Source organism: Loxodonta africana, chromosome 12, assembly GCF_030014295.1.
Source record: "Loxodonta africana isolate mLoxAfr1 chromosome 12, mLoxAfr1.hap2, whole genome shotgun sequence".
NCBI lineage: Eukaryota > Metazoa > Chordata > Mammalia > Proboscidea > Elephantidae > Loxodonta > Loxodonta africana.
In genome coordinates, this window is record NC_087353.1 from 49,377,779 (window position 1) to 49,521,957 (window position 144,179).

At 39.7% G+C, this 144,179-nt stretch overlaps 1 protein-coding gene and 1 long non-coding RNA gene across 9 annotated transcripts; one reads left to right on the forward strand and one right to left on the reverse strand.

Annotated features, from left to right (window-relative positions):
- Positions 1-5,710: 5,710 nt before the first annotated feature.
- Positions 5,711-76,518, reverse strand: LEO1 (LEO1 homolog, Paf1/RNA polymerase II complex component). 4 transcript variants are annotated; one of them, XM_010600078.3, is made up of 12 exons: positions 76,411-76,518; positions 62,721-63,479; positions 60,647-60,751; positions 56,488-56,582; positions 55,725-55,870; positions 54,872-54,956; positions 19,431-19,525; positions 18,774-18,908; positions 17,311-17,446; positions 14,904-15,090; positions 12,394-12,491; positions 5,711-5,977 (listed from the first exon to the last, which is right to left on the reverse strand). In XM_010600078.3, the coding sequence occupies exons 1-12, from the start codon at positions 76,466-76,468 to the stop codon at positions 5,873-5,875; spliced, it is 2,004 nt and encodes a 667-aa protein (XP_010598380.1). In that variant the 5' UTR covers positions 76,469-76,518; the 3' UTR covers positions 5,711-5,872. The 4 variants fall into 4 exon arrangements, with proteins under 4 accessions (XP_010598380.1, XP_064151295.1, XP_064151294.1 ...); XM_064295225.1 differs by lacking the exon at positions 14,904-15,090; XM_064295224.1 differs by lacking the exon at positions 12,394-12,491 and having other exon boundaries at positions 5,860-5,977.
- LOC111747818 (uncharacterized) lies at positions 76,484-114,669 on the forward strand. 5 transcript variants are annotated; one of them, XR_010323575.1, is made up of 4 exons: positions 76,484-76,665; positions 78,458-78,574; positions 94,443-97,571; positions 99,874-114,669. It is a non-coding gene; the product is annotated as an uncharacterized LOC111747818 (long non-coding RNA). The 5 variants fall into 5 exon arrangements; XR_010323577.1 differs by having other exon boundaries at positions 94,443-95,290; positions 97,299-114,668; XR_010323576.1 differs by having other exon boundaries at positions 94,443-94,547; positions 95,200-114,668.
- Positions 114,670-144,179: the final 29,510 nt, after the last annotated feature.

Consider the following 144,179-nt stretch of genomic DNA (forward strand, 5'->3'; position numbering starts at 1 on the left):
CAGAAATCCAAAAGATTAACAATAAAATTACAGAATTAGACAACACAATAGGAAGTCAGAGGAGCAGACTCGAGCAATTAGAATGCAGACTGGGAAATCTGGAGGACCAGGGAATTAACACCAACATAGCTGAAAAAAAATCAGATAAAAGAATTAAAAAAAATGAAGAAACCCTAAGAATCATGTGGGACTCTATCAAGAAGGGTAACTTGCATGTGATTGGAGTCCCAGAACAGGGAGGGAGGACAGAAAACACAGAGAAAATAGTTGAAGAGCTGCTGACAGAAAACTTCCCTGACATCATGAAAGATGAAAGGATATCTATCCAAGATGCTCATCGAGCCCCATTTAAGATTGATCCAAAAAGAAAAACATCAAGACATAGTATCATCAAACTTGCCAAAACCAAAGATAAACAGAAAATTTTAAAAGCAGCCAGGGAGAAAAGAAAGGTCTCCTTCAAGGGAGAATCAATAAGAATAAGTTCAGACTACTCAGCAGAAACCATGCAGTCAAGAAGGCAATGGGATGACATATACAGAGCACTGAAGGAGAAAAACTGCCAGCCAAGGATCATATATCCAGCAAAACTCTCTCTGAAATATGAAGGCGAAATTAAGATATTTACAGATAAACACAAGCTTAGAGAATTTGCAAAAACCAAACCAAAGCTACAAGAAATACTAAAGAAAATTGGTCAGAAAACCAATAATATCAGATACCAGCACAACACAAGGTCACAGAACAGAACATCCGGATATCAACTCAAACAGGGAAATCATAAAAACAAATTAAGATTAATTAAAAAAAATGCTCAAAACAGGGAATCATTGAAGTCAATATGTAAAAGATCACAATAATCAAAAAGAGGGACTAAATACATGTGGCATAGAACTGCCATATGGAGAGGGATACAAGGCCATATAGGACAATACAAGTTAGGTTTTTACTTAGAAAAATAGGGGTAAATATTAAGGTAACCACAAAGAGGTATAACAACTCCATAACTCAAAATAAAAGCCAAGAAAAACGTAATGACTCAACAAACATAAAGTCAAATACTATGAAAATAAGGATCTCACAATTTACAAAGAAAAACGTCTCAGCACAAAAAAGTATGTGGAAAAATGAAACTGTCAACAACACACAAAAAAAGGCATCAAAATGACAACACTAAACACTTATATATAATTACGCTGAATGTAAATGGACTAAATGCACCAATAAAGAGACAGAGAATCTCGGGCTGGATAAAGAAACACGATCCGTCTATATGCTGCCTACAAGAGACACACCTTAGACTCAGAGACACAAACAAACTAAAACTCGAAGGATGGAAAAATATATCAAGCAAACAATAAGCAAAAAAGGAGTAGCAATATTAATTTCTGACAAAATAGACTTTAAACTTAAATCCACCACAAAGGATAAAGAAGGACGCTACATAATGATAAAAGGGACAACTGATCAGGAAGATATAACCATATTAAATATTTATGCACCCAATGACAGGGCTGCAAGATACATAAAACAAATTTTAACAGAACTGAAAAGTGAGATAGACACCTCCACAATTATAGTAGGAGACTTCAACACACCACTTTCGGAGAAGGACAGGACATCCAGTAAGAAGCTCAATAGAGACATGGAAGACCTACTTACAACAATCAACCAACTTGACCTCATTGACTTATACAGAACTCTCCACCCAACTGCTGCAAAGTATACTTTTTTTTCTAGTGCACATGGAACATTCTCTAGAATAGACCACATATTAAGTCATAAAACAAACCTTTGCAGAATCCAAAACATTGCAATATTACAAAGCATCTTCTCAGACCACAAGGCAATAAAAGTAGAAATCAATAACAGAAAAATTAGGGAAAAGAAATCAAATACTTGGAAACTGAACAATACCCTCCTGAAAAAAGACTGGGTTAGAGAAGACATTAAGGAGGGAATAAGGAAATTCATAGAATGCAACGAGAATGAAAATACTTCCTATCAAAACCTCTGGGACACAGCAAAAGCAGTGCTCAGAGGCCAATTTGTATGAATAAATGCACAATACAAAAAGAAGAGCCAAAATCAGAGAACTGTCTCTACAACTTGAACAAATAGAAGGTGAGGAACAAAAGAATCCATCAAGCACCAGAAGAAAACAAATAATAAAAATTAGAGCTGAACGAAATGAATTAGAGAACAGAAAAACAATTGAAAGAATTAACAAAGCCAAAAGCTGGTTCTTTGAAAAAATTAACAAAATTGATAAACCATTGGCTAGACTGACTACAGAAATACAGGAAAGGAAACAAATACCCTGAATAAGAAATGAGAAGGGCCACATCACAACAGATCCAACTGAAATTAAAAGAATCAGATCAGATTATTATGAAAAATTGTACTCTAACAAATTTGAAAACCTAGAAGAAATGGAAGAATTCCTGGAAAAACACTACCTACCTAAACTAACACATTCAGAAGTAGAACAACTAAATAGACACATAACAAAAAAAGAGTTTGAAACAGTAATCAAAACACTGTGAACAAAAAAAAGCCCTGGCCTGGATGGCTATACTGCAGAGTTCTACCAAACTTTCAGAGAAGAGATAACACCACTACTACTAAAGGTATTTGAAAGCATAGAAAATGACGGAATACTACCCAACTCATTCTATGAAGCCACCATCTCCCTGATACCAAAACCAGGTAAAGACATCACAAAAAAAAGAAAATTACAGACCTATATCCCTCATGAACATAGATGCAAAAATCCTCAACAAAATTCTAGCCAATAGAATTCAACAACATATCAAAAAAATAATTCACCACGACCAAGTGGGATTTATACCAGGTATGCAAGGCTGGTTTAATATTAGAAAAACCATTAATGTAATCTACCATATAAATAAAACAAAAGACAAAAACCACAAAAGGCATTTGACAAAGTCCAACACCCATTTATGATAAAAACTCTCACCAAAATAGCAATTGAAGGAAAATTCCTCAACATAATAAAGGGCATCTACGCAAAGCCAACAGCCAACATCACTCTAAATGGAGAGAGCCTGAAAGCATTTCCCTTGAGAACGGGAACCAGACAAGGATGCCCTTTATCACCACTCTTATTCAACATTGTGCTAGAAGTCCTAGCCAGAGCAATTAGGCTAGACAAAGAAATAAAGGGCATCCGGATTGGCAAAGAGGAAGTAAAATTATCTCTATTTGCAGATGACATGATCTTATACACAGAAAACCCTAAGGAATCCTCCAGAAAACTACTGAAACTAAGAGTTTGGCAGAGTCTCAGGTTATAAGATAAACATACAAAAATCACTTGGATTCCTCTACATCAACAAAAAGAACATTGAAGAGGAAATCACCAAATCAATACCATTCACAGTAGCCCCAAAGGAGATAAAATACTTAGGAATAAATCTTACCAAGGATGTAAAAGACCTATACAAAGAAAACTACAAAGCTCTACTACAAGAAATTAAAAAGGACATACTTAAGGGGAAAAACATACCTTGCTCATGGATAGGAAGACTTAACATAGTAAAAATGTCTATTCTACCAAAAGCCATCTATACATACAATGCACTTCCGATCCAAATTCCAATGTCATTTTTTAAGGTGATAGAGAAACAAATCACCAACTTCATATGGAAAGGGAAAGAAGCCTCGGATAAGCAAAGCATTACTGAAAAAGAAGAAGAAAGTGGAAGGCCTCACTCTACCTGATTTCAGAACCTATTATACAGCCACAGTAGTCAAAACAGCCTGGTACTGGTACAACAAAAGACACATAGACCAGTGGAACAGAATTGAGAACCCAGATATAAATCCATCCACATATTAGCAGCTGATATTTGACAAAGGCCCAGTGTCAGTTAATTGGGGAAAAGATAGTCTTTTTAACAAATGGTGCTGGCATAACTGGATATCCATTTGCAAAAAAATGAAACAGGACCCATACCTCACACCATGCACAAAAACTAACTCCAAGTGGATCAAAGACCTAAACATAAGGACTAAAACGATAAAGATCATGGAAGAAAAAATAGGGACAACGTTAGAAGCCCTAATACAAGGCATAAACAGAATACAAAACATTACCAAAAATGACGAAGAGAAATCAGATAACTGGGAGCTCCTAAAAATCAAACACCTATGCTCATCTAAAGACTTCACCAAAAGAGTAAAAAGACCACCTACAGACTGGGAAAGAATTTTCAGCTATGACATCTCCGACCCGCGCCTGATCTCTAAAATCTATATGATTCTGTCAAAACTCAACCACAAAAAGACAAACAACCCAATCAAGAAGTGGGCGAAGGATATGAACACACACTTCACTAAAGAAGATATTCAGGCAGCTAACAGATACATGAGAAAATGCTCTCGATCATTAGCCATTAGGGAAATGCCAATTAAAACTACGATGAGATTCCATCTCACTCCAAGCAGGCTGGCATTAATCCAAAAAACACAAAATAATAAATGTTGGAGAGGCTGCGGAGAGATTGGAACTCTTATACACTGCTGGTGGGAATGTAAAATATTACAACCACTTTGGAAATCTATCTGGCGTTATCTTAAACAGTTAGAGATAGAACTACCATACAACCCAGAAATCCCACTCCTCGGAATATACCCTAGAGATACAAGAGCCTTCATACGAACAGATACATGCACACCCATGTTTACTGCAGCTCTGTTTACAATAGCAAAAAGCTGGAAGCAACCAAGGTGTCCATCAACGGATGAATGGGTAAATAAATTGTGGTATATTCACGCAATGGAATACTATGCATCGATAAGGAACAGTGACGAATCTGTGAAACATTTCATAACATGGAGGAACCTGGAAGGCATTATGCTGAGTGAAATTAGTCAGAGGCAAAAGGACGGTTATTGTATAAGACCACTATTATAAGATCTTGAGAAATAGTATAAACTGAGAAGAACACATACTTTTGTGGTTACGAGGCGGGGAGGGAGGGAGGGCGGGAGAGGGTTTTTTACTGATTAACTAGTAGATAAGAACTGCTTTAGGTGAAGGGAAGGACAACACTCAATACACGGAAGGTTGTTCTACTTCTGATTGTGTTCCATAGGTTTTTAATAGCTGATTTTTCAGTAGATCACCAAGCTGTCTTAGTCATCTAGTGCTGCTATAACAGAAATACCACAAGTGGATGGCTTCAACAAACAAAAGTTTATTCTCTCACAGTCTAGTAGGCTAGTAGTCTGAATTCACGGCACCAGCTTCAAGGGAAAGTTTTCTCTCTGTTGGCTCTGGAGGAAGGTCCTTGTCATCAATCTTTCCCTAGTCTCAGAGCTTCTCTGTGCAGGAATCCTGGGTCCAAAGGATGTGTTCTGCTTCTGGAGCTGCTTTCTTGGTGGTATGAGGTCGTCATGTCTCTCTGCTCATTTCTCTTATATCTCAAAAGAGATTGGCTCAAGACACAATCCAATCCTGTAGATTGCCTCATTAACATAACTGCCGCTAATTCCAACCGATACACATATTTTTGGAGGACAAAATTCAATCTATGACACCAAGACTTTCTTCTGAAGCACCTCTTGGTGGGCTTGAACCTGCAACCTTTCCGTTAGCAGTGTTAACCATTTGCACCAACCAGAGACTCCACTAAAACCTAAGACGCAGTATAAACAATTACTAAAATAAACTTGCTCTGGAAAAAGGAGGCTTCTTGAACACAGTGACTTGCTTTTTTAAAATTTTTATTACAGTTAAAATTACACAGAAACAAATCAATTCATTTCAATCAAAACAACTCATGTTTACATCATATTTATAAACAAACTACAATAAAATATATAAAGTGTTTTCACATTTTGTACTTCAATCATCTTCTTCTTCCTCTTCATCACTGATTACGTACTTCTTATGCTTTTTATTTGCTTTATCATCATCCTCTGCTTTTCTCTTTCCAGAATGCTCACCTTCCTAAAAAGATTAAAAAAAATCTAAAGTCAATAGAGAACATCACTAGGAAGGTTTGTCAAAAATAGCTGAGCTGAAAGATCCTCTGAATACACAAAATAAGACAACTGTTTTACTAAGTGCATTCACTTTGAAACCCGTGGTTAAGATCGTGGCCAGTTTTCAAGTCTGAGTGTATTAGAGTCGTTCAAAAATGACAATTTTGCAGAGTTCATTATAAACTATAAAACACAACTTCAGGCCCCAGGGGATAGTGAGGGAGAGTGATACAACTGCAGCCCATCTTTTCACAGGGAAGCCTCATCCACAGGGAGGAACATGCCAGAAACTGGAAATGGGGTTTGCCTTGGGGCAGTTAGGGTGGGAGGGAGACTTGTTTTTCCTGTACAACCACTTATCCTGTTGGAATATTTTTAACATGATCAGGTAATTACTTCAACTTTTTTACTCGCTTCCTTAGCACTCCACTTCTTTTCATGATCTAAAATTCAGTACTTTAAAGCCTGTCAATCTAAAAAAAAAAGGATTTCTTGTTTTGGATATACTAAAAACTCACTTTTTAAAAAAAGTTTTTAAAGAAATGTTTAAGGAAATCAAAAGGCTTTTATGTACAAGTTTCTCCTGTTTAACATCATGATACATAATGTTCTAATAGGAGAAAAATTCAGGAAATTATCTAAGAATTTTTACAGATAGAATTGGAACACACCAACATGTAAATAATATCAAATATGGATGAAAGTGAACTGACACTAGATACGATAACCCAGAATTGCCATTAATGAGCCTCCTCACCCAAAACTAAATAGGCTACAACAAATGGTTGCAGGCTGAAGTCAGGGAAGGCCAGGCATCTTGCCGGTGTAAGGATGCTTCTGGATGTAGAATGCACCCCAACATGCCCAGTCTCTTTCTGATGGCCTCAGGGCTGGCCCTCTGAGAGGCAAGATGCCATCTCGCACTTCTGTCTTGCCTTAAAATGCATTCCCACAGACCTGAGGGGCCACTAAAGCGAAAAGTTAGGAACACAAAGTAAGGGTTCTAGAGAAATCCTCCTCCACTTACTTGCCAGCTGGTAGCAGTAAAGTCACCCAAACAGCAATCCTGGAAGACAGATCCTGCCTGTGGATGGGACAATTGCCCCTTTCCAATTTCCAGCCTAGAGGAAAGCCGGATACTTCTCTCCTAACCCCACGTCAGCAATGCCAAAGAACACATTCAATTGGTTCCACTTGTCTTTTAATTTATTTTCAAGTGAAGAGTCTCATCTTAAACACTTTATATACAAGCATAATTTTTTGGCAACCTTCCCAAAGTAAACCTTAGTATGTATAGTCTCTTCAGCTCTAAAACTCCTAATGAGCTTAAATTTGAGTGAATAAAGTAGGTAGAGACTGTCATACAGGCCGCTGGACAGGGCTCAGTAGCAGTCAGGAAACAGCCAGGGCTCTCCCAAAGAAGTCTGATAGGCACTAATACTAATCCATTGCCTAGGGTGAGAAGCTGGGAAATTCTGCTTTGGAAATCCTGCCAGGACTAACCTCACCTGCAGCCACAGGCAAGCACAGCAAAGTCTCCCAGATTCAGAAAGGTGAGTGGGTACCTTCAAAATGACCTCATCTTGTGAAATAGGGTATGTGGGATACCACCTTACTGAATTTAGCTGGAACAGATCTCTGTGTCATGTATAAATGCAACACATGACAAAAATACTTTTATTAAGACTAAAATAAAGCTTGCTATGATAGTCATGAATACAGGCCCTTGGAGATACATGAACAGGCAGTCCACACATTATGAAGGAGCTATCTTCCAACAATTTACTTTTTAGACCAATTGTAAAACTCAGACTTTTCTGCCCATACTAACAAATCAGCCCCCAGAGTTTATTTAACCCAAAATATACATATATAAGGTTGTCTTAAAGTATAAGAGACCAACAACCAAGGATTTCAAGGCTCCTAGGGAAAATATATTCAGAATCCAACCGTGGGAAGTACTTACTACAGTAATGAAAAATCCCACCCTGGTTCTAAGTGGCTGGTGGCTCCATGAACAGGAAGGGAAGGGAATCTATTAGGTTAGGCAGGGCTGCGAGGGGAACAGAGGTTCTAAGAGGGAGAGCTAGTAGAGCAAAGACAGAAGCAGAGAGGAGCCAGGCCACTGGACGCCCCATTCTGAGTAATCCTTCTCAGCAGGTAACCTCTTTCTCCTAAGAACTCTGATGAAGGGCCTCAATACCTTTCCTTTCCACCATCTCTACCTGTTTCTTTCTACTAGGGTTCTTCTTTTTCCCAGTCCCCTAGAGAACAGAATACCACCACACAGTTTCTCTCCCTCCCCATTTTTCTCTGGGAGGTAATTTAGGTTTTCTCAAGTTTTTACTGCCTGCAAAAATGAGGGATTATAAAAAAGCCCTCCTTTGTATTTTTCTTTTTTATAACTTAAACCCTGTTGGGGAAGGAAAACTAGCATTTCCTGCTCAACCACTGTATGTCACTGTGCCACCCACTTTCGTATCTGTTATTCACTGGCACGCACAACTCTACAAGGCAGCAGACATAACCCCATGGAATAGATAAAGAAATAGACAGAAATGTTAGATGATTTGTCTAAGGCCACACAAGTGGTAAAGATCCAAGCCCTTTCTCCCACACCAAGGAATGCACAGGTGATAATGGTGGTTTTCTGGTGTGGGAACTTAGGGGTCTGAAAACTTCCCTGTATCTCAGAGGCATACCCAGGCTCATGGTGTTTGGGTCGGTTGTAGTGTGGAAAATAAGGAGAGGGGCCTAGAGCAGGAATGGACCCATTCCTCCTCTTTTCCACTGCAACCCATGGCCAGGACTAAAACTAGGCAGATGACGGGGCAATGGCAGGGGTTGGGAGATGAAGGCAGAAGTAGGATCTTTGGTGACAGGACGAGTGTGGAAAGCCTAGGAGAGAGTACGTGGGTGGCAAAGGTAGAAGGTATAACAGACAGCTAGGAGACCATTCACAAGAGGCAATTTTAAGTCAGGCAGTTTTAGGTTTATAACTGCCATGCTCAGCCCAGAAGGCAAGCTGATAGATCACATTAAAATATATATATATATATATATATTTTTTATGTAATATTACCAGAAGTCCCACAGTACTTCTCAATTTTCATTGTCTGCTTGCCAAGAAATAAAAATAGCACTGTTTGCCAACAGTTTTCACTGTAAATGGATCATTAAGATGTTTCCTCAACCAATTTAAAACAAATACGCTGCATAACAATATAACAATTTCTGTCCAGTTATCTTCCATAGCATGACACTTCCAAGAATTATTGGGAAATATTAAATGTGATTAGCAAAAACCTAAGAACAGGATTCTGGAGTCCCAGAATTCTGGGTGGTACAAATAGAGGCTTGAGCCCACCCACAGGTGCCTTAGAAGAAAGGTCTGGTGATCTACTTCTAGAAAATCAGCTATTTAAAACCCTGTGGAGCACAGTTCTACTCTGACACACATGGGGCCACCATGAGTCAGAACTGACTCAACAACAACTCTTAAAAAAAGAATTCTGCTTCACATGAGAAAAGAGTGCATGGAAGCTCACAGTTCATGAAAGGCCAAAGTGATCAAAATACTTGGCCACTGTGGATAACAGGGATACCACACCCATTTCCTGCAACATGACAGAACTATCTGTCAAACAACCATCCTGCTGAAAATAACTAACATTGCTGGGTAAGTATAAATGAAATAATGCAATGACAAGAAAATGAGATATAACTGGAAGACGAAAACTAAGTGAAAGCTAGAACCCAGGGAGATAAGTAGGGCACTGACACAGTCTTTCTCCTTCAGGACATTTACCATGAATGTAAGCTTTGGTTTTTATGCCTTGCAGGGTGCAGGGGACAGAAGACAAATCATGGCCAGCTCAAGGAGAGCAGACTAATAGCAGACCTACCACAAATAAAGCGGAGACCCCAAAGGACTGTATCTTTAAGCCCAACTCCATTTCTCTGAGGCAAGGGTCAGCAAACTTTTCACGTAAAGGGCCAGATAATAAAGCCTTGCGAGTGCTGCAACTACTTAACTCCGCTGCTGTAGCAGGAAAATACCATAGATGATAAGCAACTGAATGGGCATGGGTGGTTTCCAATAAAATCTTATTTAAAAAAAAAAAAACCAGGCCACCGGCTAGATTAGGTCAGTGGGAAGTAATTTGCCGACCCCTATTTTAAACTACAGAATACTTCCCAATCTGAAATCTTAGAAATAATTCTCGGGGGACTGAAAGCAGAAAAATTTTTTTCCATGAGAATTCATAACCATAAACTGGCACTCACACTTCCCAGGTACTGACAACAAACCTATTCCAAGCATACAGCTTAATGTGGCTGTAGGATGCTGATGCTCAAAGCATCTGCAGAAAGCAGTAAATATAAGCCTTTGGAGAAATCCACCAATCTAGGCCTCAAAAGACTTTCAATGATTTGAGCTCAATAAATCAATTAGTCACAAAATACACTGAGAAATAAGGAACCATGGATAAAGACAATACAAATAATAGGCAGTAAAATTAGACATGTATAGCTTTCAGACACTGGAATTACAAAACACAACATATATAGGTTTAAAATATTTAAATACATAAAGGGAGGAATTGAAAGCATGAGTAAAGAATATGAGTTTTAAAAACTGGAAATGCCAATTAGAAAATGAAACAAACGAGACTGCTAGAAATAAAAAAAATACTAAAAACTCACAATGGAAACATTAGACACGACTGAAGAAAGAAGCAGTGAACTAGAAGATGATATGAAGACGTATCTCTGCAGTGAGACAAAGACATGGAAATTATGAAAATGTTGAGAATCACGAAGGATAGAGCGAGAAGGAATCGCGGATCTAACCACACTTTCAGAAGCAAAGGAGAGAGGGAATGGTAAAGAAGTAGTAACTGAAGAGTTAATGGCTGAGGAATTTTTAGAACTGATGAAATATAACAATCCCGAGACTGAGGAAGCCCAATGAATTCCATTCAGAACGACAAAAAAATCCAAAATAGACACACCAGAGTAGAATTTCAGAATACTAAAGATAAAGATCTAAAAAGCAGCTATTAAGAGAAATGATGATTCTGACTTCCAGGATGGCAGTATCAAAGCTTCGCGGACCCACTCCACAGAGAAAAAAGCAAACATGACAGAAACTAGCAAAGAAAAAAAAAACCAAACCACTTAAAGTGTCTGGGAATTGTCCTAAGGGCATGCAGCAAATACAGAAACATTTATTCAAGAAAATCTAAGAAAATTTGGTAAAAATACTAGGACTGTGGCATCTGAGCCATGACCCACTCCTGCTCTTTCCATTCAGTTCAGCTTGACAGCAGTTCTACTTCCAGTGCTCATGGCCAAGAAAACAGGGCTCTCTCCTCTCAGATCCTAGTCAAGGGATATAATATCTCACTGGGGGAGGTAGGCTGCCAGCATTTCCTATCCCCTCCAATTCCAAGTTGAAGAGGCTAAATCCCTGGTGAGTACAGCCAAGAGGTTTGTTGCCCCCTTCCTAAACTCAGCCTCAAATCATAGAACAAAGGTTCTACCTCAGGCGTGGCAGGTCAAGAATATTGCGTCCCTGATCACCCTCATTCCAGCTCACTCACCTAGGGCAGAGGTTCCATGCCGGGATAGGTAAGCAGAGATGACCAGAGGTTATGCCCAGGAGGAGAAGCAGTCCATAAGAAAAGAGCTCCAAAGCTCTGCCCAAAGGAACTGACTTTATTTGGAACAGAGTGTGGAGAAGTTCAAGCCTAAGGGTGCATTCAAATACAATAGCTCCCCTTAGTTAAAAGCAAGCTAAACCATAAACTAGTTGGTTCACCAAAGAGAACCACGAAAAGGCAGGGCTAAGAAGAGCCTTCCTGGGGTCAAAATAAGCCTACAAAACTAGCCTAAAAAATCACCCCTCCCTGAATTTAGTCAGAATTGACTTGACAACAACGGTTTTTTGTTTGTTTACCTAAATTTAATTGGATCAGACTGCAGAGCGATTTATGCCAAAGATCATTGTTGAACACTAAATAATTTGCAGTTCTCTCGATGAACCCTGGTGTCTCAGGGCCCCGAGAGCCTCTTCCTATATGCATTTCCACCTAGCTGGAATGTCCCACCATGACCTGTGCACCCTGAAAGCTTCAACTCATTCTTCAAGACCCAGCGAGATATCTCCTCCTCCATGTAGCCTTCCAAGACTTACCCAAGCACAGGTATCATACCCTCCTCTGAGCCACTCTTAGTCCTGTTTCTGCATTTACCTCACTGAATTTCAATAATCTGCATAGACAGCTGAATGCCTGACTAGTCTGTGAGATCCCTTCACTAAAGAGCTGGTGACTCCTGGGTAGATGGTAAACTAGAATTGGAAAGATTTGGTTTTACCTCATCACTGTTGAGTTTCTTTGCTTTGAGTAATCTTTGAGCCTTATCTTCTTCTGATCCCTCATCACTGTCTGAAGAATAGATTCTGGCTCGCTCCTCTGAAAGCGAAAGAAATAGATTGTGATTGACTTTCAAAGATGGTGGCCCATTCATTGCTGAAATTTTTCTCTAATGAGTATCTTTAGTTCCCTCTGAAAATTTTTCCCAGAAGAACCAAATAATTTTTGAATTTTTTATTTAAAGATAAACTTGTTTTAGATATGCTTAAATGAAGTAGACTTATCTTCTTAAAATATAAAAATAGTTCATCTGACCACTTTTAAGTATCAAAAAAAGATAGATACCACTACTCTTTCAAAGTAAACTGTCAAAGCCTGAGTCATTCTCTCATAAGCAATAACAGTTAATTCCAAAATAAACTTGGAAGATAAAAGCAAAAAGGTGGTTTCCTGGTCTTATAAAGACCATTTGTAGCCAGGTGGACATTTGAAAGGCAGATGTAGCTAAGTACAATCTACTCTGATGCCCACCCAAGCTCAGGTGAACCTCTGGGTGGAATAAGCCACACCATCACCTCGGAACTGAAAGTCTTCCGTTCTCCACAGTCTGTTTATCTGACCACTGTATAGAACTGAATGCTAATGAACTCACCTGTTAGGCTTTTACTCTCTGATGAACTAACATACGCTCTCTCCCAAAAAGCATACTTAATTTTTTGGGTTTCATTTTTGTGTGGTTTATTTTCACAATTAATCTTTTTCTATAAGGAAGGAGCATTGACAAAAAGTAAAAGATCTTTCTACTATGCGGTTGTTGTTAGTTGCCATCAAGTTGATTTCAACTCATGGAGACCTCATGTGCGCAGAGCAGAACTGGTCCACAGGATTTTCAAGGCTGTGACCTTTTGGAAGCAGATCGCTAGGCCTGTCTTCTGAGGCATCTCTGGGTGGTTTGAACACTTAACCATTTGTGCCACACAGTAGTCCCGAATAAGTAACAGGTAGATCTAGTGTAACAGCTCACCAGAATAAACACAGTCAGTGCAAGAAAAAGAGAAAAGAGTTATGTAGCATGGTCAAGGAAAGGGAACTTTGAGTGGTATTCTTATAAGTATCAACCCAACATGGCAAAACCAGAATGCTTGGTCTCCAGGGGTGTACCTTACTCTGCACAGTGATCCTCAAAGCTCTGTCAAAGCAAACCAGGGTGAGTCTGAGAGCCTCATTTAACAGATGAGGCAAGTGGCATTCAGAGATGTGCGGTCACTTGCCCACGGCTGATGAGTGGTAAGGACGGTAACAATGGTTTTACATAATATTAATTTAGAACTAGTTATGTGCCAGGCTTTGGGCTGAGTACTTGATGTATATTACAGCACTCAATCCTCAAACACCCTAATATTGTAAATACTGTTATTAATAGTTGTTTTCTTTTCCTGATAAGTTGACAAAAGTTAAGGGAGGCTATGTGACTTTCTGGAAGTCATTCAACTAAAAAGCGGCAAGCTGAGATTAGAGCAGGCAGCGTCAGGAGTCCAGCCCAGGTCCTCTACCTTCAGTTTTAGTTTGTTTTTCGGCATGTCATCTTGCTACTGGCTGCGGGAGAGCCTCTGGATGATAACCAGAGGGATATAGTGTTGTGGCTGAACTGGACGTCTCAGAAGTCAGAAAACTTTGGTTCAAGGACTGCCCTCCCCCAACCCTTACCAGCTATGTGACTTTGTGCAAGTTACTCAGTTTCCTTCATAAGAACAGGGACAATAATGGTAACTGGGCCATAAGAGAAGGAGCCCTGATGGCACAGTGGTTAAGCACTCAGTTGCTAACTGGAAGGTTGGCAGTGCGAACCCACCAGCCGAGATGTGACAATCTGCTTCTGTTAAGATTACAGCCTTAGAAACCCTATGGGGCTGTTCAACCGTGACCTACAGGGTTGCTATGGGTCGGAATTGACTTGATGGCAACAGGAAAGGGTTTGGGCCATAATATTGTTATGAAGACCAAACAGAGTGCATGTAAAGTGCTGAGTGTTTGCCTGACATTCAGTTACGTACTGAATAAATGTTAACCATGATAAAGTACTGATACTTGTGAAAGGAGGGGACATCAAGGGAGAACTCAGAGAAAAGAACGAAGAAGGAAAGGAAATACCACGTATTCTCTCAATAATTTAATTTCTTAATTCCCAGTTAGAAACAAAAAGACGATTAAAAAGTTCCAAATACAACAGGCAAACTTTCAAACCACAAAGCAGAAGCTCAAGGGACAAGGCTGAAAGTGTGAGCAGTAGCAGCTTCTACCCTCTCAGGCTCACCTGAAAGAATTCTTCAATGACTAGCTAATTAGGCCTTGAAGCAGGCCATTTATTAACAATGGTTCTTTAAAATGTCCAGTGGCCTGGCATTCAGATTATGTCCAATAAGAAAAAAAAAAAAAAAATTTTTTTTTTTTCCAGCAAGATAAATTCCTGAACCCCGAAATGACAAAAACCTAACCTTTGCACCACCTTACCTCGGATGCCACCTTTGTATCGGTTTTTAATGGCGGCCAGGCTGATGGACTCCTCACCCTCCTCCTCCTCATCGTAGCGATCAGGTTCTAGGTAACTAGCACTCAACCCCCGCTGGTGCTGTTTCTCCCGCATGCGGCGCTGCTGAGATTCCCTACGAATAGAAGCCCTCAAACGTTCTTCTTCTTTCTGTGAAGAAACAAACAAACTGTGGAACTTAAAAAACTACTTTTGTGTCCACGTGAACCTACTTTTTCTATTAAAAAATGTACTGGAAATGCTTAGTCCCCAAAGTAGACCCTTTATTTCCTTATAGCTGCCGGGCATTCTGCATGTTAGTGTACACAAGGTAGGGACAGGATTTGATGGAATCTGGGATATTCTGATATTTCTTTGAAGATCTTCCTTATTCAACTGCTCTGTATTATTACATACAACTCTAATTCTGTTGATAGCAATTCTATGCAGCTAATTGTTTCAATAAGTGGTAGCATATGGCTATACTGAGTAACAGAATAAAAATTATTGCCGTTGGGATAGAGACTGGTAGCAAAATAGCTTATTCCTTGTATGCTTTTCCACAAAAGCTGGGGAAGTGAAAGGCTTGGGGAAACTGTCAAGGTCATCCAAGGAGCTCTTCTAATAATGGGGAAACTGGAGTCTGCAGGCCCCTCCAGCTTCCCTAACCTGAAACAAAAAGACAGGGAAATGAAGCACGCAGCCAGCCTCCAAAGCCAATGCCCCCATGCACTGCTGGATTAGGCACTGCTATTGCATCTGGGCTAGTCAGCTTGTGTCCATACATAAAATACAGGATGGAGGAAAAAGGAGGAGCCCAGGGACAAACTTTCAGCAGAGGTTGACAATAAGGTCAGTAAAAAGACTCGGAGGCAACTGGACTATCTTGGTCTAACCCTGTCCGCTAAGAAATGTAAACCCATTCCGAGGCTATAGCCCTGAGGTACCCTTTAAACTCTGAAATGAACCCATCCCTGGAGGTCACTTTTCAGCTAAGTAACAGATTGATTTATAAAATAAACAGTATTGCCTGTGAGTACTGTGCTTCTTTTAAAAAAAAAAAAATCATCTATGCAAGACCAAACGGTCAACATTCACCCTAAAGCAAAGATGAGAAGGGAGCGGGGGCGGGGTGGGGGGGTGGGGGGGGCAGGGGATGGGCAGGGAAACTAGATTAATGAGAACAGAACACCCAATAGTGAGAATGCTGATACAATGTGGAAAATGTAAACAATGTCGCTGAACAATATATATAGAAATTGTTAAATGGGAACCTAATCTGCTGCATAAACTTTCACTAAAAACACCACCTTAAAAAAAACAACAAAGAAATGTCAACCCATGAAGCAGGCAGGGCAATGGGTGAGATCTAGCAGCAATCAGAGAAGATGGAAAGGAGAGACAATGGGACTGGGCCACTGAATTCAGCTTCTCAAAGCAAGTGTTGCATCAAAGGCCATGCTCACACTCTACCATTCAGGGGCAATACCACAGAATGGAATGTGTGCCTAATTGGGAATTGTGTCACATTTTAAAACTTACCAGGTAGAATGTTATAAACTGACCTTATAAACCACAACTATACTTAGTCTCAGAAACCCTGGTAGCATAGTGGTTAAGAGCTATGGCTGCTAACCAAAAGATCGGCAGTTCAAATCCACCAGGTGCTCCTTGAAAACTGTATGGGGCAGTTCTACGCTGTCCTGTAGGGTTGTTACAAGCCAGAATTGACTCAACGGCAACAGGTTTGGGTTTTTTTTTTTTTAATACTTACTCTTTGGAGTCCCTGGGTGATGTAAACAGTTAACTTGCTTGGCTGCTAACTGAAAGGCTGGAGGTTCAAGTCCATCTAGAGGCAGCTCGGAAGAAAGTCCTGGCGATCTACTTCCAAAGTATCAGCCATTGGAAACCCTATGGAGCACAGTCCTACTCTGACACAACCGGGGTCACCATAAGTTGGAACTGACTAGATGGCAGCTGGTTTTTGGTTTACTGGCTGGATACTTTGATTCTGCTTTAGGCACTCACTTAATCAAACTCCTGGTTTATTTCTACATACTCTATTTTAGAGTGAATCTCTAGCATTTCCACAATTTTTGGCATAAATTCTAAACTGAATATAGATGATGTAATCATTTTTAATCATCAGCGGAAGTTCAGGTCTTTCAATCCCCAGTTTGTTGCTGAAGTTGGTGGAAGAAAACACAATCCCCCCGCCCCATGTTTGTTTTACTACCATCACCACATCACCCGTTGTTTGACACATGCTTAGAAAATGAGTTCAGCTCCCTGATTATGTCAACTGGAATAGAAACAAGAGATGAACAAACGTTTTGGAAAGTGCTGTTCTTAGTGTACCAAAAATCTCAGGACAAAGCTGAGCAAGCATACCTTAATCATTTCTGTACGCTGACATTCAGGATCACGACCAGCCATTGGTAAGATTCTAATCTTCTGTGTCTTTGAACATCTATCAGCAAGTGACAGAGTCATCTTTCTATGTGTGGCACTGTCTGTAGAGTGAGGTCTGTCAGGAAATGAACAAAAATGTCTCACTGTTTACCAAATATATTGTGAGTCAGTTATACCAACATCACAAAAACCAGTGGCCAGTGACCATTTCATATTCACTAGAATAAACAGGCAAGGCCACTGAACTGAATATAATAGGTGACATTTCTGAATGTTTGTCATTCTGTGGCCCACTGAGCCATTCTTATCTCATGAATAAAGTGAAACAGAAGACTGGAGTAAAAAAGACCGCTTTGTACAGCATAATTGCCTTCTATAAATAGTAAAGTGATCTTGCAGCATTTACTGAATACTAAGTGCCAGGCATTGTGCTTTGCATGTTATTTGGTTTAACTGCCACAACTACTCTGTGAGGTAATTATTACTAACTGCATTTTATAGGACACTGAAGCTAAGAGGATCCCTGATGGCACAGTGTTTAGCGCTCGGCTGCTAACCAAAAGGTCAGAGGTTTGAATCCGCCAGCTGCTCTGTGGGAGAGAGGTGTGGCAGTCTGCTTCTGTAAAGATTTACAGCCTTGGAAACCCTATGGGGCAGTTCTACCCTACCTATAGGATCGCTGTGAGTCAGAATTGACTTGACAGCAGCAGGTTTGGTTTCTGCAGCTAAGAGAGGCTGAGAAGGCTGCACAAAGTTACACACGTGGAAATGGAGTTTAAATACAGGGTACCTGACCCAAAGCCTACAAAATTCTCATAAAGTTAAATCATAATCAACAGTATTGTGCCCATCTATGGAGAACAATTACTCAAGGAGGCTGGTCTGCTTAGAATCAAGAAAAGAAACCATTAATGTTTCAGTGTAGCTCCTACACAGTCTAAGGGAGTGCCCTCCCAGCCAGCCTGAGTGTTGAGTCTGCTTAGGGGTCACACCCTGCAGTGTACTAGATGGCTGGAGATGGGGATGACCTCAGCTTTTCACACCAATCAGCTCAATCCTTCTCCTCTGCCTGCACCCACACCAGCCTCTAGTCATCAGCAGTCTGCATCAATTTCACTAAAAAGAAAGGACACACTGACCAGCAGAAACAAGTACTTTAGTCCTCCCAGGAGTTATGGTAATCACTGAATCAATACGTTGATATTCTGGTTTATGAAACAGTCTCTTGTACACTTGGTCAGCAGGACCCTGCTCCCTGAGAAGCAGCCACATTCAGCACACTTCACAAAATGGCCTTTCAGCTCTCAGAACTGAGAACCAAATCTTGGTCCTTGGGAACCATATTGGCAGATTATGTCAATCAGGTGAGCCAGGCATTCTGGACGACAGTTATAATTTGCTGCTTTTACTGTAACAAGTAATACGTTGACAAGAATAGTTACCTGAAGGTGAGTTTGGTTTTAAAGACGGCCTGTCCCTGTAGACCAGTACCTTGTCTTATAAACAGGTGATTGTGGTCGCCTTGCAGTGGAGCTTTGTAAACATCAAACACTTCATTGCCTAAATGCAGTGACATGCTGAAACAAGATACATGTCATATATTAAAGTCATAAAGATCCCATACGACCATTTTCACTTAAAATGTGATCAAACTGCTGTGTTCTCTCCTTACATAAAATTCAGAAGGAAAAAAAGAATAAAGAAGCCATCATGTGAAAAACTGTCTACTCAGAATACACAGTGCTATGACCTTTACCCAGTCTCTACTATTTTTCCAGTAAAAGAGAGTTTTAAAAAAATGTCAACTGACAGTGAGCAGTATGCAATGGTGGGAGCTAGTCTAACTTTGAAACTAACAAGCCGTAGCCAATGAGAATGATCATATTTCAGGCCTACTTTTAATGTCTCCCATTAGCCTGTATAACCCCAACTATTTATTTTTCTCAGGCTTTCTATGAAATGTTGTCATAGCTGTTAGTTGCTGTTGAGTTGATTATTCTTTCATAATAGGTGGCCTGAAAATAAGATCCTATTACACAACTTGATCCCTCCTAGCCACATTCTGGATCTTTCAATCCTCTTCAGGAATTTGTGCTCACCTTCCATCTGACCACTTGACTATCCGAGCATTGCTTTCTTTAATTTCATTTCCTTCCTCATCCCGGCGTATCCTCCATCGTATCGTGTTTTCTACCTGTCTCAAAACACAAATGCATCAGAAAACTGAAGTTTAACTGACTCTATGTTTCCTTTCTCCTGAAACATAGCCATAGGATAAGCATAGGCAGGTACTGACAGACAAATAGATGACAGTGAAACCCTCTTGCTTCAGTCGCCTAAAGATGTTGAATAAATTAACAACAGATAAAAAATACATACTTAAATGAATTTCTGAACTCCAACTGCTGAAATGAGAGGGAGTGGAGAGCCAGAGCCTTTTAGCAGATGCTAAGTCTGCAGCAGCCCTGAGATGCTGTAAGGCACAGTAAGAGCTATGAGGGATAGGAGAGAAGCCTTGTGCCCGTATTACACAGTAGTTTAGAATTGAGACGACTACATGAAGCAGGTTCTCTCGCATGGTTAACTAAACACCCTGTGAAAAATGCGACAAAGAGATGTGCCTTCAAGTCTAGGAGACAAGCTCTCCATCCAGGAGGAAGAAAAAAAAAGTATCTTGTGAAAATTAAAACCCTAGGTTTGAACAGATTTAGAGTCTAACTTTATCTTAACTGCATGGTGGGGAAACTCCAAACCGAGATGAGAGTAGAGTGACGAGGTTCACACAGAGCCACTCTGGAGAAACACTGTACTAGCCCAGACCACACTAGACCTCACACAAAAAAAATGAGTGCCACTTGAGGTGAGCTGGCAAGTTAAAAAGCACACAAGACCATATTCCATGAGTGACTGTCTGCAAACAGGGAGACTAACTCCCCAAGAACTTGAGTCATAGAAAAATCTAACAGAAGTTACAATTACAAGGTATGTTTAAAATTATTTAAGAGGTAAAAGAAAATAGATGAACTATAAGGAAAAAGTAAACACTATGAAAAATACAAGACAGATTTGGAAAACATTCAAGAGCCTCCAGAAATTAAAAAAAAAAAAAGGCTGTTATTGAAACTAAAAACTCAGTGGGGCTTCCAGCAAAATATGGCCCACTGAATGCACACCTCTCATCATAGCTGATTCCTGGAAACCCACCAAAGTGAAAGTGAAGAATTAAAAAAGGATACTCATAAGGATAAAAATAATGAAGATGGCAGCAAAGAGAAGTCAACATTTCGAAAACCCACAGGCCTAAAACCAGGCTTTGCTATGTCTATTCCCCTACCATTCACCCTAAAAATAGCTGCTTCCACTCCCAATTAGATTTTCTGGATCTCCATTCTGTTAGCAACTACTGTCTTTGCAACTGGGTCCTAATGGCTCCCTTCCAATTTTTCTCTTTTCTTTTTTAATCCTCACTAAATAGATAACCATAAAGCCAGCTAAAATTATAGCGACCCCATATGGTTTCCGAGGAGCGCCTCGTGGATTCGAACTGCTAGTTAAAGAATTCAGCAATATTCATGAATTCAATATGATGTCATGTCTGAGAGTTGTTTCAAAGTGGACTGGGAGACAGGGGCAGGGAATACAGACAAAACAAGACTGTCCACAAATCGACAACTGTTGAAGTGGGTGATGGGCACAGGAGAGTTCACTGTACTAATCTTACTATAACTGTATATGTTTGACATTTTCCTCAATAAGGAATTAAAATAATCCATTACTGGCCCTGTCTTCCCTCCCCTAAAAAATAAGTTTTTTTAAAAAAAATAAGTTTAAGAAAAAAAACAGTGCCAACTATAAATATGCAAACAAATGTGGGCTATTATTAATTGAGAAGCTATTTTAAAAAATGCTTTCTATCATGTAAGGTGATTTAAATAATGATACAATGATAGGACACACTGCTACAGTTTTAGCCTACCGGAATGAAGGACTTATAAAAGCGCATCTAACACACAGGACCACATAGAGATACTTAAACTGTTCATTATTCTTGAGGGAACTCCTTGTTCACTAAGGAATTAACTACATCACCAACTGACTCTATTTGAATTTTTAAGGAGACTTTAGGCTGGCCAGCCTCGTTTTAAACATGACCCATGAAACAAAGAGTTCATAGTTATTTTCCATCATACAACAATGTTTTAAAAGGAAGCACTATGTGGTAGGTATCAACATTTTGTGAAGTACCAAGACTTTGGAGTAAAAGATTTGTTACTAAACTCTGATGCCTCTACTAGTATCTGATATCACATGAACTGAGAATATAATAGATATGCAGATATTCACCGATGCATCACCATGACAGCAGAAGGTAAAAAAATACTAACGTGAAAGTAAATCGATAAAAAGTCAACCAGTAAGGAGCTACCACATTAATTTATATAAATGATGGGGAACAATAAAGCGCAAGTGAAACAAGTAAATAGGATGAAAAAAGAGTAAAGGACAGAGGTACTAAAATCGCCATGAGAATTTTATACTCTTCTTTTTAGCTGATGCTGAGATGATTCTGACGCATAGTGGCCCTATGTACAACCGAAAGAAAGAGTGCTTGGTTCTGCACCATCTTCACAATCGCTGCTATGTTTGAGCCCACTGTTGCAGCCACTGTGTCAATCCATCTCACTGACCCTCTACTTTACCAAACATGATGTCCTTCTCCAGACACTGGTCCCTCCTGATAACATGCCCAAAGTATGTGAGATGAAGTCTCATCCTCCATGCTTCTAAGCAGCATTCTGGCTGTACTTCTTCAAAAACAGATTTGTTCATTCTTCTGGCGGTTCAATATTCTTTGCCAATATCATAATTCAAAGGCATCAATTCTTCTTCAGTCTTCCTTATTCACTGTCCAGCTTTTCATGCATATGAGGTGATTGAAAATATCACGGCTTAGGTCAGGCTCACCTCACACCTCAAAGAGATACCTTCACTTTTTAAAACTTTAAAGAGGTCTTTTGGAGCAGATGTGCTCAATGGAACATGCTGTTTGATTTTTTTTTTTTTAATTGTATTTTAGATGAAGGTTTACAGAGGAAATTAGTTTTTCAATAGACAGTTAACAAACATATTATTTGTTACATTGGCTGCCAATCCCATGACATGTCAATATGCTCCCTTTCTCAACACTGGGTTCCCAATTATCAGCTTTCCTATCTCCTCCTGCCTTCTTGTCCTTGCCTCCAGGCTGGTGTGCCCAGTTAGTCTCATTTTGTTTTATGGGCCTGTCTAATCTTTGGCTGAAGGGTGAACCTCAGGAGTGACCAGTATTGAGCTAAAAGACTGTCTAGGGGGCCACAATCTCAGGGTTTCTCCAGTCTCTATCAGACCAGTAAGTGTGGTCATTTTTTCTGTAAGAATTTTGTTCTACATTTTTCTCCAGGCTGTCCAGGACCCTCTATTGTGATCTCTGCAAGAGCAGTTGTTGGTGGTAGCTGGACACCATCTAGTTGTGCTGGACTCAGGCTGATAGAGACTGTGGTAGTTGTGCTCCATTAGTCCTTTGAACTAATCTCTCCCTTGTGTCTTTGGTTTTCTTCCACTTTCCCTTGCTCCAGACAGGGTGGGACCAGTGGAGTATCTTAGATGGCCACTCACAAGATTTTAATACCCAAATGCTACTCACTTAAGTAGGATGTAGTATATTTTCTTTAAAATCTATGTTATGCCAATTAAGCTGGATATTCTCCAAGACCATGGTCCCCATAACACTCAGCCCAGCAATTCAGTCCCTCACGGAATATGTATGTGTCTACAGAGCTTCCCTCCGATGTGTCTGTCAGTTTGTCATACTGTGGGGGCTTGTGTGTTGCTGTGATGCTGGAAGCTATGCCAGCAGTATTCAGATACCAGCAGGGTCACCCATGGAGGACAGGTTTCAGCTGAGCTTCCAGACTAAGAAAGACTAGGAAGAAGGATCCGGCAGTCCACTTCTGAAAAGCATTGGCCAGTGCAAACCTTATGAATAGCAGCTGAACATTGTCTGATATAGTGCTGGAAGATGAGCACCTCAGGTTGGAAGGCACTCAAAAGACGACTAGGGAAGAGCTGCCTCCTCAAAGTAGAGTCGACCTTAATGATGTGCATGGAGTAAAGCTTTCGGGACCTTCATTTGCTGATGTGGCATGACTCAAAATGAGAAGAAACAGCTGCAAACATCCATTAATAATCGGAACCTGGAATGTATGAAATATGAATCTAGGAAAATTGGAAATCATCAAAAATGAATTGGAACGCATAAACATTGATATCCTAGGCATTAGTGAGCTGAAATGGACTGGCATTGGCCATTTTGCATCAGACAATCATATAGACTACTATGCTGGGAATGACAATTCGAAGAGGAATCGTGTTACAGTCATTGTCAAAAAGAACGTTTCAAGATCTATCCTGAAGTATAATGCTCTCAGTGATAGGATAATATCCATATGCCTACAAGGAAGACAAGTTAATACGACTATTATTCAAATTTACGTACCAACCATTAGGGCCAAAGGTGAAGATTTTTATCGGCTGCTGCAGTCTGAAATTGATCAAACATGCAATCAAGATGCATTGATAATTACCAGCAATTGGAATGCAAAAGTTGGAAACAAAGAAGAAGGCTCAGTAGTTGGAAAATATGGCCTTGGTGATAGAAACAATGCTGGAGATGGAATGATAGAATTTTGTAAGACCAATGACTTCTTCATTGCAAACACCTTTCACCAACATAAACGGCAACTACACATGGACCTTGCCAGATGGAACACACAGAAATTAAATTGACTACATCTATGAAAGAGACGATGGAAAAGCTCAATATCATCAGTCAAAACAAGGCCAGGGGCCGACTGTGGAACAGACCATCAATTGCTCATATGCAAGTTCAAGCTGAAACTGAAGAAAATCAGAGCAAGTCCACAAGAGCCAAAACATGACCTTGAGTATATTCCACCTGAATTTAGAGACCATCTCAAGAACAGATTTGACGCATTGAACACTAGTGACCAAAGACCAGACGAGTTGTGGAATGACATCAAGGACATCATCCATGAAGAAAGCAAGAGGTCATCGAAAAGACAGGAAAGAAAGAAAAAACCCAAGATGGATGTCAGAGGAGACTCTGAAACTTGCTCTCAAACGTGGAGCAGCTAAAGCAAAAGAAAGAATTGATGAAGTAAAAGAACTGAAGATTTCAAAGGGCGGCTCGAGAAGACAAAGTAAAGTATTATAATGACATGTGCAAAGAGCTGGAGATGGAAAACCAAAAGGGAAGAACATGCTTGGCATTTCTCAAGCTGAAAGAACTGAAGAAAAAATTCAAGCCTCGAGTTGCAATAGTGAAGGATTCCATGGGGAAAATATTAAACGACGCAGGAAGCATCAAAAGAAGATGGAAGGAATACACAGAGTCATTATACCAAAAAGAATTAGTCAATCTTCAACCATTTCAAGAGGTGGCATATGATCAGGAACCGATGGTACTGAAGGAAGAAGTCCAAGCTGCTCTGAAGGCATTGGCAAAAAACAAGCCTCCAGGAATTGAGGGAATATCAATTGAGATGTTTCAACAAACAGATGCAGCACTGGAGACGCTCACTCGTCTATGCCAAGAAATATGGAAGACAGCTTCCTGGCCAACTGACTGGAAGAGATCCATATTTATGCCTATTCCCAAGAAAGGTGATCCAACCGAATGTGGAAATTATAGAATATCATTAATATCACACACAAGCAAAATTTTGCTGAAGATCATTCAAAAACGGCTGCAGCAGTATATCGACAGGGAACTGCCAGAAATTCAGGCCGGTTTCAGAAGAGGGCATGGAACCAGGGATATCATTGATGATGTCAGATGGATCCTGGCTGAAAGCAGAGAATACCAGAAGGATGTTTACCTGTGTTTTATTGACTATGCAAAGGCATTCAACTTTATGGATCATAACAAACTATGGATAACACTGGGAAGAATGGGAATTCCAGAACACTTAATTGTGCTCACGAGGAACCTTTACATAGATCAAGAGGCAGTTGTTCGGACAGAACAAGGGGATACTGAATGGTTTAAAGTCAAGAAAGGTGTGCGTCAGGGTTGTATTCTTTCACCATACCTATTAAATCTGTGTGCTGAGCAAATAATCCGAGAAGCTGGACTATATGAAGAAGAACAGGGCATCAGGATTGGAGGAAGACTCATTAACCACCTGTGTTATGCAGATGACACAACCTTGCTTGCTGAAAGGGAAGAGGACTTGAAGCACTTACTAATGAGTATCAAAGATCACAGCCTTCAGTATGGATTACACCTCAAGATAAAGAAAACAAAAATCCTCACAACTGGACCAATGAACATCATGATAAATGGAGAAAAAACTGAAGTTGTCAAGGATTTCATTTTACTTGGATCCACAATCAACAGCCATGGAAGCAGTTAGTCAAGAAATTAAAAGATGTGCTGCATTGGGCAAATCTGCTGCAAAGGACCTCTTCAAAGTGTTGAAAAGCAAAGATGTCACCCTGAAGACTAAGGTGCGCCTGACCCAAGCCATGGTATTTTCAATCACATCATACGCGTGTGAAAGCTGGACAATGAATAAGGAAGACCGAAAAAGAACTGACGCCTTTGAATTGCGGTACTGGCGAAGAATATCGAATATACCATGGACTGCCAAAAGAACAAACAAATCTGTCTTGGAAGAAGTGCGGCTAGGATGCTCCTTAGAGGTAAGGATGGCGAGACTATGTCTTACATACTTTGGACATGTTGTCAGGAGGGATCAGTTCCTGGAGAAGACATCATGCTTGGCAGAGTACAGGGTCAGCGGAAAAGAGGAAGACCCTCAACAAGGTGGACTGAAACAGTGGCTGCAACAATGAGCTCACGCATAACGACGATTGTAAGGATGGCACAGGACCGGGCAGTGTTTCCTTCTGTCGTGCATAGGGTCGCTATGAGTCGGAACCGACTTGACGGTTCCTAACAACAACCTAACAACATGGAGCTTCCATGACCTTGCCTTGGTCAACATGTGCTGGCTTCCCCAGTAATGTGTACCATCTTACCCTTCACTAAAGTTACCATTTATTTATTGTCTATTTACTGTTTTTCTGTCGTCATCCCTCCTCCCTCCTAACCATCAAAAATTGTTTCTTTTTGAGTGTAAACCTTTTCATGAGTTTTGATAGTAGTGGTCTCACACAGTATTTGTCCTTGTGTGATTAACTTATTTCACTCAGCATAATGTCCTCCAAATTCATTCATGTTGTGAGATGCTTCAAAGATTCATCATTGTTCTTTATCATTACATAGTACTTCATTGTGTGCATGTTCCATAGTTCACCCATTCATCTGTTCATGACCATCTAGGTATTTTACATCTTTTTGCTATTGTGGACAATGCTGCGATGAACATGGTGTACATAGGTCTATTCGTGTAGTGGCATTTTTTTCTTTTATTGTGCTCTAAGTGAAAGTTTACAAATCAAATGAGTCTTTCATACAAATATTTATATACACCTTGCTATATATTTTTTTATATACTCCTATATATACTCCTAGTTGCTCTCCCCGTAATGAGACAGCACCCACTTTCTCTCCACCCTCAATTTTCATATCCATTCAGCCAGCTTCTGCCTTCTCATCTCCCCTCCAGACAGGAGCTGCCCACATAGTCTCATGTGTCTACTTGAGCCAAGAAGCTCACTCTTCACTAGTATCATTTTCTATCCTATAACCCAGTCCAATCTCTAAGAGTTGGCTTCGGGAATGGTTCCTGTCCTGGGCTAACAGAAGGACTGGGGATCATGACCTCTGGGGTCCTTCTAGTCACAGTCAGACCATTAAGTCTGGTCTTTTTATGAGAATTTGAGGTCTGCACTCCACAGCTCTCCTGCTCCCTCAGGGGTTCTCTGTTCTGTTCCCTGTCAGGATAGCCATCAGTTGTAGCCGGGCACCATCTAGTTCTTCTGGTCTCAGGCTGTTGTAGTCTCTGGTTTGTGTGGCTCTCTCTGTCTCTTGGTCTCATAATTACCTTTTGTCTTTGGTGTTTTTCATTCTCCTCTGCTCCAGGTGGGTTGAGACCAATTGATGCATCTTAGATGGCTGCTTGATAGTGTTTAAGACCCCAGATCCCAAAGTGGAATGCAGAATGTTTTAATATATTTTATTATGCCAATTGACTCCCGCCCCCGTTACAGTGGCATTCAAAACATTCGGTTTATTCAGGAAACTTCTTTGCTTTTGGTTTGCTCCAGTTGTGCTGACCTCTCCTGTACTGTATGTTGTCTTTCCCTTTACCTAAAATAGTTCTCTAGTGAAAACCCCTCTCCCTCCCTCTCTCCCCACTCTCATAATCATCAAAAAATATTTTCTTCTCTGTTTTAACTGCTTCTTGAGTTCTTCTAATAGTGGTCTCATAGAATATTTGTCCTTTTGCAACTGACGAATCTCACTCAGCATAAAGGCCTTCCAGATTCCTCCACGTTATCAATTGTTTCAGGGATTCTTCATTGTTCTTTATTGATGTGTAGTATTCCATTGTGTGAATATACCATAATTTATATATTCATCCATTGATGAGCACCTTGGTTGCTTCCATCTTTTTGCAATTGTAAACAGTGCTACAATGAACATGGGTGTGCATATATCTGTTTGTGTAAAGGTTCTTATTTCTCTAGGATATATTCCAAGGAGTGGGATTGCTAGATCATATGGTAGCTCTATTTCTAGCTTTTAAAGAAAATGCCAAATTGATTTCTGAACTGGTTGTACTATTTTACATTCCCACCAGCAGTGTATAAGTGTTCCAATCTCTCCACATCCTCTCCAACATTTACTATTTTGTGTTTACTGGATAATTGCCAGCCTTGTTGGAGTGATATGGAATCTCCTTGTACTTTTGATTCACATTTCTCTAATGGTTAATGATCGTGAGAATTTCCTCATGTACCTGTTAGCTGCAAGAATGTCTTCTTTGGTGAAGTACCTGTTCATATCCTTTGCCCATTTTTTAACTGGGTTGTCTTTTTGTTGTTGAGTTTTTGCAGTGTCATGTAGATTTTAAAGATCAGATGCTGATCAGAAATGTCATAGCTAAAAACTTTTTGCCACTCTGTAGGTAATCTTTTTACTCTTTTGGTGAAGTTTTTAGATAAGCATAGGTGTTTGATTTTTAGGAGCTCCCAGTTATCTAGTTTTTCTTCTGGTATTTGTACATTGTTTGTAATGGTTTGTATACTGTTTTTGCCATATATTATGGCTCCTACTGTTGTCCCTATTTTTTCTTCCATGATCTTTATCGTTTTAGATTTTATATTTAGGTCTTTGATCAGTTTTCAGTTAGTTTCTGTGCACGGTGTGAGGCATGGGTCTTGTTTCATTTTTTTTGCAGATGTATATCCAGTTACGCCTGCACCATTTGTTAGAGAGACTATCTTTCCCCTATTTAGCAGGCCTTTGTGAAATATCAGTTGCTCATATATAGATGGATTTATGTCCAGATTCTCAATTCTGTTCCATTGGTCTATGTATCTGTTGTTGTAACAGTACCAGACTGTTTTGACTACTGTGGTGGTGTAATAGGTTCTAAAATCAGGTAGTGTGAGGCCTGCCACTTTGTTCCTCTTTTTTCAGTAATGCTTTACTTATCTGGGGCCTCTTTCCCTTCCATATGAAGTTGGTGATTTGTTTCTCCATCTCATTAAAATATGTTGTTGGATCTTGGATCAGAATTGCTTTGTATCTATAGATGGCTTTTGGCAGAATAGACGTTTTTACAATGTTAAGTCTTCCTATCCATGATCAAGGTATGTTTTTCCACTTATGTAGGTCTCTTTTGGTTTCTTGCAGAAGTGTTTTCCAGTTTTCTTTGTATAGGTCTTTTACATCTCTGGTAGGATTTATTCCTAAGAATTTTATCTTCTTTGGGGCTACTGTAAATGGTACTGATTTAGTGATTTCTTCTTCAATGTTCTTTTTGTTGGTGTAGAGGAATCCAACTGATTTTTGTATGTTTATCTTGTAACCTGATACTCTGCTGAACTCTTCTATTTAGTTTCGGTCGATTTCTTGAGGATTTTTTTAGGGTTTTCTGTGTATAAGAATACATGCAGATACTTTTACTTCTTCCTTACCAAATCTGGATGCCCTTATTTCTTTATCTAGCCTAAGTGCTCTGGCTAGGACCTCCAGCACAATGTTGAATAACAGTGGTGATAAAGGGCATCCTTGTCTGGTTCCAGATCTTAAGGGAAATGCTTTCATACTCTTCCATTTAGGATGTTGGCTGTTGGCTTTGTATAAATGCCCTTTATTATGTTGAAGAATTTTCCTTCTATTCCTATTTTGCTGAGAGTTTTTATCATGAATCAGTGCTGAACTTTGTCAAATGCCTTTTCTGCATCAATTGATAAGATCATGTAGTTCTTGTCTTTGTTTTTTTATTTATATGGAGCTACGGCTGCTAACCAAAGGGTCAGCAGTTCAAATCCGCCAGGTGCTCCTTGGAAATTCTATGGGGCAGTTCTACTCTGCCCTATAGGGTTCGCTATGAGTCAGAATCGACTCAACGGCACGGGGTTTTATGGTGGATTACATTGTTTTTCTAATGTGCAACCATCCCTGCATACCTGGTATGAATCCCAGTTGTTGAATCAGTTTTTTGATATGTTGTTTAATTCTATTAGCTAGAATTTTGTGGAGGATTTTTGCGTCTAAGTTCATGAGGGATATGGGTCTGTAATTTTTTTTTTTTTTGTGTGGTGTCTTTCCCTGGCTTTGGTACCAGGGATATGCTAGCTTCATATAATGAGTTTCGGCGTATTCCATCCTTTTCTATGCTCTGAAATAGTTTTAGTAGTAGTGCTGTTAACTCGTCTCTGAAAGTTTGGTAAACTCCAATGAAGCCATCCGGTCCAGGGCTTTTTTTTTTTTTTTTGTCGGGAGTATTTTAATTACCTTTGCAACCTCTTCTTTTGTTATGGGTTTATTTAGTTGTTCTACCTCTGTTTGTGTTAGTTTAGGTAGGCAATGTGTTTCTAGAAATTCATCCATTGCTTCTAGGTTTTCAAATTTGTTACAGTACAATTTTTCATAGTAACCTGATATGAGGTTTTTTTTTTTTTTTAATTTCAGCTGGGTCTGTTGTGATATCACCCATCTTGTTTCTTATTCAGGTTATTTGCTTCCTCTCCTGTTTTTCTTTTGTCAGTTTGGGCAATGGTTTATAAATTTGGTTAAGTTTTTCAAAGAACCAGCTGTTGGTCTTAATAACTCTTTCAATTGTTTTTATGTTCTCTATTTCATTAATTCTGCTCTAATTTTTATTATTTGCTTTCTTCTTGTGCCTGAGGGTTTCTTTTGTTGCTCTCTTTCTATTTTTTCAAGTTGTAGGGATAATTTTTTATTTTGATCCTTTCTTATTTTTGGATGTGTGCATTTATTGATATAAACTGACCTCTGAGCACTGCTTTCGCTGTGTCCCAAAGGTTCTGAAAGGAAGTGTTTTCATTCTCATTGGATTCTATAAATTTCTTAATTCCATCCTTAGTGTCTTCTGTAGCCCAGTTGTTTCTTAGCAGGTTATTGTTCAGTTTCCAAGTGTTTGATTTCTTTTCCCTGCTTTTTCTGTTATTTCCACTTTTATGGCCTTATAGTCAGAGAAGATGCTCTGTAATATTTTGATGTTTTGGATTCCGCTAAGGCTTGCTTTATGACCGATATGTGGTCTGTTGTAGAGAATGTTCCACATGCGCTAAGAGAAAGTATACTTCGCTGCTATCACTTGGAGTGTTCTGCATATGTCTATGAGGTCAAGTTGGTTGACTGTGGCATTTAGATCTTCTGTGTCTTTACTGACCTTCTTTCTGGATGTTCTGTCTGGAAGTGGTGTGTTGAAGTCTCCTACTATAATTGTGCAACTGTCTGTCTCACTTTACAATGCTGTTAGAGTTTGTTTTCTGTATCTTGCAGCCCTGTCATTGGTTGCATAAATATTTAATACGGTTATATACGGCTGGTATAGTATCCCTTTAATCATTATACAGTGTCCTTCTTTATCCTTTGTGGTAGATTTAACTTTAAAGCCTATTTTGTCAGAAATTAATATTGCCAGTCCTGCTATTTTTTGATTGTTGTTTGCTTATTTTTTTCCATCCTTTCAATTTTAGTTTGTGTCTCTAAGTCTAAGGTGTGTCTCTTGTAGGCAGCATATACACAGATCCTGTTTTTTAATCCATTCTGCCACTCTGACTCTTTATTGATGCATTTAGTCTGTTTACATTCAGCGTAATTATGAATAGTTATGACTTTAGTGCTGTCATTTTGATGTCTTTTTTGTGTTGTTGAGTTTCTTTTTCCCACTAAATTTTCTGTACTGAGTTTATCTTTATATATTGTCTTTTCCTCTTATTCATTGTTGTTGATTTTGTTTTTGCTGAGTCTTTTATTTCTTGTATTTTATTTTGATGAGTAGGATTGTTAGTCTTCTTAGACTAACCTTAATCTTTACCCCTATTTTTCTAAGTTTAAACCTAACCTTTATTTCTTTATATCACCTTGTCTTCCTTTCCATATGAAAGATCTATGACTATATTTCTTAGTTCCTCTTTATTGTTTTTATGTTGTCTTCTTTTATATAATGAAATCTGTTTCCCTGTTTTGAGCGTTTTTTTTTTTTTTATCTTGATTTATTTTTTTGATTTCCCTATCTGGGTTGACATTTGGTTGCTCTGTCCTGTGTCTAGTTGTGAGTTCATATATGATACTATTGAGTTTCTAACCAGAGAACTCCCTTTAGTATTTCTTGTAGTTTTGGTTTGGTTTTTACAAATTCCCTAAACTTCTGTTTATCTGGAAAGGTCTTAATTTTGCCTTCATATTTGAGAGACAGTTTGGCTGGATAAGATTCTTGGCTGGCAATGTTTTTTCCTTCCATGCTTTATATAAGTCATCCCATTGCCTTCTTGCCTGCATGGTTTCTGACAAGTAGTCTGAGCTTATTCCTATTGACTCTCCTTTGTAGGTGACTTTTCATTTATCCCTAGCTGCTCTTAAAATTCTTTATCTTTGGTTTTGCAAAGTTTGATTATAATATGTCTTGTTGACTTTCTTTTGAGATGTACCTTATGTGGAGTTCAATGAGCATCTTGGATAGATATCTTTCATGATATCAGGTAAATTTTCTGCCAACAAATCTTCAACAATTCTCTCTGTATTTTCTCTTATCCCTCCCTGTTCTGGTACTCCAATCACTCGTAGGTTATTTCTCTTCATAGAGTCCCAAATGATTCTTAGGGTTTCTTCATTTTTTAAATTCTTTTATCTGATTTTTCTTCGACTATATTGATGCTAAGTTTTTAATCTTCAATCTCACTAATTCTGCCTTCTGCTTCCTCAATTCTGTTGCTCTTTCTACTGCGTTGTCTAATTCTGTAATTTTATTGTGAATCTTCTGAATTTCTGATTGCTGTCTCTACTGTTTCTTGCAGCTTATTAAATTTTTCATTATGTTCTTGAATAATCTTTTTAATCCTTCAATGGCTTTATCTCTGTGTTCCTTGGCTTGTTCTGTGTTTTGCCCGATTTCCTCTGTGATCCCGTTCCTGATGTCTTGAAGAGTTCTTTATGTTAATCTTTTGTATTCTGCATCTTGTAATTCCAGGAAGGCACCTTCATTCAGGAAGATCCCTTGAGTCTTTGTCTTGAGAGCTTGTTGAAGCGATCATGGTCTGCTTCTTTATGTGATTTGATATTGACTATTGCCTCCAAGCCATCTGTAAGTCATTATATTAGTTTGCTTATATAAGTTATTATATGTTTGCTTACTGTACCCTAGCTTCTTGCTGTTTTGATACGCCCAAATAGGCTGCTTGAGCGAGCCAGCTTGATTATTCTCACCTTTGAAGCTCTAACATCCTGTCACCAGATGGCTAGAGCTGTTACCAGGTATATGAGCCTAGGAGTCCGTTCACTTTTCTTGAATAAGTTCAGCTCAGGTGTCCAGGTAGTTGGTCATCAAGTGTGTGGTACAGCCTCTGTCCTACAGTCTTAGAGGGGGCAGGCGTGATTGGTGTACGTCCCGGTATCAGGTTGCAGCAGGGGTTCACACTCTCAACAAAGCAGTGGGCTGAAAACCGTCCCCCAAGTGCCTGTGAGGAAGGCGCGTCCCCATTCTCTAGAGCACACAGGTGAATGGGTTCTGCAGATGGAGCAATGGCACTGAATGCTTTTGGTTTTAAGGACTGGGAGGTACCAGTTATCTTTGGACCCCTGTTGTGGGTGGCTAGGTGACGTGAGTGGAGCCACTAGTCCTTAGGCCCCTGATATGGGCAGGTGAGGACCCTGTTTAATAGGCAAAGCAGTGTCAAATATCAAATACCCACTTCTCCACCATGTAGCTGCAACAGTTTCAGACTGCCAACAAGGGCCTATTCTCGTCAAATGGGCCCACACAGGTCCATGCAGGGGTGAAAGGTATTCAAAGTCCATGGACCATCTATGCCTGGACAGGAGCCGATTCTGTCCTGAGCTCCCCAGCTTAGTGGAGCTGGGAGATTATATTTTCTCCCAATTGTGAATTTATTCCTTCTCCAAGGCCAGGAGAATGGCTCAGAGTGCTCAGCAGGCCCTATCCAGGCCCAGGGAAATTGACAGCCACCGAAGCCAGCTTGGGGGTTGGGGGCGCAGTAAAATATACGCAAGTACTTAGCTTTTGCTGAGGAGCGCCATTCTTCTTTGGTTCAGGAGGTGTGAGTACGCCATGCGGCTAGTTGTCTCTTCCTGAGGTAACTGTTCATAATGCTATCGCTAGCCCCACCTACGTCACTTCAGGGCATGGTGTCTAAGAGTTCCTGGCAACTCCTCTCTGCTTCTGAACCATTTCTCCCTCCCCTTGCTGCTCCATTTTCTAACTTTGCCTTTGATGTTCAGGGCTCCTAGCTTGTCATAAATACAATCGTTTCACTTGTTTTTTTGGGTCTTCGTTGTAAGATCACCGGAAGGGTCTGACTATTCTGCCATCTTGCCCCACCCTCTGAATTCTTGTGTGGTGGCTTTTATTTCTCTAGGATATATTTCTAGGAGTGGGATTGCTGGATCATATGGCATTTCCATCCTCACCCTTCTCAGAAGTGCCGTTATCGTTTTCCAAAACGGTTGTACTATTTTGCATTTCTACCAGCAGTGTATAAGAGTTCCAATCTCCTTGCAGCCTCTCCAACATTTGTTATTTTCTGTTTTTTTTTATTTGTGCCAGTAATGCTGGGGTGAGATGGTATCTTATTGTGGTTTTCATTTGCATATCTCTAATTAGTCATCACAAGTATTTCCTCATGTGTCTGTTAGCCACTTGAATGTCTTATTTGATGAAGTATGTGTTCATTTCCTTAGTCCATTTTCTAATTGGATTATTTGTGTATCTGTTGTAGAGGTGGTAGATTTTCCTGTAGATTTGAGATTAGACCTTTGTCAGATTTGTAATAGTGAAAAATTAGTCTGTAGGTTCTTTTTACTCTTTGGTGAAGTCTTCTGATGAGCATAAATGCGTAAGTTTTAGAAGATCCCAGTTACCTAGCTTATCTTCTGGACTTTGTGTGTTGTTGGTTATGGTTTGTATACTGTTAATGCTGTGTATTAGGGCCTCTAGCATTGATCCTATTTTTTCTTCTATGATCTTTATAGTTTTGGGCTTTATATTTAGGTCTTTGATTCATTTTGAATTAGTTTTTGTTTATGGTGTAAGATATGGGTCATATTTCAGTTTTTCTGCAGAAGGACATCCAGTTTTGCCAGCATCATTTGTTAAAAAAACTATCTTTTCCCCATTTAACGGACTTTGGGCCCTTGTTGAAAATGACGTGACTACTGGTGGATGGATTTACATCTGGACTCTCAATTCTGTTCCATTGGTCAATGTATGTGTTGTTGTACCAGTACCAGGCTGTTTTGACTACCGTAGCTGTATAGTAGGTTCTGTCAGGTAGTGTGAGTCCTCTTACTTTATTCTTCTTCAGTAGTGCTTTACTTATGCAGGATCTCTTCCCTCTCCATATAAAGTTAATGATTAGTTTTTCCATCTTTTTAAAGAATGTTGTCAGTATCTGGATCAGGATTGCATTGTGTTTCTAGATTGCTTTCGGTAGAACTGAGACATTTTCACAATGTTGAATCCCACCTATTCATGAGCATAGTATGTTTTTCCATTTATGTAGATCTCTTTAGGTTTCTTGCAGTAGTGTTTTGTAGTTTTCTTCGTATAGGTCTTTTACATCCCTGGTTAGATTTACTCCTAAGTATTTTTTTTTTTAGGGGCTTTTATAAATGATATTGTTTTCTTGATTTCCTCTTCATTGTTTGTTCTCTTTATTGGTGTATAGGAATCCAACTAATTCTTGGATGTTCATAAGATTAAAAAAAAAAAAAAATTTTTTTTTTTTTTATCTTATATCCTGCTTCCCTGCTGCATCTTTTTATTAGTTCCAGTAGTTTTCTCGTGGAGTCTTCGGTTTTCTATATGGCATACTATATGTGTTTTCTATATAGCGTAAGTATCATATCATCCACAAATAGGGATATTTTTACTTCTTCCTTATCAGTTTGGATGCGCTTTATTTCTTCTTCTTGCCTTACTGCTCTAGCTAGGACTTCCAACACAATGTTACACAGGAGTGGTAATAAAGGGCGTCCTTTTTCCTGTTCTCAAGGGGAATGTTTTCAGTCTCTCTCCGTTAAGAATGATGTTGGCTGTTGGTTTTGTATACCCGTAAACCCGCTGCCGTCGAGTCAATTCAGACTCATAGTGACCCTATAGGATAGGGTAGAACTGCTCCATAGAGTTTCCAAGGAATGCCTCGTGGACTCAAACTGCCCACCTTTTGGTTAGCAGCTGTAGCACTTAATCACTACACCACCAGAGTCTCCAAAAAACCTTTTATTAGGTTGAGGAATTTCCCTTCTGTACCTACTTAGAGTTTTTTTTAAATCAGGAATGGGGGTTGGACTTTGTCGTATGTCTTTTCTGTGTCAATTGAGAGGATCATGTGATTCTTTTATTTTACTTATGTGCTGGATTATGTTGATTGATCTTCTAATGTTGAACCACCCCTGGATACCTGGTATGAATCCCATTTGGTCGTGGTGTACCTTTTTTTTTGACATGATGTTGAATTCTATTGGCTAGAATTTTGTTTAGAATTTTTACATCTATATTCATGAGAGATATCGGTATGTAATTTTCTTTTGTGGTATCTTTGCTTGGTTTTGGTATCAGGGTTACACTGGGAATTTAGAAGTAGCCCTTCCTTTTCTATGTTCTGAAATAACGTGAGCAGTACTGGTGTAAGCTCTTCTCTGGGTGTTTGGTAGAATTCTCCAGTGAAGCCATCCAGGCCACAGCTTTTCTTTTGTTGGTAGTTTTTTAAGTTACTTTCTCAATCTCTTCTCTTGTTAGGAGTCTGTTCAGATTATCCACATCATTTTGTGTTTGTTTGGGTAGGTAGTGTGTTTCTAGAAGTTTGTCCATTTCCTCTAGGTTTTCAAATTGGTTGTAGTTTTTCATAGTACTCTGTTATGATCCGTTTTATTTCAGTTAGGTCTGTTGTAATGTTCCCCATTTAATTTTTTATTTGTGTTCTCTTCTATTTTTCTTTTGTCAATATGGCCAGTGCTTTGTTGGTTTTGTTGATCCTTTCAAAAACCAAATTTTGGGGGGTGGAGCCAAGACGGCGGACTAGGCAGACGCTACCTCGGATCCCTCTATCAACAAAAACACGGAAAAACAAGTGAATCGATCACATACATAACAATCTACGAACCCTGAACAACAAACACAGATTTAGAGAAGGAGAACAAACTAATACGGGGAAGCAGCGATTGTTTCCAGAGCCTGGAGCCAGTGTACTAGTCAGGTACGGCACAAGCACAGAGAGCTGCTCCACCCCCCTGAACTAACCCCGGGAGGGGGACCAGCCGGTTCCGCGGGCGGCGTGGGACGCAGCCGGTAGGAGAAGTCCCCGGGAGGCAGTGACTGGTCTTGGAGCAGGAAGAGCAGCGTCCCAGGCGGGGAACCGTCCCGCCGAGATTTGGATTGGACGCAGGTACGGCATAAACACAGAGAGCTGCTCCACCCCCCTGAACTAACCCCGGGAGGGGGCCCAGCCGGTTCCCTCGGGCGGCGTGGGACGCAGCTGGTAGGAGAAGTCCCCGGGAGGCAGCAACTTGTATTGGAGCGGGGAGAGCAGCGTCCCAGCCGGGACACTTGGTCACAGCACAAGCACGGGGAGCTGCTCCACCCACCTGAACTAACCCTGGGAGGGGGCCCAATCAGTTCGCGGGAGCGACACGGCGACACGGCTGGCGGGACGAGAAGTCCCCGGGAGGCAGCGACTGATTTTGGACTCGAGAGTGCACCATCCCAGCTGGGGAGCCTTGACCCTGGGGGTGGGGCTGGAAGCGGAGGATCTGACCGTGACTCCAGCGGGCCAGACCCCCCGGGGGCAATCTCCACACAGCCAGCATACATAGGCGACGTGCCCCGCGGGAATCTCAGATATAATAGTCATTCCAAGCAAGACAAGCAACTCTGGCTATATTCTGAGGTGCTACTCTCCTATCTCTCTGTTCCCTCCCCCACCCTCCCCAGGCGGCTTCATTAACATCCGAATAGCCTAAGCCAGAGTTGGAGAACTCTGATAGGGATCTGACTGCATTTTTTTTTAGTGGATTTTCTGGAAAAACTAGTTTCCCAGTGATGGCTCGGAGACAACAATCCATATCAAACCACTTAAAGAAGCAGACCATGACAGCTTCTCCAACCCCCCAAACAAAAGAATCAAAATCTTTCCCAAATGAAGATACAAATCCTGGAAGTATCAGATACAGAATATAAAAAACTAATTTACAGAATGCTTAAAGATATCACAAATGAAATTAGGATAACTACAGAAAAAGCCAAGGAACACACCGATAAAACTGTTGAAGAACTCAAAAAAATTATTCAAGAACATAGTGGAAAAATTAATAAGTTGCAAGAATCCATAGAGAGACAACATGTAGAAATCCAAAAGATTAACAATAAAATTACAGAATTAGACAACGCAACAGGAAGTCAGAGGAGCAGACTCGAGCAATTAGAATGCAGACTGGGAAATCTGGAGGACCAGGGAATTAACACCAACATAGCTGAAAAAAAATCAGATAAAAGAATTAAAAACAATGAAGAAACCCTAAGAATTACGTGGGACTCTATCAAGAAGGATAACCTGCGGGTGATTGGAGTCCCAGAACAGGGAGGGGAGACAGAAAACACAGAGAAAATAGTTGAAGAACTCCTGACAGAAAACTTCCCTGACATCATGAAAGACGAAAGGATATCTATCCAAGATGCTCATCGAACCCCATTTAAGATTGATCCAAAAAGAAAAACACCAAGACATATTGTCATCAAACTCACCAAAACCAAAGATAAACAGAAAATTTTAAAAGCAGCCAGGGAGAAAAGAAAGGTTTCCTTCAAGGGAGAATCAATAAGGATAAGTTCAGACTACTCAGCAGAAACCATGCAGGCAAAAATGGAATGGGACGACATAGACAGAACAATGAAGGAGAAAAACTGCCAGCCAAGGATCATATATCCAGCAAAACTCTCTCTGAAATATGAAGGCGAAATTAAGATATTTACAGACAAACACAAGTTTAGAGAATTTACAAAAACCAAACCAAAGCTACAAGAAATACTAAAGGATATTGTTTGGTCAGAAAACCAATAATATCAGATATCAGCACAACACAAGGTCACAAAACAGAACGTCCTGATATCAACTCAAATAGGGAAATCACAAAAACAAATTAAGATTAATTAAAAAAAAAATACACATAACAGGGAATCATGGAAGTCGATAGGTAAAAGATCACAATAATCAAAAAGAGGGACTAAATACAGGAGGCATTGAACTGCCATATGGAGAGTGATACAAGGCGATATAGAACAATACAAGCTGGTTTTTACTTAGAAAAATAGGGGTAAATAATAAGGTAACCACAAAAAGGTATAACAACTCTATAACTCGAGATAAAAGCCAAGAAAAACGTAACGACTCAACTAACATAAAGTCAAACACTATGAAAATGAGGATCTCACAATTTACTAAGAAAAACGCCTCAGCACAAAAAAGTATGTGGAAAAATGAAAGTGTCAACAACACACATAAAAAGGCATCAAAATGACAGCACTAAAAACTTATTTATCTATAATTACCCTGAATGTAAATGGACTAAATGCACCAATAAAGAGACAGAGAGTCACAGACTGGATAAAGAAACACGATCCATCTATATGCTGCCTACAAGAGACACACCTTAGACTTAGAGACACAAACAAACTAAAACTCAAAGGATGGAAAAAAGTATATCAAGCAAACAATAAGCAAAAAAGAAGAGGAGTAGCAATATTAATTTCTGACAAAATAGACTTTAGACTTAAATCCACCACAAAGAATAAAGAAGGACACTATATAATGATAAAAGGGACAATTGATCAGGAAGACATAACCGTATTAAATATATATGCACCCAATGACAGGGCTGCAAGACACATAAATCAAATTTTAACAGAATTGAAAAGTGAGATAGATACCTCCACAATTATAGTAGGAGACTTCAACACACCACTTTCGGAGAAGGACAGGACATCCAGTAAGAAGCTCAACAGAGACACAGAAGATCTAATTACAACAATCAACCAACTTGACCTCATTGACTTATACAGAACTCTCCACGCAACTGCTGCAAAGTATACTTTTTTTTCTAGTGCACATGGAACATTCTCTAGAATAAACCACATATTAGGTCATAAAACAAACCTTTGCACAATCCAAAACATCGAAATATTACAAAGCATCTTCTCAGACTACAAGGCAATAAAACTAGAGATCAATAACAGAAAAACTAGGGAAAAGAAATCCAATACTTGGAAACTGAACAATACCCTCCTGAAAAAAGACTGGGTTATAGAAGACATCAAGGAGGGAATAAGGAAATTCAGAGAAAGCAACGAGAATGAAAATACTTCCTATCAAAACCTCTGGGACACAGCAAAAGCAGTGCTCAGAGGCCAATTTATATTGATCAATGCACACATACAAAAAGAAGAAAGAGCCAAAATCAGAGAACTGTCCCTACAACTTGAACAAATAGAAACTGAGCAACAAAAGAATCTATCAGGCTCCAGAAGAAAACAAATAATAAAAATTAGAGCTGAACTAAATGAATTAGAGAACAGAAAAACAATTGAAAGAATTAACAAAGCCAAAAGCTGGTTCTTTGAAAAAATTAACAAAATTGATAAACCATTGGCTAGACTGACTAAAGAAATACAGGAAAGGAAACAAATAACCCGAGTAAGAAACGAGAAGGACCACATCACAACAGAACCAAATGAAATTAAAAGAATCATTTCAGATTATTATGAAAAATTGTACTCTAACAAATTTGAAAACCTAGAAGAAATGGATGAATTCCTGGAAAAACACCACCTACCTAAACTAACACATTCAGAAGTAGAACAACTAAATAGACCCATAACAAAAAAAGAGATTGAAACGGTAATCAAAAAACTCCCAACAAAAAAAAGCCCTGGCCCGGACGGCTTCACTGCAGAGTTCTACCAAACTTTCAGAGAAGAGTTAACACCACTACTTGTGAAGGTATTCCAAAGCATAGAAAATGACGGAATACTACCCAACTCATTCTATGAAGCCACCATCTCCCTGATACCAAAACCAGGTAAAGACATTACAAAAAAAGAAAATTATAGACCTATATCCCTCATGAACATAGATGCAAAAATCCTCAACAAAATTCTAGCCAATGGAATCCAACAACACATCAAAAAAATAATTCACCCTGATCAAGTGGGATTTATACCAGCTATGCAAGGCTGGTTTAATATCAGAAAAACCATTAATGTAATCCATCACATAAATAAAACAAAAGACAAAAACCACATGATCTTATCAATTGATGCAGAAAAGGCATTTGACAAAGTCCAACATCCATTTATGATAAAAACTCTTACCAAAATAGGAATTGAAGGAAAATTCCTCAACATAATAAAGGGCATCTATGCAAAGCCAACAGCCAATATCACTCTAAATGGAGAGAGCCTGAAAGCATTTCCCTTGAGAACGGGAACCAGACAAGGATGCCCTTTATCACCGCTCTTATTCAACATCGTGCTGGAAGTCCTAGCCAGGGCAATTAGGCTAGACAAAGAAATAAAAGGTATCCGGATTGGCAAGGAAGAAGTAAAGTTATCACTATTTGCAGATGACATGATTGTATACACAGAAAACCCTAAGGAATCCTGCAGAAAACTACTGAAACTAATAGAAGAGTTTGGTAGAGTCTCAGGTTATAAAATAAACATACAAAAATCACTTGGATTCCTCTACATCAACAAAAAGAACACCAAAGAGGAAATAACCAAATCAATACCATTCACAGTAGCCCCCAAGAAGATAAGATACTTAGGAATAAATCTTACCAAGGATGTAAAAGACCTATACAAAGAAAACTACAAAGCTCTACTACAAGAAATTCAAAAGGACATACTTAAGTGGAAAAACATACCCTGCTCATGGATAGGAAGACTTAACATAGTAAAAATGTCTATTCTACCAAAAGCCATCTATACATTTAACGCACTTCCGATCCAAATTCCAATGTCATATTTTAAGGGGATAGAGAAACAAATCACCAATTTCATATGGAAGGGAAAGAAGCCCCAGATAAGCAAAGCACTACTGAAAAAGAAGAAGAAAGTGGGAGGCCGCACTTTACCTGACTTCAGAACCTATTATACAGCCACAGTAGTCAAAACAGCCTGGTACTGGTACAACAACAGGCACATAGACCAATGGAACAGAATTGAGAACCCAGACATAGATCCATCCACGTATGAGCAGCTGATATTTGACAAAGGACCAGTGTCAATTAATTGGGGAAAAGATAGCCTTTTTAACAAATGGTGTTGGCATAACTGGATATCCATTTGCAAAAAAATGAAACAGGACCCATACCTCACACCATGCACAAAAACTAACTCCAAGTGGATCAAAGACCTAAACATAAAGACTAAAACGATAAAGATCATGGAAGAAAAAATTGGGACAACCCTAGGAGCCCTAATACAAGGCATAAACAGAATACAAAACATTATCAAAAATGATGAAGAGAAACCCGATAACTGGGAGCTCCTAAAAATCAAACATCCATGCTCATCTAAAGACTTCTCCAAAAGAGTAAAAAGACCACCTACAGACTGGGAAAGAATTTTCAGCTATGACATCTCCGACCAGCGCCTGGTCTCTAAAATCTACATGATTCTGTCAAAACTCAACCACAGAAAGACAAACAACCCAATCAAGAAGTGGGCAAAGGATATGAACACACATTTCACTAAAGAAGATATTCAGGCAGCCAACAGATACATGAGAAAATGCTCCCGATCATTAGCCATTAGAGAAATGCAAATTAAAACTACGATGAGATTTCATCTCACACCAGCAAGGCTGGCATTAATCCAAAAAACACAAAATAATAAATGTTGGAGAGGCTGCGGAGAGATTGGAACTCTCATACACTGCTGGTGGGAATGTAAAATGGTACAACCACTTTGGAAATCTATCTAGCGTGATCCTAAACAGTTAGAAATAGAACTACCATACAACTCAGAAATCCCACTCCTGGGAATATACCCTAGAGATACAAGAGCCTTCATACAAACAGATATACGCACACCCATGTTTATTGCAGCTCTGTTTACAATAGCAAAAAGTTGGAAGCAACCAAGGTGTCCATCAACAGATGAATGGGTAAATAAATTGTGATATATTCACACAATGGAATACTACGCATCGATAAAGAACAGTGACGAATCTCTGAAACATTTCATAACATGGAGGAACCTGGAAGCCATTATACTGAGCGAAATCAGTCAGAGGCAAAAGGACAAATATTGTATAAGACCACTATTATAAGATCTTGAGAAATAGTAAACCTGAGAAGAACACATACTTTTGTGGTTACGAGGGGGGGAGGGAGGGAGGGTGGGAGAGGGTTTTTTATTGATTAATCAGTAGATAAGAATTGCTTTAGGTGAAGGGAAAGATAACACTCAATACATGGAAGGTCAGCTCAACTGGACTGGACCAAAAGCAAAGAAGTTTCCGGGATAAAATGAATGCTTCAAAGGTCAGCGGAGCAAGCGCGGGGGTCTGGGGAACATGCTTTGCGGGGACTTCTAAGTCAATTGGCAAAATAATTCTATTATGAAATCATTCTGCATCCCACTTTGAAATGTGGCGTCTGGGGTCCTAAATGCTAACAAGCGGCCATCTAAGATGCATCAATTGGTCTCAACCCATCTGGAGCAAAGGAAAATGAAGAACACCAAGGCCACACGACAACTAAGAGCCCAAGAGACAGAAAGGGCCACATGAACCAGAGACCTACATCATCCTGAGACCAGAAGAACTAGATGGTGCCCGGCCACAATCGATGACTGCCCTGACAGGGAGCACAGCAGAGGACCCCTGAGGGAGCAGGAGATCAGTGGGATGCAGACCCCAAATTCTCATAAAAAGACCAAACTTAATGGTCTGACTGAGACTAGAGGAATCCCGGCGGCCATGCTCCCCAGACCTTCTGTTGGCACAGGACAGGAACCATCCCTGAAGACAACTCATCAGACATGAAAGGGACTGGTCAGCGGGTGGGAGAGAGACGCTGATGAAGAGTGAGCTAATTATATCAGGTGGACACTTGAGACTGTGTTGGCAACTCTTGTCTGGAGGGGGGATGGGAGGATAGAGAGAGAGGGAAGCCGGCAAAATTGTCAAGAAAGGAGAGACTGAAAGGGCTGACTCAAGAGGGGGAGAGCAAGTGGGAGTAGGGAGTGAGATGTATGTAAACTTATATGTGACAGACTGATTGGATTTGTAAACGTTCATTTGAAGCTTAATAAAAGTTATAAAAAAAAAAAACAACAAATTTTGATTTTGTCGATTCTTTCCATTGTTTTTCTATTCTCTATTTCATTTATTTCTGCTCTGATCTTTACTATTTCCTTCTGGTGGCTGTGGGCTTTTCTTCCTTTCTTTTTTGATTGTGCTTTAAGTGAAGGATTACAATTCAAGTCAGTTTCTTATACAAAAACTTTTACACAGATTGTTATGTGATCCTAGTTGCTCACCCTACAATGGCACAGCACAGTCCTCCTCTCCACCCTATATTTCCTGTGTCCATTCATCAGCTCCTGTTCACTTCTTCCTTCTTATCTTGCCTCCGGCCAGGAGATGCCCATTTAGTCTCATGTATCTGCCAAGAAGCACACTCTTCACCAGTATCATTTTATGTCCTCTAGTCCAGTCTAATCTTTGACTGAAGAGTTGGCTTCAGGAATGGTTTTAATTATGGTCTAACAGGGAGCCTGGGGGCCATGTCTTCTGGGGTTCCTTCCAGTTTCAGTCAGACCATGTGGGCTTCTTTTGCTGTTCTCTATTTGTCCAAATTGTGTGGTGAGTGCTTTGATTTTATCCCTTTTCTTCTTTTTTGATGTGTGCATCTATTGCTAGAAATTCACATCTGCGCACTGTCTTTGCTGTGTCCCAAAGGTTTTGGTATGATGTTTTTTCATTCTCATTTGTCTCTAGAAATTTCTTGATTCCATCTTTATTTCTTCTACTACCCAGTGGTTTTTAAGCAGAGTATTATTCAGTTTCCATGTATTTGATTTTTGTTGTTGTTGTTACTCTTCCTGCCATTAATTTCTACCGTGATGAGATTGTAATCAGAGAAGATAAATTGTATTACCTCAATGTTTTGAATTTTGTTAAGAATTGCCTTTTGGCCTAAGATGTGGTCTATTCTGGAAAACGTCCCACGTTTGTTGGAAAAGAATGTGTACTTTGATGCTGTTGGGTGCAGTGTTCTATATATGTCTATGAGGTCAAGTTGGTTAATTATGGTGTTTAGTTCTCCTGTATCTTCCTTGACTTTCTTTCTTGATGTTCTGTCATTTACCAAGAGTGGTGTGCTGAAGTCTCCTACTATTATTGTGGAACTGTCAATCTCTTTTTTTTAGTGCTGTTAGTTTTATGTATTTTGGAGCTCTCTCACTGGGTGCACAGATATTTATTAATGTTTATGTCTTCAAAGTAGACTCCCTTTAATCATTATATAATGTCCTTTGTCTTTTATGGTAGATTTTGTTTTAAAGTCTGTTTTATCTGAGATTAGTATTACCAATCCTGCTCTTTTTTGGTTTTGGTTTGCTTGATATATTTTTTTCCATTTTTGGATTTTTAATATATTTGTCTTTGTTTCTAAGGTGTGTTTCTTGTAGATGGCATATTAATGGGTCCTATTTTTTTAATCCATTCTGTCACTCTTTTTGGGAGCGTTTAAGCTTTATGTTCAGAGTGATTTTTGATAGGTGTGAGTTTATTGCTGTTATTTTGTAGTTTTTTTTTTTTTTTCTTTTTTTGGTGGTGCTGACATTTTCTTTGTTCCTCTTACCCTTCTGTGCTGAATTCCTTTTATTTGTGGATTTTTTTTTTCATTTCTTTCACTTTTGTAGATTTTGTGCTTTCTGAGGCTGTATTTTTCTTCTCTATTTTGATGAGTAGGTTTGTTAATTTTCTTTGTGGTTACCTTGAAATTTACCCTTATCTTCCCAAATTTAAGCCAGTCTTTTATTACTTGTTATCTCCTTAACTTCCTTTCCATTTGAAAGCTCTTTGCCTCTGTTATCATTCTGACATTGTTGTCATTTATAGATTGACTTCTCTGGATCTGTGTTGTAAATCTTTTAGTTTTTTTTTTTTTATATCCTTGAGATTTCATGGAAACTCTAGTGGCATAGTAATTAAGTGCTCTGGCTGCTAACCAAAAGGTCGGCAGTTCGAATCTGCCAGGGGCTCCTTGGAAACTCTATGGAGCAGTTCTACTCTGCCTTATAGGGATGCTATGAGTCAGAATCGACTTGACGGCAGTAGGTTTGGTTTTTTGGTTTTGAAAGTTGATTACATAGGTTGGTATCTGGCTGATGTGGTCTTGTGGCCTAAATTCAGACTGTTGGGTGATGTTGTTGGTTCTCTAACTGAAGAACTCCCTTTAATAACTCTTGTAAGTATGGTGGTTTTTACATATTCCCTTACTCCTGTTTATCTGGAAATTTCCTGATTTCACCATCATATTTGAGTGAAACTTTTGTAGGATATGTCATTCTTGGTTGGCAATTTTTTCAAGGTCTTACATATGTCATCCCATTGCATCCTTACCTGCGTGATTTCTGCCGAGTAATCAGGTCTCATTCTTGCTTCCCCTCTGTATTTGACTTTTTGTTTTTCTCAAGCTGCTCTCAGGATTCTTTGTCTTTGGTTTTAGTGAGTGTGGTTATGGTATCTCTCGGTGATTTTCTTTTGGGGTCCGTCCTATATGGGGTTTGTTGAGCTTTTTGGATGGTCAGCTTTTCGTCTTTCACGATATTAGGGAAGTTTTCTGTCAGCGAATCTTCAATGATCCTCTCTGTGTTTTCCATTTTCTCCCCTTTCTGGAACTCTGACCACAAACAAATTTTTGCTTTTGATTGTATCCCACATCTTTCTCATAGTTTCTTCATTTTTCATTCTTTCCTCTGATTTTTCCTGAAACAAAGTGGTATCCAAGGATTTGTCTTCAATTTCACTGATGCCATTTTCCACTGTTTCGAATTTGCTTCTATAACTTTCTATGGCACTATTTCTGAAATCTTGTTGTTTATCTTTTGGATTTCTAATTGCTGTTTTTGTATGATTTCTAGTCTAGTTATTTATTTTGACATTTTGTTCCTGTATTATTTTCCTGAATTCTTCCATTGTTTTGACGGTCTTTTCTATTATTTTCTTGATTTCATCTATGTTTTCCTCATTTTTGTTTGTGTGTTCCTTCACCTCTTGGAGAACCCTAAATATTAGAGTTTGAATTCCCTATCGGGTAGTTCCAGTGCCTTTTTTTCTAGGGGAAGGTCATCTGGTATTTTATTCTGGTCACTTTCTGGAGGCATCCTCTCCTGTTTTTGTTTTTTTAATATATTTTCATATTGTCTGCTGTCTTCGAAGATTCAGGAATGATTTTCTTCATTTACCGATTGCAGATTTGTTTTATCCTGTTTGGTTGTTTTATTTGGTTACGTATGGGCAGGTGGGCTGGGCATTCTTTGTTTGCTTTCTGTTAGCAGAATACTTTTAACCACCTTGTCCAGGTAGACAGGGCTGGTTGCTCAGCTACGGTGCATCAGGGCAGGCCCAGAGGGGAAGGGGTGAAGACAGGTCGTCTGTGGTACATACTGGAGCTGACAGGGCGGAACTGGAGTGAAGTGCAGGCTGGGGTCCAGTGGTCTGCTTCTGTGCTGCTCGGGAGTGTGGTACTCAGCGTGCAGTGCAGGTAGGCAGGGGGGTGGGGGAGGATGTGATGTGTGGAGCTAAGAGGGTATGAGAAAGAAGAGAGAGAAACAGAAGCAAAAAAAAAAAAAAATGGTGCTGAGGGAGCCTGCCTATGGAGTGGCGTGGACCCAAGGAAGCCGCGTATTGATGGCTTTCTAGCTGGATGGCGTGGCACAACTTGTTAAGAAGCGGCAGAGATGGCACATGTGACTAGGTGAGCGGGAGAAAGGAAGGCAAAGAGAGAGAAGAAACCAAAAAAAAGAAAGAAAAGGCATACAGGGCCATGTGGTTGTGAGAAAGGAAAGGAAGGTAGACAGAGACAAGAAACCAAAAAAGAAGAAAAAAATGCCCCAAAGGCGCCCACCAGCATGGTGGTGTGGACAGGGGAAGCTGTGTGCCAGAGATTCCCCAGCCAAGCAGTATGGCACAGCCCATCAAAAAGTGGCAGCCAGGTGGTTGGGAGAAATGAGATGAAAGTAGAGAAAGACAAGAAAAAAAAAAAAAAATCCCCAAGGGAGCCTACCACCAAGGCAGGGCAGGCCGGGGAAGCAGTGTGCCCGCAGCTCCCCAGCCAAGCGGTATGGCACTGCTCATCAAAAAGTAGTGAAGATGCCACACACGATCAGGTGGTCAGGAAAAAGGGCAGGCAGGAAGATAGAGACAAGAAATGAAGAAAAAAAAAAATGCCCTGAGAGAGCCCACCAGTGTGATGGCGAAACTGGGAAAGCAGCTCCCCAGCCAAGCGGTGCGGCAAAGCCCATCAAAAAGCAGATGTGGCACACGGCACCAGCTGGGTGGGAGAAGAAAAGGAAAGAAGTGAGGGAGAGAGAAGAAACAAAAAGAAGCCAAAACAACAACAAAATGGTAATGAAGGAGTTGGCCGGTAGGCACAGGGCAAATCCAAGAGGCCAGGAGCACTTCTCTGGCCGAGCGACAGAGGCCTACCAGAAAGCAGCAAAGTCTGCACAGAGGAAAGAAGGGTAGAGGGTGGGAAAGCGTGCTTCCCTGGTTACCAGGTGCTCTGTCTCCTGCTGGGAGCCCCATGAAGTTGCCTTCCCTTACTCCTTGTCTGCCATTCTTGGTGTCTAAGGGGTCCAAGAGGGCGAGTCTGTGCCATGTTAGCTGGTAGGGGAATTCCACTTCGTAGTCCTTCTCGTTTTCCATTCTCTGTCAGTTTCTTAAACCATATGATGCTTGGTTGAGTTCTTTATTCCTTCATTTGGTGCTTAGGGTTCCAGGATTGACATCTGTCTTAGTTTTTTGGGTCTTTGCTGTGGAGGAACAGTGTAGTGCTTCTGTCTACAGCTCCATGTTGGCTCAGCCTCCTCATGTTTGATTTCTTGACTGCTGCTTCCATGAGCATTGATTACAGATTCAAATAAAATGAAATTCTTGAAAACTCCAACCTTTTCTCCATTTATCATGATGTTGCTTATTGGTCCAGTTGGGAGGCTTTTTGTTTTCTTTATGTTGAGGTGTAATCCATACTGAAGGTTATAGTCTAAACTTCATCAGTAAGTGCCTCAAGTCCTCCTCGCTTTCAGCAAGCAGGGTTGCGTCACCTGCATATTGCAGGTTGTTAATGAGTCTTCCGTCAGTCCTGATGCTGCTTCTTCATATAGTCCAGCATCTCAGATTATTTGCTCAGCATACAGATTGAGTAAGTGTGGTGAGATAATACAACGCTGACACACCTTTCCTGATTTTAAACACACGGTATCCCCTTTTCTGTACAAATGACTACTTATTAGTCTATGCACAGGTTCTGCATGAGCACAATTAAGTATTCTGGAATTCCCATTTTTTTGCAAAGTTATCCATAATTTGTTATGATCCACACAGTTGAATAACTTTGCATAGTCAGTAAAAGATAGGTAAACATCTAAATCTAAGTACTTCTGGCTAAACAGTGGTTAAAGCGCTTGGTTGCTAGCTGAAAGGTCGGCAGTTCAAATCCACCAGCTACTCCATGGGTGAAAGATATGGCAGCCTGCTTCCATGAAGGTTACAGTCTTGGAAACTCTATGGGGCAGTGCTACCCTGTCCTATAAGATCACTATGAGTCAGAATCAACTGGAACGCAACAGGTTTAACCCTAAATCAATATAAACGCATGTGTTCCAAGGAAATAATATCAACAGATGGGCTAATGGGGGTCAGGAGTGGGTAGGTGAGAGCAAGGCAACATAACCCAAAAATCAGCCTAAGCAGTATAAACTATTAATGGGTGACTGTGAGCAAGTCATTAGCCTCTGTTTATCAGCTTTTCTCATCTGATTTCAATTTCTAATATGAAAAAGAATACTGAAGTCTCACTGTAAGGCTAAGCCCACAGTTTTTGTATAAAAAACATACTGATATAATATCAAGGTTCTTTAAGCACTTGTGGATCTTCCACACTTGAAGAGATGTTATTAGAGATTCATTTAGCCCCTGGATTCTAAGAATGCCAAACTGCCACTTCTTAACATTCTAAGACCATGTACAATATCCAATGCCTGGAAAATAAAGTATTTACAGGAAATCCTTTAGATTTAAGAATTTAAAATGCATAGCCCCATTTCAGTATCATAAGTTTAACTGCTTTACTTCTCCTTGGTACAATTCCAGCTCTAAAACTTCTACTTAACATATGTATTTCTTGTTTAAAGGGAGATTAGAGGTCTCCTTGGATAAACCAGATATTACCATGTATCAAAGAGAAGCACTACTGAGAATTTAGTGCAAAAAAAAAATCTCTCCTAATAGTCAAGAAGGGTAATCAAAAGAACACACAAAAAAAGAGCCATATATATGAGGCATTACATAAAAAATTCTCCTTTTGTACATGGTTTGTTTATCCAGAGATTAAAGAGTCTGAAGAATTTTCTCTCACAGGAAGTTACTGGAACTTAACCCACAGTACATATGGAGGTAGCCCTATGTACCTAACCACAGTAGTAACTATTTCAAAAGAAGCAGCTGAAAGTTTTTTAAAAGCATCAAAAACATATGACAGCAACTGACAAATGTTTAGCTAGACTGACAGAGAAAAGATGCAAATAACCAAAATAAAAAATGAAAGAGAGGACATTAAAACTGACCTGATAGAAACAGAGAATTATGACAGAATATTATGAACAACTATATGGCAACAAACTGGAGAGCCTAGATGAAATGGACAAATTGTTAGAAGTACACAACCTACCCAAACTGACTCAAGAGGAAATAGAAAGCCTCCATAGACCCATAACAAGAGAAGACAGTGAATCAGTGATAAAAAACTTCCTGACAAAAAAAAGTCCTGGTTTCACTGGAGAATTCTACCAAACATTTAGAGAAGAACCAATACGAATATGGTTTAAACTCTTGAAAGGACAGAGAAGGAATACTCCCTAATTCATTCTATGAAGCAAACATAACCCTGATACCCAAACCAAAGAACCATGAGAAAAGAAAACTACAGGTCAATATCTCTTATAAATATGGATGCAAAAACCCTCAATGAAATACTAGCAAACAGAATCCAACAGCACATTAAAGGAGTCATATACCACGATCAAGTGGGATTTATTCCAGGAATGCAGGGATGGTTCAACATTAGAAAATCAATCAGCGCAATATACCACATCAATAGACAGAGGAAAAGAACCACATGATCATTTCTATGGATGAAGAAAAAGCATGTGATAAAATCCAACACCCATTCTTGATAAAAATTCTAACAAAGATTGGAATAGAGGGAAATTCCTCATATGATTCAGGGCATATATGAAAAACCAACAGCCAACATTATACTTAATGGAGAAAAACTGAGAGCTTTCCCCTTGAAACTGGGAACAAGACAAAGGTGCTCGTTCTCACCACCTCTATTCAACATTGTATTAGAAGTCTGAGCCAGGGCAATAAGACAAGAAAAAGAAATAAAAGGTATCCAGATTGGAAAAGTAGTAAAATTATCTCTACTCACAGACAATATGATCCTATATATAGAAAATGTCAGAGTCCACAAGAAAACTTCTAGAGCTAATAGAGGAATTTAACAAAGTTGCAGGGTACAAGTTCAACAAACAAAAATCAGTTGGATGTCTATATAGCAACAATGAGAAATCTGAAAGGGAAATTAGGAAAACTATTCCATTTATAATAGCATCTAAGAGAATAAAATGCCTAGGAATAAATCTAACCAGGGATGTGAAGAATTTATACAATGAAAACTATAAAACCCTACTGACAGAGATTAAAGAAGACTTAAATGAATGGAAAGATGTTCCAGGTTCATGAATTGGAAGACTTAACATTGTTAAGATGACAATACTACCCAAAGCGATCTACAGAGTCAATGCAATCTCCATCAGAATTCTAACAGCCTTCTTAAAGAAATTGAAAAATCAATCCTCAACTTTATATGGAATGGCAAGAAGCCCTAATAGCTAAAACAGTGTTGAAAGAGAAGAACAAAGTAGGAAGACTCACATTTTCTGATTTTAAAACATACCATACAGATACAGTAATCAAAACAGCCTGGTACTGGTATAAAAACAGACACGTAGACCAATGGAATAGAGAGTCCAGAAATAAACCCACACATTTATGGTCAACTGATTTTTTTTTTTTTTTTTTTAACTGTGCTTTAGGAGCAGGTCAACTGATTTTTGACAAAGGTGCTAAAGTCCATTCAATGGTGAAAGAAGTGTCTATTCAATAAATGGTGCTGGGAATATTGTATTTCCACATGCAAAAAAATGAAATAGGATTCATACCTCATACCATACACAACAACAAATTCAAAATGGATTAAGGACCTAGATGTGCAAACTAAAACCATAAAATTCTTAGAAGAACAAGCAGGAGCAACACTGTCAGGCCTAGCTTTCAGCAATGGATTATCTAATATAATAACAAAAAACACAAACAGTAAAGCAGTAAATGGGACCTCATAAAAAAAAAAATTTTGGTTCTTCAAAAGGTTACCAAAAAAAAAAAAGAGAGAAGCTAATGACTGGGAGAATATCTTCGGAAAACATATATCTGACAAGAATCTAATAAGCAAAATAGACATAAAACTTCGACAACAACAAGAGATAAATAACCCAATCATAAAATGGGCAAAGAATTTGAAAAGACATTTCACCAAAAAGAACATTCAAATGGCCACCAAACACATGAAAAGATGCTCAGCATCATTAGCCATCAGAGAGATGCAAATCAAAACCACAGTGAGATGGCTATGGTTTAAAAAAAAAAAAAACTGGAAATAACAAATGTTGGCGAGGATGTGGGGAAATTAGACCCCTTATCCATTGTTGGTGGGAATGCAAAATGGTACAGCCTTTGTGGAAAACAGTATGGCGGTTCCTCAAAAAACTAAAAATAGAACTACTATACAACCCAGCAATTCCACTCTTAAGTATCTACTCAAAAGACTTGAAAGCAGAGATTTTAACAGAGACTTGTAGACCAATGTTCACTGCAGCACTATTTACAATAGCCAAAAGGTGGAAATAACCTAAATGCTCATCAACAGACAAATGGGTAAACAAAATATGAGACATACATACAATGGAATACTACTCAGCCAGTAGGAGAAATGAAGTCTTGATACATGCTACAGTACAGATGGAGCTTGAAGACATTATGCTGAGCGAAATGAGCCAATCACAAAAACAAATATTGTATGATCTCACGTATAAAAAAGAAAAGGCAAATGTACGGAGACCAAAGTGTATTAGTCATTACTTATTAGTGGTTAGGGCAGGAGAGAGAAGGAAAAGAAGGGGTTAATGGCAATGAAATAATCGCACTGATTAAGGGTAGGGTTGCATAGTTGATCACTGTTAAGTGCTGTCAATAAGTTATACACCTCTAAAAAGTTGAATTAACAAAACTTGTGTGATATACTTACAATGACAAAAGAAAAAAAAAGAGTAGCTGCTAAGGTTGCTTACTCCTCATGGGATTTGGTTCTTTGGTTTGTAGGTTTAGGGTCATGGTTTCATGAGACATCCCAGTTAACCAGCCTAATAACATGCTTCTGTTCTATGTCCTAGTTCACTGCATCATGCCTGGGGGCTTAAAAGTTTGTAAGCAGCCATCCAAGGTCTCCATTCACAACAGCAACAGAGGAACAAATAGCATCAGGAATAGAAGAAAAATGTGTGGCTAACTGCCTCCATGAACAACTGCCTCCTTTGCCATGACGCTGGAATAATTGTATAGTGCCTGGCTACCATGGCTGAAAATTTTGATCAAAGAGACCATAGAAGAATCCTGATCAAAAGGAGAAAAATGCAAAGCAGAATTTTAAATTCTCATGGACTCTAGACTTTCTGGAGCCATGGATGGTGGATGAACCCCTGAAACTATTGCCCTGAGATAATCTTTAAAGCAAAAATATCTGCTGAAAGTCATCTTAAAACCAAACAAGAGTTCAGCTTAACTAGTGAAAAAAGGTCTGTCTTGAGCATTATACTCTTTTAAGAGCTATCTATATGGGATCAAATTGACAACAGAAAAGATTAGATAAGAGCTTTAAGGCAAAGAGAGTTTATGTTAATGGTAGAGGAACAACTCAGAAAAGGAGGATGTGGATAGTTGCACAACTCAAAGAATGTAATCAATGTCACTGAATGGTACAAATAGAAACTCTTGAATTGGTGTATGTTTTGTTGTGCATATTCTCAACAACAACAAAACAGGTAACATTTAGAGGAAAAAAAAAGTGTAACAGCAAGAAAGGTGTTAGAAAAGTGACACCATATTGAGGGGATTGCAACTAATGAAATGAAAAAATGTGTGTAAGTTATTGAATGGGAAACTAATTTGCTCTGTAAACTTTCACCCAAACCACAGAAAAAAAAAAAAAGTGACACCTTTAAAGAAAAAAAGCTATATATTTTCTTTCCTAAAAATATTCTGAGAAGGCAGACAATTCATTTGTTGATAGAACAGGAAACCTAAAAAATCATTTTCGAAAGCTCAAGTTAGTCTAGATTTTATTTTGTAAAAGAAAAAAAGAAAGGAGTAGTAAAGCTTGGAATGGTACCTTTAATTTCAACCTGGTTCTACCTTCCTCATCCAACATTTCCTCATCTTCAAATTCATCTTCATAATACTGAGGATCAAAAGGTCTGCAAATTGTTTTTAAATAAACTATTAATCATATTTGGTAAGGAATATTATTACTGTTACAGAATAATATCTCTATAATACATACCAATATATTAAAGTATTAATAACAATAATAATAATTTAAAAATCATCATAATAAATATACCTTCATGTTCAATTTCAAGGAAGTATTCAAGTTACTGTTCTTTCTTAAAATGTGGTTTTAATACATATTGCTTAAAGTGCAAGCAAGCCTAAATACTCAAAATATTCTTTATTCTTAGTATGTAAGTCTTCCAAGGAACAGACTCCATACGCTCTAGCTTTCCCCATCATTTTGCTTGGTGGGGAAAAATTTAAATCACACAAGAGCTTGCATGTTACTTAGTGAATAATGCCCATCTACACTGTGTAACTGCTAACCCTAAATGGTCCAAAACCATTATCTTTTCTAGATCCACAAAGGCAGCTACTGTGGACATGTGCAGCTTCTCCAATTCTCCTCTCTCATCCTCAGCTTTTTCAGGGTTTCACTAGTCAAAAACACCTTGAAGACTTACGTCTGTTCATTCATAAGAAAGAATCAAACTGCTTAAAACAATTACATTAGAAGTCTCCCTTACCAATAGTACATTCTTCTTCTACCACAGGAAATGCCTGACTTATTTTTTCAGAGCTACATAAGGAATCTTCCATTTTTTTGTGATTAGTCAACTCATGTAAAATAAAAATACTAACATTTCATATATTTCTATTCAACATCCAGAAAAATTTAATTGGTCCTTTACCTGGGCTCTACACTGAGAAAGTTGGGCAGTTTAACAAAATACAAGTCATTTCCTAAATCAGTGTTTACTTTGGGTATTTCTACTTCTATTCTGGTCTCAGGAATTGGCTCTTCCTCCTGTTGATCCTGAGGTAATCCATTTTCATCCTAGTAAAAGAATCACAGAATTTTAGAGCCTGCTGGGACCTTAGAAATGGCCTAGCTCAACCTTTTACACTTTAATGACTTAGATGGGCAAAAGTCTATTTAGACATTACTTATAAATTTTTTTTTTTAGGGTTAAAGCAATCCCCAACCTCCATTTCTACCCACCGACCCACAAAAGATTGGTTTGGATGCATCAGTACAAGAAAATCTCTTTTGTGATAAATCTATCTTGCAAACATTAGTAATGGAAGTATAAAATTCATCAACAGTTCAATGTGAAATAACTCTAGGAATTAAAATCAAAGATGATCATTAATAGCACACGTTTCTTGGCATGAACAAACAAACAGAAAACATTTAAGTCAATAGTTCTCAATGGTCTTCACAGTCTAGCCCTGGAGGCTTGGCACCAAGCTCATGCTGGGTGTTTTATTTCTACTCTCCCTTACAATCAACCTTCCTGACATAATTAACTAAGAAAGTTGTCTGTTCATTGTGTTTCCATATCACTATTCAGTTGTCAACATCCTCTTACTGGCGAAGTGAGACTCTTAACCTCTGACACTTTTACTCAGCCTTAAATGAGGGGTTCGGTTCACATCAGTAATTTTACTTACAACAGGCTGTCCTGGAGTGGGTGGCTTATCTTCCCCATCACTCCCTGAAGATATATCATCGGCACCTCCAAACAGATCCATGGTTCCATTATTATCTTCAAAGAAGGAGGAAAAATTAACAGCATTAATTTCTGTAACTAACGTGCCTCAATAGGAGCAATCAGTCCCTGGAGAAGGACATCATGCTTGGTAAAGTGGAGGGTCAGCGAAAAAGAGGAAGACTCTCAATAAGATGGACTGACACAGTGGCTGCAACAATGGGCTCACACATAACGACTGTGAGGATGGCACAGGACCGGGCAGTGTTTTGTTGTTCTACACAGGGTTGCTATGAGTCAGAACTGACTTGATGGCACTTTACAACAAGGTTCTTCAAAGATGATCATTTGAAAATATTCCTAAAGTTTCGGGACCAGGCACCAGGAAACCTCCCAAAAAACAACTCAGTGCCTGGTTCTCAAAGGGGTGAGCATTACATCTGTGGACAGGGAAAGGGGAAAGGACAGTAAAAAGCAAAGCTGAACAGGAGTACTTCTTTTTCCTTTCATTTTCTGCATCCTTGCTCTTCTACTTTCTTTTATTCCCCAAAAGCCCACATGTCCTTCTACAGTATATTCAAAGTTGAGGTTTACGCACTCCACATACGCCAATTTTCTATGTAAGTGCCTCAAGGTTCAAAATTCTAAGTTCATGTCTGTTCAGGCCCTCATTCTTCCTAGTCAGTTTCAGCTAGGTGTAGGCAAACGACAACCACAATCCGCACAAATGAATAAGCCAAGGAGGGTTACTAGAGAGAATGAATAGAAAGAGAGAAGGGCAGTCAGAAAGCAGACTGCTTGAAATTGAGATTACAGAATTACTGGTAATGACATGGTCTAGGATACAGTGACAAGAGTGAGTTACTAAGGCAGGATGGAGGACAAGATCACTGAAAAAGAAGAGGCAAGGAAGTAAAAGGTCAGGGTATTGAAAAGTTCATCTACATGATAAAATTACCAAAACTCTAACCCCATTCACCCATACTCTGATGTTTTCTTCTTAGTTCTAACCACTATCTGACTGCGATGCAGTGAATTACTTAATATGGCCCTTCTAGCCATAGTGTTTGTAATTCCCACCAAATGACTGGGTGGGACTATGCATATAAGGTGCTTGTGGTTCACCAAGTAGACTGGACAGCTTGCGTGGTGCCCCCCACAGGGCATGCAAATAAGGTGTATGGAACCCTAAACAGGGGACTGGTCTGTTTTGCCATCCCGGAGGTGAGGAAAGGGAACTCACTACTACCAAGAAGAAGAGATAGGACCAGAGTACGTCTGTCTTAGTTATTTAGTGCTGCCGTAACAGAAATATCACAACTGGATGGCTTTAAGAGACATTTATTCTCTCACAGTTTAGGAGGCTAGAAGTCCAAATTCAGGGTGCCAGCTCTAGGGAAAGGCTTTCTCTCTCTCTCAGCTCTGGTGGAATGTCCTTATCTCCTTTCAATATTTGTGGGCCCAGCTTTCCTTGGAAATCTTCATGTATCTTGGCATCAATCCTCCCCTGGGTCTAGGAGGTGCTCAGCACAGGGACCCCAGGTTCCACAGATGTGCTCCACTCCCAGCTCTTCTTTCTTGGTGGTAGTCAGGTCTCTCCCTCTTCTGGCTTCTCTCTCCTTTTATCTCTTGTAAGATAAAAGGTGATGTAGGCCACACCCCATGGAAACTCCCCTTATCAGGGCTGTGACCTGAGTAAGGGTGTTGTATACCATCCCAATCCTTTCTCATTAACATAATAAACATAACCTAATTCTGCCTCATAGAGATTAGGATTTAGAACACATCACAAAATGGGGATAATACATCAGATCACAAAATGAAGGACAACCACACAATATTGAGAACCATGGCCTAGCCAAGTCAACACATATTTAGGGGAGATACAATTCAATCCATGACAGTGTCCTTTGGACCCAGGGTCCCCGTATCAGGAACCTCCTAGACCCAGGAGACAAAGAGAAAGAAAGCTGTAACACATAAGACAGTGAGAGAAGACGGTAAGAAACAGCAGCAGAGAAATGGTGGCAGCAGAAGAGGCAGCAGAACCAGGAATCTGGCAGGAGATGGCGCGGTTGGCTTCCTGCCCATGGAGTGAGAAAGCTAAGCACCTTTGGGCAAGAGGCTTGCTGCCAGAGTGGGGTACCTCTGGGCACTTGGCTGAGCTAGGCTCCCCGATCCATGGAGCTAAGAGTCGTTAACACTTGCCTGAGAAAGCCCTGAGCAGGGCCCAGTGACAGAGGCTGAGAAGAAACTATCCTGATTAAGAACTATATTCTGAGTTGTTCCTGTTACTTCTAAGTTAATCCTGATCTTGAGTATATCCCATTACTTTCCTAATAAACCCCATAATCGTGAGTATGGTCTGTGAGTTTTATGTGGCCACTGCAATGAATAATAAAACCCAGCAGAGAAGTATAGAGCGCTCTGGGAGGGACGGTTGGTATCAGAATTGGTAAAAAGGTTGGGTGAGAGGAGGTATGTCTGACCCCACCTCATAGGCATCAGCCTTGGGCAGTTGATGCTGATAATGATTCTCTTTCTCCCTTGTCAAGTCAGAGGCCTCCATAGCCACATTATTTTTACACCAACAACTATATATTTAATTTACTTATCGTGTTACTAGTCTCCCTACCGTACCCACACCCCATCAGAATGGGAGCTGTACAGGGAGGTGGTTTCATCTGTTTTGATCATTGCTGCATCCTCAATGCCTAGAACAGTATTAGTATATATCAGTATACTCAATAAGTGTCTGTGAAAATGAAAGACTTAACATATCTTCTCTAATTCTTACAACCCTCTCTAAAAATCATCTCCCTTTTATAGATCAGAAAACTGATGTTTAGAGTAATTAATTTGACCAAAATCATACAGCTGGAAAGTGGAGAGACAAAAATTCTAACTTAGACCATTTGATTCCAGAGCATAACCACATTACTAGTTACAGATGCAAATATCTTTAAGTACAGAGTTTACTGTTCTGTCCAGCTCTCTTCTTTCCTCTAGTTGACCTTAAAATGCTGACTTTAATTATAATGTTACTTATAATTTACATAAGCTAATTAACATTAATACCTAATTACCATTCAGCGCAATAATGCTGTGTATAATCAAACTATCAAAATTATCTTTGCTGTAACTTTTATATTAACACCTTTCTTGTAAAATGATTGACATCTGCAAACATAGTCATACACAGACATGTACAGATAGATCTCCCTTCATCCTTACAACAAATAAACTTAACACCAGTTTTTCGTTTTTGCTTTTTTTTTAATTCTGCATCTAATGCACAGCTCTAGGAATTGTGTTCTTCATCTGACATTAACCTGTTAAGAACTTAACAAACTGCCACAAGCTGCTGATTAAGCATAAGCAGATTTACTGTACAACTTGTCTGTATACACTGAGCGTATCCACACTCTTTTCTGTGGGTCTTGCATTCGGGGTAAACACCAAGGGTTAGGAATGCACTATAGTCATGTGCAGAAAGTTAAGTGGAAATACATGTGTGAATGTGTGCACATGTGTATCAATATGTTAACCGAGGTCACTGGCAGATGGCAGAATTTGAGGTAATTTTTCTTTTTTATGTGCGTGCTTTTCTTCATTTTCCAAATTTTCTACCATGAACGTGGATTAGTTTTGTAATCAGGTATCTTTAAAAGAAATAATACAATACAATGGGAGAAAAACATGGAGCAGAATGCAATTTCTTAAAAAGTCCAGACTTATTGGACCAACTGAGACTAGAGGATTACCTTGACATACTCTTTAAACTTTGAACCGAAACTATTCCGAGGTCACTGTTTAGCGAAGTAACAGATTGGCACACACAAAAAAGGATACTACCTGTGAGTACGGTGCTCCATTAAAAAACCATCTATACAAGACCAAAAGATCAATGATTACTCTAAAGCAAAGATAAGAACATAAGGGGGCAGGGAAACTAGAATACCAGAGAGGGAACAAACAGAAAGCAATTAAAGAGGATATTGACACATTGTGAAAAATGTAATGTCACTGAACAATTTGTATAAAACTATCAAAAATAGAAACCTAATTTTCTGTGTAAGCTTTCACCAAAAGCACAATTAAAAAAAAAATACTAAGAGTACCTTTTGGCATCTCGGTGTCACTCTCTGCTTCTGAATCAGATGCAATTGTGTTCTTGCGTTTCATTCGTAAAACTTCATCTTCACTATCACTGCCTCTTGCAGATTCTATATGAGTAGAATTAGAAGTTCTGCATGATCACAGTCGTATCACAGCTTTGAAGTTAGTGTTCTAAAAGCAACACTGGGCATAAACAAACTGGTACAACCATATAATGGAATACTACTCAGCAATAAGTATGAATGACCTATTAATACATGTAACAATCTGGATGAATCTGAAATGCATTATGCTAAGTGAAATAAGCCAGTCTTAAAAAGTTACATACTGTATGATTCCATTTTTGACATTCTCAAAGACAAAACTATAGTGGCAGAACTGATCAGTGGCTGCCAAAGTTTAGAGGTGGGCAAAGGATGTGACTACAAAGAATAGCCTGAGGGAGTTTTTTGGGGTGACAGAACTGTTCTGAACCATGACTGGTGGCAGTTACACAAATCAATGAACATATTAATAGAACTGTACACACACACAAAGATCAACTTTACTGTGGTGTTTATTTAAAAAAAAAACAAAACATTGGTTTCTGTAAGAAATGAGGGAAGCAGTACTGAAGCATGTGATTGAATCTGTGTAAGACTCATAGAATAAAAAGAAATAAGAGGTAAAAATATTGGAAAGGAGAAAAAATATAACGTAATTTCTGGGTGGTACAACTGTCTAACTAAAAACTCCAAGAAATGAAACTGAACTGCTATAGTACTAGTAAGTTAAGCAGGGTGACCAGTTATAAGATTTTCTCCTATGACCCTAGTCTTATGTTAACCAGTTAGTATTTGGGAAGTAGTATACAAGTATTAAAAATTCTGAGACCAGTACAAACAAAACAACCAAACTCTGAAACAGTGTTTGGATACTTAACTGCAATCCCATATTCTACACAGACCTGAATCCATCTCTGGAAATATTCTGACCTCCCTCCTAACACTGCCAGAATGTGGTCTTGAATGATATACTCTGAGTATGTGCTACAGAGAAAAAGATGCCCTCCTATTTAAACTCTCTGAGAAAATAGGATTAAAATGTAATTAATATAACCAGTCACTAAAGAAATGAAGCAATCCAGATATTACTTTTGGAAGACTTCCAACCTAATCAAGATGATTATTTACATAATATAAAAAAGTGATATCTAAATTTTATCATACTCCATATGAAGAACGTATTAACTTGATCAGAAGTCTTAAGGGGTATTATAAAAGGGAGGTCCAGAGAGCCAAAATTAGGCTGTGTGTTTCCTATAGTCTTTAAGGAATGAGTGCCTCGACCCAAACACATCTCCCTAGGGTTTGGGTGCATGTGTCAAGCTATCATAGCTCAATAACACTGACCACTGAGATCATGCAGTTGTCCTCAAATTTTCTAGATTTTATGCCCCCCAAACAACTTCCTGATTACTATAATTTCACACCCACTATAGATTTGTCCCTGGAGAAAGAATACAATGATAAGAGAGAAATAACTGACATACTTGAAACAATCAACTTTGCAATTAAATTTTTATACAATCATTTCTTATGAATTTGATAAGCTGAATAAATTCCTTAGAGTCCGATCACCTCTGGATGATCAAATGTTGGGTACCAAAAAACTAAGCTAGAGCAAGGTGCCCACATTTCAGTACAACCTGTGGGGACAGTTCAGTGGTATTACTTTTTTCCCCCCAGATAAATATATTTTCTCCGGAGGCATGCTCTTCAAACAGTTACGTAAACGGAAACAGCTCTACTGTCAAGGTACTCTAGCACAATACATCTAAGACTGGCCTCCTTAAAAAAATTTTCCTGATCTATCACCAACATATGGAATGTGAAGAGATAGAAGGAATAAATGGATTAGAAAAATATAAAAGTGTATAGGATAAGAAAAGATTGAAATGGAGGAAAGAAGAGGAAAAAAAAAACACCACAGGTAATAAAGATGGAAGTGAAAAAGCAATAAGAAGAAAATAAACTGGCTGCTGCTGTAGCTGAATGTTTCTACTAAAAACTATTTTAGTGTTCATAAATGTATTACCTGATTTATGGTCCTGTTCCTCTTCATCATCTGAATGCCTGCGTTCTTCATCTGAAGCCTGTGGTCTTTCATCATCAGAATTCTGCATTTTCTCCTCGTCAGATATCTGTGGGCATTCTTCATCATCAGAATTCTGTTTGTCATCATCATTATCAGATGGTGCTGGCTGTTCATTATCAGAATTAGCCTTCTCCTCCTCAGACAGCTGTTGTCTCTCATCATCTGAGAGCTGAGGCTGCTCCTCATCATCTGTGTTCTGCATTTTCTCCTCATCCTCATCAGAATTCTGCAGCTTGTCTTCATCTGACCCTTGTGCCCTCTCCTCATCATCAGAATTTTGTATCTTTTCATCATCTGACTGATCACTTTTATCTTCTCTGCCCCATTTTTCATCATCTGACTGTGCTTTTTCAGAACCTTCTGCTTCTGAGTGATGGCTGCCTCCATAGGATCTATGATCTTCACCTTCATCATCATTATGGGCTTCTGATCCACTGTGCTGATCTACATCTGAGGGGTCATTGTCTTCATGGTCAGAATGGTCAGAAGCTTCTGATCTATTGTCTGATCTTTCTGAGTGATTATCACTCCCACTATGATGAGAAACTCCCTCATCCTCACTGTCATCTCCAAACAGTTCCTTATTACTTGGTTTTCCTGAACCACCTCTTTCACCTTGATCGCTTTCACTTCCAGAGGCATTACTGCCAGAAGCAGCATTCTCTTGATCAGAATCTGAGTCAGATCCAGAATCAGAATCTATGAGAGAAAATTTACACTCAAATTCATGTGAAGATAGGGCAACATTTGTGAGAAAGGTCCATCCCAACATAAAAGCAACAACCACAACAAAAATATGGCAAAAACTGTTAGTACAAACTTTTTCAGTATTCTAGAAACTAACCAAAAGTTGCAGCAACCAGGGAAGTACTTAATTAAAAAAAAAAACAAAAAACAGCTGACTCTGCAAGAAAAGAGAGCTTTGTGGCATTTTAACTTACCTTGATCCCATCCCCTGTCTCTAGCTCAGTGGTACCTGGAAGATAACAGCCCACATTCTCAGTATACCTTATTTCACAAAAAATTGTGATTATTTATTTTGACCTGTCAGATGGCTCCCAGGAGGACCAGCTTAAAGGGCTTACCTTTATTCCACCTAACCTGGAAGTCTCCCAGTGCTCAAGCAGTTATTTGGGGGCATTTGTCAAAACTGTCTATAGACATCCCGATAAAAACTCTCAACAAAATAGGTACAGAAGTGAAATTTCTCAACATGATAAAGACCATCTATACAAAGCCAACGGCCAACATCATTCTTAACGGAGAGAGGCTGAAAATATTTCCCCTGAGAACAGGAACAAGACAAGCATGCCTTTTATCACCACTCCTATGTAAAACTGTGCTGAAAGTCCTAGCTAGAGCAATAAGGCAAGAAAAAGAAATAAAGAGCATCCAAATTGGTAATGAAGAAGTAAAACTGTCCCTACTTATGAATAATATGATACTATATGCAGAAAACCCAAAAGACTCCACAAGAAAACTACTGGAACTAATTGAAAGATTCAGCATAATAGCAGGATACAAGATAAACATACAAAAATCAGTTGGATTCCTATGCACCAATAAAGAGAACGACGAAAAGGAAATTAGGCAAAAAACACCATTTATAATAGCCCCTGAAACAATAAAATACTTACGAATAAATCTAACCAGGGATATAAAAGACTTACAAAAAAAAAATACAAAACACTACTTCAAGAAACCGAAAGAGATCTACATCAATGGAAAAACATACCGTGCTCACAGATAGGTAGACTCAACATTGTGAAGATGACAATTCTACCCTAAGCAATTTACAAATTCAACACAACCCCGATCCAAATACCAACAATGTTCTTTAAAGAAATAGAAAAACAAATCATTAACATTATATAAAAAGGGACAAGGCCCCAGATAAGTAAAGCACTACGGAAGAAGAAGAATAAAGGAGGAGGATTTGCACTACCTGACCTCAGAATACAGCTATGGTAGCAAAACAGCCTGGTAGTGGTACAACTATAGATACACTGACCAATGGAACAGAATTGAGAACCCGTATGTAAATCCATCCACCTATGGTCACCTGATCTTTGACAAGGGCCCAAAGTCCATGAAATGGGGAAAAGACAGTTTTTGTAACAAACGGTGCTGGCAAAACTGGATTCTCATCTGCAGAAAAATGAAAGAGGACTCATAGCTCACACCATACAAAAAGACTAATTCAAAATGGATAACAGACCTAAATATAAAGCCAAAAACTATGATGATCACAGAAGAAAAAAGAGGATCAACTCTAGAGGCCCTAACATGTGGCATTAACAGGATACAAACCATAACTAACAACACACAAAGTCCAGAAGATAAGTAGATAACTGGGATCTTCTAACACTCATCAAAAGACTTCACAAAACAGTAAAAAGAACCTAAATACCAGGAAAAAAATTTTCACTATTACAAATCCAACAAAGGTCTAATCTCTAAAATCTACAGGAAACTCAACACCTCTAGAATAATTAAAAAATGGGCAAAATGAACTGACGCTTCTCCTAAGAAGACATTCAAGCGGCTAACATACACATGAAATGCTCGTGATCACTAGCCATTAGAGAAATGCAAATCAAAATCACGATGAGATACCATCTCACTCTGGCATTACTGGCATGAATCAAAAAAACAGAAAGCAACAAATGTTGAAAAGGTTGCGGGGAGACTGGAACTCTTATTGCTGGTGGGAATGTAAAATGATACAACCATTTCAGAAAAAGATATGGTGGTTCCTTTGAAAGTTAGAAATAGAAATACCATATGACCCAGCAATCCCACTCTTAGGAATATATCCTAGAGAAATAAGAGCTGTTCACAATAGCAAAAAGATGGAAACAACCTAGATGTCCATCAACAGATGAGTGAATAAACAAACTATGGTACATACACGCAATGGCACACTACGCAATGACAAAGAACAAGGATGAATCTGCGAAGCATCTCACAACATGGATGAATCTAGACGGCATTATGCTGAGTGAAATAAGTCAATCACAAAAGGACAAACTGTACGAGACCACTACTATAAAAACTCATGAAAAGGTTTACACACAAAAAGAAACAATCTTTGATGGTTATGAGGGAGGGAAGAGGTGGAAATGGAAAAACACTAAATAGACAACAGATAAGTGGTAACTCTGGTAAAGGGTAAGACAGTACACAATACTGGGGAAGCCTGCAAAACTTGCACAAGGCAAGGTCGTGGAAGCTCCACAGACACATCCAAACTCCCTGAGGGACAAATGTTGGACTGAGGGCTGTGGGGACCATGGTCTTGGGGAAAACCTAGCTCAACTGGCATAAAGAAAATGTTCTACACCAAAGACACAAGGAAAATATGAGCCCAAGAGACAGAAAGGACCACACAAACCAGAGACTCCAACAGCCTGACACCAAAAGAACTAGATGGTACCCAGCTACTACAGATGACAGCCCTGACAAGGAACACAGCAGAGAATCTGTCATGGAACAGGAGAAAAATGGGATGCAAACCTCAAATTCCAGTAAAAAGACCAGACTTAATGGTCTGACTGAGACTGGACGGACCCCAAAGGTCATGGCATCCAGACTCTCTGTTAGCCCAGAACTAAAACCATTCCCAAAGCTAACTCTTCAGACAAAGATTAGACTGGACTATAACACATAAAATGATACTGGTGAGGAGTGTGCTTCTTAGCTCAAGTAGACACACACCTATCTGGAGGTGAGATGAGAAGGCAGAGGGACAGGAGCTGGTTGAATGGACACAGGAAATACAGGGTAGACAGAAGAAATGAGCTGTCACATCATAGGGAGAGCAACTTGGGTAACATAACAATGTGTATGTAAGTTTGTGTATGAGAACTGACTTGAATTGTAAACTTTCACTTAAGTACAACAACAACAACAAAATGTTCTACATTCTACTTTGGTGAGTAGCGTCTGGGGACTTAAAAGCCTGTGAGCTGCCATCTAAGGTATTCCACTGGTCTCAACCCTTCGGGAGCAAGGTAGAATGAAGAATGCTAAAGACACAAGGGAAAGATTAGTCCAAAGGACTAATGGGTCTCAACTACCACAGCCTCCACCAGACTGAGTCCAGCACAACTAGATGGTGCCCGGCTAACACCGCTGACTGCTCTAACGGGCTCACAAGAGAGGGTCCCAGACAGAGCTGGAGAAAAATGTAGAACAAAATTCTAACTCACAAAAAAAGACCAGGCTTACTCGCCTGACAGAGACTGGAGAAACCCCCAGAGTATGGCCCCGGCACACCCATTTAGCTCAGTAATGAAGTCATTCCTGAGGTTCACCCTTCAGCCAAAGATTGGACAGGCCCATAAAACAAAATGAGACTAAAAGGGCACACCAACCCAGGGGCAAGGACTAGAAGGCAGGAGGTGACAGGAAAACCAAGGTTGAGAAGGGAGTGTTGACATGTTGTGGAGTTGTTAACCAATGTCATAAAACAATATGTGTACTGTTTAATGAGAAGCTAGTTTACTCTGTAAACCTTTATCTAAAGTACAATTTAAAAAAAAATAATTATGTGCAACCAGTTTGACAATAGCAATTCCACAGGTTAGGCTAGAAGCTATGTTTTAAGGCCAATCAGTAATTATTCAAATTATTCTTCAAGAAAATGTTGTATGGAATCCTGCATGTCCACAAGTTATACTGTATTTCCTATTCTGGTCTGGTTTCTATGGCAATGTGTGATTGCTAGTGATAAACTGGGGTATAAAGCCTGGAAAGGATTTTTCTTCTCTGGAACATTTTTGACTGTCTTGTCAAAAATGCTGTCCTGATTTGGAAATCATATATTAAATAAATTTTAATCAATTTCTTAAAAAAAAAAAAAAAAATCCACAGACAAACGTATTGATTGTGGGGACAATGGATAGCATTTGGAGCAACGACAGACTAACCAAAAAGTTTGAAGAAAGGCTGGGGAATGAGTTGCTTGGGAAATCAGGGCTTTTAAAAAACTCCCAACGACTGGATGGCACTGGGTATGTATTCCTGGGACTCTAGAAGGCCACACATATGCCCAGGGATGTGTGCATGCTCAGGAAAGACCTAAGAAGGCACAGTACAGTCTCACTTCTGGCTGACCTTTAGGATTGCACAAACAGGGACTCAAGGCTAAGGCAGGGTTGTAAACTGCCTGGCTGAGTGTTGAAGGTGAGTGCCATCACAAACACAGAGCCAATCTGTAATACCAAACCACCTGTTGTTGAGTTGATTCCAATTCACAGGGATCCTACAGAACAAAGTAGAACTGCCCTGTACGGTATCCAAGGCTATAATCTTTACAAAAGCAGATTGCCACATCTTTCTCCCGCAGAACAGCTGGTGGGTTTGAATCACCAACCTTTCATGGTTATTAGCAGCCAAGTGCTTAACCACTGTATCACCAGGGCTCCTTCAATCTGTAATGGCTGGGAGATCGCATAGGAATTTAATGACATTTTGTCCAATTACTAGCTAACCACTATTAAGCTAAAAGAACTGAGGTTTCTGTGGCCACACACAACAAAAAATATAGATTTTACAGTATTAGTTCAAAAAAGTCACTAAACAAATGAACAACACAACCAATGAGCAGCAAGAAATCTCGGGGAGGAAGGAGAAAGTGATCTCCACAGTTATTACAAAATTCCAAATGTCCAGTTTTCGACAAAAAAATTACAAAGCATGCAAAGAAACAAGAAAATGTGGCCTATACACAGGAAAAAAAAGGCAATTAACAGAAACTGGCCCCAAAAAAGCCCAGGTATCGTTCTACCTCTTAGTTCATTACATAGTGGCTAAGGTCATAAAAGCATGCAAGGGGCCGTCCAAGGTAGGATGGACGTCTCTGTTCACCTGGAGCCACGGAGGAAGAAGGACATCAGGAAAATAAGGAGGATATGGAATGTGTGGCTAATTGTCTCCATGAACAACTGCCTCTTCTTCCATGAGACCAGAAGAACTGGATGGTGCCTGGCTACCATTACGGAACATTTTGATCAAGATTCCACAGAAGAATCCTGATCAAAAGGGGGAAAACACAGAACAGAACATCACATTCCCATGGACTCCAGACTTCCAGGAGCCATGAAGGTTAGATGAACCCCTGAAATGATTGCCCTGAGACAATCTTTAAACCTTAAACCAAATATAACCCCTGAAGTCTTCTTAAAACCAAACAATAGCTCAATTTAACTAGTAAAGTATGTCCGCCTTCAGCATTATGCTCTTTTAAGAACTATCTCTATGGGATCAAATTGATAACAGCAACTTGAAAGATTAGATAGGAACCTTAGGAGGCAGTAAATTTATGTTAATGAGGTAGGAACAACTCAGAAAAGGAAGGTGAGAATTGTTGCACAACTCAAAGAACATAACCAATGTCACTAAATGGTACATGCAGAAACTGTTGAATTGGTGTATGTTTTGCTGTGTAAATCCTCAACAACAGTAACAAAAAATATACAAAAATTTAAAAAAGCAGCCCAGATATTGGACTTATTAAACAAAGACTTTAAATCAACTATTTTAAATATGTTCAAAGAACTAAAGAAAATCATAGACAAAAATAATAATAATGAGAACAATGTCTTACTAAATACAGAATATCAGTAAGAAAAATTTATAAAAAGAAACAAAACAAATTCTGAAGCTGACAAGTACAATGTTACTGGTGTTGTTAGGCAGCTGAAAAGAAAAATTCACTAGGGGGATTCAACAATAGCTTTAAGCAGGCAGAAGAAAGAATCAGTGAACTAGTTATTTTCCATAACTCTGAGAGTCCAGAGAGATAATGAAAATATGCTAGGCCTAACAGGAATTACCCTGTCACACTCCTACTGCCTTCAGGACCAACAGTAACTTTGGAGGACAGCAGATCAGATTTTGTTAGACCAATCCAGGGTATGCCTACAGTGTTTGTGCTTATTTTCAAGATACTTTATGAACACTATTCATTTCCATGGTAGGCTGTATTCTTGTTCACAACTCTTTCCTCCCTATCCTATAAAAGGGTTACATAACCCTACCCTTGCATGAGACTCTCAGTTTCCAGGTATTTCCCAACCCCAATGACATGCTTGACCATGTGACCTGCTCTGGCCAATGGAATGTGTGTGGTCGTGATACATGCCATATCTGATCAGAAGCTTTAAAAGCAATTGCATGGTTCAGCTTGGACTCTTACCCTTCTCCCCTCTGCTGCAAGATTATTTGTTCTAGATAGGAGCTACTTCTTCAGCCTGGATCCAAGAATAAGAAAAAACATGGAGCAAATATAGTTTACCCTCAGTCCTCATGTAATGTGAGAAATAAGAACTGTTGTAACCCCAGAAACCCCAGTGCCGTCAATTCCGAACTGTTGTAAGCTACTGACATATGGAGGTTGTTTATTATGGCAATAAGCTGCCTAATACAATCCTGTAAACTTCAATAAGTTCAAAAGCAAAGTATTTAAAGTGAAGTGGTCTAATTATAATGGAAAAAAAGGGAAATTTAACTTTAAATATATGAATACCCATAAGAGATTCATGTTGTGTCAGAACTTAGAAATAAATGGATCTACATTTTGTTTGTAGTACTGTGGTGGCTTGCGTATTGCTGTGATGCTGGAAGCTATGCCGCTGGTATTCAATTACCAGCAGGGTAACCCTTGGTGGATAGGTTTCAGCTGAGCTTCCAGACTAAGACATACGGGCAAGAAGGGCCTGGTGGTCTACTTCTGAAAAAAATTAGCCAATGAAAACCATATGAATAGCACCAGAACACTGTCTGATATGGTGCCAGAAGATGAGTCCCTCAGGTTGGAAGGGACTCAAAATATGACTGGGGAAGAGCTGCCTCCTCAAAGTACAGTCGACCTTAAAGACAAGGATGAAGTCAAACTCTCGAGACCTTCACTTGCTGATGTGGCATGACTCAAAATGAGAAGAAACAGCTGCAAGCATCCATCAGTAACAGGAGCATGGAACATGCAAAATATGAATCCAGGAAAACTGGAAGTTATCAAAAATGAAATGGAACACATAAACATCCATATTCTAGGCATTAGTGAGCTAAAGGGACTGCTATTGGCCATTTTGAATCTGACAATCATATGGTCTGCTATGCTGGGAATGACAAATTGAAGAGGAATGGCGTTGCATTCGTCATCAAAAAGAACATTTCAAGATCTATCCTGAGGTAAAATGTTCTCAGTGATAGGGTGGTATCCACACGCCTGGAAAGATGACCAGTTAAAACGACTATTTTTCAAATTTACACACCAACCACTAAGGTCAAAAATGAAGAAATTAAAGATTTTTCCAACTTTTGCAGTCTGAAATTGATCATACACGCAATCAAGATGCATTAATAATTAATTACTGGTGACTGGAATGTGAAAGTTGGAAACAAAAAAGAAGGACCAGTAGTTGGAAAATATGGCCTTGGTAACAGAAATGATGCCAGAGATCGCATGAATAGAATTTTGCAAGACAAACGACTTCTTCGTTGCAAGTATCTTTTTTCAACAACACAAATGGCCACTAAACATGTAGACCTCACCAGATGGAATACATTGGTAACAAATCAACCACATCTGTGGAAAGAGAAAATGGAAAAGCTCAGTATCATCAGTTAGAACAAGGCCAGGGGCCCACTGTGAAACACACCATCAACTGCTGATATGCAAGTTAAAGCTGAAGAAAATTAGAACAAGTTCACGAAAGCCAAAGTACAACCTTCAATATATCTCACCTGAATTTACAGACCATCTCAAGAAGAGATCTGACGCACTGAACACTAATGACTGAACCCGAGACGAGTGGTGGAATGACATCAAGGACGTTACACACGAAGAATGCATAAGGTCATTAAAAAGACAAGAAAGAAAGACCAAAATGATGTCAGAAGAGGCTCTGAAACTTACCCCTGAGCAACAAGTAGCTAAAGCAAACAAAAGAAATGATGAAGCACAAGAGCTGAAAAGAAGATTTCAAAGGGTGGCTTGAGAAGACAAAATAAATTATTATAATGACATGTGCAAGGACCTGGAGTTAGAAAACCAAAAGGGAAGAACATGCTCAGCATTTCTCAAGCTGAGAACTGAAGAAAAAATTCAAGCCTCAAGTTGCAATACTGAAGGATTCTATACGCAAAATACTGAACCACACAGGAAGCATCAAAAGAAGATGGAAGACTACATATAGTCACTGTACTAAAAAGAATTGGTCAACATTCAACCATTTCAGGACGTAGCATATGATCAGGAACCAATGGTACTGAAGGAAGAAGTCCAAGTGACACTGAAGACATTGGTGAAAAACAAGGCTCCAGGAATTGACAGAATACCAATTGAGATGTCTCAACAAACAGATGCAGGGCTGGAAATGCTCACCCGTCTATGCCAAGAAATTTGGAAGACCTGGCCAACTGATTGGAAGAGATCCATATCTGTGCCCATTTCAAAGAAACGTGATCCAACTGAATGCAGGAATTACCTAACATTATCATTAATATTACACACAAGTAAAATTTTGCTGAAGATCATTCAAAAGCTTTTGCACCAGTATATTGACAGGAAACTGCTGGAAATTCAAGCCAGATTCAGAAGATGACACGGAACAAGGGACATCATTGCTGATGTCAGACGAATCATGGCCAAAAGCAGAGACTACGAGAAGGATGTTTACCTGTGTTTTACTGACTATCCAAAGGCATTTGACTGTGTGGATGATAACAAATTATGGATAACATTGCGAAGAATGGGAATTCCAGAACACTTAATTGTGCTCATGCAGAATGTGTACACAGCCCAAGAGGTAGTTGTTTGAACAGAACAAGAGCATACTGCATGATTTGAAGTTAAGAAAGGTGTGCATCTGGGTCATATCCTCTCACCATACTTACCCAATCTGTATCCTGAGCAAATAATCTGAGAAGCTGAACTATATGAAGAAGAATGCCACATCAGGATTGACGGAAGACTCTTTAACAACCCATGATATGCAGATGATGCGACCTTGCTGGCTGAAAGTGAAGAGGACCTGAAGCCCTTACTGATGAAGATCACAGACCACAATCTTCAGTATGGATTACACGTCAACATAAAGAAAACAAAAATCCTCACAACTGGACCAATAAGCAACATCCTAATAAATGGAGGAAAAACTGAAGTTATTAAGGATTTCATTTTACTTGGATCCACAATCAACAGCCATGGAAGCAGCAGTAAAGAAAGCAAAAGACGCGTTGCATCGGGCAAACCTGCTGCAAAAGATCTCTTTAAAGTGCTGAAAAGCAAAGGTGTCGCCTTGAAGACTAAGGCGGGCCTGACCCAAGCCATGGTATTTTCAACTGCATCGTATGCACGTGAAAGCAGGACAATGTATAAGGAAGACTGAAGAAGAACTGACGCCTTTGAATTACGGTGTTGGCAAAGAATACTGCCAGAAGAACAAACAAATCTTTGTAAGAAGTACAGCCAGAATGCTTCTTAGAAGCAAGGACGGTGACACTTCACCTCACATACATTGGACATGTTATCAGAAGGGACCAGTCCCTGGAGAAGGACATCATGCTTGGTAAAGTAGAGGGTCAAGATGATGTCCTTCTCCAAGCGGAGACCCTCAAAGAGATGGACTGACACAGCGGCTCCAACAATGGGCTCAGGCATAGCAGTGATTGTGAGGATGGCGCAGTGTTTCGTTCTGTTGTACATAGGGTCGTTATGAGTCAGAACCAACTGGACGGCACCAAACAACAACTATGTTGTAAGCAGAGGAGCATCTCTATACAATAGAACTTGATTTTTAAAAATTCTATTCCCAAAATTAACAAGAACATTGCACACAACCTGGAGTAAGAGAATGATAAGTAGACAAGCCCTCATCATTTACTTGAAGTAAACAGAAAAGCAACTGGCACTTTTATACATGAAAGAAACACACTGGGCCTAGGTAGGCATTCTACCCACTTTTAAGCTAAAAACTTGTCAGGCGTAATTTTGTTTCACAACTCTCAGAGTCCAGGAAGATAACAGGATTGCCCCGTCACATCTATACTACCTGCAGGATTAACAGCAACCTTCAGGGACAGCACACTAGATTTGGAAGAAGTGCTAGAGAATCCCATTATTTAAGGGAGACCCTAGGTAGCACAAACAACCGGTTAGGCACTTGACTACTAGCCAAAAGGTTGGTGGAGGAGCCTTGGAAGACGGACGCGGTGATCTGCTTCTGAAAGGTCACAGTCTCGAAAACCCTATGGAGCAGTTCTACTCTACACACATGGGGCCGCCATGAGTCAGAATCGGCTGGATGGCAACTAACAATAACAATAAAAGAAACCATGAAGCCCAGGGAAGCAACCATCTGTACACATTACTTCCCCAGACACAGAGTTTGCATTGCAAAACTACAGGATACATCTTATCAAACTATCGCTTCTGCCCATCCAATTATTAAGCATTTATGTAAGTTTTTCAATCATTATATTCCCAACACCCAACAAGCAAATTCATACATCAGACTCAAAAATCCACAGCTGCTGTGCCGGCAATGTAGCTAGAACATGATACCAGTTACCAGCTGTGAAGCTGACTCCAACTCATGGAGACCCCATGTCTGTTAAAGTAGAACATACAGTACTCAATGGCTGATTTTAAAGAAGTAATTCCGCCGGCCTTTCTTCTGCGGCACCTCTGGGTAGACTGGAACCTCCAATCTTTCAGTTAACAGCGGAGTGGATTAACCGTTTTCACCACCCAGGGAGTCCAGAACATGATGCCAAACCAAAACCAAACCCTGGGCCATCGAGTTGATTCCGACTCACAGTGACCCTATAGGACAGGGTAGAACTGCCCCATAGAGTTTCCAAGGAGCGCCTGGTGGATTTGAACTGCCGACCCTTTGGTTAGCAGCCGTAGCACTTAACCACTACACCACCAGGGTTTCCGCAGAATATGATAGGCGTGAATAAATACAGGTAGTCCCTGACTTATGACAGGGTGCCATTCCAATGGCTCCATCATAAGTTGGCTCTGACATAAATTGAATACTTTTTTTTTTTTTTGGTTTTCATTATTGTTAGTATCTTTATAAATCTGACCTTTATTTGTCTTTGGGGAATGGAAACATTACATATAAACATCTCCAAGTGAACATCTGAGAATGATAACATCTGCAAATTACACATAGCAACACTGTATTACAAAAAAAAAAAGACGGTGTTAGTTGTAATTTAATACTCCAACACTCCTAAATTGGGGACTACCTGTACTTGCTGACAGTAAACAACTTCGTGGAAGTGAGTCATGGGAGGGTTCACATGGAACTGTGCATTGAAGGATAAATGGGATATGGACAAGAAAACTGAGGGGAAAATGAAAACGTGCAAAGGTAGTGGAACAGAGTTAGTACACAGAGCTTTACACTTCCAGGCTCATCTGATGGGAGCCTCCTGGATATTCATCCCAGTAGAAGCTCTCACGTTAGAATTCAGTTCTCTGCACCTCCACAGGACACCCTGGTGGTGTAGCGGTTAAGTGTTACAGCTGCTGACCATAGAGTCGGCAGTTCGAATCCGCCAGGCGCTCCTTGGAAACTCTATGGGGCGTTCTACTCTGTCCTATAGGGTCGCTATGAGTCCGAATCGACTCGACGCCCCTGCGTTTCGTTTTTTTTTTTTTTTTTTTGGTACCTCCACAGGTGCTCGGGTCGTTACATTCTACAAGTTATTAAAAATCTGGAGTTGAAAATGGAGAAAAAAATCATAAGAATGCATTTTGCTAAGAAAAAATATGTATACATGTATACATACACACACCACCTTCAGCCTAGAGGGCTGCAAGAATTCTCAACTTAGTCTTAGGCCTCTTCTCACTTGAAGTAACTCCTATTCATATTTCAGACTCAAAAATCCACAGTCCCTGTGCCAGAAATGCTTCCAGAGCAAGCATTACCAATACTTCCACGCACCAGAAAGTCATTCATTCATCAACAAACCTTCCACGTCTCCTCTCCAAACGCAGATCGCGTATGCTCCTCAAAACTAACACCACAGACTCAGCAAATTCTGAAGTTTGTGCACAGGCTCTCTCAGAAGACACATTCACTCCAGTCCATAACGCCTGCGCAGCACTAACCTGTTATCTTTCCCTGACCTCACACTCTCCATCAGATCACGTAATGCTCCGGTTTCGTTCAAGAAGGCAATCAAGACTCTCTGTAAATTCGTCCACCACATCTCCATATTCCTCGACAACTCATTTCCATTTATTCACAAACATTCCTTATTTTGCGCTGGCCCGTACAAAGCAGGACACAGCGGGACATCAGGGTTCTTCCCGAACTGCGCTGATTCGCCTGCGCCCCCACCCCCCAACCCGCGCCCTCTTCGCCCCACACCCTTCCAGAAGCCGCGCGCTCCAGGGACACCCACAACCTCGAAGCGCAAGGCTGCGTCTATCCCTCGGTCCCCGCCAGCCGAGGAGGGTAGCACTGCTCCGAGTGCAGGGAAGTTGAGGCACAAGTGGAGGACGCGCCACCTCCCGCCCGCGGCGCCAGAGCGTTCGCAGACCAGAACCTGACGGGGGTCTGGCTACCCCGCGGAAGCCCTGCAACGCACCCCTCCCCACCTTTACGCTCAGCATCGCTGTCCGCGTCGCTGCCGAAGAGATCTTCCATATCCGCCATTGCCTCGCTCTCCGGCTGCCGCCTCGGCTGCGGGCGGCTCGGCGCCTGTATTTACGGCACCCAACCAACGGAACGCGACAGTGTCGCAAAGATCGTCTGCTTTTGTGACCTAATCTTCGCTTGCGTCGCGAACTTGTCAACTCTCCACGTCCACGGTACGGACAAGCCCGCGCTCTTGTCAATATCTGTGCATACAGGCAAGGATTCTCACCGGGGTCGGGCCGTCGCGTCATCCGTGTTAAAGGGCTTCAGACCGTGTTAAACCCATCACGAGTCAGGCCTGAAGCGCTTTGTTTCATACTGCCTAGGGGTTCTCAGATTTTTTGGTCTCGGGGACCTTTACACTTAAAATTGTTAAGGATCCCAAAGAACTTTTGTTTATATGGGTTGTATCTATTGATATTTACAGTATTAGTAATTAAAGCAGAAAATTTTGAAAATATTTATTAATTCATTGAAAAATAGCAATAATCATGTTAACATAAATAACCTTCATTTAAAATTACTGTAATTTTCTAAAACAAAAAAATTTAGAACAGTGGCGTTGTTTTACAGTCTTGAAATGTCTTTAATGTGTGGTTTAAAATAAGCAGCCCGAATTCTCATATCTGTTTATACATTCAGTCTGTTGAGAAATGTTTTGGTTGAAACGTGAAGAAAGTCAGGTCTCACAAAGATATGTATGTAATTGGAAAAGGGAGGAACTCTCAGGTCCCTGAAAGGGCCTTCCTTGGGCCAGTTTTTGAGAGCCACAGTTTCAGAGCAGTGTTTCTGAAACGTCGTAGGTTTTTCCATCCTGACCCAACACACACGTGTATGTATAAAGTGAAAACAAAGATGCAATTTGAAGTTTCCTATGCTCTTCTATTTTATTCTATTTCAGTTTTGGTTTTTTCTTAAATGTTGGTAGGTTGTGCAACCCACTAAATGGGTTTCATGATTTACCTGTGGATTGCAACCTACAGACAGAAAAACACTATCCAGAGGGTTCCATTGGTTTGTTTTTCAAGAAAAAGTTTGATTTTGCTAGGAAATATGTCTACAGTTGTACATTATAATGTCAGATAGTGATAGAATTTTCACAACAGGTCGGTGCTAGGTCAACCCCCTTGCTTTACAGAGGCTCAAAGCAGTGGAGTGACTAGCACAGTTTAAAGAGCCAAGTCTCTTTAGTAAAAATGTACATCCTGTGTTAAACTATTGCCTAGTTAGTCCAGTATGAAGGTTTTGGTTTTGGACAAGCAACAATGGATTTTTAGTTTGGAGATGAGGAGATATGTTTGTGTTGCAAATAGGAATGCCTGAGAGAGTACAAATGGACAAGTACTGAGAGCTGGGACTAGGCATGTCACCATCAATCCTACAGCTGCTGTGTGTAAAGTGGATGATGTAAGAATGAATAGATGGGTCGCTTAAATTGATCCAGAATACCGGAAAAACAAGTACTGTATTTGAGAGTGATTCAGTTTCATTTTCAGTTGTAGTACTATCCTTGAAAAATACATGGATTAAATCTTAATAAACTGAATTACAGTGAGACCTGCTGAATCACCATGCCTGTATTTATAACTAGAAGAAATAAGATGTTTTTCCCTTATTAATAGTGCGGAAGTAGTAACAAATGGCTCTTTGATGTTTGTTTTTATTTTTATTTTTGTATTACTTTATGCTGATCATTGCCGTTCTGCTCATTGTCTTTCTTCTACAGGATAGATTACACTTGATTATATTTGGGTTCAGTCAGTCAGTCACCATCATTTTCCAGTACTGCTTGTCTGATTACCTTGACTGAAGTTTAGAGTGTTAAAATAACCTCTTCATTTACCCCCCGGAGATGGAGAATTTCATCCTATTTGCTTGATTTTTACTCATTTAACTTCAGGTGTTAATATAATCTCTTGATTTGCTCCCAGGTATGGACAATTTCATCTATTACATGTATGTTTGAATAAATCAATTCCAGAGTAACTTTGCATTCTTGGTTTTCAGGTTTTTGAGAGGCTTGTCTCTTGCCTCATGTTTTGCCTTCATAAAGTGAAGATATCTTCAGAATAGTGACTTTTGAATCACCACAATATTCCCAGTCAAAGGATGAAGTTCAGTGAGGTTGGTCGCATATATTGTTGTAAACATTTTCACAAAGTAAAAAAATGTTTTCAAAATTTATAAAATATGTATGCTCACATCTCGTCACAAAACATGATTATGTATTTTTAAGTTTGCATAGCATCTTAAAAATTTTAAAGGAAAAGTAATTAGCTTGATTAAATAGAATACATTAACTGAAAATTTACTCCCTTTATAAAAAACTGCCACTCCGTAGTAGGATCATGTGGCTTCCTTCTGAGTACTTTGTAAAAGGAGCTGGCATTTAGAAGGGAACAGGTTGATCTGAACTAAAGAGAAGAAGAGAGAAACCCTGCAGTTTCCCTCTATAGCAGTAAGTAAATAGTGGGGCAGCACATTTCTTGGTAGATACGGAGCGTTCATTCATAGCCTGCGTTTATTAGGTTCCTAACTGAATTGGGTCCTTGCAATGGGTGCTATAGGGATGAAAAAATAGAAATAAAAATAATGACAAACATGGTTTCTGTATATAAAAGGGTTTGGGGGAAATGAAACAAATATTCTAAAACTTCTGAAGAATTTAAATAAGTTTTAGAAATAAATTATAAACTATATACACATGCTGAAGAATGGAAAGCCATAAAATGATCTAATTGAATGGGCGTTAGTCAGGAAAAGTTTCTTAGAAAGGATTACTCAAACTAGATTAATGAAGCAGTGGGAGAGAACCCACTCATTGAGACATACTATTAAACAGAACCTAAAATTCAACCAAGCAGACTTCAGTTAGTTTATCAAATCTGTTCTCTAATTCACATGAAGTTTCAGAACACTGGGGATAAAGAAAACAGTGTAAAATCTTCTAGAGAGAAAAATCAGTTGGCAAGTAAAGAATCTGGAATTAAAATGGCAGACATCTCAACAATTCTGGAAGCTAGAAGACAAGGGAGAATTGCTTTCAAAATCCTGAAGGAACATGATCCATCCTAGAATTCTATACCTGTCAAACTATCATTAAGTACAAGGGAAGAATAATACTCTGGGGAAAGCCAGCACCCCTGTAAGCAGTCCAACTGCTCTGAGGCTGCCGTGCTTGAAGAAGCCTGAACAAGCCCAAGCAGCGAGAGCAGAGAGCTCCTGAGACCGTATAAAACACGATACTCCACCAACCCCAGCTGCTCCAGTCCTCCAGCTGTTCCAGCGCCAGCCTCCCTCTGACTGCAACCTCAGTGAGAGACTCCAGGCCAGAACAGCTTAACTCCTCCTAAATTCCTGTCTCACAGAAACCAGGAGATAATAAAATCGTTGTTTTATGCCACTAAATTTTGAGATGGTTTGTTACACAGCAATAGCAACTGGAAGAGTTACTAAAAATTTTACAATCTGTGAATTGTGGTCCACCGAAATAAGGGGCTAAACCAAGGAAGAGAAAAGCATAGGCTTTTTTCTCTTCTGCCTCACTGGAAAGAGGCAAAAGGAATTCCCAGGATGACAGTTGGGCCTGCAGGCCTAGAGAGATGCTGGTCAGATTGAGACAAGAGAAGACTCCAGGAGAGAAGAAGCTGAAAAAATACCTGCTACGTCCAATAAAGATCTGAGGCCCCTGAAACTATGGCCCCCAGATACTCTGTTCACTCAGAACTGAAACCATTCCCAAAGCCCACTTTTCAGACAAAGATTAGACAGGCCTTTATAATAAAACAAAAAATAATGCATATGAGGAACATGCTTCTTAGTTCAAATATGTGAGAACAAATGGGCAGCTCCTGTCCAAAAGCAGGATGAGAAGGCAGGAAGGGACAGGAACGGGATGAATGAACATAGGGAACCTGGAAGCATGCTGTAACATTGTGAGGATTGCAACCAAAGTCACAAAACAATATACATATAAATTTTTGAATAAGAAATTGAGCTGTACACTTTCTCTTAAAGCACACTTAAAAGAAGAAAGATCTGAAGGCCTTCTCTGTGGCAGAAATTTAGCAGGCATCGGGGATGTACCAGTGAACAAGATAGACCAAATGTCTGCTTCAAGAAGCATGCATTTTGGAGGAAGATGAGACATAATAAAGGAATATACTAATAAATATATAAATATCTACACTTTTGGTTTTGTATGTTTACATATGATGTGTTTGAATATCTTAAAAGCATACTTTTCCGGAACTGGGTATGTAAAAAAATTGTAATTGACACATTAAAAACTAAACAAATGGAAAATCAGGCAAGTATTAACTCTGAGAAGCAAAATGAATGTATATAACAGTACCCTAGGTCGCTCAGCTGTGAATAATAATAATAAGAGATAACACACATAATACTTACGTGTGCCAGGCAGTGTCCTAAGAGCTTTTCCTTAACCTAAAACCCCTGGAGTCATACGTGTTTCAAAATTCTGGTTTTTTCTTTCAGATCTTAGAAAGGTAATACAGTGCATAAGGAGCCCTGGTGGCACAGTGGTTGAAGCTCTCGGCTACTAACCAAAAGGTTCGCAGTTTAAGCCTACCAACTGCTCTGCAGGAGAAAGATTTGGTAGTCTGCTTCCATAAAGGTTACAGCCTTAGAAGTCCTATGGGGCAGTTCTTCCATGTCCTATAGGGTCACTATAGGGTGGCTATAGGGTTTCTATGAGTCAGAATCAACTCGAAGGCAATGGTTTTTTGTTTTGTTTTTAATACAATGCATACAGTCTTTATTACTTAACACACCTGTAGGGGTCTGAGCAGCATCCTGAATTCAAAGTAAAATTTACATGGTGAAACATATGAACATTCAAAATATGTGGGATAAACAAAAACTTTAAATAGCTTTAGATCACTTTGTGTCAGCTTTTGCCAACAAATGAGTTATAAAAGAACTTTCAGTATCAGAGTTTAAATTTCAGAATTGTGGTTAGGGGACTGTGGACCAGAATGAATTCATTTTATCCTTACAACAGCCCTATTAGATAGCTCCTAAGGTGATCCAACTGAATGTGGAAATTATAGAACAATATCATTAATATCACATGCAAGGAAAATTTTGCTGAAGATCATTCAAAAGCGGCTGCAGCAGTATATCGACAGGGAACTGCCAGAAATTCAGGCCGGTTTCAGAAGAGGACGTGGAAACAGGGATATCATTGCTGATGTCAGATGGACCCTGGCTGAAAGCAGAGAATACCAGAAGGATGTTTACCTGTGTTTTATTGATTATGCGAAGGCATTCGACTGTGTAGATCATAACAAACTATGGATAACACTGCAAAGAATGGGAATTCTAGAACACTTCATTGTGCTCATGAGGAACCTTTACATAGATCAAGAGGCAGTTGTTTGGACAGAACAAGCATAACAACGATTGTAAGGGTGGCGCAGGACCGGGCAGTGTTTCGTTCTGTTGTGCGTAGGGTAGCTATGAACCGGAACTGACTCGCTGGCACCTAACAACAACAACAACAACAACATTAGCTTCCTATTTTACATGCAAAGAACTAAAGGAAGCACAGAGAATCTAAGTGGCTTCACCCTAAGTTACTAAGCTAAAAAGCTGCTTAGTCCTTAAAAAAGTAAAACTGAATAGTTCAAGTGTAGTCAAACTATTTGATTTTTAGAATGTTGTATATTTATTATTATTATTTTAGTAAGAAATATTTTTCTGCCCCGATATGGAAGGATCCAATATATATGGGTAAGGAAAAATATTTTAAATAGTGTGCATATTAAAAAAAAAAAAATTAGTTGCATCGAGTCAGTTCTGACTTGTGGTGACCCTATGTGTTGGAAGCAGATTGCCAGGCCTTTCTTCTGAGGTGCCTCTGGGTTCAAATAGCCAACCTTTCAGTTAGTAGTCAAGCATCCAACTGTTTGCACCACCCAGGGCCTCCTGTGTACATAAAACTATCATTAAAATTTAAATGTCTGTGTGTAAAACATGTAATTAGATGTTCAGTTTCTGGAAGACTGCATAAGAAGCTGGAAACAGTGTCTCCCAGGAGGCAAGCTAGGGGACTGGAGGATAGGAGTAAAAGAGAAATGTTTTTGTAGTGTATTTTTTTCTTTTTTATTGTGCTTTAAGTGAAAGTTTACAATTCAAGTCAGTTTCTTATACAAAACTTATACACACATTGTCATGTGACCCTAGTTGCTGTCCTCTCCACTCTGTATTTCCCATGTCCATTCAATCAGCTGCTGTCCCTTTCTGCCTTATCATCTCACCTCCGGACAAGAGCTACCCATTTGGTCTCATGTATCAACTTAAACTAAGAAGCATACTCTGCCCAAGTATCATAAAATGTCTTGTAGCCCTGTCTAATCTTTGTCTGAAGAGTGGGCTTTGAGAATGGTTTTAGTTCTGGGTTAACAGAGAGTCTAGGGCCATGTCTTCTAGGGTCCCTCCAGTTTTAGCTGGACCGTCAAGTCTGATCTTTTTACTAGAACTTGAGTTCTGCACCCCACTTTTCTCCCTCTCCATCAGGGACTCTGTTGTGTTCCCTGTCAGGACAGACATTGGTGGTAGTCGGGCACAATCTAGTACTGGTCTAAGGCTGATGGAGTCTCTGGTTTATATGGCCATTTCTGTCTCCTGGACTCATATTTTCCTTATGTCTTTGGTGTTTTTCATTCTCCTTTGCTACAGGTGAGTTGGAACTAGTTTAACGCATCTTAGATGGCCGCTTGCTAGGTTTTAAGACCCCAGGTGCCACTCACCAAAGTGGGGTGTAGAACATTTCCTTAATAAACTTTGTTATGCCAATGGACTTAACATGTCCCCTGAAACCATGGTCCCTAGACCCCTGCCCCTGCTATTCTGTCCCTTGAAGTGTTCGGTTGTATTCAGGAAACTTCTTAGCTTTTGGTTTAGTTCAGTTTTGCTGACTTCTCCTGTATTGTGTGTTGTCCTTCCCTTCACCTAAAATAATTCTTGTCTACTATCTTTTTTTTTTAACTAGTTAGCGAAATGCCTCTCCCACCCTCGTAACCTTCAAAGAATGTTTTCTTCTGTGTTTAAACCTTTTCTTGAGTTCTTGTAATGGCGGTCTCATACAATATTTGTCCTTTTGTGACTGACCAATCTCACTCAGCATAATGCCTTCCAGATTGATCTATGTTATATGAGATGTTTCGCAGATTCATCGTTCTTTGTCATTGCGTAGTACTCCATTGTGCGAATATACCATAATTTATTTATCCATTCATCCGTTGATGGGCACCTAGGTTGTTTACATCTTTTTGCTATTGTGAAGAGTGCTGCTATTGAAGTAGAGAAAATACATTTTCTCCAGTGTTTTAATACTAAAGTAGAGAGAATATATTTCCTTGTTTGTTTTAGTATAGCTGTATAAGCTGTGATTAATCTCTAGTCTTTAGAAAATGGCACAGGTTCTGTTCAAGATATGGCTGAGCAGCCTGTTCCACTCTTAACGTAACAAACACCCTAATACCTTACAACATGTTTTCTCCTATTCACAATGAGTGATTGAGAGCTTGACATTACTAACGCCATAATGATGCTTTAAGTAATCTCTAAAAACATTTTTTTATTACACCAGCTGCACCGGTCTCTTCCAAAGGGGTGCGGAGCTCTCTCAACTCCTGTGGCGTTGGTCTCTCTTCTCTTCTTTGTTCTCTAGAGAAATGGCCTTCAGCCTATAAGATGGCAGCTAGAAAAGATGCCTGACATTTTTAATCTGCAACTTTATTTTTTGCTCCCTATCTCAGCCAGAGTGGACTTGGCAGAACAGTTCCACTAGCCGAGAGATTCTTACGTGAGTTTTTTTTCAGCCTGTTACAAACATACTGATTAGAGTCCAGATGTCTGACATACATATCTTTAGTTTAATAAAGAGTTTCTTGTAGTTGCTTTGTGATGTATAAGACCATCTGTGGGCTACGTGCTTAAAAACGTTAGGTAACCCTAACCTTCCCCCTATAAAACCCTTTCTCTAGCTCTTTAAAATTAGACAGAATGTAGGAGAAATTTAACCCCCTCTGTCTCTTGAATACCGGTATTCAGTAAAGCCCTCTTGCTGCTTACCTCCTCCTGTCTCAGTATTGGCTTTGTGGCAGGTGGCTTGAATCCACGATTTGCGGTAACACTATGAACATGGGTGTGCATATATCTATTCGTGTGAAGGCTCTTATTTCTCTAGGATCTATCCCAAGGAGTGGAACTGCTGGCTTATATGGTAGTTGTATTTCTAGCTTTTTTTTTTAAAAAAAAAGAAGCACCAAATCAATTTCCAAATGGTTGTACCATTTTACATTCCTACCAGCAGAGTATAAGTGTTCAAGTCTCTTCACAACCTCTCCAACATTTATTATTTTGTGTTCTTTGGATAAATGCCAGCCTTGTTAGGGTGAGATGGTATCTCATTGTAGTTTTGATTTGCATTTTTTTGGGTTTTTTTTTTTTTTTAATGGCTAATGATCATGAGCATTTCCTCAAGTATCTGTTGGCTACCTGAATGGCATCTTTGGTGAAGTGACTGTTCATATCTTTGCCCCTTTTTTATTTGGGTTATTTGTCTTTTTGTTCTTGAGGTTTTGCAGTATCTTGTAAATTTTAGAGATTAGACACTGATGAGGTTTGTCATAACCAAAAATTTTTTCCCACTCCGTTAAGTTGTCTTTTTGCTCTTTTGGTGCAGTCTTTGGATGAGCATAAGTATTCAATTTTTAGGAGCTCCCAGTTATCTAGTTTCTCTTCTAGTGTTTGTGCATTGTTAGTAATGTTTTGTATTCTGTTTATGCCACGTATTAGGGCTCGTAGTATTGTCCCTATTTTTTCTTCCATGATCTTTGTCGTTTTAGATTTTATATTTAGTTCTTTGGTCCATTTTGAGTTTGTTTTGTGCATGGTGCAAGGTATGGGTCTTGTTTCATTTTTTTTTTGCAGATGGATATCCAGTTATGCCAGCACCATTAGTTAAAGAGACTGTCTTTTCCCCAATTAACAGACTTTTGGCTTTTGTCAAATATCAGCTGCTAATAGGTGGGTGATTTTATGTCTGAATTCTCAATTCTGTTCCATTGGTCTATGTATCTGTTGTACCAGTACCAGGCAGTATTGACTACCATGGCGGTATTAATAGGTTCTAAAATCAGGTACTGTGAGGCTTCCCACTTTGTTCTCCTTCAGTAATGCTTTACTTATCCGGGGCCTCTTCCCTTTTCATATGAAGTTGGCGATTTGTTTCTCCATCTCATTAAAAAATGCCATTGGAATTTGGGTCCGGATTGCATTGTATCTATAGATCGCTTTGGGTTGAACAGATATATTCACAATGTCAAGTGTTCCTATCCATGAGAAAGATATGTTTTTCCACTTATGTGGGTATCTTTTGGTTTCTTGCACTACTGTCTTGTAGTTTTCTTTGTATACATGTTTTATATCTCTGGTTAGATTTATTCCAAAGTATTTTATCTTCTTGGGGGCTATTGTAAATAGTACTGATTTGGTGAATTCCTCTTCGACGTTCTTTGTTGGTGTAGAGGAATCCAACTGATTTTTGTATGTTTATCATGTGTCCTGATACTATGCTGAAATCTAGTAGTTCCAGTCATTTTCTGGAGGATATTTTAGGGTTTTCTGTGTGTAAGATCATGTCATCTGCAAATAGATATGCTTTATACTTCTTCCTTACCAATCTGGATGCCCTGTATTTCTTTTTCTAGCCTAATTGCTCTGACTAGGACCTCTAGCACAATGTTGAATAAGAGTTGTGATAAACGGCATCCTTGTCTGGTTCCTGTTCTCAAGGGGAATGCTTTCATATTCTCCATTTAGGATGATGTTGGCTGTTGCCTTCGTATAAGTGCCCTTTATTGTTGAGAAATTTCCCTTCTATTCCTATTTTGCTGAGAATTTTTATCATGAATGGGTATTGGACTTTGTCAGATGCTTTTTCTGCATCAATTGATAAGATCATGTGGTTCTTGTCTTTTATTTATGTGATAGATTACATTGATTGTTTTTCTGATGTTGAACCATCCCTGCATACCTGGTACGAATCCCACTTGGTCGTGGTGATTTTTTTTTTTTTTTGATACGTTCTTGATTTCTAGAATTTTGTTAAGGATATTTGCATCTATGTGCATGAGGGATATTGGTCTGTAATTTTCTTTTTTTGTGATGTCTTTACCTGGTTTTGGTATCAGGGTTACACTGGCTTCATAGAATGAGTTAGTAGTAGTGGTGTTAACTCTTCTCTGAAGGTTTGGAAGAATTCTTCAGTGAACTCATCAGGGCCAGGGTTTATTTTTCTTGTTGTTGTTGGGAGTTTTTACATTACCTTTTCAATCTTTTATTTAGTGTTCTACCTCTGTTTGTGTTAGTTTAGGTAGGTAGTATGTTTCTAGAAATTCATCCATTTCTTCTAGGTTTTCAAATTTGTTAGAGTACATTTTTCATAGTGTTCTGTTATGATTCTTTTAATTTCAGTTGGGTCTGTTGTGATATCGCCCATCTCATATCTTATTCGGGTGATTTGCTTCCTCTTCTGTTTCTCTTTTGTCAGTTTGGCTAGTGGTTTATTGATTTTGTTGATCTATTCAGAGAATCAGCTTTTGGTCTTGTTAACTCTTTCAATTGTTTTTCTTTTCTCTATTTCATTTAATTCTGCTGTAATTTTTATTATTTGCTTTCTTCTGGTGCCCAAGGACTTCTTTTGCTGCTCTCTTTTTATTTTTTCAAGTTGTCAGGTTCATGCTTTGATTTTCACCCTTCTTTTGGATGTGTGCATTTATTGATATAAATTGACCTCTGAGCACTGCTTTTGCTGTGTCTCAAAGGATCTGGTAGGATGTGTTTTCATTCTCATTTGATTCTGTGAATTTCTTTATTCTGTCCTTAATTTCTTCTATAACCCAGTAGCTTTTGAGCAAGGTGTTGTTCGGTTTCCATGTGGTTCATTTTTTTTTCCTTGCTTTTTCTGTTATTGATTTCTACTTTTATGGCTTTATGGTCAGAAAAGATGCTTTGTAAATATTTCAATGCTTTGGATTCTGTTAAGGCTTGCTTTATGGCCTAATATGTGGTCTATTCTGGAGAATGTTCCATGTGCATTGGAAAAGAAATTGTACTTGGCTACTCCTGGGTGGAGTATTCTGTATATGATATGAGGTCAAGTTGGTTGACTGTGACGTTTAGATCTTCCATGTTTTTATTGAGCTTTGTTCTGGATCTTCTGTCCTTCACTAAAAGTGGTGTGTTGAAGTCTACTATTATTGTGGAGCTATCTATCTCTCTTTTCAATGCTGTTAGAGTTTATGTATTTTGGAGCGCTGTCATCGGGTGTGTAAATATTTATTATAGTTATGTTCTCCTGGTGTATTGACCCTTTAATCATTATACAGCGTCCTTCCTTATCCTGGAAACCCTGATGGCTCTGTGGTTAAGAGCTACGGCTTGTAACCACAAGGATGGCAGTTTGAATCCATCACTCACTCCTTGGAAACTCTGTGGGGCAGTTCTACTCTGTCCTATAGGATTGCTGTGGGTCAGAATCGACTCAATGGCAGAGGCGTTAGTTTGGCTCCTTACCCTTTGTGGCAGATTTTACTTTAAACTCCATTTTATCAGAAATTCATATTACCACTCCTACTTTTTTTTGATTGTTGTTTACTTGATCTATTTTTTTCCATCTTTAGAGTTTTAGTTTGTTTTTAAGCCTACAGTGTCTCTTGTAGGCAGCATAAAGTAGGATCGTGTTCTTTTATCCATTCTGCCACTGTCTCTTTATTGGTACATTTAGTTAATTTACATTCAGTGTGAATATTCATAGGTATGAGTTTAAAAAAAAATTTTTTTTTTTTTACTTTATGAGTTTAGTGCTGTCATTTTGATGTCTTTTTTTGTATGTTGCTGACAGTTTCTTTGTTCTACTTAATTTTCTGCCCTGAGTTTTTTTTTTTTTTTAATTGTGCTTTAAGTGAAAGCTTACAAATCAAGTTGGACTCTCATACAAATATTTATAAACACCTTGCTATATACTCCTAATTACTCTCCCCCTAATGAGACAGCATACTCTTTCCCTCCACTTTCTCATTTTGTGTCCATTTGGCCAGCTTCTGACCCCCTCTACCCTCTCATCTCCCCTTCAGACAGGAAATGCCAACATAGTCTCATGTGTCTACTTGATCCAAGTAGCTCATTCTTCACCAGTATCATTATCTATCCCATAGTCCAGTCCAATCCCTGCTGAAGAGTTGGTTTTGGGAATGGTTCCTGTCTTGAGCTAACAGAAAGTCTGGGGACCGTGACCTCTGGGGTCCTTCTAGTCTCAGTCAGACCATTAAGTCTGGTCTTTTTACAACAATTAGAGGTCTCCACCCTACTGCTCTCCTGCTCCCTCAGGGGTTCTCTGTTGTGTTCCCTGTCAGGGCAGTCATCGGTTGTAGCTGGGCACCATGTAGTTCTTCTGGTCTCAGGCTGATGTAGTCTCTGGTTTATGTGGTGCGTTCTGTCTCTCGGGCTCATAATTACCTTGTATCTTTAGTGTTCTTCACTCTCCTTTGTTCCAGGTGGGTTGAGGCTTATTGATGGATCTTAGATGGCTGCTTGCTAGCGTTTAAGACCCCAGATGCCACTCTCCAAGTGGGATGCAGAATGTTTTCTTAATAGATTTTATTATGCCAACTGACTTAGATGTCCCCTGAAAAACCATGGTCCCCAAACCCCTACCCCTGCTACACTGGCCTTTGAAGCGTTCAGTTTATTCAGGGAACTGCTTTTGGTTTAGACCAGTTATGCATACCTCTCCTGTATTCTGTATTGTGTTTCCCTTCATCTAAAATAGTTCTTATCTACTATCTAATTAGTAAAAATCCCCGTCCCTGCCATCCTCCTTACCCCCCTCTCGTAACCACGAAGGAACATTCTTTTCTCTGTTTAAACTATTTCTTGAGTTCTTATACTAGTGGTCTTACACAGTATTTGTCCTTTTGCAGCCGACTAATTTCACTCAGCATAATGCCTTTCAGATTCCTCCATGTTATAAAATGCTTCATGGATTCATCATTGTTCTTTATATGTGCGTAGTATTCCATTGTGTGAATATACCATAATTTATTTATCCATTCATCCAATTATGGGCACCTTGGTTGCTTCCATCTTTTTGCGATTGTAAACAGTGCTGCAGTGAACACGGACGTGCATATATTTGTTTGTGTAAAGGCTCTTATTTCTCTAGGATATATTCCAACTAGTGGAATGGCTGGATTGTATGGTAGTTCTATTCCTAGTTTTTTAAGGAAGTGCGAAATAGGTTTCCGAAGTAGTTGTACAGTTCTGCATTCCTACCAGCAGTGTATAAGTGTTCCAGTCTCTCCACAACTTCTCCAACATTTATCATTTTGTGTTTTTTGGATTAATGCCAGCCTTGTTGGAGTGAGATGGAATCTCATTGTAGATTTGATTTGCATTTCTGTAATGACTTTTTTTTAATGACTAATGATTGTGAGCATTTCCTCATGTATCTGTTAGCTACCCGAATGTCTTCTTTACTGAAGTGCCTGTTTATATCCTTTGCCCATTTTTAAATTGGGTTATTTGTCTTTTTGCAGTAGAGATTTTGCAGTATCATGTAGATTTTAGAGATCAGACGCTGATCGGAAATGTCATAGCTGAAAACTTCTTCCCAGTCTATAGGTGATCTTTTTACTCTTTTGGTGAAGTCTTTGGATGAGCATAGGTGTTTGATTTTTAGGAGCTCCCACTTATCTGGTTTCTCTTCTGCATTGTTACTAATGTTTTGTATACTGTTTATGCCTTGTGTTAGGGCTCCTAGCATTGTCCCAGTCGAAAGAGTTAACAAGACCAAAAGCTGGTTCTTTGACAAAATTGATAAACCATTGGCCAAATTGACAAAGGAAAAACAGAAGAGGAAGCCAATAACCCAAATAAGAAATGAGATGGGCAATATTACAGTGGACTCAACTGAAATTAAAAGAATCACATCAGATTACTACAAAAAATTGTATTCTGAAAAATTTGAAAACCTAAAGAAATGGATGAATTCCTAGAAGCGCACTACCTACCTAAACTATCACAAACAGAGGTAGAACAACTAAACAGACCCATAACAAAAGAAGAGATTGAAAAGGTGATCAAAAAACTCCCAACAGCCCTGGTCCGGAAGGCTTCATTGCAGAGTTTAACCAAACTTTCAGAGAAGACTTAACACCACTATTACTAAAGGTATTTCAGAGCATTGAAAAGGACGGAATACTCCCAAACTCATTCTACGAAGCCAGCATATCCCTGATACCAAAAGCAGGTAAAGACACTACAAAAAAAGAAAATTGTAGATCTATATTCCTCATGAATTTAGATGTAAAAATCCTCGACAAAATTCTAGCCAATAAAATTCAACAACATATCAAAAAAATAATTCACCATTACCAAGTAGGATACATACCAGGTATGCAGGGATGGTTACACATTAGAAAAGCAATTTGTATAATCCATTGTATAAATAAAACAAAAGACAAGAACCACATGATTTTATCAATTGATGCACAAAAGGCATTTGACAAATTTCAGCACGCATTCCTGTTAAAAACTCTCAGCAAAATAGGAATAGAAGGAAAATTCCTCAGCATAATAAAGGGCATTTATACAAAGCCTACAGCCAACATCATCCTAAATAGAGAGACTCTGAAAGCATTTCCCTTGAGATCAGGAACCAGAGAAGGACGCACTTTATCACCACTGTTATTCAACATTGTGCTAGAGGCCCTAGCCAGAGCAGTGAGGCGGCTAGATAAAGAAATACAGGGCATCCAGACTGGTAAGGAAGAAGTAAAAGTAACTCTATTTGCAGATGACATGATCTTATACACAGAAAACCCTAAGGAATCCTCAAGAAAACTACTGAAACTAATAGAAGAATTCAGCAGAGTATCAGGATACAAAATAAACATTAAAAAAAATCAGTTGGATTCCTCTACACCAACAAAAAGAACATCGAAGAGGAAATCACCAAATCAGTACCATTTACAATAGCCCCCTAGAAGAGAAGATACTACCAGAAATGTAAAAAACCTATACATAGATAACTGCAAGGCAGTAGGGCAAGAAACCAAAACAGACCTATGTAAGCCGAAAAACATACCTTGCTCATGGACAGGAAGACTTAACATTGTAAAAATATGTATTCTCCCAAAAGCGATCTATAGATACAATGCAATTTTGATTCAAATTCCAACAACTTCTTTATGAGATGGAGAAACAACTCACTACCTTCATATGGAAGGGAAAGAGGACCCGGATAAGTAAAGCATTACTTAAAAAGAACAAAGTGGGAGGCCTCATTCTACCTGATTTTAGAACCTATTATACCACCACAGTAGTCAAAACAGCCTGGTACTGGTTACTGGTACAACAACCAGATACATAGACCAATGGAACAGAATTGAGAATCCAGACGTAAGTCCATCCACATATGAGCAGCTGATATTTGACAAAGGCCCAAAGTCTCCTAAATGGGGAAAAGACAGGCTGCTTAAGAAATGGTGCTGGCATAACTGGATATCCGTCTGCAAAAAAATGAAACAAGACCCATACCTCACACCATTCACAAAAACTAACTAAAAATGGAACAAAGACCTAAATATAAAATCTAAAACAATAAAGATAATAGAAGAAAAAATAGGTACAACGCTTAGGAGCCCTAATACATGTTTTTCTTTGTGTATTTTGTTTTCATCTGTTTCATTGTTGTTGATTTTGCATTGGCTGAGCCTTTATCTTTTTCTTGTTTTTTATTTTGATGTGTAGGACTGTTAGTTTCCTTTGTGGTTGTCTTAATATTTATCCTTATTTTTCTAAGTTTAAACCAATCTTTTATTTCTTTATATGGTCTTGACTTCCTCTCCATTGGAAAGATCTATGACTACATTTTTAGCACCTCTTTTTTATTTTGATGTTGCCATCTTTTACATAATGACATCTCTATTTCCCTGTTTTGAGTGTTTTAACTTTGATTTATGTTTGTGATTTCCATATCTGGGTTAATTCCTAGTTGCTCTGTCCTGTGTTCTAGTCTTGGCCTTTTATATAATGTTACTGATTTTGTAACTGGAGGACTCCCTTTAATATTTCTTGTAATTTTGGCTTGGTTTTTGCAAATTCCCTAAACTTCTGTTTACCTGGAAATGTCCTAATTTCACCACCATATTTGAGACATAGTTTTGCTGGATATATAATTCTTGGCTGGTAATTTTTTTTCCTTCAAGGCTTTATATATGTCATCCCATTGCTTTCTTGCCTGAATGGTTTCTGCTGAGTGGTCAGAGTTTAGTCTTATTGACTCTCCTTTGTACGTGACTTTTCTTTTATCCCTAGCCGCTCTTAAAATTCTCTCTTTATCTTCGTTTTTGGCAAGGTTTGATTATGATATGTCATGGTGACTTTCTCTTGGGATCTACCTTGTGTGGTGTTCAGTGAGCATCTTGGATAGATATCTTCTCATCTTTTACGATATCAGGGAAGTTTTCTGCCAAAAAATCTTCAACAATTCTCTCTCTATTTTCTGCTATCTTCCCCCACCCCCCATTCTGGTACTTCAGTCACTTTTAGGTTATTCCTCTTGGTAGAGTCCCACATGATTCTTAGGGTTTCTTCATTTTTTTTAATTCTTTTATCTGATTTTTCCTCAGATACGTTGGTGTCAAGTGCTTTATATTCAATCTCACTAATTCTGACTTCCATTGCCTCAATTCTGCTCCTCTGACTTTCTATTGAGTTGTCTAATTCTGAAATGTTAATCTTCTGGATTTCTGTTTGCTGTCTCTCTATGGAATCTTGCAGCCTGTTAAATTTGTCATTATGCTCTTGTATAACCTTCTTAAGTTCTTCTCGCTTTATCTGTGTGCTCTTTGGCGTGTTCTGTGTTTTGCCTGGTCTCCTTCCTGATCTCTTGAAGAATTCCGTATATTAATTCTTTTGTATTCTACCTCCAGTCATTCCAGGAAATTCTTTTCATCCAGAAGTTTTCTTGATTCTTTGTTCTGGGAGCTTAATGAAACCATCATGGTCTGCCTCTTTATGTGACTTGATATTTACTGTTGTCTCTGAGCCATCAATAAGTTATCATATTTATTTATTTTATGTTTGGTTACTCTGCCCTAGCTTCTTGTTTTGTTTTGATATGCCCAAATGGGCTAGTTGTGTGAGCTAGTTTGATTATTGGCACCTTTGAAGCTATAACGTCCTATCACCAGGTGGCTAGAGCTGTTACTAGGTATGTGAGCCCAGAAGTCTGTTTACTTTTCTTGTATGGATTTAGCTCAGGTGTCTAGGCAGTCAGTCACCTAATGTGTGGTACAGGCTCTCACCTGCAGTCTTAGACAGTCAGGAGAGATTGGTGTAGGCACAGGTATTTGGCTGTAGTAGAGGGTCGTGTGCTGAGCAAGGCAGGGGGCTGACAGCCACCCCTGAGTATATGTGAGGACAGCATGTCCGTTCCCTAGAGCATGTAGGTGGGTGGGTTTCGCAGTCAGTCTATGGGCACCCAGTGCTGTTGGCTGTAAGGACTGGGAGTCACCACTTATTCTTGGACCCCTCTCATTGTTGATTAGGTGGTATGGGTGGAGTCACCGTTCCTCAGGCCCCTGACGTGGGTAGGTGAGGACCCTGCTTAATAGGCTAAGGCTAAGCAGTATCAAATGTCACGAACCTGCATCTCCACCATATAGCTGATATAGTTGAGGTTGGACTTCGGGTATATACGCTGTTACACTATGCTAATGAGAGCCTATGCTATGGTAATGGGCACACACAGGTCTATGCAGGGGTGAAAGGTATTCAAAGTCTGTGGACCCCTTATGCCTGTACCCAAGCAAAGGAGCTGTTTCTGCACTGCATCCCTGGCTTAGAGGAGCCAGCAGATTATATTTCCTGTTCGTTAATTTGCTCTCTTTCCAAGGTTGGAAGAGTGGCTCAGGGTGCACGACAGGTCCTAATTCCTCATCACGGGACGCTGCAGTCTCTGAAGCCGGCTCAGACCCAGTGCAGAGCCAGAAGGAGGCAGGTAAATGGGAGAGAGGTTTTTCCCAAAGGGGTGTGTTTTGATCCTCGCAGTAGGTTAGATGCATGTACTTATCTTTGGCCAATTAACCACTGCTTTTCATGGATCCTGTAGGCGTGAGTAGACTCTCCTCCAGACGTTCTCTCCCAATGTGCAAAACACATCCCGAACACCACTGGTTGCCTTACTGCGCTTGCACCAGCGGATCTGGCCTGCAGGGTACCGGTTCCCACCAGTCAGGTCTGGCAACTCCTTGCTGCTTCCAAACTGTCTCTCCCTCCCCCTGCTGCTCAGTCTGATTCCTCAACTTTGCCTTTGATGTTCAAGGCTCCTAGATTGTCATATATAATCGATTGACTTGTTTTTTTGGGGGGGTCTTTTTTGTAAGAGGGACCACAGGAAGTATCTGACTACTCCACTATCCTGGCACTGCCTATAGTGTATTTTTTTGTACCTTTTGAATTTCGTACCAAGTGACTGTATTCAAAGTAAAATTTAAATTAGTAAAAAGACTGATACCAAAATGTTAGTAGTGTTTAACTATGGATGCTGAGGTTTTCTACAATGAACACGTTAGTTTTAGAACAAAAAAACAAAATACCAAACCCATTGCTGTCAAGTCAATTTCGACTCGTGGTGATCCCATGTGTTGCAGAGTGGAACTGCTCCATAGGCTTTTCCTGGCTGAAATCTTTATGGGAAGCAGCTCGCCAAGCCTTTCTTCTATGGAGCCACTGCTCCTTTAGGTTAGTGGCCCATCACATGCTTCTTGTACCCACTGGGGGCCTTAGTTGTAGACTTAGGGGGAAATTTTGTTGAGGGAATATTATTCAATCTGTATTTTCCTACTAATGTGGTATCTAGAATTCTTTGACCAGGGAGATCTTCAGAGTCTGAAGGATGAGTAAACCATAGGTTCATAGGCTGATAAAACTTTTTGTTATCTTCATACTTCATGGCAGGAAATGCATACTGTATAAACTGGAAATCACTGTTAGTTGTCTCAAATAATCTTTTTTGTGTTGGAGCTCTGTTTACCCAGTTAGAGTTATGAAAGATATTTGAATATGAAGCTGATTATCTCATGGAAAAGTTACAGGCTATCTAGAAAAAGACAGAAAATAGACATCCCATAATAAAATTTATGCTGTTATTCACAATGATAGGAAATCCTTTCCCCAAGCCTCTTTCATCTCACCACCATTAATCTAATTCATTTTGTAAGATTTAAATGTCAGCTCTAACGTACTAGTAAATGACTGCTTCCTGCTAAAATGTGAGTTTGGAAAATGTTGCATTATACTTCCTATGAAAATTTGCAGTTATATTGAGGAAAAGAGAACAGAAAAAATGTAATGAGTCAGGAATTAGTTCTTAGGACTGAGGCAAAGTTTGTCTTTTGAAACTTTTCTTCTTGAATATAGATTAGGTTAAGCGGCTGGCTTCAATTGCAGTCTTTAGGTCCTTCCTTGAAGCTTAGGGGTTACTGGGGAGTTTTATCCTTAAGAGACCTGTGCAGCAGACAGGATGAGGTCAGTGCACTCAACACTAGCAGAGCAGGAACAAACTGCTGGGGGAAGGGATTAGGAGGAACAAAGGAGGACACATGGGAGATGGGTGTTGGTAGAGGAAGCTGAGTAAGAAAAGTGATATGCAGCAAGGATACCAAAGAAACTAAAAATGGAAATATGAGTAAGAAGAGGAAAAAAGAAAAAAACAGTTTAAAGAGACAAAGGGAAGGGAGGAACCATCCAAAAGAAATGAGAATGGAATTTCTTTTTTAAAAAGCACATTATGAAATAGTACTGAGGTGGGGAAATATTGAAACAAAAGTGGGAAATAGTATAACCCCAATACTATAACCAAAGAGATGGAGAAAAATCAGGAGATTTACAGACTCCCCTGCCAGCCAATATTATTACAAATTAAAAGGAACCACTAAAATAGATTCAGCTGAAGCACAAAACAAAATAGAAATTTTCACTTTACAGTAAAACTACTCTGATTAAATCTCTTCACTGGTTTCCCAATTCAGCTGGTGGTTTTAGACTCCTGTGAGAACACAGCATAAAGGCAGAGATTGCATCATCTCACCATGGGGCAGGAACCTCTGGTATGCAGGGTGTATCTGGCTGTCAGTATATTTTATCTAATCCACAGATGAATTATTACCAAGAGGCGATACACTGTCATTCATGCTTACAGTTATGAAAAAGATGTTATGATAGTAAAATCCTTAATGGAAATATGGCAAAAGGCCACAAGATGGTGATGGTATACCCTCAGTTGAAATGGTATATCCCAAGAGACCTCATTCATCTGCAAAATGAGATGTGCACACGCATGTGCGCACACACATACACGCACAGACTTGAAACAGGCTGCTAAGCCATATTTAAAACGCCAATCAACACCCCTTCCCCCCCCATTGTCTTGCTAACCAGAAGCTTGTTTTGAGCAGGAAGTTGCAGCAGGTAGCGGCTCTGTCCACTGACTAGCCCTAGTTACACCTTGAAGCATGCACAGATTGAAATCACATCCTTCAACTGACCCCCCTGCCCACCCCCAAATATAGGCATGGGAGGGCTAAAGGCAGAAAATTCCGGGTACCAAACCCAACCCCCTGAAGCCATTGGAAACAAAAAGCTCCCCAGCCCCCTTAGTCAGTGAGCACGTGGCCTTAAGGTCACTAGACCCCACAACGATCCTTGTATGAGCAGACAATAAACTTGCCACTTTCTGTTTCCGTTGCAGTCAGTGTCCCTCTTATTTCAATCGGCTAATAAGATAGGACAAGAAACCGAGTGGCATTCGGTTACAAATTCTGGCGACTTCTGCCAGGACGGCTGACTGTGAAACCCGGTCAGTGAGTATCCGGACCCCTGATACCCCTTAAGGCGCGCCCGATCTCATTTGATCGTTAAGGGGTCTTGGGTGGCTGCCGTGATTTCCACTCCGGACAAAGTCCGCCGCTTCCGCACCTCAGCTCGGGAACAGAAACTGGACGGGAGAGGCCTCTAACTTCAGGTAAGCGCGCTGGACCAGGTAGTTCCACTGGTCTCGGGAATTAGGCAAGAAGAGGGTGGCCAAGCGCAGTCTTAAGACTCAGACCCCATAAAAACGAGGGAAATAGGGGTTGTGGCCCACTGGGACCCACTTGCGCCTAATTAAGGGGCCCTCGCCCCATTGGCGGTTTGGGGGGGTTCAAGTCCCTCTGCGGTTTTTGGCAACATTCTTCTCTTTCTCATCTTAGTATCCACTCTGCTCTTTTCGCTCTCCGTATTTTATTTCCTCTTTCTTTTCCATGTAGAAAAGGGTGTTTTTTTGGTTTTTTTTTTTCCCACCCCTGAGAAGACTGTAATCCCAAGAATTACCAACCCTAGCTGTGGGTTGTAGATGTAGGTCTCGGTTTAAGAATAGCCCAAGAAAATAAGCTTGAGAGTCCCGTGGCCTTAAAGTTTTTTTTTTTCTGTTTCTTAAAAAAAAAAAAAAAAGAGATACATGGCGAAAACAGATTTTCAGTCTAGACTGGGATCTGAATCAGAATACAGAGAACACCCTGGGCACAGTGTTAAGATTTTAAAAAGAGGTTATGTCCCAGAGCTAAAAAAAACTCTTGGCTGCAGTGCATGAGACAAATAAGTTCCTTTTTCGCTAAAAGAAAAGCTTCAAAAACTGAAAGAAGTAGAGGGTTAAAAGTCTCCTGGCTAATAGAACTGGCCTGCCAAGTTTACTCTGAGATAAAGAGAAAGAAATTGTTATCTTTTGGCTTTCCAAATGCCTAAAGACACTTAAACATATGTAAATGAATCGGGGCGACCTAATCTTGTCTTCTACCTGGATTTAAAAGGTAGGTAGGGTGGGACAAAATCAGGCCTCCTCAGCCCCCAGCCCTCAGCCACCAAGGTCAAATAAAAATCATAATGACACACCCAAAATGGCCTAGAAAAATGTTTCCAACCCTAGCCAGAGACTTAAGAGGTTATATCCATATCAATAAATTGGTCAATTAAACAGAGACTTTGTGATTTCCAGAGCCAGTTGATGAAATCTTTAATGGCTAAAGTTAGATTGGAAATATATATATATGGGAAATAGTAAAAGTTAAATGAAAACTTGGAATATTTAAAGCAACTTTATTTCAAATTGTTATGATTTATGGTATACAGGCTTAAAATAATTTCTAAGACCTTTTAGGTAACTTATTGATGTTGAATTAATAGATATTTGTCGTAATTTAAGCTTATATACTTTTGCTTTTTATACCACAAGAGAAAGGATATATGTGTGTGTATATTTGGGTCAGCTCATACATGAGTTCATTTTTGCCATTTAAAGGGGTGTACTATTTTTTTACTATAAGAGATATACAACAAAGACAAGTTTTAAGAAGTTTATTAAAAAGAAATTTATTTGGTATGGTCAAAAGTTTTATCTGAAGTTTAATGGTTTAATTTATGAGATTTTTAAGAGCTTTTATAGCACATAAATAATTAGGTTTCTCGCTGTTAAAATAGCAAAATTTTCTTTCATTTCTGAGTTAAAGAGTTAATTGATTTATGTAACCTGCCTCTAAAACAAAGGTTCAGTCTCATTAGAATAAGGTACCTGAGTCAGAAACCGAGCCACATGGCTTTAAGAAGAAAAAAGGCTAATGTTTTTAAGATCTTTGGTGAAATAACTTAAATATTGTTTCACAGTAACTTATGATAAACTCTTGACAAGTTTGAAACTTCATGGAAAGCCATAAAATTTTTATAAAAGTGCTGAAAAAGTTTATTTAACATGTTATAAAATACATGGAACCTGTTGTTAAAATCAAGAGAAGTGCTGATTCTTCCTCTTCGGGTTAAAATTTATATGTTAGTATTTCCTCTTATGTGTTTGCCTAATATTAGACAACAAATGCATAACATTATGTCACAATTTTATTTCTTTATTGCTAACTTGGTTCAAACTTTATTTTTTGAATCTAACATCATCAAAGCCAGTAGTTTTACTGGAGAATTCAAATCATTTACCTATGAAGTTATTTATTTTTTTTTTATTACTATTCAGGTAGAGACTTGATAATCTTGGTATATTCTTAGTATATACTGACTATATAGTTTTATGTCTCAAGATTATTATGTGCTATGTCTGAAGTTCTTTAAAAATATGGTTATTAGTGGGTATATTTAAAAATATTTTTATCTGAAGTGTTTTTTTTTTTTAACTGATTTTATTCGGCCTTTGTATTATGCTTGTAATTAATTTCTATCAAGTCTTTGCCTTTTAAGAGTTATGTTTATAAATTAATCATGGCCATAATAAGTTTTGTCATCTACAGATAAATTTTTGCTTTGCCGATTTTCTGAAAACATTTGACCAGAATATCTCAACAAAAAATATGGACTGTATAGAACTTGCAAAAAAAGTCTGTGACTAGACTTAATCAAGATTTCCAGAACTCTATAAGAAGCTGATGGTTTTGCAAACTGCAGCCAATCCAGAATCACCTGCAACAGAAGTTAACTACATAAGACTGAGTAAATGAAATGATACTATGGGTTTTATGTAAAAATATTTCTGATATTTTGAAGTCTTTCTGGAAATAATGCTTTAAAGTCCTACATTCTAAATATAAGAAATCATTTTCCTCTTTTCTCCTAAATTATCTACCTAATGGGTTTAATTATTTTAACTCTTTAATTAGAAGTTCCTTTTGGTAAACTTACCAAAGATGTAAATATCATAACCAGAAAAGTGTGTAAAATTTGAGCTATGATTTTACAGATTAGAATAACATCAGATTTTCTATTAGTTCTCTCAAAGAATAGTTTGTTCCTTAATAGATAAATGTTGCTGTGTTTATATTAATACACAGTCTTAGGTTTGAGAGAATGTAGTTGTTCCTGAGACACATGAAAAACAGTTACTGATGCTACTTATGTGTAAACAAACACCTCATGAGATTTGTTTCCTTGGTTCAAAGACCTTAGAGTCATGGTTTCATTAATTATTTCAGACAATTGGCCTAGTGTTAGTGTTTCTATTCTACCTCCTGATTTATTATATGGTGCCTGAGATCTTAAAAACCAGATAGTACCCAATTACCATTTATTAAACATTTTTAATCAAAGATTCTATTACAAGATCCTGATCCAAAGAGGGAACCATGAAAGACTATATGATTTTCCTAAAATCCAGATTTCTGACTTTCATAGAGGTTGGGACAACCTACATAGGCCATCGCCTTTGGGTGTCCTTTTAATTAAACCTTGAGCTTTGAGAAAAAAACTGATTCCTAAAGCTACTTGTAGTCAAACAATTGTCCAGATACACGAACAAGACCATTTTGCTCCAGATGTTATGCTTTTTTTTTTTTTTTTTGAAGAATTCAGTCTGTTTTGAGAAACTGACTCCAAAAATCAGTAAACAGAGTTATATTTAAGGTAAATCAGTAATTGGTTTAATCAGCTTTTAAGATAATGTTGTATGAAATACCTGTCTAATGCTTGTAATCAAACTCTTAACCTCTTGCTATATAGAAAATTATGTAACTTAAAGAAATCAGGTTCTCAGAGATCAACCTCATGACTCAGACTCCATTTTGTCTTAAATTCCACTTCTGCTTTTGAGAAGGTGACCCATGACTTAATAAGTAAACCAATGAGACACAGCTTGCCCTCAGGAAAAACCCTTAATATATTTTAGACAGATTAACTAGAGAGCTCCAACAGGAGAAGTCCATCCTGTATTATCTTGCTAATCACGTATTCTTTAACAGAAACTTGTTTGTGATATATAAATTTTTCTATGCCTTCTGTTTTCTCTAGACAAACTTTGTGTGCCTTATAAATGATACGTTTTAGTGTGGTAGATCCAACTAAACAAATTTAGATGATCCCTTTCCAACTAATAGTGAATTTACATAGACAATCTCTTGTTTTGATTCCTAGCTAATCTGGGCAATGAATACGCTTTGAGAACTTTAAGATTATCTTTAGATATCCGTAGTAAATAGTAGAAAGGTAATGTTAATTTGTTATCCTTTGTAAAAGGACAGTCAGAAGAAAGCCCACTGGTCCAACACTCAGGTATGGTTGGTAAATTTAATTCCTACTTACAGTATATTTGAATTGGAGAAATCTTTAAGAAATTTATCCATCGCTATGTGACAAATAACAGACACAGGGATGTTGTTAGTGACATAGAAACACAACAGTGATCTCTACCTCATTAAACCAAGGTGACATGAGATAACAAAATAGCCTTAGATTTTTATTTATTGGTCCAAGAAAGTGTAATATGTGCTGTAGCAAATACCTCTTGTTACATTTAGATAAATAACACAGGAGAAATAGAACAGGATATACATAACACTGGATAGCAAGGTACTTGGTCACACACTATAACACCCTTACAAACACCAGATTTATTTGTACTTTTCTTTTTACAAGTAATATTCTTAATCTACATCCTGGTAATATTAGGCATAATAAAAATTTATCCTATTGTCTTACACACCTCAAAGACAAAAGGCAGCCTTGGGCTAAAATGTTGATGTACATTGAGTCTGCTCACTTCAACAATACAATTAATGAGAACTTCGCTCTTAAGATCCTGGTGAAAAACCAGATCATATCCAGTGGAAAACCAGCACCGTGAGTTTGAAGAACCTGCCATGGTCGCCATGTAGGAGCTTGACTAAGTCCAGGTATTGATCATCGATGTGGTATTTCCAATCTCTGACCAAAAGGAAGAAATGATTTAAGAAATAATATTAGAGTCATTATTACCTGTCCTTGAGCATAGAGAATGTGACCCAGCTAGAGCTGGACTCACAAGGACACATCAACTAGGCCCTGAGGTATAAAGACAATAGAATCATCTTAGAAAAGGTCTTGTAGGGAAACTTTCACATAAGCCAGAACACAAAAGACTTTCCACTCTTATCTTTTTCTATTAACACCTAGTAAACAGAAATTTGTTGGACCAATGAAGACCCTCCTGACTGTCGTTACTGAAACCTGTACCAATAATCATTAAAAAAAGACAATTCAGAATATAAGATCACAGGTTCTAGCCAATTTGTGAAAGGGTGAAGCTTTCAATGACTTTGCTCATTTTATACCCTGTAATATTCTTAAGACTTGAAAAGACATGACTCTAACAACATGCTTGTCTACTTCCCACTTTTGCCTTTTTTTTAAAAAAAAAAAATGAACCAGTGAAAAGATTTAAGTGGCTATTCAAGAGATGAAACAAAGACCGGTAAATAAGTATCATAAAAATAAGTACTATAAAAGTATTAAGAATTGTTTTTGCCCTAGCCATTTTACTAATTTCTATTTTAACCTTTGCTTGTGTTGTTCCTCTCTCTACATAAGCTTATGTGTCTTGGTGTATGCCTTAATGAGTTAATGCCTTGTCCCCTGAAGGGTAGAGTCATTTCAAGTGATTGAAAAGTTCCAGCTCCAAATGATGGTTGCCCAGAAATTTCGAACCACCCCCCTATCAAGAAGGGAGACAACAGCCTAATAAAGGGCCACTATAGACTCAACGGCACTGGGTGGGATAGATACAAGAGAGATAAAACAGTTTAACTCAGACAACACAAGAGTTCCACTTCTCTAGGCCTTAGACCTCTACGCCCCCATCCAGCAAGAAGCAGCCAGAGAGACACGGCGCCCTGTTTCCCAAGATTGAGAAACCTACAACAAAAAGGCGGGATTGAAACAGGCTGCTCAGCCATATTGAAAACCCCACTCAACACCCTTTCCCCCCCGTCTTGCTAACCACAAGCTTGTTTTGAGCAGGAAGTTGCAGCAGGTAGTGGCTCCGTCCACAGACTAGCTCTAGTTACACCTGGAAGCATGCACAGGTTGAAGTCGCATCATTCAACTGACCCCCTGCCCACCCCCAAATATAGGCATGGGAGGGCTAAAGGCAGAAAATTCCGGGTACCAAACCCAATGCCCTGATGCCATTGGAAACAAAAAGCTCCCCAGCCCCCTTAGTCAGTGAGCACGTGGCCTTAAGGTCACTAGACCCCACGCGCTCCTTGTATGTGCAGGCAATTTCCGTTGCAATCAGTATCCGTCTTATTTCAATCGGCTAATAAAACAGGACAAGAACCCAAGTGGCGTTCAGTTACAGACTTACCAGTTTTTCCTTAGCAAGAAATGGCAAGCCAGGAGCAAAGAGAGATTTCAAGAGCGTAACCTTTAAACAATAACCAAAATTTTTTTATAACAAAATTTAGCTGTGTTTATCCATTTGGTTTCTCTGTTTTCTCAATAAAAAAAAAAAAAAAGCAGTACTCCATTTACAGGCTCCAGAAGATGAAATTTCCCTGAAAAGTACAGTTTTATTTTCTTGACTATGTAATTTCTTTTCCTTACTCATTAGGGAAGTGACTTGCAGGGTTAATCCTTTACTTTAAATGGGTGTGACATTTTAGGTTAATAATGATTCATAGTAATACATGGACAAGTTTAACTTGCAAACATGCATTATATCTGTGAATTAACAGAGAATAAACATTTGCATGGGGGAATACAATAGAATCCAGGGACTAAAATGCCAAAAAGTAACTAAAGGAGAAAAAACCTAATGGATTTTCTAGAGTCATTGACCTAAAGCTGTTAATATGTATCAGAATGTCATAAAAATATTCTTATCTTTGACTCTCTAATTACATGTCAAGGAAATTATTTTAGAAAAATAGATTCATAGGAAGTTGTATAAGGGTGTTTATTATATCATTATTTACAGTAATGAAAAATATTAGAAACATCACAGTGTGGAATTGATCAAATTATCACACGTCCATAAGCTCGAGTGCTGTGCAATCATTTAAATCATGTTTTTCCGGGCATTCTGATATACTAGTTGTGGGAGTATAAAAATGGGTTAATCTTTTGAAAAGGTAATTTGGTATTAACTATCTAAATTGTAAATGTGTATATTCTTTGAATCAACATTTCCACATCTAGAAATTTATCCTAAGAAAAAATTTGACAGATATGCAAATGTATGTGAACAAAATGTTCACTGAAACTTTGTTTATAATAGCCAGAAATTGGAACCAACCAAAACACCCATCAAATTATGATATGGTCTTACAGTGGAATATGATCTATCAGTTGAAAAGGGTAAGGTAGATGAATGTGTACTGAAGAGAGGAACAATATATATTGTTGAGTCATCAAAGCTGTTAGAAAATTACATGTTTTCTAAGTTTATATAAATAAATATGCAAAAATGTCTAGGAGGACATAGTAGAATACGGATAAATGTTTAAAAACTAGCTCTTTGGAAAAAATAGTCCTGATATGTGGTTTAAATACTTCTGTCATGACTAATTTCAAGCTATCAATGTATAGTTATTGAACATGGATGGGAGGATATGCACACAGTCAGCCTGAATGAGCTGGTGTGAGCAGTTTCCAGCATACCTGTGTATCTCTCTCTGGGAGGTGAGATTATGGGATTATTATGTGATTATAATTTACATACTAGGAGTCCTTGTGGCGCAATGGTTAAGCACTCGGCAGCTAACCGAAAGATCAGTGGTTCAAACCTACCAGGCACTTCACGGTAGAAAGATGTAGCAGTCTGTTTCCGTAAAGATTTAAAGCCTTGGAAACCTTATGCGGCAGTTCTACTCTGTCCTATAGGGTCACTATGAATCTGAATCGACTCAATGAAAATGAATGGGGTAGGTAATTTATATACTTCTGCATTTACATTTTTGAAATGAAATTGTATTGCTGTTATAATCAACGAAAAGAATCAATACCAATTTGGAGAAACAATCATTTTTTAAAAGAATATTTGAAGACCTGAGAAGATAACACAATTGTCAAGTAAAAAACTGTATATCACAAAGCAGATATCTTGTATGATACCAATTTCGTTAAAAAGATAAAAGTATATGTATATAAATAATCTATGAGACCAGACTGTCAACATTTACCCTAAAATATGAGAAGCTAAGGAAGGGCAGGGAAGCTAGAATAATGGAAGCAGAACAAACAGAATGGAAATAGTGAGAATGTTGACACATTGTGTCTTGGAACAATTTGTATAAAAATTGTTAAATGGGTAACTAATTGGCTATGTAAACTTTCACCTAAAACACAATAATTTTTTAAGGATGATAACTGAATTGTACAAGTGACAAATGTTTAATTGGCAAATGTTGCATTATCTATATTTTTTTACAATAAAAAATAACAAAAATAATTAGATTTAAAAAACAAAATTTCTTTAAGCTTGAAAATATATTCTTTCCAGGATTATATAAACAGTAATAGAAAAGTGACAAAATTTTACTCCTGCAAACTTATCTACCATATGAACAATACATATGGATTTTAGCAGTGTTACACATGGTGCTCTGTAAGACTGTAGGAAGAAAATAACTTCAACCATCAAAACTGTAAATGCACTTGTGGTAATTAAAAAAAAAGTACAAAGCTAAACTAATATGTAACTAAATTCTTCAATTTCTGTGAAAATCAAAACAATTATGTAGAGAAGAGTAAAGACTTTTGCAGTAGTAAAAGTAAATCTAACCTAGGGATTTAGTTTTATTTCATATAACTGGATGATAAATTTTATTTATGATTTTTATGATAGCCCCCAAATATACTAGTTTTTCTGCAAATATTAGAAAATAACATTTAAGAGGCTTATATAATATACATTTTAATTAATTAAAAATAAAAATTCTGTGTGTATTTTTTAATTATGTGTATATACATACATTTACACAGGAAAATGTCTGAAAGGAAATAAGCCAAAATGTACATTGTAGTTATAGCTGAGTGATAGACATCTGAGTGAGGTTCATTTATTTTTGTTTTACTTTTGAATTTTTCCATGCTTTCTACAAATGCTTTTATTATCAGAAAATACATCATTATATAAAATAAGACCAGCTGTTACGCTTAGAAGCAGTTCCTTTCATTTCAGATTTTTGGAACTTCTACAATCTAAGTGTATGACTATCTTAAAATGTGAATTAGTGGAATTTTCTATATTTTTCTCTCAAAAGTAAGAGGGTATTTTAATTTATGTGGTTCAAGATATTTAAATATGCATATATTATATTAAGGAAATGACTCATGGTTATAGAGGCTGGGAAGTCTCAAGTCCATGGGTCAGGCTGGAGGATTCTCCTGACTCATGTATCTGCAGGTGCTGGCAAACCCAAGATCAACAGGTCAGACAGCAGACCACTGGGTCACACGATGCAGAGGCTGACAAATCCCAAGATTGGCAGGTAAGATGGCAGGCAGCCATCCCACAGGCTGTGGAGGCTGATGGACCCTAAGATCAGCAGGTAAGCTGCTAGCTCAAGTCCTAAGAATCAGAGGTCAGATGAGAAGCCAGCTGCAGGATCCAGAGCAAGCAAAAGCCAGCGAGCTTTGCCAGAAAGTCCACATATATTGGATGCAGGCCACACCCCCAAGGAAACTCCATTTCAACAGATTGTCTGCTCATGGCAGATCTTAACAAGGTGGTGACATTTTATCAGATCACATTGTGGGGGTGATGACTTCATTATGTAACTGACAGACTACATCATAACTGCCCTACCACTGAGAATCATGGCCCAGCCAAGTTGACACACAACCTTAACCATCACAGTCTACCCTTTGTCAACTTGGCACCCATACACATCTTCCTTAACCATACACAATCTCTCAATAAAGAATATTATAAAGCCACACTTGTGCCGAACATGATACAACTAAATGTGTATGACCAAAAGCACTAGCCCTTTTACATCTTATGTTTTATAAGTGAATAAAACAAAAATATTTGATGCACACTGTTAATGGATTAAATCGTGTCCTCAAAAAATGTGTGTCAAGTTGGCTAGGCCATGATTCCCAGTATTGTGTGAGTGTCCAGGATTTTGTCATCTGATGCGATTTTCCTAGTAAATCCTATCTTTGTGATGTTAATGAGGCAGGATTAGTGGCAGTTATGTTGATGAGGCAGAACTCAATCTACAAAAAAGGAGACAAGTGAACAAAGGGGAGGACCCATACCAAGAAAGCAGAGCCAGGACCACATGTCCTAGACCAGGAAAAGATTGATAACAAAGACCTTCCTCCAGAGCTGACAGAGAAAGACTTCCCCTGGAGCTGGCACCCTGAATTCAGACTTCTAGTCTCCTAGACTGTGAGAGAATAAACTTACGTTTCTTAAAGCCATCCATTTGTGGTATTTCTGTTATAGCAGCACTAGATAACTAAGACACATACAAGGAAGAAATATAACAATTACAGCCCTCATTTCTGCAACTGTATTTAGAAATACCTTTTTCTACCACCCATTCTGTATTCCCGTTACTCTCAGCAAGCACCTCAGCTGGTTGTACTTTGGTGGGGCGATCCAAACTATTCCTGAAGGGTCTGAGCCATTAGTAGTCATGTTGGAATTGGCATGGTATTACTAAGAGACATCCTAAGGGATCTCCTGTATTCAAGACATACTCTACTGCCATTATGTAATATCAATCTGATTTCCTCTTGCTAATCATCAGTCACACCAGCCAATATGATAACTTCCTTCTTTGCCTGTTGATCCAGAGGCACGAGGAGTACAAAGTGGCCTGGTGGCATTCTTAAATTATAGTTAAATGGAATCAGTGTTTTCTCTCTTGGTGGGAGCATTCCACCCTTTGGAACTAAGACCTCTAGACCCACAGAGCATAATGTCCTGGGGACAGGAAGCAAAAAGGAGGAATACAGAGTGCTGCCATTCTCATTCCATCCCTTTTTTCCTGGACCCATGAACCGTAGCTATGGTAGAAACAATACCATATATTGTACACTGGTTTAGAGCATATACAGCATTGCCCCAACCCTACAAGATGCTGTCATCTAGCTCGTGCCATAATTGTGTCTCAAGAAGGCCATTCCATTGTTCTGTCAAGCCAGTTGCTTCAGGATGAGGGGGAACATGGTAAGACCAGTGAATTCCATGAGCATGGTCCCATTGCGGCACTTCAATTGCTGTGAAGTGAGTCCCTTGATCTGAGGCAATTCTGTGTGGGATAACATAATGGTGGATAAGGCATTCTGTAAGTTCACAGAGAGTAGTTTTAGCAGGAGCATCGTGTGTAGGAAGGGCAAATCTGTATCCAGAGTAGGTGTGCACTCCAGTAAAAACAAAATGCTGCCCTTCCTATGAGAGAATCAGTCCAATGTAATCAATCTGTCACCAGATTGCTGGCTGATCACCTTGAGAAATAGTGCCATATCAGTCTTTGCTGTGGGCACATTGGGAACTCAGCAGTGGCTGTAGCCAAGTCAGCCTTGATGAGCGGAAGTCCATGTTTCTGATCACATGCATAACCTCCATCCCTGCCACCACGGCCGCATTGTTCATGAGCCCATTGGGCAATGATGGGAGGGGCTGGGGAAAAAGGATGACTGGTTTCCATAGAAGCATCATCCTTTCCATTTGATTGTTAAAATCCTCCTCTGCTGAGGTCATCCTTCAGTGGACATTCACATGAGGCACAAATATCTTCACTTCTTTGGCCCATTCAGAGAGGTCTAACCACATAACTCCTTGTCACCAATTTTCCAATCATGTTCCTTCCAAGTCCCTGACCAAACCATTGGCCACAGCCCATGGATTAGTATACAATCACATACCTGGCCATTTCTTCCAAGTGAACAACCAGGTGCAGCACTCGAAGTTCTGCCCATTAGGAGGATTTCCCTTCACCACTGTCCTTCAGGGACGTCCCAAAAGGAGCTGTAGTGGTGCCACTGTACACTTTGGTGCCAGCATATTGTGCAGAACCATCAGTAAACTAGGCACAAGTTTTCTCTTCCTCAGTCAATTGTCATAAGGAACTCCCCGTGAGGCCATAGATGCAGACTGGGAGAGAACAGGTAATGTGACAGCAGTAGGGACCATAGGCATTTGGGCCACTTCCACATGCAACTTGTGCCTTCAGGTCCTGCTTGGGCCCAATCTTGTATATACCACTTCCATTTAATGATGGAGTGCTGCTGTGCACGTCCAACTTTATGACTCTGTGCGTCAGACAACACCCAGTTCATGATGGGCAGTTCAGGCTGCGTGGTGACTTGGTGTCCCATTGTCAAGCGTTCAGTCTCTAAAGGCCCAATAACAAGCCAAAAGCTGTTTCTCAAAAGGAGAGTAGTTATCTGCAGAAGATGGCAGGGCTTTGCTCCAAAATCCTAGGGTCTGTGCTGTGATTCACCAATAGGGGCCTGCCAAAGACTCCAAAGAACATTCCTATCTGCCACCGACACTTCAAGCACCATGGGATGATCTGGGTCATATGGCCCAAGTGGCCGAGTGGCTTGCATGGTAGCCTGAACCTGTTGCAGAGGCTTCTTTTCTGGTCTCCACTCAAAACTAGTAGCTTTTTAAAGTTGCTTGATGGACTGGAGTAGCATACCCAAAAGAGGCCCACCAGGTGTTGTGCCTCCTATTTAGTTGTGGGAGGAGCCAGGTGCAATAACTTATCCCTCATTTTAGGAAGACTGTCTTGCCATGCCCCACACCACTGGACCCCTAGAAATTTCACTGAAGTGGAAGGTGCCTGAAATTTTGGGATTTATTTCTTACCCTCTAGCATGCCAATGTATTAAGTGTCATCAGTGTAATGGACCAGCATGACATCTTGTGGAAAGGAAAGTTGATCAAGGTCCCTATGGACTAAATTATGACATAGGGCTGGGGAGTTAACATACTGCTGAGATAAGGCAGTAAAGTTGTATTGCTGACCTTCCAGCTGAAGCCAAACTGTTTCTGATGGTCCTTTGAAAAAGGTATGGAGAAAAAGGCATTGGCTAGATCAATAGGTACATACTGGGTACCACGTCATGTATTAATTTGCTCAAGCACTGAAACCACAACTGGAACAGCAGGTGCAATTGGAGCCACCACCTGGTTAGATTTTCAATAGTCCACCATCCATTCTCCAAGCTCCATCTGATTTTTGCACAGGCCAAATAGGATAGTTGAATGGCAATGTGGTGAGATTCACCACCCCTGCATCCTTTAAGTCCTTGATGGTGGCAGTAATCTCTGCAATCCCTCCAAATATGCTGTATTGCTTTTGGCTTACTATTTCCCTAGGTAGGGACAGTTCTGATGGCTTCCATTTGGCTTTTCCTACCATAATAGCCCTTACTCTACTTGTCAGCAGTCTAATGTGGGGTTTGAGCCGGTTGCTGAATATCTCTATTCCCGTGATGCATTCTGGAACTGGGGAAATCCCTACAGAATGGGTATAAGGACACACTGAATCCACTGTGACCAAACCTGAGCTAAGACTTCATTAATAACTTGACCACCTTATACCTCTACTCTGACTGGTGAGCCACAGTGATGTTTTGGGTCTCCTGGAATTACTGTTCAGAGCTAGTATCCAGTAAGTCCTGAAAAGCCATTAGTCCCTTCATTCAATGAGTTGTGGGTTTATAAACTGTCTCAAACCTGGGAATTGATTGAGGGGCCATGACTCTCTGTTCTGGCAATTCAAGTTAGGCTCCCATTTATTTGGCCTAGAATTTGTCCACTTTTACAGATAAAGTAAATAGTAGATTTCCCATCTATTTCACTCCTAGGGAAACTGTAACTAATCTAGCGCCGTAAGTCCATAGGAGACTATTCTGATTACTGCTTTGATTCTGCTGTCCACAACAGTAACCATGCCTACCTTGTCTCTGTCGATTGAGTGACACCACTTGCCCCTACCACCACGGGGTCCAATTAGCCCTATTACAGTTAGGTGTTTTAATGCGGTTAGGGTAGTTCCCACTGTCAAATCTGACTTACATAAAATAGCAATCACAGCAGTCTTCAAGGATGCTGGAGCTCCCTTCACAAATTTGTGTCTCACCTTTGTGGCAAAAGGTGTATACTCTGGGCACTCCATGTGTGGGTCTGTTGTTCTAACCTGATAAATCTACTCAAACACGCCAATTTCCGTAAGTCTTTGGATTCCTTCTGCAGTATACCAAGATAGCTCTAGCACTTCAGCTTTATTTAGTGTGGGCCACAGCAGAATCCATGCTTCAGCAAACCAACCAAATAAACTATTAGATTCTTTCCTAACTTCTCAAGCCAAAACAGTGAATGAAGAATCTGTGCTTAGTAGGCCCATATCAATAAACTCAAACTGATCCAACTTTATGTTCCTTGCATCGTTATCCCACACCCTTAATAGCCATTCCCACACATATTCCCCCAGGTCTCCATTTATACATATTAGAAAATTCAAGCAGGTCATTTGGAGTGTAGTATACCTCCTCCTGGGTCATGCTTGTGCTTCACCTTTTGGAGCTCACTGGAACTTAAGTCTTGTTATAGGTCTAGAAGCAAAAATGGGTGGTGGGGATATGTTCTGAGAACATTCAGCAATGTCTTGTAAGGCATCTGCCTCAAGTGATGTCCCAGGCCTGAGTCAGATGCCTCCCCAGGGGATGACTCACACAAAGGCTCTTCAGACATAGCTGGGCTATTCTCATCAGATAGCAGTGGAGGAGTAATAGTTTTACTTGGGAGGGTGGTTTAGCAAGAAAACATGGAGTAATCTCTTCACATGGACATGAGAGGGTTGTGTTGGCAGAAGTGATTCAATAGAATTTAGGGGCTCAGTATCCCCAGCTTCCTGATTATCTGCCCATATGTCTCCACCCCAAGTTTCAGGATCCTAATTCTTCCCAATCAATGTCCTCACTTTAGCTTCAGCTATCATTTGAGGTTGGGAAATCAATTGGCATTGTAATTCAGCCACTCTTATAAGACTTCAGGTTTGTTTTTTTGGCAATATCAGCTCTGTTACTACAAACAATAAGGTTCTCTTTCAAGGCACAAGTGGAAATTTTGAGGTCATTTATGTGACCCTTGAACTGTGACTCTGAAGCTCTGAGTTCATCTCTTTCTTTCACCACTTTGTCTAGTGAAAGTAGTTCCAACCAACCAGCCTCCTTATACTTCTCATTAGGACAAAATTGTAGAAAGGTGTGACACATGCAATCACCCAGAGCCTCACCTTTCACCAATACCTGATCTTTTGGTGGTGATATTTTGCGTCTTTGTATTGCCGCCTTATGCCATGGATTAGCGGTGCCCTCTTTACTACTGGAAAGCAGAGTCATCAACATCTTTAAGACTAATGAGATTGAGAACCAATTTCGAAAAGTCATCCTTACAATTTTGTTTCTGCAACCAATCTCTGTACCAAATGTCATAGGCTGGGTTCTCTAGAGAAACAAAGTTAGTGAAGCAAAGCATAAGTATATATAGAGATTTATAGCAAGGAAATGGCTCATGTGGTTGTAGAGGCTGGGAAGTCCCAAGTCCGTGGGTCAAGCTGGAGGCTTCTCCTAACTCACATAGCTATAAGGATCAGCAGGTCAGACAACAGGCCTGTGGATCATAGGCCGAAGAGGCCAACAAACCCCAGGATCAGCAGATAAAATGGAAGGCCACTGGCTCACAGACTGTGGAGGCTGACAAATCCCAAGAGAGGCAAGTAAGATGGTAGTTCATTGCTCACAGGCTGCGGAGGCTGACAAATCCCAAGATCAAGACCGAAGAACTGGATTTCAGATGTGGAGCCAGCTGAAGGATCCAGAACAAGCAAAAGCCAGTGAGATTTGCCAGAAAGTCCACATATATTGGACTCAGGCCACATTTCCAATGAAACTCCCTTTCAACTGGTTGTCAGCTCATAGCAGACCTCATTATGGAAGAAATTACACCATTACACAGCTGCCAAAGTACATCATAACTGTCCAACCACTGAGCATCATGACCCAGCCAAGTTAACACACAACCTTAACAGTTACACTTTTCTACCAACCAAAAGGTTAGAACCCACCCAGCAGTGCCACAAAAGAAGGACCTGGTGGAGTGCTTCCATAAAGATTACAGCCAAGAAAACCTTATGGAGCAGTTCTACTGTGTAACACATGGGGTCACCATAAGTCAGAACCAACTCAACGGCAATGGGTTTGGAGATATATATATCCTTAATAGAAAAAAAATTCCCAATCCCTGACTCTATCAGTTATTGTGATAGCCTCCACCCCAATTCCTGCCTAGATTACTGTAACAGTCTTTATGCTCTGTGTTTCCATTTCCTCTCTGTAATTAAGTCCATACTGTAATTAAAAAGGATTAGTGAGACCTATGCTCATGATGCCAGAAGAGTAATCATCTTAAAATATGGCTTTCATTTAAATTTTGCTCACAAGTCGTAAATGATAGGTTGCAAAAGAGTATAGCATAGTCCCATTTCTGTAATAATAATATTAACATATCATATGTACAGAAAAAATTGAAAATATGTACCAAATTATTAAGAGAACTTTTCTCTAGGAGTACTGGGATTTTTCTGGGGGGTAGGGCTACATTCTAATTTTTATGTTTCAGAAATGTTTTACAAAAAGCCTAGGATTTTTTTATTAAACATTTTTCATGCTAGTATGAATCTTTGTAAACATAATAGACTATTTTTATAATGCAAAAAGAAATAAAAGTGGGGAAGGAATTCTTTACTGAATTCCCACTGTCTGGAGGATGAAATCCAACCCCCCCCCTTTTTTTTATTCTTATTTTTGTTGTTGTTGAGAATATACACAGCACAACATACACCAAGTCAACAATTTCTACGTGTACAATTCAGTGACATTGATTACGTTCTTCGAGGTGTGCAACCATTCTCATGCTCCTTCTCTCAGTTGTTCTGTCCCCTTAAAATAAACTCACTGCCCCACTAAGTTTCTGTCTAATCTTTCTAGTTGCTGTTGTCAATTTGATCTCATATAGATAGATGTTAAAAGCACAATGCTCAAGGCAGACATTCTTTACTAGTTATGCTAAACTAGTTTGGTTTTAAGAAGGCTTCAAAGGATACTTTTGGTTTAAGATTTAAACTCTTTTCTTTTTATCCAAATACCTATCTTCAAAACCTACCTATTCAATAAAACCCATCCGGTCTGCTCCAGCCTCCTCACAGAATTTCTACAGCGCTTTCTGGCTTTTCCATTTGTGTTTGCATTTTATCACATGCTTGATCATAACATTATTTAAATAGTTTCTCAATTAATTTATGGACACTTAAGGATGGAGATTATGTTTCTTCTTCATATCCCTCAAAATGCCTAAACAAAGCTTGACCCAGAACAGGTGGCCACTGTCTTGGGCTGGGTTTGCTAGAGAAGCAAAACCAATAAAGCATATAAATATATACAGAGGTTTTTTTTTTTTAATTATTTTTATTGTGCTTTAAGTGAAAGTTTACAAATCAAGTCAGTATCTCATACAAAAATTTATATACACCTTGCTATGTACTCCTAGTTGCTCTCCCCCAATGAGACAGCATGCTCCTTCACTCCACTCTCTATTTTCGCGTCCATTTGGCCAACTTCTGACTCCCTCTGCCCTCTTGTCTCCCCTCCATACAGGAGCTGTCCACATGGTCTCATGTGTTTACTTGATCCGAGAAGCTCAGTCCTCACCAGTATTATTTTCTATCCTATAGTCCAGTCCAATCCCTGTCTGAAGAGTTAGCTTTGGGAATGGACTCTGTCTTCGGCTAACAAAAGGCCTGGGGACCATGACCTCCGGGGTCCTTCTAGTCTCAATCAGACCATTAAGTCTGGTCTTTTTACAACAATTAGAGGTCTCCACCCTACTGCTCTCCTGCTCCCTCAGGGGTTCTCTGTTGTGTTCCCTGTCAGGGCAGTCATCGGTTGTAGCCAGGCACCATGTAGTTCTTCTGGTATCAGGCTGATTTAGTCTCTGGTTTATGTGGTGCGTTTTGTCTCTTGGGCTCAAAAATACCTTGTGTCTTTGGTGTTCTTCACTCTCCTTTGTTCCAGGTGGGTTGAGGCTTATTGATGGATCTTAGATGGCCACTTGCTAGCGTTTAAGACCCCAGATGCTGATGCAGAATGTTTTCTTAATAGATTTTATTATAACAATTGACTTAGATGTCCCCTGAAACCACGGTCCTCAAACCCCCGCAGATACTACGCTGGCCTTGGAAGTGTTCAGTTTATTCAGGAAACTTCTTTGCTTTTGGTTTAGTCCAGTTGTACTGACCTCTCCTGTATTGTGTGTTGTGTTTCCCTTCACCTAAAATGGTTCTTATCTACTATCTAATTAGTGAAAACCCCTGTCCCTCCCTCCCTCCCCACTCTCGTAATCATCAAAGAATATTTTCTTTTCTGTTTAAACTATTTCTTGAGTTCTTATAATACTAGTCTCATACAATATTTGACCTTTTGCAAATGTCTAATTTCACTCAGCATAATGCCTTCCAGATTCCTCCATGTTATGAAATGCTTCATGGATTCATCATTGTTCTTTAAATATGCATAGTATTCCATTGTGTGAATATACAATAATTCATTTCTCCGTTCATCCATCGATGGGCACCTTGGTTGCTTCCATCTTTTTGTGATTATAAACAGTGCTGCAGTGAACATGGGTATGCATATATCTGTTTGTGTAAAGGCTTTTATTTCTCTAGGATATATTCCAAGTAGTGGAATTGCTGGATCATACGGTAGTTATATTTCTAGATTTTTAAGGAAGTGTGAAATAGGTTTCTGAAGTAGTTGTACCATTTTACACTCCTACCAACAGTGTATAAGTGTTCCAGTCTCTCCAATATTTATTATTTTGTGTTGTTTGGATTAATGCCAGCCTTGTTGAAGTGAGATGGAATCTCATTGTAGATTTGATTTGCATTTCTCTAATGACGAATGATTGTGAGCATTTCCTCATCGATCTGTTAGCTACCTGAATGTCTTCTTTACTAAAGTGCCTGTTCATATCCTTTGCCCATTTTTAAATTGGGTTATTTGTCTTTTTGCAGTTGAGTATTTGCAGTATCATGTAGATTTTAGAGATCAGATGTTGATTGGAAATGTCATACCTAAAAATTTTTTCCCAGTCTGTAGGTAATCTTTTTATTCTTTAGTGAAGTCTTTGGATGACCATAGGTGTTTGATTTCTAGGAGCTCCCAGTTATTTAGTTTCTCTTCTGCATTGTTAGTAATGTTTTGTATACTGTTTATGGCATGTATTAGGGCTCCTAGTGTTTGTCCCTTTCTTTTTTCTTCCATGATCTTTACCGTTTTAGAATTTATATTTATGTCTTTGACCTATTTTGAATTAGTTTTTGTGCAAAGTGTGAGGTATGGGTCATGTTTCATTTTTTTTGCGGATGGATATCCAGTTATGCCATAACCATTTCTTAAACAGACTGTCTTTTCCCCATTTAGCTGACTTTGAGCCTTTGTCAAATATCAGCTGCTCATATGTGGATGGATTTATGTCTGGATTCTCAGTTCTGTTCCATTGGTCTATGTGTCTGTTGTTGTACTAGTACCAGGCTGTTTTGACTACTGTAGCAATATAGTAGGTTCTAGAATCAGGTAGAGTGAGTTTGTTCTTCTTTTTCAGTAATGCTTTACTTATCTGGGGCCTCTTTCCCTTCCATTTGAAGGTGGTGATTCGTTTCCCCAGCTCATTAAAATATGTCATTGGAATTTGGAACAGAATTGCATTGTATCTATAGATTGCGTTTGGTAGAAAAAAACATTTTTACAATGTTAAGTCTTCCTATCCATGAGCAAGGTATGTTTTTCCACTTATGTAGGTCTCTTTTGGTCTCTTGCAGTAGTGTCTTGTAGTTTTCTTTGTATAGGTCTTTTACGTCTCTGGTAAGATTTATTCCTAAGTATTTATCTTCTTGGGGGCTACTGTAAATGGCATTGATTTGGTGATTTCCTCTTCGATGTTCTTTTTGTTGGTGTAGAGGAATCCAAATGATTTTTGTATGTCTATCTTGTATCTTGATACTTTGCTGAATTCTTCTATTAGTTTCAGTAGTTTTCTTGAGGATTCTTTGGGGTTTTCAGTGTATAAAATCATATCATCTGCAAATACTTTAACTTCTTCCTTGCCAATCTGGATGCTTTTTATTTCTTTATCTAGCCTACTTGCTCTGGCTAGGACTTCCAGCACAATGTTGAATAAGACTGCTTATAAAGGGCATCCTTCCCTGGTTCCCAATCTCAAGGGAAATGCTTTCAGGCTCTCTCCATTTAGGATGATGTTGGGTACTGGCTTTGTATAAATGGCCTTTATTATGTTGAGGAATTTTCCTTCTATTCCTGTTTTGCTGAGAGTTTTTATCATGAATTGGTGTTGAGCTTTGTCAAATGTCTTTTCTGCATCAATTGATAAGATCATGTGGTTCTTGTCTTTTGTTTTATTTATATGATGGATTACATTAATAGTTTTTCTAATGTTGAACCATCCCTGCATACCTGGTATGAATCTCACTTGGTCATGGTGAATTACTTTTTTGATATGTTGTTGAATTTTATTGGCTAGAATTTTGTGGAGGATTTTTGCATCTAAGTTCATGAGGGATATAGGTCTATAATTTTCTTTTTGTGGTGTCTTTACCTGGTTTTGGTATCAGGGATATGCTGGCTTCTTAGAATGAGTTTGGGAGTATTCCGTCCTTTTCTATGCTCTGAAATACCTTTAGTAGTCGTGGTGGTAAGTCTTCTCTGAACGTTTGGTAGAACTCTGCAATGAAGCCTTCCGGACCAGGGCTTTTTTTGTTGGGAGTTTTTTGATTACCTTTTCAATCTCTTCTTTTGTTATGGGTCTATTCAGTTGTTCTACCTCTGTTTATGATAGTTTAGGTAGGTAGTGTGTTTCTAGAAATTCATCCATTTCTTCTAAGTTTTCGAATTTGTTACAGTACATTTTTTCATAGTAATCTAGTAGGATTCTTTTAAATTCATTTGGGTCTGTTGTGATATCATCCATCTCATTTCTTATTCGGGTTATTTGCTTCCTCTCCTGGTTTTTGTTTTTTTTTTTTTCAGTTTGGCCAATGGTTTATCAATTTTGTTGATTTTTTCAAAGAACCAGCTTTTGGTCTTTTAAACTCTTTCAATTGTATTTCTGTTCTCTTTTTCATTTAATTCTGTTCTAATTTTTCTTATTTGCTTTCTTCTGGTGCCTGAGGGTTTCTTTTGTTGCTCTCCTTCTATTTTTTCAAGTTGTAGGGATAATTCTTTGATTTTGGTCCTTTCTTATTTTGGGATGTGTGCATTTATTGATATAAACTGACCTCTGAGCGCTGCTTTTGCTGTGTCCGAAACGTTTTGATAGGAAGTGTTTTCATTCTCATTGGATTCTGTGAATTTCTTAATTCCATCCTTAGTGTCTCCTATAAAGCAGTTGTTTTTGAGCAGGGTATTGTTCAGTTTCCAATCGTTTGATTTCTTTTCCCTGCTTTTTCTGTTATTGATTTCTTCTTTTATGGCCTTATGGTCAGAGAAGATGCTTTGGAATATTTCAATGTTTTGGATTCTGCTAACGCATGCTTTATGACCTAATATGTGGTCTATTCTAGAGAACGTTCCATGGGTACTGGAAAAGAAAGTATACTTGGCTGCTGTTGAGTGGAATGTTTTGTATATGTCTACGAGGTCAAGTTGGTTGATTGTGGTATTTAGATCTGCTTCCTTTTGGATGTTCTATCCTTCACCAAAAGGATGTGTTGAAGTCTCCTACTATAATTGTGGAGCTGTCTATCTCACTTTTCAATGCTGTTAGAGTGTGTTCTATGTATCTTGTGGCCCTGTCATTGGGTGCATAAATATTTAATATGGTTATATCCTCCTGGTGTATTGTCCCTTTAATCATTATATAGTGTCCTTCCTTATCCTTTGTGGTGGATTTAACTTTAAGGTCTATTTTGTCAGAAATTAATATTGCCATTTCTGCTCTTTTTTGACTGTTTCCTTGATATATTTGTTTCATCCTTTGAGTTTTAGTTTGTTTGTGTCTCTTGTAGGCAGCATATAGATGGACCTTTTATCCATTCTGCCACTGTCTTTCTCTTTATTGGTGCATTTAGACCATTTACATTCAGCGTAATTATGGGTATTATGAGTTTAGTGCTGTCATTTTAATGTATTTTTTTGCGTGTTGTTGATAGTTTGTTTTTCCCACTTCATATTTTGTACTGAGTAGTCTATATATCGTCTTTTCCTCATATTCATTGTTGTTGATTTTGTTTCTGAGTCTCTATTTTTTTCTTGTATTTTATTTTGATGAGTAGAATTTTTAGTCTCCTTTGTGTAATATTTACCCCTATTTTTCTGAATTTAAGCTTAACTTTTATTTCTTTATATCTCCTTGTCTTCCTCTGTATATGAAAGATCTATGACTACATTTCTTAGTCTCTCTTTATTGTTTTAATGTTGTATTCTTTTACATAATGACATCACAGTTTCCCTATTTTGAGCATTTTTTTATCTTGATTTATTTTTGTGATTTCCCTATCTGGGTTGACATCTGATTGCTCTGTCCAGTTTTCTAGTTTTGGGTTGATATCTGATATTATTGATTATCTAACCAGAGAACTCCCTTTAGTATTTGTTGTAGTTTTGGTTTGGTTTTCACAAATTCCGTAAACTTCTGTTTATCTGGGAATGTCCTAGTTTTGCCTTCTTATTTTAGAGTCAGTTTTGTTAGATATATGGTTCTTGGTTGGCAGTTTTTTTTTTTTTTTCCTTCAATGCTTTATATAAGTCATCCCATTTTCTGCTTGCTTACATGGTTTCTGCTGAGTAGTCCAAGCTTCTTCTTATTGAGTCTGCTTTGTAGATGAGTTTTGTTTATCCCTAGGTGCTCTTAAAATTCTCTCTTTATCTTTGGTTTTGGCAAGTTTGATTATAATGTGTCTTGGTGACTTTCTTTTAAAATCTACCTTATGTGGAGTTTGATAAGCATCTTGGATAGATATCTTCTCATCTTTCATGATATCAGGGAATTTTTCTGCCAACAAATCTTCAACAATTCTCTCTGTATTTTCTGTTATCCCTCCCTGTTCTGGTACTCCAATCATTTGTAGGTTATTTCTCTTGTTAGAGTCCCACATGATTCTTAGGGTTTCTTCATTTTTTTTAATTCTTTTATCTGATTTTTCTTTGAATATATTGGTGCCTAGTGTTTTATCTTCAATCTCACTAATTCTGTCTTCTGCTTCCTCCATTCTGCTCCTCTGACTTTCTGTTGAATTTTCTAATTCTGTTGTTTTATTGTTAATCTTCTGAATTTCTGATTGCTGTCTCTCTATGGATTCTTGCAGCTTATTAAATTTTTCATTATGTTCTTGAATAACATTTTTATTTTCTTCAACTACTTTATCTGCGTGTTTCTTGGCTTGTTCTGCGTTTTGCCTGATCTCCTTCCTGATGTCTTGAAGAGTTCTGTATGTTAACCTTTGTGTTCTGCATGTGGTAATTCCAGGAAGACATCTTCATCTGGAAGATTCCTTGAATCTTTGTTTTGAGAGCTCATCAAAGTGATCATGGTCTGATTCTTTATGTGATTTGATATTGACTGTTGTGTCCAATCCATCTATAAGTTATTGTATTAGTTTATTTTATGTTTACTTACCGTATCTTAGCTTCTTGTTTTGTTTTGTTTTGATATGCCCAAATAGGCTGCTTGAGTGTGCTAGCTTGATTATTTTCACCTTTGAAGGTCTAATGTCCTGTCACCAGATGGCTAGTGCTGTGACCAGGCATTTGAGCCTAGGAGTCCATTCAGTTTTCTTGTATGGATCCGGCTCAGGTGTCCAGGTAGTTGGTCATCAAGTGTGTGGTACAGGCTCTGTCCCATGGTCTTAGAGGGGCAGGGTTGATTGGTGTAGGTACCTGTATCTGGTTGCAGCAGGGGGTCATGCTCTGAACAAGGCAGGAGGCTGACAACTGTCCTCCTGAGAAAAAGCATGTCCCTGTTCCATAAAGCGCACAGGTGGGTGGGTTCTGCAGACAGACCATGGGCACCCAGTGTTTTTGGTTGTAAGGACTGGGAGGTACCAGTTATCCTTGGACCCCTGTCACAGGTGCGTGGGTGACATGAGTGAAGCCACCAGTCCTTAGGTCCCTGATGTGGGTAGGTGAGGACCCTGTTTAACAGGCAGAGTGGTGTCAAACATCAAACACCCACCTCTTCACCGCATAGCTGATACAGTTGTGGACTGCCAACAAGGGCTTATTCTCATCAAATAGGCCCACAAAGGTCCATGCAGGGGGCGGGGGGAAGGTATTCAAAGGCCACGGACTTTCTATGCCTGGACAGGAGCCACTTCTGTCCTGAGCTCGCCAGCTTAGTGTAGCTGGCAGATTATCTCTTCCCCCAATTGTGAATGTATTCCTTCTCTGAGGCTGGGAGAATGGCTCAGAGAACTTAGCAGGGCCTATCTCAGGCCCAGGGAAATCAATGGCCACTGAAGCCAGCTTGGGGGCTGCAAGCATGGTAAAGTATATGGAAGTACTTAGCTTTTGCTGAGAGTGCCATTCTTCTCTGGTTCTGGAGGTGTGAGTAGGCTGTGCGGCTGACTTTTCCCCCTGAGGAAACTGTGGCCAAACACTACCACCAGCCCCCTGCCATCACTCCTGGGAATGGTGCCTGAGGTTTCCTGGCAATTCAGGTCCAGCTACTCCTCTCCACTTCTGGACTGTCTCTACCACCCCCTGCCACTCAGTCTGTTTTCTAACTTTGCTTTCGATGTTCCGGGCTCCTAGCTTGTCATAAATATAATCGTTTCACTTGTTTTTTCTGGTCTTTCTTTAAGAGGTTTCACTGCAAGCTGCTGATTACTCCGCCATCTTGGCCCTGCCTCCTATAGAGAGAGATTCATATCAAGGAAATGGCTCACACGATTGTAGAGGCTGGAATGTCTCAAGTCCATGGATCAAGACAGAGGCTTCTCTTGATTCACGTAGCCACAGGGGCTGGCGAACCCAAGATCGGTAGGTTGGAGAGCAGAGCTCTTGCTCACAGGCTGTGAATATCGACAAATCCCAAAATCAGCAGATAAGCTAGTAATAGCTCCCAAGAACTGGAGGTCAGACAAACAGGAGACAGCTGCAGGATCCACAGCAAGCAAAAATCCAGAACATCTGCTTATATTTAGATGCAGGCCACACCCCCAAGGAGACTCCCTGTCAATTGATTGGCTACTCACAGCAGATTCGATCATGGGAGTGATCACAATATCAACACTGAGAATCATGGCCCAGCCAAGTTGACACACAATCTTAACCATCACAGTCACTAAATGTTTATTATTGAATTAGGTTGAAACTCCAGAATCTAAGGAAATTAAAAAGAATATGAAAGGTTATTAGAGATGCTTGCATGGAAAATTTACTAAGAATAAAGAAAATGGAAGTTAAAAAAGAAAAAAAGGCTAAAGAAGGGAAGCACTAAGAAAGAAAGAATAGAATCATTTGAGATAAAAGGCACGATGGCTGCTGTAAGAAATTACTACAAACTTGGGAGCTTAAAAAAACAGATATTTATTTTCTCACAGTTCTGAAGTCCAGAAGTATAACGTCACTTTCACTTGGCTGAAATCAAGTTTTGGCAGGGCTGGGCTCCCCCTCCCAGAGTCTCTGGAAGAGAACCTGTTTCTTGCTTCTTTCACTTCTGATACCTGTTGGCATTCCTTGGTTTGTGGCCCTATCACTCCCATCTCTGCCTTCATGGTCACAGTGCCTTTTCTTCTGTTTGTGTGCCAAATCTCCCTTTGCCTTCTTGTAAGGATGTTTGCATTTAGGGACCATCCAGGTAATCCAGGGTAATCTTCCATCTCCAGGTCCTTTATCTAATCATTTCTGCAAAGTCTTTTTTTTTTTTTTTGCCATACAAATTAACGTTTACAGTTTCCAGGGATTAGGACATGGACATCTTTTGGGGGGATTATTAGTCAGCTGACCACAGATACATACAAATATATATTTCTGTTAATATACAGAAGAGCCTCTTCATGGTCTCCAATCTTCTTTCTCCACCCCAAAAATACCAAACCCATTGCATTCAAGTCAATCCTGACTCACAGCGACCGTATACTACAGAGCAGAAATACCCCATAGGGTTCCAAGGAGTGACTGGTGGATTCAAACTGACAACCTTTTGGTTAGCAGCCAAACTCTTAACCACCGAGCCACCAGGGCTCCTTTCTCCACTCAGTTCTTCTAATTTCAAAGCATGGTATATGAAGCGAAGCTTAAAATTCTTGAAACTACCAACTCTAATATCTACCAGGCCACTAAGAACAGAGGTCTAAGGGCAATAGGATCAAACATGGGGAAAGAACAACAAAAAGCCCACATTTTTGGCTACTGAACACAGGAAGATTAGCAGTGACAGCCTAGGGAAGTGAAGCATTCTGAAACTAATTTGGTGAATTCTTTCACTGAACACCTACAATGTGCTATTACACTAAGAACTGTGAGGTTACAAAAGAATTAGAAGATATCTTTGAGTCAAAGAGTTTACAGTCTAATGATTCCCCTTGTACTAAAGAGTTAAGTTGAGAAAAAACATGAAAAGTGACCTAGATTTTTGATAATGCCCTACTTAGGAAGAGATTATGAGAATCCAGGATAAGACAAACACAAAAGAATCAGGCCTCCTATTGCAGTTACACATCTTTGGGGAGTGAAGAAAGGGGCCATCTCTCTGTAGGTGAAAATATGATTTTTTTTTAATAGAGTAATGTATATGTTCTAAAAATCTTATTTATGGTTCTATATATGTTGATTAATGACAATAGAAAATGTCAATACTACATAACTTTAAAACACTAGAATGGTGTGCCATTTGGGCAGGATAAAAACATAGGCTTCCATTTTATTCCTTGCTTTGAAAATAGATTTTATCTCTTGGTGTATTAATACAACCCATTGCATCATGTTGGGAAAAAGATAAACACTTTCATTTTCCTCTTTTTTGAATCTTTATTTTCTGTAAGGTAGAAAATTTTGGTTTTGAAGAGTGTACTATGAACAAAAATTAATATAAACTTTTATTATGTTTCGTGCAAGGCCTGTAGGAAGTAAAGAGATGAAGAAGTGGTACCTGTACCCAGAAACTAGCTTCCAGTCTCCTTAGGAATGCTGAAGTGGAATATAGCAACTAGTCAGAAAAGGATATACGTCATAAAGATATTGGAAGTTCCACAAGGGTCCACAGTTGTGAGGATTAGCAAAAGGCTTTATGGCGGAGGGAGCATGTGCAAAGTACCTTAAGTATGTGTAGGGCTTTGACTTCTAGAGATGCAATGAGAGGATGGGCCCAGCAGAAAATCCAGCATGAGCAAAGACACATAGATAGGTCAGATTCGGGCACATTCAAAGAAAAGTGAATCATCTATTCTCACCGAAATCGGGTCTATATAGCTTTAGGCTTTTTGAAGGTTCTCACTATGGGAAATAGTGTAGCAGAAAATTAGAGGCAATTGAGGTTTAATTTAAGCTAACCTAGCACAATTAATAAAGTTCTACTAGGAAAAGGAAAAAGAAAAGGAGGAAAAGAAACTGGACATGTTTAAGCAAGATGCCGTTTTCCCAAATACACATGTCCATTTCTATATAAAAATATATTATCCTGAAAATCTGACTGCAAAGGACAATGAAAGAGGGCAATTTTCAGTTGAATATTTGAAGAAATAACAGCCAAAAACTTCCAAGATTCTATGAAAAACAATCTACACATTCAAGAAACTCAACTCCAAGGAGGATGAACTCAAAGAGATCCACAATTTGTTGTTGTTGTTAGGTGCCATCAAGTTGGTTCCAATTCATAGCAACCCTATGCACAACAGAACGAAACACTGCCTGATCCTGTGCCATACCCACGATTCTTGTTTTGCTTGAGCCCATTGTTGCAGCCACTTTGTCAATCCATCTTGTTGAAGGTCTTCCTCTTTTTCGTTGACCCTGTACTTTACCAAGCGTGATGTCCTTCTCCAGGGACTGATCTCTCCTAACAAGATGTCCAAAGTATGTGAGATGTATTCTCACCATCTTTGCTTCTAAGGCACATTCTGTTTCTACTTCTTCCAAGACAGATTTGTCCATTCTTTTGGCATTCCATTGTATATTCAATATTCTTCACCAACACCACCATTCAAAGGCATCAATTCTTCTGTCTTCCTTATTCATTGTCCAACTTTTGCATGCATATGATGGGATAGAAAATACTATGGCTTGGGTCAGGTGCACCTTAGTCTTCAAGGTGATATCTTTGCTTTTCAACACTTTAAAGAGGTCTTTTGCCACAGACTTGCCCGATGCAATGTGCCTTTTGATTTCTTGACTGCTTCTTTCATGGGTGTTGATTGTGGATCCAAGTAAAATGAAATCCTTCACAACTTCAATTTTTTCTCCATTTATCATGATGTTGCTTATTGGTTCAGTTGTGAGAATTTTTGTTTTCTTAATGTTGAGATGCAGGATTTTCACCAGTAAGTGCTTCAGGTCCTCTTCACTCAGCAAGCAGGGTTGTGTCATCTGCATATCGCAGGTTGTTAATGAGTCTTCCTCTGATCCTGATGCCCCGTTCTTCTTCATATCACCGAGTTTCTCATATTATTTGCTCAGCACACAGATTCAATAGGTATGGTGAAAGGATACAACCCTGATACACATCTTTCTTGACTTTAAACCATGCAGTACCGCCTTGTTCTTTGCAAGAACAAGAAACTCCTCTTTCAACTGATTGGCTGCACACATCAAATCACAAAATGGAGGATGATTACATAATATCTGCCAAACCACTGAGAATCATGGCCTGGCCAAGTTGATACATAACTTTAACCATCACAGTCCACACCTTGTCAACTTGACACCTAAACACATCTCCTTAAACCATACATAATCTCTAAATAATATGTAAATATATACAATCTCTAAGCAATGTATAAATTCCTAAATAAATACAAAGGCATTTAACATAATACAATTAATACTTAATACATAATATATACGTAATACTTGCACCTAACATAATACAATTAACATGCATACAACCAAAAACACACTAGCCTTGTTTACATCTTATATTTTATTATAAGTAATGGAATAAGGGAGAGAAGAAAACAAAGATATTTACAATATATACATACACATACATATTCACATATAAATAAATATATATACACATATGTATATATGTTGTTATTGTTAGGTGCCTGTGTACAACAGAACGAAACACTGCCCAGTTCTGCACCATCCTCACAATCGTTGCCCTGTTTGAGCCCATTGTTGCAGCCTCTGTGTCAATCCATCTCATTGAGGGTCTTCCTCTTTTTCACTGATCGTCTACCTTACCAAGCGTGATGTACTTCTCCAAGGACTAGTCTCTCCTGATAACATGTCCAAAGTGCATGAGAAGTCTCGCCATCCTGCCTTCCAAGGAGCACTCTGGCTGTACTTCTTTCAAGACAGACTTGTTCGTTCTACTGGCTAAAAAAAAAAAATTTTTTTTCTGCAGTCCATAATATATTCAATATTCTTCATGACACCATAATTCATAGGCATCAATTCTTCTTTGGTCTTCCTTATTCATTGTTCAGATTTTGCATGCATATAAGGCAATTCAAAATATCATGGCTTGGGTCAGGCACACCTTAGTCCTCAAAGTGACATCTTTGCTTTTCAACACCTTAAAGAGGGCTTTTGCAGCAGATTTGCCCAATGCAATAGGTCGTTTGATTTCTTTTTCCTTTAAATTTTTTTTCAGGGCTTTGCACTCTTGCTTTTTAAATTTTTTCATTATTCTTTTAGATGGAGGCTTACAGAGCAAATTAGTTTCTCATTAAACAATTAATATACATTGTTTTGTGACTTTATTTGCCAGCCCCATGATGTGTCAACACTCTCCCTCTTCTCGACCTCGGGTTCCTTGTTGCTAGCTTTCCTGTCCCCTCCTGCCTTCTTGTCCTTGCACCTGGGCTGATGTGCCCATTTAGTCTCGTTTTGTTTTATGGGCCTAATTTTTGACTGAAGGGTGCACCTCAGAAGTGACCTCTGTACTGAGTTAAAAGGGTGTCTCAGAGCCATACACTTAGGGTTTCTCCAGTCTCTGTCAGATTGGTAGGTCTGGTCTTTTTATGTGAGTTAGAATTTTGTTCTACATTTATCTCCAGCTCTGTCAGGGACTCTCTATGTGATCCCTGTCAGAGCAGTCAGTGGTGGTAGCCTGGCATCATCTAGTTGTGCTGGATTCAGCCTGGTGGAGGCTATAGTACTTGTGGTACATTAGTCCTTTACACTAATCTTTCCCTTGTGTCTTTAGTTTTCTTCATTCTCCCTTGCTCCAGATGGGGGTGGGACCAGTGAAGTATCTTAGATGGCTGCTCAAAGCTTTTAAGATGCCAGACGCTACTAACCAAAGTAGATTGTAGAACATTTTCTTTATAATCTATGTTATGCCAGTTGAGCTAGATGTCCCCCATGATCGTGGTCCCCAGCCTTCAGCCTAGGAATTTGGTCCCTGCGGGAGTTCGGATGTGTCTATGAAGCTTCCATGACCTTGCCTTGGTCAAGTTGTGCTGACTTCCCCAATATTGTGTACTGTCTTACCCCTCACCAAAATTACCGCTTACCTATTGTCTAGTTAGTGTTTTTCCCTCTCCACACCTCCCCTCTCTCATAACAATCGAAGAATGTTTCTGTGTTTAAACTTTTTCATGAGTTTTTATAACAGTGGTCTCACACAGTATTTATCCTTTTGTGATTGACTTACTTCACTCAGCATAATGCCCTCCAGATTCACCCATGTTGTGAGATGTTTCACAGATTCATCATTGTTCTTTCTCATTACATAGTATTCCATAGTGTGTGTGTATCATAATTTGTTTATCCATTAATCTGTTGATGGGCATTTATATTTTTTCTGTCCATTTACTATTGTGAATAATGTTGCAGTGAACATGAGTGTGCATATGTCTATTTCTCTGATGGCTCTTATTTCTTTAGGATGTATTCCTAGGAGTGGGATAGCTGGATTGTACGGTATTTCTATTTTTAGCTTTTTAAGGAAGCACCATATCATTTTCCAAAATGGTTGTGCCATTTTTCATTTCTACCAGCACTGCTTAAGAGTTCCAATCTTCGCACAGCTTTTCCAACATTTGTTATTTTCTGTTTTTTTGATTCATATGAGTAGTGTTGGGGTGAGACTGCATCTTGTTATAGTTTTGATTTGCATTTCTCTAATTTTTTTTTTTTTTTTTTTAATGCCTAGTGACAGCTAGCATTTCTTCATGTGTCTGTTAGCTGCCTGAATGTCTTCTTTGGTGAAGTGTCTGTTCATATACTTTGCCCATTTTTTAATTTGATTATTTGTCTTTTTTGTTGTAGAGGTGTTGGATTTTCCTACAGATTTTTGAGATTAGACCTTTGTCGGATTTGTCACGGCCAATTTTTTTTTTTCCCAGTCTGTAGGTTTTCTTTTTATTCTTTTGGTGAAGTCTTTTGATGAGCTTAAGTGTTTAATTTTTAGAAGGTGCCAGTTAGCTAGCTTATCTTCTGGTATTTGTATATTGTTAGTTATGATTTGTATCCTATTCATGCCATATACTAGGGCTCCTAACATTGACCCTGTTTTTTCTTCTATGATCCTTTTAGTTGTTGGTTTTTTATTTAGGTCTTTGAACCATTTTGAATTAGTTTTTGTGTATGGTGAGAGGTTTGGGTCTTGTTTTATTTCTGTACAGATGGACATCCAGTTTTGCCAGCACCATTTTTTTTAAAAGACTGTCTTTTCCCCATTTAACGCACTTTGGGCCTTTGTTGAAGGTCAGGTGACCGTAGGTGGATGGATTTACACCTGGGTTCTCGATTCTATTCCATTGGTCAATGTTTCTGTCATTGTACTAGTACCAGGCTGTTTTGACTGCCATTGCTGTATGGTAGGTTCTGAGGCCAGGTAGTCCAAGTCCTCCACTTTATTCTCCTTCTTTAATGGTGCTTTACTTATCCGTGGTCTCTTTCCTTTCCATATAAAGTTAATGATTAGTTTTTCTATCTCATTAAAGAATGCTGTTGGTATCTGGATCAGGATTGCATTGCATTTGTGGATTGCTTTGGGTAGGATGGAGCTCTGGTGGCGCAGTGGTTGAGAGCTACAGCTGCTAAGGAAAAGGTCAGCAATTCGAATCCACTCCTCAAAAACATTATGGGGGGTCCAAGATGGCTGACTAGGTAGACGCTACCTCGGATCCCTCTTGAAACAAAGACTTGGAAAAACAAGTGAATCGATCACATACATGACAATCTACGAACCCTGACCAACAAACACAGATTTAAAGAGTTGGTCTGAGTGACAGAGACCAAGAACGAAAAACTGCAGGGAAGCAGCGACTGTTTTTGGAGCCCGGAGCCAGCGTCCCAGTCAGGAAACCTTGGCGCCGGGCTTTGGACTGGGTGCAGGGGAGCTGAGCACTGCATACTGTGACGGCGCAAACACGGGGCACAGCCCTACCCCCCTGAATTGACCTTGGGAGGGGGCCCAGCCAGTCCGTGCGGGCGGCGCGGAGAGGTGGCTGGCGGGAGGAGAGGTCGCCAGGAGGCAGCGACTGGTTTTGGAGCCGGGAGTGCAGCGCCCCAGCCGGGGAACCTTGGTGCGGGGCTTTGGACTGGGTGCAGGGGAGCTGAGCACGACATCCAGTAACGGTGCAAACATGGGGCACAGCCCCAGCCCCCTGAACTGACCTGGGGGGGCCCAGCCAGTCTGCGCCGGTGGCGCAGCGATGTGGCTGGCAGGAGGAGAAGTCACTGGGAGGCAGCGACTGTTTTTGGAGCTGGGACTGCAGTGTCCCAGCCGGGGAACCTTGATGCTGGGCTTTGGATTGGCAGCGGAGGAACTGACCGTGGCTTCTGAGACAGCAAGCACGGGATGCGGGCCTGACCCTCGGGGGCAATCTCTACCCAGCCAACACACACAGGCGAAGTGCCCCTCGGAAATCTCAAGTAAAACAGTCATCCCAAGATAAGTAACTCTGTCTATATTCCGCGGTGCTACTCTCTCCTGTTTTTCTGAACCCTCCACTCCCCTTCCCAGGCGGCTTCATTAACATTGGAATTTCCTGAGCCAGAGGGAGAACTGCTCCGCAGTTTTTCTTTTCTTTTCTTTCTTTTCGGTCTTTTCCTAACCCATTCTTCTGGCCTCAGAGAAGCAACCACAAAAAACCCAGGGACCAAAAATCCTTCCCTAATTGGACTAAAAAGACAGAACCAGCTCCAGCCAAGCATATGTGATCCACAGTCTCGGGCTTTCATCCCTACAGGGAACAAGGTGGCTATTATAATGCAAAGGCAGTTCTGATAGGGATCTGACTGCATTTGTTTTAGCGGATTTACTGGAAAGATACGTTTCCCAGTTCTGATATCTCTGCATGTTCAACAGAGCCCTCACTGACCCACAACAGGGAACTGAGGGCTGAAGCTCCCCCCAGACCACCTAGTGTCCTGCCTTAGGGGTCTAAGGAGGGTGACACCTACCAATCTGTAGAGGTACTTGCACTGGGGGCCTAAGGTACAGCTGCAGAGCCCACCCACCAAGGTGCTTTAGGAATAGAGACACACCTACCTCACTGACACTTGGGGGAAGCCTGTCAGCATCCTGCCCCCCCCCCCGGAGTGTGATCCCCAGCTGCTACTAGAATCTGGTGCACACAACTATCACCACTACTCCTCCAGGTGGATAGGTGACAGTGTGCATCACACACTTGATGACCCAAAATCAGATTCTACTTAAGAATAGTGAATGGACTCAGGCATATATATCTGGCAATAGCCCAAACCAGCTGGTAATAGGTCATAAGTCAGTCAAGGGCTAAAACAATCAAGACAGCGCAATCTAGTAGCCCATCTATGTATATTGAAAGAAAACAAAACAAGACGAGACTCAGTGAGCAAATACAGAATAAATCACTACAATATCTTAGTGATGGCTCGGAGACAGCAGTTGATATCAAACCACATAAAGAAGCAGACCATGACTGCTTCTACAACCCCCCAAACTAAAGAATCAAAATCTTTTCCAAATGAAGATACAATCCTGGAATTACCAGATACAGAATATAAAAAACTAATTTACAGAATGCTTCAAGACATTAGGGATGAACTCAGAAATGAAATAAGGCAAGCTACAGAAGAAGCCAAAGAACACACTGATAAAGCAGTTGAAGAAATCAAAAAGATTATTCAAGAACATAGTGGAAAAATTAATAAGTTGCAAGAATCCATAGAGAGACAGCATTCAGAAATCCAAAAGATTAACAATAAAATTACAGAATTAGACAACGCAATAAGAAGTCAGAGGAGCAGACTCGAGTGATTAGAATGCAGAGTGGTGCCGGCATAACTGGATATCCATCTGCAAAAAAATGAAACAAGACCCATACCTCACACCATGCACAAAAACTAACTCCAAGTGGATCAAAGACCTAAACATAAAGACTAAAACGATAAAGATCATGGAAGAAAAAATAGGGACAACCTTAGGAGCCCTAATACAAGGCATAAACAGAATACAAAACATTACCAAAAATGACGAAGAGAAATCAGATAACTGGGAGCTCCTAAAAATCAAACACCTATGCTCATCTAAAGACTTCACCAAGAGAGTAAAAAGACCACCTACGGACTGGGAAAGAATTTTCAGCTATGACATCTCCGACCAGCGCCTGATCTCTAAAATCTATATGATTCTGTCAAAACTCAACCACAAAAAGACAAACAACCCAATCAAAAAGTGGGCAAAGGATATGAACACACACGTCACTAAAGAAGATATTCAGGCAGCTAACAGATACATGAGAAAATGCACTCGATCATTAGCCATTAGAGAAGTGCAAATTAAAACTACAATGAGATTCCATCTCACTCCAACAAGGCTGGCATTAATCCAAAAAACACAAAATAATAAATGTTGGAGAGGCTGCGGAGAGATTGGAACTCTTATACACTGCTGGTGGGGATGTAAAATGGTACAACCACTTTGGAAATCTATCTGGCGTTATCTTAAACAGTTAGAAATAGAACTACCATACAACCCAGAAATCCCACTCCTCGGAATACACCCTAGAGAAATAAGAGCCTTCACACAAACAGATATATGCACACCCATGTTTATTGCAGCTCTGTTTACAATAGCAAAAAGCTGGAAGCAACCAAGGTGTCCACCAACGGATGAATGGTTAAATAAATTGTGGTATATTCACACAATGGAATACTACGCATCGATAAAGAACAGTGACCAATCTGTGAAGCATTTCATAACATGGAGGAACCTGGAAGGCATTATGCTGAGCGAAATCAGTCAGAGGCAAAAGGACAAATATTGTATAAGACCACTATTATAAGATCTTGAGAAATAGTATAAACTGAGAAGAACACATACTTTTGTGGTTATGAGCGGGGGGAGGGAGGGAGAGTGGGAGAGGGTTTTTTACTGATTAGTTAGTAGATAAGAACTACTTTAGGTGAAGGGAAGGACAATATTCAATGCATGGAAGGTCAGCTCAATTGGACTGGACCAAAAGCAAAGAAGTTTCCGGGATAAACTGAATGCCTCGAAGGTCAGCGGAGCAAGGGCGGGGGTTTGGGGACTATGGCTTAAGAGAACTTCTAAGTCAATTGGCAAAATAATTCTATTATGAAAACATTCTGCATCCCACTTTGAAGTGTGGCGTCTGGGGTCTTAAATGCTAACAAGCGGCCATCTAAGATGCATCAATTGGTCTCAACCCACCTGGATCAAAGGAGAATGAAGAACACCAAGGTCACACGATAACTATGAGCCCAAGAGACAGAAAGGGCCACGTGAACCAGAGACTTACATCATCCTGAGAGCAGAAGAACCAGTTGGTGCCCGGCCACAACCGATGACTGCCCTGACAGGGAGCACAACAGAGAACCCCTGAGGGAGCAGGAGAGCAGTGGGATGCAGACCCCAAATTCTCACAAAAAGACCATACTTAATGGTCTGAATAAGACTAGAGGAATCCCGGCGGTCATGGTCCCCAAACCTTCTGTTGGCCCAGGACAGGAACCATACCCCAAGACAACTCATCAGACAAGGAAGGGACTGGACGGTGGGTAGGAGAGAGATGCTGATGAAGAGTGAGCTATTTGTATCAGGTGGACACTTGAGACTGTGTTGGCATCTCCTGTCTGGAGGGGGGATGGGAGGGTAGAGAGGGTTGGAAGCTGGCAAAATTGTGACAAAAGGAGAGACTGGAAGGGCTGACTCATTAGGGGGAGAGAAAGTGGGAGTATGGAGTAAAGTGTATATAAACTTATATGTGCAGACTGACTTGATTTGTAAACGTTCACTTGAAGCTCAATAAAAATTAAAAAAAAAATCTAATGTATGGATGGAAAAACATCTAGACAGTTGGTGCTGCTGGGGGGTAGAGGTAGAGAAAGCATGGGAATGGGCATAACAGAACAATTTTCTGTGATAATAACATACCATACCTTATAAAGGTTTGAATTTTATTGCTTTATGTATATATTGGAACTCAGTAAATGGTACACTAAAGGTTTTAAAAATTAATATAAAACAAATACTGAACTCCAGTCAGTAATATGCATGTTGAAGTATCTGGAGTAACTGTCTTGATATCTGCAACTTAATTTGAAATGCATCAAAAATAAAATGCCTTTTAGAAGGGTAAGGGGATAGCTAGACAGATCAATGTGTGATAAATTAGGTATAGTGAAATGTTAATTGTGGAATGAAGGTGGTGGATGCAATAACTTTGTTATAATAAAATACTGCCTCATGTTAAAGCAACAATGATAAAATGATTGATAATTAAATAATATAGTAGTTAAAAGAACATTATGGGGCAGTTGCTATGAGTCAGAATCGACTTGACAGTGACAGGTTTTTAGATTTGGTTAGGCAGAATTGATATTTTCACAATGTTGAGTCTACCTATCCATGAGCATGGTATGTTTTTCCATTTATGTAGGTTTCTTTTGTTTTATTTGCAGTAATGTTTTGTAGTTTTCTTTGATTAGGTCTTTTACGTCCCTGGTTACATTTATTCCTGAGTTTTTTTTTTTTTTTAGTGCATCATTTGATTTCTTGACTGCTGCTTCCATGGGTGTTGATCGTGGATCCACGTAAAATAAATTCTTGACAACTTCAATCTTTTCTCCTTTTATCATGATGTTTCTTATTGGTCCAGTTGTGAGGATTTTGTTTTCTTTATGTTGAGGTGTACTTCAGACTGAAGGCTGAAGTCTTTGATCTTCATCAGTAACTGCTTCAAGTCATCTTTCAGCAAACAAGGTTGTGTCATCTGCATATTGCCGGTTGTTAATGAGTCTCCCTCCAATCCTGATGCTGCATTCTTCTTCATATACTCCATCTTCTTGGATTATTTGCTCAGCATACATATCGAATAAATATAGTGAAAGGATACAACCCTGACCCACATGTGTATGCGTATATAGCATTGTGTGTAGGAAAGGCAAATCCATACCCAGAGTAAGTGCCTATTAGATTAAGAACAAAACACTGCCTTTTCCGTGATGGAAGCAGTCCAATGTAATCAACCTGCCATCAGGATCCTGGCTGATCACCTTGAGGGATGGTGCCATATCAAGGACTCAGTGTTGGTGTCTGCTGCTGCAGATTGGGGACTCAGCATTGGCTGTAGCCAAGTAGGCCTTGGTGAGTAGAAGTCCATGTTGCTGAGCCTGTGCATAACCTCCATCCCTGCCAACAAGTTGACACACAATCTTAACCATCACAGTCCACCCCCTGTCAACCTGGCACATGTACACATCTCCTTAAACCATTCATAGTCTCTGAATAAAGACAATTATAAAGTCATACTTGCGCCTAACATGATAAAACTAACACATGTACAATCGAAAACACACCAGCCTCGTTTACATGTTATATTTTATAAGTGAAAAAAACAAAAATATTTGTTACGCACATACAAAGGAGAAATACTCATAACAATTACAGTCCTCATTTCTGCAACTGTTCACGTAGCCGTAACTAGTATTTAGAACTACCTTCTTCCACCACGCATTCCACATTTCCTTTGCTCTCTGCAAGCCTTTCAGCTGGTCATGGTTCTTTGCCCAGTGGGGTGACCCAAACCTTCACTTCTGAAGGGTCTGAGTCATTAGGAGTCATGTCAGAATTTGTTGCTGTAGTTTTCCTTTGACTTTAATCACAGGGCATGATAGTACTAAGAGATGCCCTAAGAGATCTCCTGCATTTTAGACATACTTTTCTTTATCTCCATTATGTAACATTAATCTGATTTCCTCTTGGTAATCAGGATCAATCACACCAGCCAGTATGGTAACTCCCTTCTTTGCCTGTTGATCCAGAGGCATAAGGAACCCAAAGTGGCCAGGTGGCATTCTTAGCTTCCAGTTCAATGGAATCAGTGATGTGTCTCCAGGTGGGAAGGTTCCTCCCTTTGGAACTAAGACCTCTAGACTGCCAGAGCATAAGGTCACAGGGACAGGAAGCAAAAATCTTGTGAGTGGGTCACTAGGGGGTAATAGTGAATGGTGCCACTCGCACTTCCACGCCTTGATTCCTGGACCCATGAATCCTGGCTATGAGAGAAACAGCACCATATATTGGGCGCTGGTCTAGAGCATATATGGCCTCCTGGAGAACATTGCCCCAACCCTACAAGGTATTGCCACCTAGCTGGTGCCATAACTGTGTCATTAGAAAGCCATTCCATTGTTCTACCAAGCCGGCTGCTTCAGGATGAGCCTGGGCCCACTGCCGCACTTCATTTGCTGCGACGTGAGTCCCTTGATTTGAGGCAATGCTGTGTGGGATACCATGATGGTGGATAAGGCATTCCATAAGTCCACAGATGGTAGTTTTTTTTTTTTATAATTTTTATTGCACTTTAAGTGAAAGTTTACAAATCAAGTCAGTCTCTCACACAAAAACCCATATACACCTTGCTACACACTCCCAATTACTCTCCCCCTAATGAGACAGCCTGCTCTCTCCCTCCACTCTCTCATTCGTGTCCACCAATGGTAGTTTTGGCACAAGCATTGCAAACAGGGAAAGCAAATCCATAACCAGAGTAAGTGTCTATTCCATTAAAGACAAAACACTGCCCTTTCCATGATGGAAGTGGCCCAATGTAATCAACTTGTCACCAAGTTGCTGGCTGATCACCTCGAGGGATGGTGCCATACTGGGGACTCAGTGTTGGTCTCTGCTGCTGGAGGATTGGGCATTGAGCAGTGGCTGTAGCTGAGTTGGCCTTGGTGAGTGGAAGTCCATGTTGCTGGGCCCATTAATAACCTCCATCCCTGCCACCATGGCCACTTTGTTCATGAGCCCATTGAGCAATGACAGGGGTAACTGAGGAAAGAGGATGACTGGTTTCCACAGAACGCATCATCCTATTCACTTGATCGTTAAAATCATCCTCTGCTGAGGTCACCCTTTGGTGAGCATTCACATGAGACATGAATATCTTCACTTCTTTGGCCCATTCAGAGAGGTCTATCCATACACCTCTTACCCCAAAATCCTTGTCTCCAGTTCCAGTCATGTTCCTTCCATGTCCCTGACCATCCAGCCAAACCATTGGCCACAGCCCATGAATAAGTATACAATCGCACATCCAGCCATTTCTCCTTCCAACGTGAACAAACCAGGTGCACTGCTTGAAGTTCTGCCCATTGTGAGGCTTTCCCTTCACCATTCTCCTTCAGGGAGGTCCGAGAAAGGGGCTGTAGTGCTGCCACTGTCCACTTTTGAGTGGTGCCTGCATATCTCTCAGAACCATCTGAAAACCAGGCACGAGCTTTCTCTTCTTCAGTCAACTGATCATAAGGAACTCCCCATGAAGCCATAGGTGCAGACTGGGAGATGGAAGGTAATGTGACAGGAATGGAGACCATGGGCATTTGGGCCACCTCCACATTCAACTTACTTGTGCCTCCAGGTCCTGCTCAGGCCCAGTATCATATATACCACTTCCATTTAATGATGGAATACTGCTGTGCGCACCCAACTTTATGACTCTGTGGGTCAGACAACACCCAGTTCCTGATGGGCAGTTCAGGCTGCATGGTGACTTGGTGTCTCATGGTTAAGCATTCAGTCTCTACCAAGGCCCAGTTACAAACAAAAAGCTGTTTCTCAAAACGAGAGTAGTATTCTGCAGAGGATGGCAGGGCTTTCCTCCCAAACCCTAAGTGTCTGTGCTATGATTCACCAATAAGGGCCCACCAAAGACTCCAAACAGCATCTCTACCTGCCATGGACACTTCAAGCACCATTAGATCAGCTGGATCATATGGCCAAGTGGCAGAACGGCTACCACAGCAGCACTGAACCTGTTGCAGAACTTTTGCTTGTTCTGTGCCCCACTCAAAACTAGCAGCTTTTCGAGTCACTTGATAAATTGACTGGGTTAGCACACCCAAACGAGGAATGTATTGCCTCCAAAATCCAAAGAGGCCCACTAGGCATTGTGCCTCCTTTTTACTTGTGGGAACAGCCAGATGCAATAACTTATCCTTCACCTTAGAAGGAATATCTCAACATGCCCCACAATACTGGACCCCTAGAAATTTCACTGTGGTAGAAGGTGCCTGAATTTTTGTGGGATTAATTTCCCACACCCTAGGATGCAAATGTTTTACCAATAAGTCCAGAGTCATTAACTCATCTTCCTTACTAGGTCCACTCAGCATAATGTTATCAATGTAATGGTCCAGTGTGACATCTTGTGGAAGGGAAAAGCAATCAAGACTCCTGCAGACTAAATTATGACAGGCTGGACAGTTGATGTAGATCTGAAGTAGGCAAGTGAAGGTGTATTGCTGGCCTTGTGAGCTGAAGTCAAACTGCTTCTGGTAGTCCTTTGAAAAAGGTTTGGAGAAAAAGGCATTAGCCAGATCAATAGCTGCATACCAGGCACCAAGAGATGTATGAATTTGCTCAAGCAATAATCTACATCTGGAACAGCAGCTGCAATTGGAGCCACCATCTGGTTAAGTTTTCAATAATCTACTGTCATTGTCCAAGAACCATCTGTTTTTTGCACAGGCCAAATAGGTGAGTTGAATGTGGATATGGTGGGAATCACCACCCCTGCATCCTTCAAGTGCTTGATGATGGCAGTAATCTCTACAATCCCCCCAGGAATGTGGTATTGCTTCTGTTCACTATTTTCCTAGGTAAGGGCAGCTCTAATGGCTTCCGCTACCATAATAGCCCTTACTCTATTTGTCAGAGATCCAGTGTGGGGGCTCTGCTAGTTGCTAGTATATCTATTCCAATTATGCATTCTGGAGCTGGAGAAATCACTGCAGGATGGGTTCAGGGACCCACTGGACCTACTGTGAGATGGTAATAAGCCAAGACTCCATTAATACCCTGACCTCCATATGCCCCCACTCTGACTGGTGGGCCACAGTGATGTTTTGGGTCTCCTGGAATTAGCATCAGTTCAGAGCCAGTATCCAGTAACCCCCCAAAAGTCTGATTATTTCCTTTTTCCCAGTGAACAGTCACTCTTGTAAAAGGCCATAGATCCCTTTGGGGAAGGCTGGGAGAAAGATTAACAGTAAAAATTTTTGGCAGTGTATTGGAGTCCTTCCTCAAGGGGACCTGGCCTCCCCTTCATTCGAGGGGTTGTGAGTCTTTAAGCTCACTCAAATCTGGAAATTGATTGAAGGATCCTGACTCTCTATTCTGGAAATTTGAGTTAGACTGCTGTTCACCTGACCTAGAATTCATCCATTTGTATAAATCAATTAAATACTTACTAGATTTCCTCCCTATTTCACTCCTAAGGACACCATGACTAAGTAGCCAACGCCATAAGTCCATAGGAATCAGACTATTCTGATTACTGCTCTGACTCCGCTGTCCACTAATGTAACAATGGCCACCTTGTCTGTGTTGATTGAGTTCAGCCTCATGGCCTGAACTACCACAGGATCCAATCAACCCCATTGTGGTTAAAACCCATTGTTGCCGAGTCAATTCCAACTCACGGTGGCCCTATAGGACAGAGTAGAACTGCCCCATAGAGTTTCCAAGGAGCTCCTGGTGGACTCGAACCGCCAACCTTTTGGTCAGCAGCCATAGCACTTAACCGCTGTGACACCAGGGTTTCCCCGTTGTAATTAGGTGTCTTAATTCAGTTAGGGCAGCTCCCACTGTCAAATCTGATTTACATAAAATAACAATCACAACAGTCTTCAAGGATGCTGGAGTTCCCTTCACAAATTTGTTCCTCACAGTTGTGGTAAAAGGTGTGTCCACTGGACACTCCATGCATGGGTCTGTGAGTCTAACCTGATAGATCCACTCTAGCATGCCAATTTCCCTAAGCCTTTGGATACCTTCTTCTACAGTATACCAAGACAGATCTGTTACTTCAGGATAATTTAGTATAGTCCACCTCATAATCTATGCTTCAGCAAACCAACCAAATAAACTATTAGATCCTTTCCTAACTTCTCGAGCTGAAACATTGAAGGAAGAATCTGTGCTTAGTGGACCCATATCAATAAACTCAGAATGATCCCTCTTTATGTTCCTTGCACCATTATCCCACACCCTTAAAAGCCATTCACACACATATTCCACAGGTTTATGTTTGTACATATTAGGAAAGTCAAGTGATTCTTTTGGAGTGTAGCATACCTTTTCCTGGATCACACTTTGTGCTTCACCTTTTGGGGTTCACTGGGACTTAAGTCTAGTTATAGGTCTAGAAGCCAGAAGTGGTGCTGTGGAATTGTTTTGGGAACATTCAGCATTGTCTTGCAAAGCATATGCCTCAGGTGATGCCCTAGCCAATGACTCAGGCAAGGGCTCTTTAGAGGCAGCTGGGCTAGGGCTAATGTCATTAGATGGGAGTGGAGGGGCTAATGGTTTTTCTGGGCAGCGTTGTTCAGCAGACAAACATGAAGTAATCTCTTCAGATGGGAGTGGTTCTGCTGGCAGGAGTGATTTAATGGAATTTAGGGGCTCGGTTCCCCAATTCCTGATTATCTGTCTGATTATATGTCCCCATCCCAAGTTTGAGGATCCCACTTCTTCTCAATCAATGCCCTTACTTTGGACACCTCTTGAGGTTGGCAATTGAGCTGGCATTGTAATTCAGCCACTCTTACAATAAGACTCTGGGTTAGTTTTTGGCAATTTTCAGCTCTGTTACTACAAGAAATAAGGCTTTCTTTCAAAGCAAAGTGGAAGCCTTGAGGTCATTTATGTGGCACTTGAGCTTTGTCTCTGAAGCTCTGAGCCCATCTGTTTCTTTCACCAGTTTGTCTAGTGAAAGTAGGACCAACCAACCAGCTTCCTTCTACTTCTTATTCTGACAAAACTGTAAAAAGATATCACACATATGTTCATCCAGAGCCTTGCCTTTCACCAATACCTGACCTACTGGTGGTGATATTTTCCATATTTATATCACCACCTCACTCCATGGACTAGCAGTGTCCTCTTCGCTGCTGGAAGCAGTGTCATCAACATCTTTAAGACTAACCAGACTTGAGAACCAATTGAGAAAACTCATCCTTACAATTTTGTTTCTCTAGAACCACTCTCAGTACCAAATGTCCTAGGCTGGGTTCCCTAGAGAAGCAAATCCAGTTAAATGTATAAATATGTATAGACAGAGATTTAAACCAAGGAAACGGTTCATGCAATTGTAGGGGCTGGAATGTCCCAAGTCCACGGATTAGGACAGAGGCTTCTCTTGATTTATGTAGCTGCAGGGGCTGCAAAACCCAAGATCGGCAGGTCAGAGAGAAGGGCTCTTGCTCACAGGCTGTGAAGATCGACAAATGCCAAAATAGGCAGATGAGCCTATAGCTCAAGTCCCAAGAACTGGAGGTCTGAGGAACAGGAGGTAGTCACAGGATCCAGAGAGAGCAAAAAGCCAGAATGTCTGCTTGTATTTGGATGCAGGCCACACTCCCAAGGAAACTCCTCTTTAACTGATTAGCTACTCACAGCAGATTCCATCATGGAAGTGATCACATATCAACACTGAGAATCATGGCCCAGCCAAGTCGACACACAATCTTAACTAGCACAGTAAGAGAATAAATTTCTGCTGTTTTAAGCCACCCAATTTGTGGTAAGTTATTAGGGTAGCTCTAGGAAACTAATATACCATCCAACATCGTTGTCCTTATAGTTACTATTCCCGCCACCCCCCCCCCCGATATATCACACAAACTAATACATTCTCTTTCACTGGTATACAATCTCAATTCACCACTTGTAAGAACGGAGTGGGGACAGCATCTGACCTCCTCTAACTTCACAAGGAGGAAGGAGAATCAAGATCAACAGCCCAAGGCTGACTCCTACGAGGTGGAAGTCAGATATGCCTCTTCTCTCCACCATCTTTACCAATTCTGATACCAACCATCCCTCCCACGGTGCTCTCTACTTCTCTGCTGGGTTCAATAATTCATTGCAATGGCCACACAGAACTCACAGACAATACTCACAATTATGGGGTTTATTAGGGAAGTAACAGGTTACGATTCAGGTTGAGGAACACTCATGATACAGTTCTTCCAACAGGACAACCTCTTCCCTGCCGTGCCCACAGGCACACCTCTCCCTGGCCCTGGGCCTCTCCCCTGCTCAGGAAAGTGTTACAAAGCTCTTTCAGCTCTGCTGATAAGTGTCTCAAGGCATCCCACTCCACCAGCAAGCCTCAGGTTTTTCACTCTGTGGCACTCAGCTTTTTCACTCTGTGGGCCAGGAAGCACACCACACCACACCACACTCTCTCCTGCCAGTGTCTCCTTCAGGTCTCTCCTGCTGCCATTTTTCTGCCACTGCCTCTCACCATCTTCAGTGTTATAGGTCTCTGTTTCTCCTGGTTCTAGGTAGGAGCTTCTCAGCTTAGGGACATGTGATGCTCTTGGCTATCTTGCCTTGGTGGTGGTGGGATCCTCTCTCTGCTCTAGAATTGGCTCTCTTTAATCCTAGCAGCATGGCAAAACTGACCAATCCCCTTGGTGGGCTACAATTACCCTATTTGCACAGTCTCACCCAGTCACTCAACTGGGAGTTACAAGATCATGGCAAGAAGGGCCACACAAAAACGATAGATTGCACCACATTACTGGTGAAAATTTTAATAACTAGAGCATCACCTTGTGCCAGGGACTATCTGTGTTCCATCTATCACCAATAACATGGTCCTCCCTACCAGCTGGGTGGTGAGTGGCCCAGCTCCAATACCCCCATCTTATTTGCTGGGTTTACCAGGAAGCAGACTCTGTGACAGTTTTGTACTCAGGATATTTATTAGGGAGAGCTCTTGGATCAACATCTGTGGGAGAGGAAGGAAGCAAGACTGGGCAGAAGAAGAAGTGGAGCTGACATGCAGGCCCCAAAGCCTCAGCCAACTCCACAGGGAGCTCTTAAGCAGAAATGGCCCATCAAATTTGGCTTGCACTGGGCCAAAATGGCCAGGCCTCCTACCATCATCTTGATCAGTCATTGGGTTTGGGCTACCGAAGAAAGGGGCATCAACTTGGGCAAGGTGGCTATCTGCAGCTGAGACTGACAGCTGTCTGTTGACAATAGTCCCTACAGCTAGACAATGAATCCTTCTTGAAGGGGGATCTGGTCCAATGTATCTCCATGCCCATTCATTGTCCATGTTGGCCACTTACTGTCAAATAGTCCAGGTTAAAAAAAAAAAAGTTCATCATACTATCTATGTGTGCAGTTTTTCTGTAAGATTCAGATACTTTCAAAATAAAAAAATCTTTAATGAACAAAGACATAAATGTGACTGAGAATAAAACTGAAGAAGAACAACCTGCTGCTTTTACAGAGAAAGGAGAATGTTGAAAAGATGAAAATTCATTTGAATGAGTAAAGTATGTGTGACCAGAAGAGTTAGTAGGAAATAAGTCAGAAAAGGCAAGTTGAGGCTTCATCCTTGCTGATGCAATGTACTTTAATTTATGAGCCTGCAGAACAGAGCAAGAATGGAAAAGTGTCTATTGTATCACAGTTTGACTGGCCTTTAATTTCACCTCACCTCTAAAGTACCTTTAATAGTTCCTGTTTCCCATCTCCTTCTTCCCCTTGTTCTTTTCCTCTTCAAGGCCATCATGTGGAACTTGGAACTTGGGGGCGTAAGTCTTTACTCAGCTTCCCCGTTCTGGTGAGGATTATTTTTAGGATTGATCTGAGTTACAGGGGGAGGAGGGAGAGAACCACTCTAATCTCTTCTTCCCTCCTTCATAATCTGCTGTATAGCTGAATCATTTTACAAATATATCTTTCCCCTATGCCTCAAGTATTTTTTAAAAATAATTTTTATTGTGCTTTAAGTGAAAGTTTACAAATCAAGTCAGTCTGTCACATATAAGCTTATATACACCTTACTACATACTCCCATTTACTCTCCCCCTAATAAGTCAGCCCGCTCCCTCCTTCCAGTCTCTCCTTTCGTGACTGTTTTGCCAGTTTCTAACCCTCTCTACCCTCCCATCTCCCCTCCAGACAGGAGATGCCAACACAGTCTCAAGTGTCCACCTGATACAAGTAGCTCACTCTTCATCAGCATCTCTCTCCAACCCATTGTCCAGTCCGTTCCATGTCTGATGAGTTGTCTTCGGGAATGGTTCCTTGACTTCTTGCCTGTATGGTTTCTGCCAAGTAGTCCGAGGTTCTTCTTATTGACTCTCCTTTGTGGGT

Coding starts and splice junctions, on each gene's coding strand:
- LEO1 (XM_010600078.3), bottom strand. CDS start 76,468: ATGGCGGATATGGAAGATCTCTTCGGCAGCGACGCGGACAGCGATGCT. Junction 60,752..62,720: donor GGAACAGGACCATAAATCAG/GTAATACATTTA, acceptor CTACTCATATAG/AATCTGCAAGAGGCAGTGAT. Junction 17,447..18,773: donor AAAACCAAACTCACCTTCAG/GTAACTATTCTT, acceptor ATTTCCTGACAG/ACCTCACTCTACAGACAGTG.